General features: G+C 45.1%; 3 protein-coding genes and 1 pseudogene across 4 annotated transcripts; 2 read left to right on the plus strand and 2 right to left on the minus strand.

The window, feature by feature from the left end:
• Positions 1 to 32,407: 32,407 nt before the first annotated feature.
• Positions 32,408 to 97,327, minus strand: CDS2 (CDP-diacylglycerol synthase 2). Its single transcript, XM_036093149.2, has 13 exons — positions 97,069 to 97,327; positions 53,963 to 54,099; positions 52,620 to 52,716; positions 51,763 to 51,860; positions 49,707 to 49,846; positions 48,141 to 48,199; positions 47,008 to 47,090; positions 44,984 to 45,071; positions 44,396 to 44,464; positions 43,312 to 43,464; positions 41,668 to 41,787; positions 40,394 to 40,497; positions 32,408 to 40,138 (listed from the first exon to the last, which is right to left on the minus strand). The coding sequence occupies exons 1-13, from the start codon at positions 97,123 to 97,125 to the stop codon at positions 40,006 to 40,008; spliced, it is 1,338 nt and encodes a 445-aa protein (XP_035949042.1). The 5' UTR covers positions 97,126 to 97,327; the 3' UTR covers positions 32,408 to 40,005.
• LOC144379380 (ATP synthase F(0) complex subunit C2, mitochondrial pseudogene) lies at positions 81,794 to 82,196 on the minus strand (annotated as a pseudogene).
• Positions 97,328 to 106,919: 9,592 nt separating the features above from the next.
• On the plus strand, positions 106,920 to 113,786 carry PCNA (proliferating cell nuclear antigen). Its single transcript, XM_036093150.2, has 6 exons — positions 106,920 to 107,343; positions 108,211 to 108,308; positions 108,469 to 108,536; positions 109,278 to 109,472; positions 112,300 to 112,423; positions 112,509 to 113,786. Exons 1-6 carry the CDS (start codon positions 107,123 to 107,125, stop codon positions 112,586 to 112,588), a joined length of 786 nt encoding a protein of 261 aa, XP_035949043.1. The 5' UTR covers positions 106,920 to 107,122; the 3' UTR covers positions 112,589 to 113,786.
• A 2,618-nt stretch (positions 113,787 to 116,404) lies between these two features.
• Positions 116,405 to 122,777, plus strand: TMEM230 (transmembrane protein 230). Of its 2 annotated transcripts, XM_036093156.2 has the most exons (4): positions 116,405 to 116,547; positions 116,915 to 116,993; positions 117,868 to 117,990; positions 121,702 to 122,777. In XM_036093156.2, exons 1-4 carry the CDS (start codon positions 116,528 to 116,530, stop codon positions 121,840 to 121,842), a joined length of 363 nt encoding a protein of 120 aa, XP_035949049.1. In that variant the 5' UTR covers positions 116,405 to 116,527; the 3' UTR covers positions 121,843 to 122,777. The 2 variants fall into 2 exon arrangements, with proteins under 2 accessions (XP_035949049.1, XP_077913098.1); XM_078056972.1 differs by lacking the exon at positions 116,915 to 116,993 and having other exon boundaries at positions 116,427 to 116,547.
• The last annotated feature ends 21,402 nt before the right edge of the window (positions 122,778 to 144,179 follow it).

Consider the following 144,179-nt stretch of genomic DNA (forward strand, 5'->3'; position numbering starts at 1 on the left):
TTAATGCTCCTTAACTCCTCCCTGAAAAACAATAAAAATGCTTCCTGAAAGACATAAACCACAAAAATAAAGACAGCAGGAGAGGAAATGACAGGCACATTTTGGAACCTGGGCAGCAGTAGGATGTGTGGTAACTGAGTTAGGAGACCTGAGAATGGAAAGTCAACAGTGGGAAAATCCAAGAAGCTACCCGCTTTGCTCAGCAGAACCCCCAGAAGTTTCAGGTGTTATGGGGAGCAGGGTTAAGGGCAATGTTGAAAACAGGATGAGGTTGAGAGTCTGGCAGCAAAACAAATAGACACCCAGATTCTCCTCCTCGGTGCCATCCAAAGACTAGATGACTCCCCCCACCCCCTGCCCCGGAGAGAACAAAATGGAAATACCAGGCACAGCGGAGGGCAGCAAGTACCATATTGAAAATGGGAACACTGACAAAAATACGTTTACACGCTGACTTTACACCCCAACCCTCTTCCTCCATTTATTCCCTGAATTCTGGCAACCAGGGTCACATCCCTGGAAGTGGACAGAGAAGAAGGGAGCCAGCGAAGAGAAGGGGGCCCTCAAAGGATGTGCTGATGAGCAGATGACTGCTGTGGACAACTGAGGATCAACCCAAGGGACATCTGGGAGCTTGCGTAGAGCTCCCCTTGGAGTGGTTGCCCATCGTCAATGCGAAAGAGGAAGGTGGGCCAGTCAGTGGTGTAAGTCTGCCCCCAGGCCAGGTCCTTGGTTCTTCCAGCCCGTGATATCCAACAAGAGTAGCCAGAGAACATTCCCAGGGGACAAGGTGCAGCAGGAAGCCATAGGGTAGGCCGGCACTGGAACAATGAAGGCAAGGTGGGCAGGGGGGGCCATCAACGGCGTCTGCGACAGAGGCTCAACATGACTGAGCTCATTGTCCAAAACCAAAGGAAGTTTCAATTTTGCACTCCCGAGTTCTGTGGTCTTGAAATCTAGTTTCAGGTTCACACTAAAATCAGCAGAAAGTACAGAGTGTCCATATACCTCTTGCCCCCCGACATGAATAACCTCCCCTATTATCAATCCCTCACCAGAGTGGGACATTTGCGACAGCTCATGAACCCATCTTGACACATCATTGCCACCCAAAGGGCATAGTGTATATTAGGGTTCACTCTTGATGTATATCCTGTGGGTTTAGACAAATCTGTAATGACATGGTTCCGCCAATGTGGTCTTTTCAGATTGGTTCCTTTCACTTAGTAATATGCATTTAGTGTTCCCCCCATGTCTTTTCCTGGCCTGATAGCTCATTTCAATAAGATCCCATTGTCTGGGTGGACCACAGTTAATCCTCTCACCTACTAAAGGTCACCTTGGTTGCTTCCGAGTTCTGGCAATAAATAAATGAGTAGAGCTGCTGCGAACATCCATGTGGGGACTTTTGTGTGGATGTAAGTTTTCAGCTCCTTCGGGTAAATGCCAAGGAGCATGATGGCTGGATTGTACGGTAAGAGTCTGTTTGGGTTTTTTTTGTTGTTTTTTTTTTAATTTTTTTATTGTTATGTTAATCCCCATACATTACATCATTAGTTTTAGATATAGTGTTCCATGATTCATTGTTTGTGCATAACACCCATGTCTGTTTGGTTTTATAGGAAAATGCCATACAGTCTTCCAAAGTGGCTGTACCATTTTACATTTCTGCCAGCAAAGAAACAAAGAGTTCCTGGGGCTCCACATCTTTGCCAACATTTCCTGCTACCAGTGTTCTGGATTGGGGCCATTCTAATCATCGTGCCATTGCATTTTAGTTAATTTTATAATAATTTTAAATTTAATTGTTACTGTAATTTAAAAACGTTTAAATGTCTCCTGACATTAAACGTCACCTCCGTAAGTGAGGGACAAAGCTGGCCTCTGTCCTCCACATAAGAATTAAATATAAGAAGGGCACCGTAAGCCTGAGGGGTTCTGGGCGAGGGCAGGAGGCGTCCCCTCCCTGCAGAGCAGCTGGTTCCACCTTTGGGCCTTACCCCCCCTTCCTCTCTTCTGTCCTTCCCTCCTCCTCCGACTGCCACTCAGAAGCTGACATTTATAGAACAGTTGCCGTACACCAGACTCAATAGATGTTAAGTATCACGATTATATTATTATCCCCGAACATTCCAAAACATTTGAAAACATCTTTAAAGAGAAACTCAATGTATTTTAGGTGGCTCCATAAGGAGGCAGTGAGAACAGATGCTATCGGGAGAAAGTGCTGGGGAGACAATTTAGCAACATGATTCCATTCCAGAGTCCTCTGCTGTTTGTGGGTGACATTGAGTCATTGAAACTGCCGATCGACCAGGAAGTGGGTAGTGTTAACACAGACATTCATGTGCTGCCAAGGACGTCTCCCTGCTTTGTGATCCGAAAAGCCTGGGGAGTTCACTGGCGGGTCAGTGGGACTAAATCACCGGCTCCCCAATGGGAGCTGGATGTGTATATGCACAGCATAGGAATGGGAGTGAGTTTGGATACATTTGCAACTTGGTAACCCTCTCAATTTTAAAAATCATAAGTGTGGGAGAGGAAACTCAAGAACATATACAAAGGGGTGCATACACAAGCAGACACATATACGTACATACAGGGTTCCTTGGCAATTACTTTATTAAAACGGGATCACCTTATACATGCTTTTCTACACCTAGTTTTTCTCATTCAGCAGTACCTTGGTAAGACCCGTCCAAGTCATCTGTGTAACTCTGATAGATTCCTCTTAATGACGGCACAATAGTCCCTAGCACCACTACACCATATTCAAGCACGTCTCCATTTGTGCCCATTTTCTTTATTCCCAGTTTCTTCTGGCACAACAGACAATGTTGTGATAAACATCTCTGTTTTGTACGGACTGGTGGTTTTAGTTCATGGGGCTAGACTTTTAGGAGAGTGTTCCTGGGCAAAAGTAGATGTATTTCAGTAAAGTGCACAATTCTTGAGTGCATGACTCAGTGAATTTTTAAAGGATAAATATTTTTAATTGTAATAGATGTTGCCAGATTGCTGTTTATAATTCACATGACCACAGCAATAAGGGAAAGTGCCTTTGGCCTTCACTTCCCTCCCAGTGTTTTTTCCAGACTGATGGGTACAAAGCGATACTTGTTACCTTAATTTGTATTTCCCTGGCTGCTGGTGAGTTTCAGCATCTTGTCAAGTGTAAGTTGACCATTTGAATTTGCTGTTCTGTGAACATCTCTTTCAGTCATTGCCCCCCCCCCCCGGCTTTTTTTTCTGTTGGGTGCTTGATCTTATTCTTGTGAATTTTTTTTTTTTTAAGATTTTATTTATTTATTTATTTATTTGACAGAGAGAGACACAGCGAGAGAGGGAACACAAGCAGAGGGAGTGGGAGAGGGAGAAGCAGGCTTCCCGCCGAGCAGGGAGCCCCATGCGGGGCTGGATCCCAGGACCCTGGGATCATGACCTGAGCCAAAGGCAGACGCCCAAAGACTGAGCCACCCATGTGTCCCTCTTGTGAATTTGTAAAGCCTCTTTGAATATTACTGATTTTAACTGTGTCATCTGCATTACTGATATTTTCCCAATCTATCATTTATCTACTAACATTGTCTATGGTTCTTTTTTTCCACAGAAGCCTGTTAACAACAGTTAAGGGGTGGGGGGTTGTAGATAAAGACATGAGAAGGAAGAGGGAAGGGACAAGTAAAAAGGAAAAAAAAAAAAAAGACTGCATTTGAAATAAACCCTGTGCATTTATATAAAATTATGTGTAAGTTTAAAGAAATGAAATGCAAAGGTAAAAATATTTTTAAAAGACATAGTGAGGGGTGCCTGGGTGGCTCAGTCGTTAAGCGTCTGCCTTCGGCTCAGGTCATGATCCCGGGGTCCTGAGATCGAGCCCCGCATCAGGCTCCCTGCTCAGCGGGAAGCCTCCTTCTCCCTCTCCCACTCCCCCTGCTTGTGTTCCCTCTCTCGCTGTCTCCCTCTCTGTCAAATAAATAAATAAAATCTTAAAAAAAAAAAAAAGACATAGTGAGACTGCTTCAGCTTTATATCTGAGATCACTGTAGATTCACATGCAGATGCAAGAAATTACACAGAGATTCAATATACCATTTATCCTGTTTACCCCACTAATAACATTTTGCAAAACTACAGTAAAATATCACAAGCAGGATATTGCCACTGATACGGTCAAGACCCAGAACATTCCCATCACCGCAGGATGTTAACCTTCTAGAGTCACACCCACTTCCCTCCCATCCTTACCCCTTCCTCGGCCCCTGGCAACCACTAACCTCCTCTCCATTTCTATAATTTCATCCTTTCAAGAATATTGTTTAAGTGGAATTATAAAGTATGTAACGTGTTAGGATTGGCTTTTTTCACTCGGCACAATTCTCTGGAGATTCATCCGGCTTGTATGCACTGCTTGTCACCATCCCTTTTTAGTGCTGAGGAGCATTCCATGGCTCGGATGCGCCGTGGTTTGTTCAACCACTGAAGGACATCTGGATCATTCCATTTTCAGAATATTACAGAAACGGCTGCCAGGAACATTTGTGTGCAGGTTCCTGGGTGAACATGTTTTCATTTCTCTGAGATAAATGTCCAGGACTGCAATTGCTGGGTGATACAGTAATTGCATATTTACATTTTTTTTCCTCTCCTTTTTTTTTTTTTAAGATTTTATTTATTTATTTGAGAGAGAGAGAGAGAATGAGCAGGGGTGGAGGGGTAGAGGGAGAGAGAGAGAGAGAAGCAGACTCCCCCCCTAAGCAGGGAATCCGACACGGGACTCGATCCCAGGACCCCAGGATCATGACCTGAGCTAAAGGCAGACGCTTAATGACTGAGCTACCCAGGCGCCCCTTCCTTTTCTTTTTTGAATAAGCTCCACTCCCAGTGTGGAGCCCAATGCGGGACTTGACCTCAAGACCCTGAGATCAAGACCTGAGCTGAGATCAAGAGTCGGACTCTTAACTGACTGAGCCACCCATGTGCCCCGCATCTTTACATTTTAAGAAACTGCCAAACTGTTTTCCAGAATGGACGTACCATTTTACATTCCCAGCAACAGTGTCTGAATGATCTAAGCTTTCTGAATTCTCATTAGTATTTTGTGCTATCACAACTGAAGTATTGTAATAGGTGTATAGTGATATCTCACTGTGGTTTAGGCATCATGTGGGACTAGGAATCCCAGGCTGTCGTGGGTTCACAAGTCTCCATCACGCAGCCAGCCTCCCTGCGCAGCCCAGCGTTCACACAGAGTCCCCCACTCAAGCCAGAGACACGCTGTGCTCTATAATCCGGTGGCCAGGATTTACAGATGCCTGTCCTGTCTCTCCTGGGGACTCTGGGCGAGATGGGGAGCATTGTCGTTCTTCAACACCTTCTTTCTCCTGCATACTTGGAGATGAGGTGGGTCACACTTATTACACTTCCAGCTCATAAGAGCTCTTTCAAGATGAAATGAAATGGAAATCTCAAAGATATAGTACACATTTCCCTGCTTCTCAACATCTTATTGAGGACTTGGGATCACTCATGTGCTCACCCATGCCACAAATATTTTTTGTGGTCTTTTATACAAAACTAACGCACGGGTATGGAGTGTAGTCTAATGTAAGGATTAAGATTACACTGGAAGGCCAGAGGAAGCCAGACTGCTTAGGTTTAAAGCCTCAATTCCCACCTACTAGCATATTGGACAAAGTACCTAACTTCTCCATTTCCCCGTGGCTCATGGGATTGCTGCAAGGAGTAAACTGGGATGATTCTTATGAAGAGTTTAGCTCAGTGCATGGCACGGAGTAGGACTCAATAAATGTTAACTATTATGATGACGACCATTTTAGGTTGCTTACTTTATGCAAAGCATGGCTCTTGACGATTTACTTAAATTACTTCTTGATTCTCACAGTGACCCCATGGAGTAAATGCCAAATTTTCATAAAAGATAGAACCGAATCTGGGGGAGATTCTTCTGTGTGCTGGGCATTGTGTTAGGTGATGCAAAGACGGGGAATAAGACATTCTCGGTGTTGACAAGTTTGTGGAAGAGACAGTAAGAGAACAAAGCAGTGGGACTCCTGGGTGGTGCAGTCAGTTAGGCATCCAACTCTTCATTTTGGCTCAGGTTGTGACCTCAGGGTCATGAGATCGAGCCACGAGCCAAGCTCCACACTTAGCACAGAGTCAGCTTGGGATTCTCTTTCCCTCTCCCTCTGCCCCTCCTGCGCTCTCTCTCTCTGTGTGTCTCTGTGTCTCTCTCCCTCCCTCCCTCTCTCTCAAACAAATAAATAAATCTTTAAAAAGAAGAAAGAAAGAACAAAGCAGTGATCATCCAGAGTGATGGGTGAGTGTGTTACCAGACAGAGAACCCGTTCCTAACTAAGCTTCACCTGCTCGCAGCTTGAAGATCAATAGTTGAGAGACAAGTGATGGTGGGAAAGGAAAGGTGGCTTTATTCATGAAGACAGCAACCTGGGAAGGTGGTGGACTAATGCCTCAAAGACCATCATCCTCATCCAGCGGGAGCCAGAGGGTTTTACAGGGGAAAGCACAGGGAAAGGGAGGGGAACTACATGCAGGAGAAGCAGGTGCCTGGGCAGTTAGTTCTATGTTAACATGACCCTGAGCAGACTTGCTGGCCTTGGGGCAGCCGTTTTCAAATGTAGTCAGGCCTTATCTTCTGGGAAAGTCTGGTCCTTCACTCCTCAAGGCCAGTGGTTTGCAAATCTCAAAGTTAAGTTAGTTCTGCTACAGATCAAGGGACTTAGGTCAGCAAGCAAGCAAGGAGAGCATACCCTTGAAGTAAGTTAACCCTTAAGATGGGTTGGAGTGCTGTTATAAGAGGAAGTGAAAGCATAGAGCCCCAAGACTTTGATGGGGTCATGGAGCCATGTATCAACCATTCCATCCCTTCCTCCTCTTGCAATGGCCCCCAGTGACACATCTTCGGTTTCCACGGAACTGTGTTTCTGTGTCTGGCTCTTCTATTAGGCTTTACCACTCCAGTTGTCTCTCCTGTGACAATATCACACTGCCTTAATGACTCTGAACTTTCAATAAGTCTTGATATGTAGCAGAGCAGGACCTTGCACTACCTTGTTCTTCTCTGTCAAGAGTGTCTTGATTATTCTTGGCTTTTTACTCCTCCCTATAAATTTTCAAATCCTTTTTTTTTTTTGGAATTACATTGTATTTATAGCTCAGTTCTGGGGAAATTGACACACGTATGACACTGCATCTCCCCAGTCATAAACATGACATCTCTTTTTATTTTTTTTTAAAGATTTTATTTATTTATTTATTTATTTATTTATTTATTTATTTATTTGAGAGAGAGAGAGAAACAGCATGAGAGGGGATAGGGTCAGAGGGAGAAGCAGGCTCCCTGCTGAGCCGGCAGCCCGATGTGGGACTCGATCCCAGGACTCCAGGATCATGACCTGAGCCGAAGGCAGTCGCTTAACCAACTGAGCCACCCAGGTGCCCATAAACATGACATTTCTATGCAATTACATCTCCCCAGTCATAAACATGACATTTCTATGCAATTACATCTCCCCAGTCATAAACATGACACTTCTATGCAATTATTTAAATATTCCTTAACATCTTCCAATAAAATCTTACCATCTTTCCCATAATAAATCTTGCTTTGACAAATGAAAAACCTGAGCTTATACGGAGAGTCTCCTTGTCTTAATTTCCAAAATGCTCGTATAGTTAACACTGATTTTCATTAGTAAATTGGTTGCTGCTAAAGAACTTCGAGAAGAGCTCTTCAGTCTAATTTCTCATCAGTGAGAAGCGGAGGCTAGGGGGGAACATCATCCCCAGGAGGTGTTTAGTTAGTTAATTTTCTCATCCACTTGTTCAAGGGGGAAAGAAAGTGCTCACTGCTTGGGCAGTGCTCCAGGATTTAAATACGTTTTCAAAAGTTATCTCCTTTCACTTTTCCAACAGACACTTATACTCCGCGGGCTTGGCACCATGTTGGAAGCAGCCAGGATGCAGGTGGGAAATTTATTGTAGTTGGCCCCTGTCCTCCCAGAATTTACAATGTCCCTATGGAGACAACTCACTTCTGACTTGCTCTAAACTCCACAGCCCAGACCTTCAAGCATCCCAAACACTGATTTCAGTTTGTTCTTCCCATTTGGCCGAAGACAAAGTGATGATGATGCCTGAAAATATGGTTCTTCTTTATCCCCACAATACACATTTAAAAAAATGGAACCATTGGTTCCCCTTTTCTTTTTTCTTCTTAAATTTTAATTTATTATGTTATGTTAGTCACCATATAATACATCATTAGCTTTTGATGTAGTGATCCACGATCCATTGTTTTCGTATAACACCCAGTGCTCCATGCAGTACGTGCCCTCCTTAATACCCATCACCGGGCTAACCCATCCCCCACCCCCCTCCCCTCTAAAACCCTCAGTTTGTTTCTCAGAGTCCATAGTCTCTCATGGTTCGTCTCTCCCTCTGATTCCCCCCCTTCATTTTTCCCTTCCTTCTCCTAATGACCTCCATGCTATTCCTTATGTTCCACAAATAAGTGAAACCATATGATAATTGACTTTCTCTGCCTGACTTATTTCACTTAGCATAATCTCCTTCAGTCCCACCCATGTTGATGTAAAAGTTGGGTATTCATCCTTTCTGATGGCTGAGTAATATTCCATTGTAGATATGGACCACATCTTCTTTATCCATTCATCTGTTGAAGGGCATCTCAGCTCTTTCCATAGTTTGGCTATTGCGGACATTGCTGCTATGAACATTGGGGTGCATATGGCCCTTATTTTCACTACATCTGTGTCTTTGGGGTAAATACCCAGTAGTGCAATTGCTGGGTCATAAGGTAGCTCTATTTTTAATTTTTTGAGGCACCTCCACACTGTTTTCCAAAGTGGCTGTACCACCTTGCATTCCCAACAGTGTAAGAGGGTTCCCCTTTCTCCACAACCTCTCCAATATTTGTTGTTTCTTGCCTTGTCAATTTTTACCATTCTAACTGGTGTAAGGTAGTATCTCAATGGTGGTTTTGATTTGAATTTCCGTGATGGCTAATGATGATGAACATTTTTTCATGTGTCTGTTAGCCATTTGTATGTCTTCTTTGGAGAAGTGTCTGTTCATGTCTCCTGCCCATTTTTTGACTTGATTATTTGTTTTTGGGGTGTTGAGTTTGAGAAGTTCTTTATAGATCTTGGATACCAGCCCTTTATCTGTAGCGTCATTTGCAAATATCTTCTCCCATTCTGTGGGTTGCCTCTTTGTTTTGTTGACTGTTCCCTTTGCTGTGCAGAAGCTTTTTATCTTGATGAAGTCCCAAAAGTTCATTTTTGCTTTTGTTTCACTAGCCTTTGGAGAGGTATCTTGAAAGAAGTTGCTGTGGCCGATGTCTAAGAGGTTACTGCCTATGTTCTCTTCTAGGATTTTGATGGATTCCTGTCTCACATTGAGGTCTTTCATCCATTTTGAGTTTATCTTTGTGTATGGTGTTAGAGAATGGTCGAGTTTCATTCTTCTGTATATAGCTGTCCAATTTTCCCAGCACCATTTATTGAAGAGACTGTCTTTTTTCCATTGCATGTTTTTTCCTGCTTTGTCGAAGATTATTTGCCCATAGAGTTGAGGGTCCATATCTGGGCTCTCTATTCTGTTCCATTGGTCTGTATGTCTGTTTTTGTGCCAGTACCATGCCATCTTGATGATCACTGCTTTGTAATATAACTTGAAGTTCCCCTTTTCAATCTACCTCTCCTTCATAGAGAAGGAGCCGACAGCCTCCTCAATTTACTGATTGAATTTTTTTCTTAGCATGTATCTTTCTTCTATGATGTAGTAGTTTATCATAAACCTTTATCTCTAACTGGGGAACAAAAGATTTTGCTCGCTGTTAAAGGAATTTTTTTTTAGATTTTATTTATTTATTTGAGAAAGAAACAGAGAGAAAAAAAAAACACAATCAGGGGAGAGGCAGAGCAACAGAATCCCTGCTGAGCAGGGAGCCCCACGTGGGGCTGAATCTCAGGACCCCAAGATCATGACCTGAGCTGAAGTCAGACGCTTAACCGACTGAGCCACCCAGGTGCCCCTGTTAAAGGAATTTTATGTCAGCATTTAAGGAGATATTTTTTGGAGGAGGGGGCTTAACAAAGGGAAAGAGAGAACTTGAAATCTAGAGGCCATATACAACCCTGAAGAGAAAAAGACTGAAGTTACCCTGCTTGCAGCAATGAAATTATAAGCCTAGAGTACGAGATTAATAAAAGGGGGGGTGTGCATATCCCCCTCCCTCAACTTCACAAAGGAAAAATAATTTGAAACTATGAAATATGATTAAACTGACAAAAAGTATATTGCATACACTTTTGTTTGTAGGCGGTAAGTTGTGACACCTAAGTTATGTTTCTGTTCTATAACAGCACAGAAATTAGAAATCTTTCCGCAAGGTAAAAAAGAAAATGTAAGGGCATCTTGGCATAACTCAGCCACCTACATCATTCAGATTATCCCATCTCTACACCCCCGCACCAGCTTACTTCTTCAGGCTGACCCTTGTGCAGCTCTCCATTGACAGGCTCACACATTTCTTATTTCCCTTCGGTCCCTAAACATTTTAGGCGTGTTTGGCTGCAGGTTCTTTCTAGCACTGCAATGCCCAATACAGTAACCATTAGCCACATGTCACCATTTAAATTTTAATTAATTTAAAGTAAACAAAATTGAAAATTCAATTCCTCGGTCACAATAGCGACATTTTAAGTGCTCAGTAGCCGTTGTGACCAGTGGCTATTGTATCAGACAGCACAGATCTAGAACATTCTCTTCATCACAGAAAGCTCTTCGGTATAGTTGTTCTTGGTAATTGGAAGAAATTGAAAATCAAATTAAAAGTCTTTCTCTTTCCTCCCAGACTCCTCTCCTCCTTCCTCCCTCCCTCCTTTTCTACCGCAGCCTCATCTTACATCGGGTTCAGAATTCCTGGAAGAGATTGGACAGGATTCTCCAGGGTTTGTGAGTGTGAATAAACTTTCCAGCAATGACCCCAAAGTTGTTATACATCAGTAAAAATACTGGAGCTATAACCAAAAGAAATTTTATTTTATTTATTTATTTTTTTTAAAGATTTTTTATTTATTTATTTGAAAGAGAGAGAATGAGAGAGAGCAAGCACAGGAGAGGGGGGAGGGTCAGAGGGAGAAGCAGACTCCCTGCGGAGCAGGGAGCCCGATGCGGGACTCGATCCAGGGACTCCAGGATCATGACCTGAGCCGAAGGCAGTTGCTTAACCAACTGAGCCACCCAGGCGCCCCACCAAAAGAAATTTTAAAAGAATGAACTAAACAGGAAATAAATACTTAATAAATATTTTTAGAAATGTATTAATAGGTCAATAGTCCTCATTAAAATATATTTATTATTAGTATTTTGAATTAAACATAACTCAATTCACCTTAATTTTTTTAATATTGACTTAACATTTTGTGTACTATAATTTGAAGGGAGGTCTGTTTCTTTCAACACTTGCTTTTGATATCTGTTCTAACCGAAAGTTCCCTCACAAGAAGTGAATGTAGTAAGGACATCATCGGATGTGCTCTCCTAAATTGCAATGCTCATTTTTCTCTCTTCCACCATCAATTATGCAAAGACTCTTGTTGACACATGGCAAGTAAATTACCTTGTTCCCTGAGGTCTTGCAGACCAATGAGAGGGTGCCATGTTCTTATATATTAACAAAATGTTTCAGTTCAAAACCTACTGAAGGGACGCCTGAGTGGCTCATTCAGTTGTCTGCCTTTGGCTCAGGTCATGGTCCCAGGGTTCCCAGGATCAAGTCCCACATCAGGCTCCCTGCTCAGCGGAGAGCCTGCTTTTCCCTCTCCTTCTGCCCCTCCTCCCCCTGCTTCTGCACTCTCTCTCTCTCTCTCTCTCTCTGACAAATAAATAAATAAATAAAATCTTTAAAAAAAAAAAAACTACTGAAATACATCATTTGGAAGTTTTAAATAGCTCAATCATTTTGTTCCCAAGCTTTTTCCCCCACTTTTTACTGTGTAAAAAACACATAAAATTTACCATTTTAACCATTTCTAAGTGTACAGTTCAGTAGTATTAAGTCTATTCACATTGCTGCAAATGGATCTCCAAAATTTTTTTATCTTGTAAATATGAAATTCTATAGCCATTAACTCCTTTTTTCCCCTCTCCAATGCTCCTGGGTACCACCTTTCTACTCTGTGTCTCCAAATTGGACTACTTTAAATGCCCCATGTAAATGAAATCATGAGTATTTGTCTTCCTGTGACATGTTTGTTTCACCTAGCATAAAGTACTCAAGGTTTATTCATGTTGTAGCTTGTGATAGGATTTCTTTCCTTTTTAAGGCTGAATAGTGTGTGTGTGTGTGTGTGTGTGTGTGTGTATCACATTTTGTTTATCCATTCAACTGTTAGTGGGTGCTTGGGTTGCTTCTGTCTCTTGGCTATTGTGAACAGTACTGCTGTGAACCTGAGTGTACAAATACGTCTCAAGATTCTGATTTCAATTATTTTGGATATGCACTCAGAAATGGGATCGCTGCATCATATGATAGTTCTGCTTTTAATTTTTTGAGGAACCCCCATATTGTTTTCCATAGCAATTGCACCAGTTTACAATCCCACCAACTGCGCACTAGGGTTTTAATTTCTCCACATCCTCACCAACACTTACTGTTTTCTATCATTGTTTTTTATAGTAGCCATTCCAATGAATGTGAGGTGATATTTCATTATGGTTTTTTTTAAGATTTATTTATTTGAGAGAGAGAGGGCATGTGCGTGCAAGTGGGAGGAGGCAGAGGTAGAGAATCTTTAAGCGGACTCTCCACTGAGCATGGAGCCCAACATGGGGCTCCACCTCACAACCCATGAGATCATGACCTGAGCTGAAACCAAGAGTCATATGCTCAACGGAATAAGCCACCCAGGTGCCCCTTCCTCGTGGTTTTAATTCACATTTCTCTGATGATTCATGATGTTGAGCATCTTTTAATATGCCTGTTGGCCATCTCTATATCATTTTTAGAGAAATATCTATTCAAGTCCTTTGCCCACTTTTAAATTGGGTTATTTGAGTTTCTGTTGTTGAGCTGGAAGAGGTCTTTATATATTCTGGATATTAACCCCTTATTGGGTATATGATTTGCAGATATTTTCTCCCATTCCATAGCTCATCTTTTCACTCTGTTGATTGTGGCCTTTGGTGCACAAAACTTTTTTTTTTTAAAGATTTTATTTATTTATTTGACAGAGAGAGACACAGCGAGAGAGGGAACACAAGCAGGGGGAGTGGGAGAGGGAGAAGCAGACTTCCTGCTGAGCGGGGAGCCCGATGCGGGGCTCGATCCCAGGGCCCTGGGATCATGACCTGAGCCGAAGGCAGACACTTAATGACTGAGCCACCCAGGCATCCAGTGCGCAAAACTTTTTAAGTTTGACGTAGTCCAATTTGTCTATGTTTTGTTGTCTGTGCTTTTGGTGTCATATCCAAGAAATCATTGCCAATGTCATGAGCTTTTCCCCAAAGATCTCTTCTAGGAGTTTTACAGTTTTAAGTCTTAAGTTTAGATCTTTAATCAATTTTGAGTTAATTTTCGTATATGGTGTAAGATAAAGGTCCAGCTTCATTCTTTTCCATGTGGATATCCAGTTTTCCCAGCACCATTTGTTCAGAGGACTGTCCTTTCCCCATTGAGTGGTCTTGGCATCTTTATCAAACGTCATTTGATCATATACACAAAGGTTTATTTCTGGGCTTTCTAGTCTATCCCATTGTTCTATCTGTGTTTATGCCAATGCCATACTGCTTTGATTATTGTGGCTTTGTAATATGTTTTGACATCAAGAAGTGTGAGCCCTCCAAATTTGTTCCTTTTCAAAATTGTTTTGGCTAGTCAGGGTTCCTGGAGGTTCTATATGAGTTTAGAATGTAATTTTCTATTCCTATGAAAAATGTCTTTGGGATTTTGATAGGGAGTGCACTGAATTTATAGATTGCTTTGGGTAGAACTGATATCTTTTTTAAGATTTATTTATTTATTTTTAGAGTGAGAGAGAGCATGAGTGGGAAGGGCAGAGGGAGGGGGAGAGGGAATCTCAAGCAGACTCTGTGCTGCTCACGGAGCCCAACACAGGGCTCGATCTCACAACTGTGAGATAACGACCTGAGCTGAAACCAAGAGTCATAAGCTTAACCAACTGCGCCACCCTAGAATTGGTATCTTAACAATATTAAGTCTTCCTATCCATGATACAAGATCTCTTTCCATTTATTTGTCTTCTTTAATTTCTTTCAATAATGTGTTTTAGTTTTCAGGATAGGAATCTTTCACCTCCTTGATTAAGTTTATGCCTAAGTATTTTCTTCTTTTCATTGCTATTATAAATGAAGTTATTTTCTTAATTTCCTTTTTGGGTTGTTTATTGTTTTTCCCAAAATTTTTAAAAGTAAAGCAGGAGGTCGATGACCCACTTGCTTTTCTTTTATCAATAAAATATAAACTTTCAAAATGTCCTCTCCATATATTTTATTCCAAAAAATATTTGCTTTCTTTCTCAATGCTAAACCATCATTTTCACCTTGATGGTGCAGATTGGATTTTATTAATTTTATTTATTATTAAAATGTTTATTATAAACATTTTCAAACTTATGGAAAAATAGAAAAAATAGTGTAATGATCTTCCATATATGCATTACCTGAACTTAACCATAACCAAATACTTTTTGCCATTTATAATAAATTACAGACTGTGACATTTTTACCTCATGATACTCATATATGCATCTCTAAAAATAAGGACTTTCCTACATAAACCTATACTACTATACCTAACAAAATGAACAAATAATTCTTTTATGTCACCTAGTACCCAATCCACATTCAGATTTCTCCAATTGTCGCCACGTCTTTTGCAGTTGGTCCATCTCAGCCAAGATCCACACAAGGACCACACATTGCATTCGGCTGGTAGGTCTCTCAAGTCCCTCTTAATCCAAATACAGCTGGACAGCACTAAGTTCAGGAATGTGTCTGGACAAGGCTGTTAGCCTGGGGATGCAAAGGGGACACAGAAAGCTGTGTTCCTGGCTGAGGGTACTGGGACCTATAATAATATTTCATATCATAAACTCCAACAGTGATGAGGTACTTCTGGCCCCACTGCAAAATTTACTGTGTAAATCTGGAGCCAAAGAGACAGGTTTCCAGAAGGTCTGTCGGAATCCTTACTTGATCAGATACTGTCATCTGACATCATGTAGCTCCGTGAGATTTAGTTTGCACAAGTTTACACCTCCGTGTGGCTCAGTTACTGCTCCTGATCTCTTTGCGGTGAATTCTGACTATACCGACTCCCTTCCCCGTCCGTGAGCTGAGTGAGCCTTGCTGATTTACCCATCCATGAGTGTTTCTTGGCTTTCTGCCAGGCTGAGCCCTCCTAAGTCGTTTGTCAATTCTGTTGATAGTTACTTGTCTTCCCAGAATTGGCTCCCAAATTTGAAACACTTGTCTTGTTTTCAAGGAAAACTGTGTAATTTATCTTTAAATGAGAAGCTCTTTAACAAACTTTGCCACCAGATCACTCATGAATTCTCATGTAGTCAAATGCTTTCCATGCTCATCCTCTTAAACATGTCCTTATTCAGCAAGCGATGTCCACGGAGCACTTCTGATCTCCACCTCTCTGCTGCAACACCTAGCCTCTAAGACAATGCTGGATGCGTTTTTTATGGGATGTCTAAGACCCTCACACCAAAATCCCTTCTGTTCTCCTCTCCAATCAAAGCAGATGATCCTGGGGGGCTACAGGTTTGGGGAGTTTTCCTTTTCATCAAACACTGGTTTTATTTGAAAAGTCATTACCGCTGAGACTATCTGTCTAGTTCATCTTTCCTTTCATGCCTCATTTAAAAAACACCTTTTGCATTTTATTACTGACCAAAACTAACAAGCACAACCCTGGGACACATAAGCAACAGCTCTCTGTACTTCTAGCAAACACATTGCAAGCTTCCCACCTGTGTCATTTAACATTTTCCAAATCTCCAGGAGTCCTCTACATATTTTCTGACCAAGGACTGAATTTTAATTTTGCTACCACACTGTTCTCATATATTCTTCCAACCGTTTTTATTCCAGGAGGATGAGACATTTTACACAAGGGCCAGGGATCTTTCCATCTTTAAACTCTTAAATAGGAAATATTACAAGTGGCTAACTATTTGCCATGAAGTTTCATAAAATTTTGTCAAGTTCTGAATCCCATTTCCCATGATTTCAAAAACAAAACAATGAGAAAGTAGAGCGTTTGGGATTAGGGCCCCCACTACTCCAGTGTTACTTCATCCTAATTACATCTGCAACGACCCTCTTTCCAAGTGAGGCCAACTTCTGAGGTTCCAGGGGTTATGACTCCAACATACCTTTGGGGGGACACCATCCAACCCATCACAGAGCTCTAAGTAGTTGTTAGAGGAATGACGACTGACCCTCCCCGCGCTAACAGCCTGTGTATCTAGAAATGAGATGAACAATGGGAAGTGTCCGAGTAAGAAGCTACACAGGGGAGAGCACCATGACTATGCTTTGTGATGGCTGGTGCAGACAACGTCAACCAGAGATATCATTCTGGTCTGTGGCTCTGCCGTCAGATTTGGCTTTATTTGGATCTAGCCGGACTGGGTTCTGGCTGTTATTAAATCAAAATGTGTCACCGCACCCTCCAGCCAGAGGAGTGCTCTGTGCAGGGCTCTTTCTTCCCACCCTTAGAAATAACTGATGTTCATAATAAGAGCCCAGGGACACTGCCAGGTCAGGGAGTCTCTTCTGAATCATCTGAGAACAACTACATTATCTTCTGAAGAGTGTTCCTGTTAAATGCTTTTGAGTGCTCTCTTTGAAATTCAGTCTCAAGGTAAGTCCCTTAAAAGCAGAGGCTGAGACAGGATTCAGGTGCACGATTTATCGAGAGGGACTCTGTGGAGAAGGGGGGCGAGAGAAGTAGGAGGGGGCAGGGGGAGGAGCTGAGCGGGGATGCAGTCTCAGCTGGAGCCTAGCATCAGCCTGGTCCACGGGGAGCTCGAGAGTGTGAACTGCACCACAGTCAGTCCCACCTTAAGGCAAGTGGGCTGGCCCTTTGTACCCCCATATCAGTCATCAGTAGCTGTGGGCTGCCAGAGAGGAGGCATAGTTTCTCCCAAGGAAGTTCCTGGACCAGGAAAATTCTGCACAGAAAGGGGAAACTGCGAGGCATTAGCTGCCAATAATCACAGCAAGGGAGAGATGGGTACATCGGCTGGTCAAGGGCGCCTGGCATTTCTGTGCCAGGATTTCGTGCTTAGCTGAAGTCACTGCTGTGGGCCGAACTGTGTTCCCACCGTCACCACCACCAAATTTGTATGTTGAGGTCCTAGGCTCTAGCACCTCAAAATGTAACTGTATTTGGAGATAGGGTCTTTCAAAAGGTAATTAAGGGGCGCCTGGGTGGCACAGTTGGTTACGTGTCTGCCTTCCAGCTCAGATCATGATCCCAGGGTCCCTCTCCCTCTGCCTGTTCTCTCTCTCCCTCCCTCTCTCTCTCCTCTTCTCTCTCTGTCAAATAAATAAATAAAAATCTTTTTAAAAAAATAAAAATGAAAAGGTAATTAAGGGGCACTTGAGTGGCACAGTCAGTTTCGGCTCAGGTCATGATCTCAAGGTCGTGAGATCGAGCCCCATGTCGAGAAGATTCTCTCTCCCTCTCCCTGCCCCTCTCTCTCTCTCTCAAATAAATAAATAGATCTTCTTTAAAAAAATAAAAATAAATAAATAAAAAGGTAATTACGGTTAAATGAGGTTACTGGGTGGGCCTTAATTCAATATGACTGGCATCCTTATAAGAGGACATTAGGACACAGACACACGCAGAGGAAAAGCCATGTGAAGACAAGGGGAGAACACCACCGTCTGCAAGCCAGGGACAGAGGCCTCGGAAGAAACTCCGCCGACACTTTGATCTTGGACTTCTAGCCTCCAGAACTGTGAAAAAAGCAAATTTCTGGTGGTTAAGCCACCCAGTCTGTGGTACTTTGTTACAGCAAAAAGTCACTGATATATTCATTAACTCTCCAAAAGGCCAGGATGTTTGGTTCACTTGGAAATCTCATCTCCCAATCCTGCTAGATAACCCCGACTATAGTGTTTCATTATCCCCAGGGCCCAGAGGCCACCAATAAAAACAAAGTCGTCTAATGCTCTACCTCTGTGGAAACATACTTCCATTCAGGCATCTCCTCGGTGTATTTTCCCACACCCTTACTGGTGGTTGATACCGCCGGGAAACAGGCTTTGTTTTGCTGAGAATTATAAATATGAGAGCTTCTGCGTTAGGGTGGTTCAAATAACAGTGGGAGAGAAAAGCTATTAGCCCAGACATGCTTGCTGTCTTCTGTTTATAGAACATCTTCACTCTGTAATGGTGTCAGGGGATATTAAAACTTCATCAGTGGACAAAGGCTTTGTAACAACACCATCTTACCCAGAGGCTTGTGGACGGTTGGATTATGATGGAGAAGTACTCAAATAGCTATTGATCTCTGCTGCGTTGTATGGGGAAAAACATTTAATGCTCTGACTTTACCATCTTCTCCTAAACAATCACCAATCAGTTGTTTTTTGGTAAGGATTGCTGTCCGTTTGGGTATATGTCACTATTTGGAAATAAAGCTACTTTTTTTTTTTTAAGATTTATTTGTTTTAGAGAGAGTGAGAAACAGAGAGAGCATGGGGTGGGGGAGGGGCAGAGGGAGAGAGAGAATCTCAAGCAGACTCCCCACTGCGTGTGGAGCCCGACGTGGGGCTCAATCCTACAACTTGGAGATCATGACCTGAGCCGAAACCAAGAGTCACACGCTTGACTGACTGAACCACACAGAGGCTCCTAAAGCTACTTATTAATTACCTTTTCCATAATGAGGACGAAGGCCAAGGAAACTGAAATTCCCACAAAAGCAATCTGGGTTCCTTTCCTTTCCCTTCCTCACACCCTTAAACCAAACAACAATGTTGGCTCCCTAGAGTTTCTCCGGTCTTTATTTCCTCTGTCCTCTGACCAGTGGAGATACCAATGGAGAGGTGAGGTGGCAGACTCAAGGAGGCAGGAGAGAGAGATGCGTATCACAAACTAGGTCATTCAATTCTCATTTGACTCTAGACATGAACTTCGGCGCTGTTAGGGCCAGTGGCTCAAGGATTCTGGCATTCAGCCCAAAAGCCAGAGCCAGCCCTCCTGACCGCTCTGTGCTATTCACGGATCCTTGGATGAAGCCCTCGATCACCCAGATATAACCCCAACAGCTGCTCAGAATCTTCTCCCTGAACTCTGTGGGGATGGGGGGGGATGGCACAGGACAGTCCCCCCCCAACACACACACACACCCCAAAGATTTATCTGAACCAAAATGTCAACAGTGCTAAGTTTGAGAAGCACTGCTCTAACTACTCTTCATTGGAAGCCCCCTGCTCCAGGCTTGTATCCTGCCTTGACCTGCATCATCCATCTATGCAGCTATCACTCAGTCTACAAGCCCTCAGCACGTGCCTTGTCTAAGCCTGGAATTGTACCGTTTGCTTTCAAACACACATGGAACAAGAAGGCTAACGTTTTCAACTGTAGCTTGGTAACTAATAAGGGCAATAATTCAGAGAGTGATTTCACTTATAGATATGGAAGGATGTTGTGTGTGATAGATGGGCTGGGCCAGTGGGATGGCTGCTCACCAAGGTGTTGGCGGGGCTCCCTCCTGCACTGCAGTCAGCTCTCGGTCGATGACCTCATCCGCACGTCTGCCGGGTGTCTGACTGTTGGCAGGAGCGGCAAAGGTCTGTTTATCAGAGTATGTGTTGCTCATCCGGCAGTGGGCTCATTCACATAGCAGTGGTAGTAGGGTTCCCAAGAGCACCACGAAAGGGCAAGCTCCATTGTGCAAGGGCTCTTGAAGCCTCCGTTTGCAATGCAGAGCAAGTCACGTAGCCCAGCCCGATAACCAGGAGTAAGAGAGATACTCTGCCTCTTGATGGGAGGACGTGCGAAGTCCCCTTGCCAAGGGGTGTAGATACAAGGAGAGAAAGAAGTGGAGCTATTCTGCAATCAGTTTTGCAATGAGAGTGACTCATCAATCTTTCTCTCTGGTTCCTCTCCACTACCGAATACTGAGTTCTTCCCATTGGTTTTGGTTAAGAACCATTTCTCATTTTCACCTTACTTAATCCTCACCCCAATCCCGTGTGGGCTGGCCAGGCAAGTTTGGTTTTTGTTGTTTCTGTTTTTACTTTATAAATGCAAAACTTGAGGCTCAGAAAGAATTCTAGCCTAAGGTCAAAAGCTAGAAAATGACAGAAGTAGACCATAATAATGACCATCACGTGTTGACTGGCCACCAGCTGTCAGGCACTGGGCTATGGACTTTCTTAATCCTCACAACAACCCTCTCATGAATCCTATTTTAGAGATGGGTAAAGTGAAGCTCAGAGAAGTTAAGTAACTTGCCCCAAGTCACACAGCGTATAGGGTTGAGACTCTAACCTAGGAGTTCAATCCAGATTTTTCTGGTGCCAAGGCAAGTTATATCTCAGTGTAACAGGATCATTATAACAACAGGCTGAGCCCTTGTTGAAGCAGTAAATGGCTCCATGTCCACAGTAAGCAGGGCAGTGCTGTAGTTAGCTGGGTCATCTCTGCACTAAAAGCAATTTCCGCACTGTCTAAGCTGATACGCAGGACAATGAAGAACATATAACCACAGCCAGTGATGTGTTCTGACAAGACTTAGAGGGCACACTGATGTTTTTTTATGGGGCTAGAGGCCCATGGGTGAGGAGCCTGCTCTCAGGTCTGCTGACCTTGACCAGCACCCCAGCCTAGGTAAACTATGTTAGTATGAATAACAGAGCCATAGCTGGGGTTGAAAGAGAGGCAACTGGGAGAAGGAGAAGTTTTGCCCGAACTATCTGCATCAACAGGAGCAAAGACAATATTCTTTTTCTTGACATATTTTTCTATTTACAAAAGAAATACGGTCAATTTAAAACCCCATGAAAACACACCAATAGTATCTTCCCCCAAATTCCAAATCACCCCTTCTTTCAACGTACCCATTATGAATAGGGTCATATCCACTCTCCCTGTGTTTTTGTATATGTAATTTACATGTGTAATTTACACGTATAATACAGCATGTGTCATGTGTATGGGAGTAATTTACAAATGTCTCTATGATTTTTATTTGCCTATATAATTTATCAAAATGAAGACTTCCTGTAGAGTCTGCCTTGCAGCTTGCAATCTATTGTGAGCATTTACCCCTGTATGTCGATATTCTTTAAAACGTGACTGTAAGGGTTATGATATATGGTCACACCTTGATCATCTAGCTGGATCTCAGGGTTGGCTGTTTAGATGGACAGATTTTTCAATGAGTTGAGTTTGGGATTTTGTTTTGTTTTGTTTTGCCTCTTATCATTGAGAGAGAGAGATAGATAATAAATAAGATATGTATTATGTTAGATTGTGATGAGCACTATGGTGGCCAAATGGAGATGAGGATGAGAAGGAAGGCAAAAACCCCTCTGGTCTGTGCTCTCTCCCCATGCCTCCTTCTCCCGCAATCCTCACAGGCGCCCATGGTCCTTGAGTTAATTAGAAATGCTTGGGGGAGCACAGAGTGATGGTAGCACATTACATCTCTAAGGCTCCACGGAGCATGATGTTGGGTGGGATTGTGGAATGCATTATTTGTTTTCAAATCCACCTCGCCTCCAGGCAGGCAATTCAGTATTTCCAGTGTAGTTAAGGACATGGAGGCTAACGTTTGTATGCTAGACATTCAAGAAAAATTATAGGTTCAAGTGTATGTGTGAGGCTGATTGGCAATTTGAGGCTATATGCCAATTTTTCAAATAATAATATGCAGAGTCCTCATCATTCCTCTTTTAGAGAGATTCCAGGAAGAAGGAACATTATCTTCTTGTATAATTTGTAGCTCTGCTTGTCATTCATGTGACCAACAGAGAGTACGTCTTACCCTGAGCACTCTGCGAACAAACAGAACTTTCCAGCTATGGCTTTAAGGTTCCTTAGTGTACCTTGAGTTCACTTTTTCTCATGGTGCCAGATGGAATGAGGAAAATATAGTTTTTAAAACTGTTTGCAGTGTGAGCAACAGCTAACACTCAGAGAAGTAAGCAAAATGTGCAGGGTGAGACTTACTGTTTGCTTAGCCAAGCATCTTGATAGGTAGGGTTGGTAGAGAAGTAAAGATCCCTGTGGGCATTGCTTAGGTGAGAAAGAGAAGGATAAAGAACAGTTAAGTCACTCTGCATAATAATTTGGGATTTGCTTACTGGGGCCTGGAAAAAAAGGGTGGCGACTGCGGAAGGGGATGTGGGACCCAAGGGGTCCTAGCAATATGGTGGAAGGAAGGGACGACAGATGGGAGGATGAGGCCAGTACTGCCCTCGATCCCAGAAAAAGGAGGACCCGTGGAGGCAGCATGGGCTCAGTCATTGAGGGACTGAGCAGAAGTCAGGGGGCAGTGTCTTAGGGGGTCCCCCAGAAGCTGACCTGAAGTAGGATTTGAGTGCAAGTAGATGATTAGGGAGGTGATCCCCCGAAATGCTGGTAAGGGGAGTAGGGTGAGAGATACAGAGATGGCAGGAAGTGGCAACAAGGAGACCCCTCTGGGCAACTGGAGCTCAGTCTTTGGGCAGCTCTGGGGACAACACAGGACACGCCTCAGAGTTAGCCCACCAGCAGGGCAAAGGGGCTGGATCGTTTATCTGCCAACTCTTACACATCATCAGCTAAAGGCCACTCCAGGGGATGCTTACTCCCCCAAAACTTCCAGCCTCCTCCCTGTGGAGAGAAAAGCCTTAAGCAGAAAGGTGCAGGGGCTCCCGATGGAATGCAGTCCGCGTGTCCTGGGATGGTGAGTGCCAAGAGCTGGGCCGGTCACTGGTGGGGTCTACGGTAGGCAGCCGAGACCGAGACGCACCAGAAGGAATCATGAATTACCCTGAGAGTACAGTTTTGTTGAAGGTTGGCCCCATGAAGGTAGTAATGGAAAAAAAAAAAAGTCTAAGATTTAGGAGACTAAATTTAGGATGGAGGAGCTGCAGGGTCGTCCAGTTCAAACCCATTATTTTACAGGAAACCATAGCCCAGAGGATCTCAGGGCATCTCTTGTCCATACAGCCAGGTAGAAACAGGGGATTAGGAAGGAGAGGCCGAAACATCTAACCTTTCACACACCTGTGGGAATCCAGGAGGGAAGTGATCCCAGGGGCCAGTTGGGATGGTTGCTGATAAATTCATAGAATGAGCTCCACTCGGTTCCCACTGTTCACATCAAATCTGTATTGCAGGGCATTGACTATGGCTCGACACTATTCCAGGAGATTAGGACACAACAGTGAACAAAGTGGGCAAAATCTTTGCCCTCGGGAATCTCACCCTCGAAAGAGAGAGAGATAATAAACAAATAAGTAAGATATGTAGTGTGTTAGATCGTGAAGAGCACTATGGAAAAAAAAATCAGGCAAGAGGACAGGGGTGATCTGGGGTGTAGGTGTGTGTGCTGCTAGACGGGTCGCCTGACAAAGCCCACTAAGGAGGACACATTTATTTGCATAAAGATCTGAAGTAGCCATGTGGACATATGGGCAATCCAGACCGAGGGAATGGCAAGTGCAAAAGTCCTGAGGCAGGACGTGCTATTCTGGGGGGCCAGTGTGATTGGTACAGAGTGAATATAGGAGACACAAGGAGGAAATGAAGCCAGACCACACAGGCATTGCAAGGACTCCGGCTTTTACTGAGTGAGAAGAAAGCTCCTGTTGGGTTCTGGGCAGAGGAGGGACAGGATCTGAGTGGACTGGGTCACTCTGGCAGCTGCGTTGCTACTAGAGTGACGAAAGGGACAGAGAAAGAGAGATCAGTTAGGAGAGTGGCTCATTCCAAAGTGATAGCAAGGGGCAAGAAGAGATTGGATGTAAAGTACATCATTTTCAAGAGAAAGTAGAAGTAAAATACGCATTTGTGCCAGAAGTGATGTCTTAGATACCCATGCCGTAAAAACCTACATGGCAAGAAGAGAGCCAGACGTGGATGCTGCCTGTGTAAGGTGTGGGCTCAGAGACGTGAGGGGTGGTGTCCAATCATTTGGCTAGTGCCTCCCTGCTTCCTCTTCGTTCCTTTCTTCATGGCAAAGACCCTCTCTGAACTTTCACTAGCTTCCCCATGGAAGGTCCATTCCATACGTTGCCCAAGATGGGAGTTCAGACCGCAGCTTTCCTGTTACATTATGTAAGGCAACTAACTCATTCTTGTCCCTGGATCTTCAATTGCAGAGGACTCTGGAGTCAGCATGGACTTGGGACTTCCACGCCCCTCCTGAAGCTGGTTAAGGCTGTGGACCCTCTGAGGCCCATACTGGTAGGCTCCTGTGTTTCTCTCTGCCCTTTTTTGTAAAGTGGGGGTGCGTGGTTATTTGGTATTTGTTATTACTATTGTTTTGAAGTAAAAGGTGTTGGTAAAGACAGCTGATGTGACTTTCCACTTACTCCTTCTCAAGTTAATGGTTAAATGTCCTCAGAAAGGTCAGTGTCATTTGGACTGATGTGGGAAGAAATATGGCAGCTCCCAGAACTAATTAGGACTCATCTTCATGTCCACACTGAACACCAGCCTGTATGGTGCCTTCATGATGCCCAACAGTTGACTTAATGACATACTGCGGATATAAATCATTCTTTTCTAAACTCACTTTTCCTATATAGTGCCTCCATTAACTCATATGGTAACGTGGTACAAATTAGAAAAAGATACACCCTGCAGACAGGTTGTAGATTCCTTGTGTCCAGATGTATCCAGACTGGATGCAACTAACTCCTTGCTGGATGTTGCAGACTAGGTGAGTGGAGCTGTTCTGCTTTTTGACCCCCATCACCCAGCATCCTGTGCGGCATGTGGTCTGCTCTCTAGTATCCAGCAGACCAAGCCCACAGGAGTCAGGTATCAATAAATTAAAGCCAGCTACGTATCTCGATAATGCCTGCATGAACTCCTAGAAAAGTTCTGACACACCCAGCGCATACTTTCTGCAAGAGTTGCAGGGGCTACACACAAGCTGGCTATTTTTTTTTTTAAGATTATTTATTTATTTATTTATTTGACAGAGAGAGAGAGAGCAAGAGCAGGAACACAAGCAGGAGGAGTGGGAGAGGGAGAAGTAGGCTTCCCGCGGAGCAGGGAGCCCGATGCGGGGCTCGATCCCAGGACCCCGGGATCCTGACCTGAGCCGAAGGCAGACGCTTAACGACTGAGCCACCCAGGCGCCCCAAGCTGGATATTTTAAAGAAAAAATAGTTGAATGAAATATCAAAAATGAGTGGGATATTTTGCGATGGAACTGTCACGGAAATTATTTTGCTATTTTTTATAATTGGTTGTGAGGATCTCAAACCACGAAACCGCTACAGGCCACAATGGCATCCTTTGTGTCATGCTTGGAAAGACTGCCTGCCTGCCCTCCCAGTCCCGGCCTGAGGTCCAGCAGCCCAGGTCTTCCCCGAAAGCTGTTGTAGCCGAGGACACCAGGGCCCCACCCATATCCCCTGGGCCCTCACCGTTCCCAGCATGCAATGGCTTCCTATGCAAGAGCTTGCGCCCCCTGCCGGCGAGCTACCTTTGGCTGCAGAAATGTTCTTAGCCCACTGCACAGTGGGCACAGTGTGCTGGAGGATTTGATGCCCCCAGAAGCTCTCCTCAACCGGTGACAAAGCAGGTTGGAGGAACTTCCTCACCTCGTGGTGGTGCCAACTCTGAAGAACGTGCTCTTCACAGTCTCACGGGTTCCTGCAGGGGGATCGAGCCCCAGCTGCCCCTCTTGGCAGGACCTGTCTGCTTCCCACACCACTGCAGGTTTGTCCTGAACGCACTTCCCAATAACCTCCCCGTCTCGGGGTCTGCTCCTGGAGAAGCCCAACCTAAAAGCAGCAGCTTAAAGGACCAGCACATTGGTTCTCCCTTCAGCCCTTCTGGTTCTTCAGGCTCCAGTGTAGACGGGGAGTCATTTTCACAGAGGAATTGAACACACGCAAATGACACAGTCAAATCAATCGCACTCAGTGGGCAGAATAAGAAGCACTGTTATTTCTGCAAACCTAATTATGCTGACACCCACCAAATGCCAGAAAGAGAGCGGCTGTCAAAACAAAGATAACAGAAACAAATGCTCCAAAGCAGTCAGCCCTGGCTGGTGCTCTCAGCTCCCAGAGGAGCGTGACATCACTACGAGAAGTTCTGATTTGCAACGTGGGGAGAGGGAAAGCGTTTCAGGTGTTTCTCCTCTGAAACATCTTTCACACCCTTTACCCAGTTATGTGCCCACTCCCTCGGATCTCTCCCCCTCCCCATAACCACCTCTGTCCTATGCTAAGCAGCGAGCCTCTTACCAGGAAACAGGGGCACCCGGTCCACAATTATGGGAAAGACCATCCTTTCCTCACTGCATTAACCTTGGTCGTACACCAGGTGATCATAGGTACGCGGTCTGGTTTCCCTGCTCTTAATTCTTTCACTTTATTTACCAATTTCAAAATTACTACCTAGGTTGCTAGTTGGTTCGTCTTCATGCAGCAGGTATTTTATTCCATTGGTACAATCTATTTAGACAAAGCAAGATCAATGCTTGATTCTGCCCCTTTGTTTACAAGTTCTAGAAATAGATTTCCTTGACTAGCATCCGTCAGTGGTGATCCATTGAGTGTAAGTATCATCCTGAATTCATGTATTTAAACATAATTGATAGGTTTCAATCAACTGTAGTTATTAGTCTTACTGATGTTCAGAATGTCTCATCTTTGGCAGCCTCTTCTTATTGATATGGCCCTATTGTTTTTTATAGCTCCCTTGCTCTCTGGTATGTTTGCAGCAATAGATAATGGGTGGGTAGGGAGTCCTTGGTCAGCTTAAAATCCTACAAGGTTGACTGGCAGCTATGGGGAATTCAGTGTGAGCAGGATATGTTCAAGCTAGGAAGGGCCAATCCCCCCCCCCCCCCGCACTAACTCCTTCACCCTCATGGGGCCATCTCCAGGGTGATTTGAAAAGGCCAAGCACACAGATCAGGAAGAGAAGGGGGGAGGGAAACGCTGAAATGATAATAGCTAATATTTATGAAAATGTGCCATGTGCCAGAAGCTAGTCTAAGGTCTCATGTCACCCTCACAACAATGCCATGGGGCGGGGGCTCTCATCACCCCCATTTCACAGATGAAGAAACAAGCACAGAAAGGTTAAAGAACTTGCCTGAAGCCCCCAGGTCACATCAGGTCACACCAGAAAATGACAGAGTGAGGAGACAAGGTCAGTCACTCTCCCAGCCACAATGGAAAAGAAGACCAGCCATGCCTCCTTTGTGGATTTGTGAAGGCCTCCGCAGAGGGGGGGTTGCAGCACCACGTGGGAATCTGCGCAATGCCCTGACATGCTCAGTCAGCGTCCCAGGGAGAATTTCAGATCTAACTGACCTTGGGATGCCCAGGGTCAGTAATTCAGCTGCTGTGATAACTTCAGTTCTCCCTGCCTTCCTTCCCGAGAGCCTCCTGCCTGGTCTGTGCACCAGCCCGGGTGTCCGGCCCTGCTCCTGCCTTCGGAGGAGCATGGGTACCAGCTCCTTCCCCTGCATCCCCCAGAAATTCACTTCTCAGACCAGGGTGGGTAGTATCACAAGTAAGTTTCTGATGGGTGCGTAGTAGGTGCTAGGTACTGGACAAGTGCTTTGCAGATTTGTTCAACTATCTCCATTTTGTAGAGGAGGAAGCGGAGTGGTGGAGTGTTTTCTTCAAGTCACAAAGCTGGTGGCCCCGGACCAGGATTCCACCCAGCGGTGTCTCACACCAAAGCCCTGTGCCTCGCTTGTGACCCACGGCTGCCCTCTGCTGGGCTCATGACAGCACTGCTCCGCTGTGCTGGGCGCCCGGGTCACCTACACCTCCTGAGTGACTCGACCTGACCAGGAAGTGGTGGCAGCAGTGGGGGGACATGGGGCGGGGGCAGGGATGGTATTTCTCATTCTTAAAGCCACTGAGAGCCACTGACAATGATAAATTAGATCAGTCCAAACTGTATGTATTATTTTGCTATGAAGAACATTATTGCAATAATTGGTGAAATTTGAATAAGGTTACATAACAGTAAAGGGGCATGATGTCTATAATTTCAAACAATTTGAAAAAGTGTGTGTGTGTGTGTGTGTGTGTGTGTGTGTAGAGCGAGAGAGAGGGAATAATTAAATTGGTAACGTTAACATTTGAGGAATTCGGGTGAAGTATGTAGGGCGTTCTTTACACTATTCTTTTTTGTACGTCTGAAATTATTTCGAATAAAAAGTTAAATAATTGTCCCTTCAGGAAGCCATCAACCATAGCTCTCCTGCGACAGTGGCTGGCAACTGATGGAGTCTGTAGGAGACCACAAATGTATGATCCCCAGGGCTCCCTCCCGGGCTCCTCTTCATGACGATAATCACAACCACTATGGCAGGTACGCAGTGCGGGGACCTTTGAGATGAGAGGAGGAAGAAGCTACCTCTTGGGTGGCAGCGACTAGGGGTCTCAGTTCCCACAGGACCCCCTGTGCAGCCCCACCAATGTGCACACATATTCACAACTACAGGCAACGAGAGGGGACCCTCAAAAAGGATAAGCCTGTGTGTGTCCAGACACTGGTTAGCAGAGGGAAGGGGCAGAAGGCATTTCTCATAAGGAAGAAGGAAGGGCAGAAGATGGGGAGCTGGGGAAGAGAAGGCTGGGTGGCAAGGACAGAGCTACCTGGGGGCACATAGCAAATACTACAGGTATTTGTGAAGCAAAATAGAAGCAGACTCAGTCTCTGAGATGCAAGAAGACAGAATGAGCTCTGTTCTGGGTGGAGGTGCTAGGAGGCACATCATTCTACACTGTGGCCGTGGTGTGCAACACCATTCCAGTGATTCATCCAGAAGGCTCACCTCAGGGCACCCTGGGGCTCTCCACTGGAGATGCTCCCCCAAGAGGGTGCTGACCACCTGCAGGGGGAGAGGGGGCGTCTGAGAGGGGACAGACTCACCAGAGGGAGTTTCAACCACTGGTTCTCAACTTTGGCTGCACATCGGAATCACCCAGGGAATTTCTTTAAAACACCCGGATTCTGGGGTCATTGGTCTGAGGTGCTGCCTGGGCACTGAGATTCTTTTTCAAGTTCCTCAGGTGATTCTAATGTGTAGCCAAGCTTGAGAATCACTGGCTTAGAAAGCACTACCTCCAAGGCTCTTTGAATCTCAGAGAAATCAGGACCACATGAACAAGATCAGAGGGCCCATCTTTGCTGTAGGAGTAACAGCTTCAATCACCTCAAATAGAACTCAGAATTAACCCTGAACCTAGTCTCGGATGGACGTGCATTTGACCCCGAAAATGTGCTGAGCTTTCTTGTTAAAATTGAGAAGAGGCATTAAAGGAATGGTGACATGGTTTTATTCCATTTGACAGCAACCTGGGCTTTGACTGATTTTGGAACTAGCAATGTCTTTTATGGGGAGGTAATGGCTTGTGATGATGTCACCGTCAGGCCATCAGTCCATTCTCTGGGGCTTTCTACCCCAACGGCTTGTCCTCTGAATATCCAAATACAGAAGTCACTCTTGCTTTGTTTACCTCTGCCACCTTCTCCCAAGAGACCAAAAAGGTCATGGCACCCCTCCCTCATGAGGAAAGGGCACCCAAGCCTCTAAAACTCTGGCTCTCTTCCCCAGGAGGAAGTTAGCGGCCACTTCTGCTGTCAGGTGGGAGTGGGGCCATCTGAAGACAAACTCCAGCCAGGCCTTTGTCCTGGCCCAAGAGCTGGACTATCTGAGACTCCCTGAGAAATGAGACCATCTCATTGAAGGGATGGAGGCAAGGGCCATAGCTGAAAAGAAGCGGATCCCTAAGTGCAGAACAACGAACAGAGGGCTTGGCTTGGACCTGAACTCTTCCCCATCAATGGTCTCATCTAGCCTCTTGGTGCAGAATAATATCCACATCGTGGCCACTCCCCCGGATTGGACATCCCCACGTGGATATTTCACAGGCACATCAGACCTACTGTGTCCAAAACCAAACTCCTGATCTCCCCTCTCTGCCCCACCTCCCGCTCCAAACCTGTTCTCCCTTGGCCTTCCTCAGCCCAAAACAATGGTGACACCATTCTTCCAGTTGCCCAGGCCAACAGTGCCGTAGCCATCCTTCACTCCTCTCCCATGCCATGTAGAATCCTCCAGCAAATTCTGATGATGTTGCCCTTTCCCACTGTACCACCCACACTGAGCCACTGTCTTCTGCTGCCTCGGCTGCTGCTGTGTCCCCGCTCTGCTCCTCCTCCTTCCACCCCTCTGAATCTGTTCTTAGCACAGCAACCAAGTGACTTTGAAAACAAACATCAGATCAAATCACTCCTTGGCTCCAAACTCTCCAACAGCTCTCATCTCGCACAAAGTAAAAGCCAATGGCCCTGCCCTGCATAATAACCCCCTATCTCTGGGACCTCGTTTCCTACCATAGCCTCTCCCCATTCACCCTGCTCCATCCATCACTGCAGCTCCTTGAGGACATTTTGCATTTTGCTGTGCACCTGCCCGAACACCCTCCCGACACCCTTCAGTGTGCCCGAACATCACCTTGGTAGCAAGGTCTTCCCCAATCACCCTATTTAAAACAATCGCTCCCCACAGGCGTTCCCCTCTCCTGGCTACGTTTCCTCCAGCTAACTAACATACTATCTTTTTCATGCGTCTGCCATGCTCTCCTAAAATGAACTCCATGAGGACAGACACTTGGTTGCTGCATCCCCAGAGTCCAGACGGGCCAAGCACAGAGCGGGCACTCCAGGAGCACCTGCTGAATGCGTGGAGGTCACCCAGACCCGAGCACAGGGGCTCTGAGGTAGAAGGACATCAGAAGCGGGGATTGTGGGGGTGCCCACAGGAGGTAGGCCCTGATGCCACTGACCGGGGCCTCCTCAGAGCGGGCAGATGGACCTCACAGGCCGGGACGACAAGAGCCTTCAGCACAGGGACAGGAGAACCAGGCCCCCACCATTTCTCCAGCACCACACGAGCCCATGGCTCCCAGTATAACAGGGGGGCAGGCAGCCAGAGAAAACCACCAATGTTGGCTTTCTCATTAACCTTGGAAACCCAAGGCTTGGAGTGAGATTTTGTTGGATTAAGAGAAGTGCAGTTTTTTTTGCACCTTGACTACTGGGAAGCAATTCATTCCAGAGTTCCCCCCACTTAGGGTCCCTGTGGGTGAGAAAGGCAGAGGTCCCTTACAAAAGGCAAACACTTGGGGTCCCACTGGTCCAAGGTGCTAGCCCGGGTGGGACTGGCCCACTGGATCCCAGGACTGCAGACTCGGGGTGTCCTCCAACCCCCCCACCAGGCCCACAGTATTGCCGGGAAAGCAGAGTCTTGGGGTGGGACAGTAAGGTGAGTAGGAGTTAGGCAGGTGGGGGAAGCAGGGCGAGAGGGGAAGAGAAATCTGGCAGGAAGCAAGGAGGTGAGAGTGGCTGGGACAGAGCAGGGACATGCACGGAGCATGGTTATGAGAGAACAGGGCCCGGGTGTGGCGTCAGAGGGTACAGACTGGGGAACTCACGAACAAGCCTCCACTTGGCCCTCAGGCCGCAGGAAGGCACCCAGCAGAGAAAGCTTGCCCCAGCTGGAGTGGAAGGGCTGGGCTGGCGGTGGTAGCCAGGCTGCGGAGAGCCGACAGGCAGGCAGGATGAAGGTAGAATGGGCAGGCCGTGCTTACTGATGAGATGGCTCCTAGGTACCGGCCGTGGAACAGAACTCTGTGGAACACAACACTGGGGCACATGTGGGTAAAGGGCCAGGGTCTGGGTTTGGTTGTGCAAAGTCCACATGAAGAGGCCTCACAGCCCATGCGGGTTAAGGATGTGGACTTGGGAATCATGGAGGTCGGAGCCCTGGAGTGGGTCAGAACACAGGACAGAGTTCAGTGGTCGGGAGAAGACTGCCTCGGGCAGAGTGCCATGGTCTGACGGACGGGTGGAAGAAGATAGAAAAGTGGCTGAGGAGGAAGAGTTAGGGAAGCAAGAGGAAAGCCGAGAGAGTAGGTCGCGAAGGCCAAGGGCAGAGTGTCTCTAGAAGCAGGCAGCGGTCGGCAGCATTCTGGGAAAGGATGCTGGTTCCACACAAACCCCCCTTCTCGAGCCAAGTCCACATGCACCCATGGCCTTCAAAAGGCACTCCTCCCCCAGCAGAGACCATAAGCAATACAGAATTTAATAGACGTTTATTTGTGTAACAGGAACATTCAGGTATATAAATAAGGTAAATATTTCCCAGTGTACAATACAGGATGTTCTGGAACTGCGCTGAAAAAGAATCTACATGTATTGTTCAACACAGACCAGACAGCGCACACAGAAAGGTCAGCTGTGGCTAATACACGTGGACTCCGTGAACCCCCACGTCAGCTAAAGGGCACAGCAACGCACATGGACACACAGCTATCTGGCGAGGCCCGAGGGACTGTCCAGTGGGCTCAACACACACCCAAGAGCTGCTCCAAGGTCACCCGTGTCTGAGGGCCAGAAACCGAATGTCAGTACCCGGCTTATCCGTGTGAGACTACCGAATCGCACCACACAAGGGGAGGGGCAGAGAAACTGACCTTGAGGGGGCAGGGTCCATCCAGGCTAACCTCTGAGTGACAGACACAGGCGGTGATCGGCCCCAGGCGACTGCCTCACACTCCCCAAACTCCCCAGTGGGGCAGGGAGGCCATTTCTGTGTGGGGGAAGCTTTCCCATTACACAGATCCTCAGAGCACACAGACTTGAGCAGGTCCACAGCTGCGCCCACCTCACCCAACAAGCACAGAGCTCCCAGGGCTCCAACAGAGGGGCCTCTTACCTCGCCCACTTTGGTTTTCCCCTCCTCTTTTGGAAAGTATTAAACATCAATAAAAATAAAAATTTGGTATCAGCATCAGCTCCAGAAGATAGTCCATAATCCGTGAGCTTTGAATCTTCCTGGATGGGCTTCTGAGCTCTGTTTCTGGTCCCCGCACCCACAAAACACAGGGCTGGCCTCTGTCTGTCTGTCCTCAGCTGCAGGACTCCTGGCTTCTCCTTTGCCCTCGAGGCTCCTCGGCGGTCTTCTGGCTGGACAACAACACATCTCTGCGTCCTGTCCTGACTTGTTCTCTTGGCTCCAAGTCCTTCGGTTTTATTGGCCCTGATGTCTGCTCAGCTCTTTCCCTTTCTAGCCAGTTCCCAGACACCCAGCTGTAGCAACATGACGCTCTGTGTATGAAAACGAAGCAGCACGCGAAGGACACTCTTAGAAAAACATGTATATACATTCTGCCCACTAGAAAATATTCTTAACTCCTTTCCTATTCTGGTGTTTCTAAGCACCAAGGCAGCAAGCCCAGTCCGTGAACCAAATGGAGGTGAGAAGCAGACGTGTTCCAGGAGCCAAGGACAAAAACAGCAATGGGGACAATAAGAGAGACACAAGTTCACTTGGAACAGGATCACCAGGCGGCTGAGCCCATCTAAACCCTTGAGCGCTACATAAAGGTTAAGGCTGCAAGGAGCCAGGCCCTGCCCAATGCCTGGGAGACTGACACAGGGGCATCGTCAGCCCGATGACCAGATGGCCCTTGTCCCCAGTTGAGAGCTCACTTCTCTACAGGCAGAAAACAGCCTGGGTCCGTCAGATGCAACAGTAAAGGGAACAAGTGCCAGGCCTGGCAAACGCGGGTCCAGAAGGGCATGAGGGCAGGCCAGGATCAGCCTGCTACAGCAGCTGCTTACCGAACTCTTCCACGACCTTCTCCTCCTGATTCCTGTCATAGTCAGTACTTCACTATTTAACTGGAGGAGAGAGACCATTCTTGAAATACAATGGGCCTTTGAGTCTGGTTTTCATTCCCCAGCAACACCCAGGAAACAGTCCATGGTCAATCAGTAGTCGTTATCATTAGCCCACTGGTTTGAGAATTTCAGGGATTCTCTGTCAACAAGATTCCTCCAAAGCAAAGAATCCTCCACCACACACCCATGCCCTCCCAAAGTCCCCATCTCCGTTTGGAAAACTAAGTGAAAAACTTTTCACACAATCCAGTGCCTGTTCTCCCTTCATTCATCACACACCCATTTGATCCTTTAACCTTGATTCTAGCTAGCCCAGACTCCAACAGAAACACCCCACACCATCTATCCTCAAGAGGTCACCTGCTTCTAGCCCATTAATGCTTGTAAGAAAGCACGAAACACAAGGCCCCTGACTGGCTATGTTGTGAGGGTGTGGGCAGGGCTTTTAGGCTTTCTGTCAGTACTATGATCTGCCACACAGAAGGTTTCTTTTTTCCCCCACTGCGAGGTCCCCCCATATAGGGAACGGCTGCAGACCGCTGAGCTGTGTGCAAAGAGCATAGTCCTTGGACAGAGGAAAATGGGGTCCAGAGCGAGTCACAGGCCCTCCCCTCTCATGGAGTGGAGGCACCCAGCAGGCAAGAGGTAAGGGCCTCCTTCTCCAAGGAAAGCCCAGACCAGGAGCAACAGGAAGTGGGCAAGACCTCAAGGAAACCATTCCAACTAAGAGTGGAGAATTTCTGACCGTCCATTTAGAAGGCCAGCCTGACAAAAGGAAGGAAAAGTATGACGCACCCAGATGCTGTAGGTGGGTGTTAAGGTTGGATGGCTTCTCTCAAAATCTTCTGGACTGTGAACACCCAGGCTGTGTGCAGGACAGGTGACAGTGCAGCGACTAAGAACCCAGGCTCTGGCATTACACCAACTTGGGTTCAAATTACTCACTGAGTTCGACAAAAGTAACTACCATTTATTGAGCGCTTACTATCTGCCAGACACTGTGCTAAATGCTTACACGCGTCATCTCATAAAATCCTCACAACAATCCCGACAGGGAGGTGCTACTCTCAGACCCACCAGGTTGGAGTTACACCTAGTAACCTGCCCAAACCTACAGTCATCTGAGCCCTAAGTCTATCTCCTTAACCACCGAGATCAGCCTGTCATGGTGCCTCAGTTTCCTTATCTATAAAATGGGGGTAATAATACCTAATCAAAGGTGGTTTTCTGGATTAAAGGGGATAATGTATGTAAACCCTTAACACTATGCCTGGCACATATTAAGCACTATGACTATTATTGCAATTATTATTAATAAACACACTGCTGGCACCTTATTGGCTCAAGAATAATAAGGAGCCTCGGCAGATAGGCATTTGGTGGAGAGAGGGAGATGGGACAGGGTCTTCAAATGGCCAATAGATTTGAAACCCACTGGCCATAAAATCCTAGATGCCACATATTCTGCCCCCTGGTCTCATAAATCACTCACATGTTCTACAAACCCCAACACTTCAGCATCTGAAGTATACCTCCCAAACTGCCCTCACAGCTCTGATCTCTTTACCCTTGAAAACACAGTCCACATACAAACAGGTGAAAGTCTCAATCAGGAGACAACCCCAGGTAAGAATAGCCTCTACCCAGCTGAGAGCCCAGGTAAGTAAGGTCACTGCTGTGTGACATGAAAGGGGGAGTGGCAGGGCAGAGCCAGGAGGAACAGAAAGACAGGGTCACTGTCCGGTGGAACAAGCAGTCAGCAGCTGGAACTGTTCCTCACTGAGAAGAGGGCCACCCTCTGCAAGGATGTGGGTGAGCAGAGTCCAGGACCAAGAGGAGGTGGGCCTAGAAGAGACCTTCCCTCATCATCACCTGGTCCAAAGAGCAGCACCTTCTACACATCAGGCCATCAGGTCTTAACCCAACAAGGGAAACCAAGTCAAGCAGTGGGAGTGGCAAATGTCTTCAAAAACTGGAAACTTGGGCAACTGTGTGGAGAGCGATCAAGGGAAGAAGTTCGTTTTGACCAAGAAAGGACAAGATAATGAGACTCTGCCCAAGAGTTAGCCCCTCTCTGCAGGAAGCTGCTGGTTTGTTCCAGCTGCTCCTTCAGAGCCCATGCTGCAGACAAGCACCGTGAGTCTGCCCACGGTTTACCATCTGGTGATGTCTAGACATCCACCTGGACATCCTCCTCTTAGCCCTTCCTCCCCTCCCTGACTTTGGAAGAACAGGAACCCTGGGTCCAAGTGAAACCACCCGCCTCCTCACTCAATGCTACTCAGCACATCCTCACAACGGGAAAGAAAGGTGGGCACAGAGTTAGTCTGAAAGACCGAGATGGTGCCGAAGATATTAAGGACACAGGAAGAGGTTCCAGAAATGATGGATCATATCTGGTAGAGTAATGAAAAGCTACTTGCTTAGAAATTGACCTAGGGCAGACTCCTTACAGAGCAAGGCCATTGCTGAGTTCTCTGAGCAGTGACGCACTTTGCCCTGAGTCCTTCACATCCTCCGCTGCCCAGCCCCATCAACATCAGGGGTGCCTCTGAGCCTGCTGGGGACTCACGGACACTTTGAAGATCTGAACTCCAGGATCCATTCAGATCAGCCTCTAGCCAACTCAGCAACTAGCTTAGACTCAAATCAGGGTCTGTTTAATCTCCTTTAAAATAGAGTATGCAGGAAGATTCCAAAAATATAAGTCAAGTTACAGGAGAAGAAGCCCAGTGGGAAAAAAATAAATACCATGAAAATGGCTCCAAAGTCCACTTGTGTAAGATGAAATGTTACATTTCACCCCTTCTAAAAGTGAAAGAGACACTAACTTCAGACATACATTATAGAACTAGAAATAAAGAATATAATAAACACTAAGAGTAAGTACATTTTAAATATAATTATACTGTAGCTACTAATAAGCTCAGAATATGAAACAGGCAAAAAATAATAAACACAAACAAGACCCAGGCTGCCTTAGGGCGTTTCACTCTCAGAAGCAAAACATACATGTGTACTTTGTCAACGCTGAGGGTGGTTAAGGGGGTGGCAAGCGCTTGTAAGGGGAAAAGACTCAGGTGTTCTGTGAGCAGTCATGAGGCCTCCCCAGGGAGGATGCTCAGGCCCAGCCCTCTACAGATGTTCCCTGGTTTCCATGACACCCTTGCTCATCGGCTCCCCTTGTAAACTCCAACCTGGTGCACAGGTGGGCCCTCCTCGGCCTGAGGACTGGATGCTACAGAATTCCTGGCACACTTAACACCACTTTCACAAAAGCAAGTGGGGCTAGGGATGATCCCTGTCTTGGCGAGCAGAGTGCAAGGTGGAGTGAGGCTTGCCTCTCCCACGTGACCCTGGGGAAGCGCTTTCGCTGCTCTGGCCCTCAGCGTCCTCATGTCCTCACGTCCTCACCGGTAAGGTGCTCAGGACTCCTGCCTGAGGCACCTCAGAAGGCCACTGTGAGAAAGGAGAAGAATCGGAGCAGAAAACAAAAGTCTCTAAACCAGGACTGCATGATATTTATGATGCAAAAACAAGTGGCAAACATCAAACCATGTGTAGAAGGGAGAAACTGAAGTCACAACAAGGGAGAGCACACAGTTTGTCACATTTTATTTCTCACACACACAAAAATGGATCTGAAGCAAGTTATGCCATTCATGAAGATCTGCACAGGGGTATGTTAAAACAGTCTCTTGCATCTTGTCTGTGTGGTGAAATATCTCAATAAATGGGAGAAAGAAAAACACTGTGTGTAGATAGAGACATGAGGTGGCTTTACTTGCCTGGCTACTAGGCTAGGAAATTCCTCTTCCTTGACCAGAAAGCAAGTGGGGAATATAGAAGATAAAACCCAAGCTGACCCTCTGGGCTTCTTGCTTAGAGCTCTAGTGAGCATCCAGCTTCAGTCTCCCAGGACCCCGGAGCTCCCCTCGGCGACCACTTCCACAGAGGATTGTGCCAGGCACGCCGATCCCAAAGACAGCCTTCTTCAAGGGCTGCTGGGCCCCCCCATCAAGGCCTCCGCTGTGTGCCCAGAATAAGGCCACAGAGACAACCCCTTCTGTCTCTGGTTCCAGCAACCAAGTCCATTCTTCAATGTGAAAACTAGATGTGTTACTAATGACCTCCATTGTTTAAGATTTGTTGGTGAGATACTGAGTCATCTCAAGGACAAGCATTTAGAAACGGCCTGAAAGCTCTTGCCGTTTGGGTGCCCAGGACATGACTCGATACTGGAATTAGGGGAGCACTCAGAAAACAAGGACCCAGAGAGGGCTGTGTCCTACGCCCAGGGTCACACAGCCAGAATGGAAACCCCACGCAAAAACACATTTTGTTTTTAAGGGGACCTCAGCCCTGAACCAGAAAAGCCACACGCTGAAACGGAAGTACAAGCTCAGGGGGGAGAAGATGCGTCAGTGCTGCACAGGTGGGGCGAGCCACGCAGTGACCGTGAGCGGCCACGTCGAGGGGCCTGCCACCCTGCGCCAGACATGGCAGTGAGCTGAGCTGACTGTGAGCTTTCAGGGAAGCAGGACGGCTGACTTAAACAGAAACAGAATGAACCAGGATCAGACCAAGGTGCTGAAGCAAGTCACCGCACCCTCATTTGGCAAGGAGAACCACCATGGCACGGGATAACTGAACGCCTCTGGGCACCAAATTCTCTCTCCTATCCTCCCTTGCTTGTTGTCCTGACAAAGAACTTGTCTCCCCAAAGTCAACCTCACTCCTATTATCAGGCAGGGGGGGCGGGGATCACAGTGTAAAAAGAAAAAAGGTCCCTTCAATAAAATACAATCTACATTTAAACCGGTCACATCATATATATATATATATATAAATGTGCATGTAATCTTCAGAATAGTCACACCTCTAATAGGGTTAGGTTTCCGGAGTTGTAAGCAGGATTTTGTGGTTTCAGTGAAGAAGTCATGGTACAACTGAAATCACTGCAAGAAGTAAGTGATTTTTAAAACACACACACACATACACACCTGCCTTAAGAGTAGTATATACCCAACACAGCAGCTACGAGGGTGGTCGGTCAGGCAAAGGGTGCATGAACAAGAAGCCCCCTGCTCCCTGCCTAACAGGAGGGCCCCCCGGAAGGATTCAGCAGCAACAAGTCTACAGCACAAACATGAACGGCATCGTCCCTGAAAAGACAGTTAGCTGGACTGCCCAAGAGGAGCCACTTGAGCCGACAACCTGCGGGAAAGGGCTCGTGACAGTACATTCCATTGCATACACTTGAAATAGTACAGTGTATTTCTTCAGACTATTATAAATAATTTCTCGTGCTTCCTGAAAAAAAATACTGAAGCCTTCTTTCAGTCTGTGACGAAGTAAGGTGAACCCATATCATAAAGCAGAGCTCACGCTCCACAGGACTTTGTGGGTAGGATGTTTACCTAATTAATCAGCCTTTGTCCCTCCAGCCTACAGAAGGCAACTGTCCCATCGCTCCAGGGCAGGGATTCTCGAGAAGCCCAGGTGAAAGCTCTCCAGTAGCAAAGACATCCAAGCCGTGCACTTCTTCCCAGCTGGGGGGGGGGGGGGGGGTGGTCAGCTACAAAGACAGGCCAGGGGGTGCCCCTGAACTGGTCAGCCACAGATGGACATCCACTCTCTGAGCGAGCCCAGCAACAGAAACTCTAGCTTGAGAGTAAGAAGAACCAAGCAGATGTACCCCAGTTGGGCAACACTGTCTTCCAGGTTAAAACTTTTGTTTAAAAAACCCAAATGGTCTGACCCCCTGACTTCTTTCCAACTCAAAGCTGTAGTTTACCCACAACCCAGATCATAAGCACATAGACTGTATATACAGATTGTTTTGAAAACCCACAAATAAAAAACACTCTACCAAAAAAAAAAAGACAGTGAGTTGAAGCCTTGTCATTGACTGAGTCACACCAGTGGGGCTTTGCCTTGGAGCCCAGCCCCTCGCTCCGTTTGCTCCTGCTGTCTCGGCCCTGGGGCCCCTACTCATCCTCTGTGGCGGCTGTCAGCATCCCCTTGTCGGCCAGGTGAGATCTGAGCGTGTTGAAGATGTGCAGCTGTTGATCTGGACGCAAGGTCAGGAACTGCTGAATCAGCTTGCTTGGGTTGGGGCCCCTGGAAGAGAATGTGAGGAAACAGCGCTGAGCGGGGACCCAGCAGCTTCTAGGGCCTGATCATCCAAACGGCTACTGTTCCCTCTTCCCTACTCGTGGAGGGCTGGGGGACCCTCAGAGAATCCAGACAGAGTAGCAACTGAAAACCATATTCATGTTTGGGATGCTTTTCACTCCCACTGATATGTAGCTAAAATCTAGAATTTCACCACATTTAAAATTCCACCAACTTGGTTCAGATGGAAAGGCACTGTACCTGATAAAACTGGCAATGTACACGTTGACAAAGGTGGCCATCAGGTACTGGCAGTCAAAGCGATCCATGATGCCTCCGTGGCCAGGAATGGTGTTGGCAAAGTCCTGTTAGAGGCAGGGGCAGGGCTGGTGAGCCCGGGCCAGGCCAACCCCAAACCCTGGACTATGGTCCCACCTCAGGGCCCAGCTACTGTCCTGAGTAGCTAAGCGCTACAGAAAGTAAGTATTAGTTCAAATGCCGAGGGTATAATAGGACACCATCTTATGATAAAATCTTTCTTTTGAAGAAAGATACAAGATGTATGAACAATAAACTGAAAATCCAACTACAGTTGACCCTTGAACAACAGGGGTTTGAACTGTATGGGTCCACATATACATGAATTTTTTTCAGTAAATACAGCACAGTGATGTAAATGTATTTTATTTCTAATTTTCTTAATCACATTTTTTCCCTCTAGCTTACTTTATTGTAAGAATACAGTCTATCATATGTATAATATACAAAATATGTGTTAATCAACTGTTTGTTACCAGTAATTCTTCCGGTCAACAGTTATACGTGAATTTTCTACTGCATGGGAGGACGGGGGCAGGGCGAAGGGATCAGTGCATTGTTCAAGGGTCAACTATACTGAATTTTCTTGGAAACAATGTTGTTATTGTTGTTTTTTAGAGAGAGAGAGAGAGAGAGAGAGAGAGAGAGCGCGCACATGTGATGGGGTGGGGGGGAGCGGAGGAGGAGAGAGAGAGAGAGAATCTTAAGCAGGCTCCATGCCCAGTGCTGAGACTGATGTGGGGCTTGATCTCAGGACTCTGAGATCATGACCTGAGCTGAAATCAAGAGTTGGACGTTTGGGGCGCCTGGGTGGCTCAGTCGTTAAGCGTCTGCCTTCGGCTCAGGTCATTATCCCAGGGTCCTGGGATCAAGCCCCGCATCAGGCTCCCTGCTCCGCGGGAAGAATGCTTCTCTCTCTCCCACTCCCCCTGCTTGTGTTCCCTCTCTCGCTGTGTCTCTCTCTGTCAAATAAATAAATAAAATCTTAAAAAAAAAAAAAAGAGTTGGACGCTTAACAGACTGAGCCACCCAGGTGCCCCAGAAACAATGTACTTTAAATTAACCAGCCTAAATATCCCCCATGGGTGAAGAAGAGCACACATTAATAGTCAGGGTTTATAGCTTGGTATTTTGAAGGAGGTGGTAGTTGAAGGCGTGGGACAGGAGGAGACCAGGCTGGGAGACAATGAGAGGAACAGAAAAGAGGGTTTTCCTACTTTGATTTTAAAGGCTCGTTTGAATCCACTTGCAAAGAACCCTCCAAAGGGGCCGATGAGCGAGGCGAACGTGGAGAGGGCGATGCTGTGAATCTGGAAGGGGTACATCCAGACTGTTGTCTGAGGAGAATAAATGAAATCAGTCAAGATGTCTTGTTAACATAAATAACTCTTTATGAAATGAACTCTATTTTCCCTCCAAAAACAAAATCAGTAAGAAAACTGGATTTTGAAAGAAAAAGAAAAAAAGAAAACAGGATTTTCTTTGTAAATCTCTAATGCGTTTAATAGAGGACATTCAGTATTACGCAGTCTGTTGCAATATGATGTTTTAGTTGACGTATGTGGAGAAAATCCAGCCTTACATAAATTAAGTGGCTGAAAAAAGGAAGAGTATTTTAGCAACCTCTTTTCAGATAATTATGAGTATTCTTCTCTGACACTACACCAGAACTTGACAAGTGGTAGTTTCTTAAAAATTTGGTGCAGTGTGGAATTTGAGATCCTATGAATGAACTTTTTGTGCTCTTAACATTAAAATCCGTTGGTGTATCTTGCACTTTGAATGGCTCTTTGACCCACACCTGACAGGTGTTAACATCATGCACTGGCCATTTAGAAAATGATGGTTCACCAAGTTATACAAGTCTTCCAAGTGTAGACACAGTTTGCTATTACAATGTCAAAACATCCTATGTTAAAATCATCATATGTTAAAATCACTATAAAAATCACACACAAAAAATCACTGCAGCTCTCATCCACAAAGCTTTGAAGTATTAGGAAGCTGTCAAGCTCCAGTGGCAGGTATACGCTTTCCAAAATACTAATTTTCACTTGGAAGCCAAATTCTATGATCGGTAACAATCACTGTCAGGTGTTTTCCTTGAAGTGACAGGCTCACTTCGTTCCTTTTCAAGAAAATTGTTTGCCAAATAGAGAAGGCTGAAAAACTATAGTTTGTCAGTTCTTTTCAAGTAAACAGTACGTCCCTATAAAAAAGGAGCAAGCTCAGCTCATAACTCAAACAGGTGCGCACGCGCTTTCCCTTCGGTGAGCACTGGACTTCTGTATTTGGCAGAAATGTTCTGGCACACTTTCCATTTGGGTACACAAGAGTATAAACAGATATGTATTCAAGGGTCAGGATTTAATAAAATGAATCACGTTACAGTTTCATCAAAGACACTCTCGAGAGGAGCTGGCTTATTCTTACTGCGAGTGTGTGGCATGAAGAATCCCATGACTTAGTCCAGTTTGCTGCCACAGCCCTCCCTCACACTAGAGCATCAGCGAGCTTACCCACCACTGCTTTTGCACCATTCACGGCAAATGTCAACAAGGTAAAAAAAGGCAAATAATGTCATTATATTATGATGAAAATAACTGTGACCTCACAGTCCCCCTGCAAGGATCTCAGGGTTCCCCAGGGAACCACCGGTCTAAAGGAACCTCAGTGAGATGAAAGGTCTCCCTCTGCCCTCACCCTTACCTGACTCGAACAAGTCTCCTCTATCCTGGGGCCCGCGAATTGTGGAGGGAGGAAGCTAGGTTTTTTTGAGGGAGTGGCAGCGGTGGAGAGAGGGTTCTCTCTGTAGTCACTACCTAACCAGGGGTAGCTTGCCCAGCGTGAGCGGCACATACCAAGCCAATGACCGACTGGATCACCTCAGGGATGTTGTACTCCTGCAAACGAAAGAGGTCCGAGGGCTCACAGTCCACAGTGAAGCTGTTGGTGTCATTGTTGTATTCCACGGGGCAGACAAAGCATCTGTACCCGGACATCACATAGGACAGCTGAGGACGAAGAGCGGAGTCAGGCAGAAGAGACAAGTCCCAGCCAGCCTGCCCAAGCGGCACCCATGGGGTTCGGCTGGGTCCCTCACAGTGCCTAGCACCCCGCTAACTGCGAGCTGGGCACTAAATGAGAGGTTCATGTTTCCCCACATGAGTATTTTGCCTGAATTTGGAAAAGGGTTTAAAAAGAGGTTCATGGCCTGCTGAGGCTTTACACATAGTTGCCCAAACACCCAGGTCGAAATCCAGGAAAGACCTGAAGGAATTTGGGCAAAGAACTACAAGAAGATTCTCCCCATTTAGGGGAGCTGTGGTCCCTTTTTCTCAGGACCTCTTAATTTCCTTTGACCTGGAGGCAGGCTGTCAGGAAGTGGTACAGTGAGAGACAGCCGGCCCGGAGGAAGGTGGAAGAGCAGTGAAGTACGGGTATCAGTACTGGAGGACGGCTGGACACCCCTGAAAAAGGAGAGGCTGGCCGGATGGTCAGAAGCAGGGAGTGCTCCAGAAAGGGCGGGAAGATCATCCTCTTCCCACAGGGCACACATGGGAGAGAACCTCGGCCGGAGTGGCAGAGCTCACCTCATCTCCTACTCTCAGCTGCCAATCACTCAACCTTGAAATATCAAATGCGTGGACGAGAACGCTACCTGCTGAGTGTCACCATGCCTTGGCATGAGGGGAGTGCAGGTGCACATGGCCCTGCTCCTCAGCTGCCAAGACCCTGTTGAAAACTGGCAGATCAAGGACAGCTGGCTCTGCCCGGGCCAATTACAGAGCATGCCATGCTCATGCCCCTCAGGGGGGCAACGTTACCAATCAGCGGGACAGAGTCCTGGGCCTCAGGAAACAAGCTCTCTAGCCCTGGACAAGCTTTGAAGGGGGGTGTGAGGTCTCTGTCCACTCCCCCACCCAGCAGGGAACCACCACCTACCAGAAGGCCAAACACCACAGTAGCAAAGAAGCCCCCAATGAAGCCTTCCCAGGTCTTCTTCGGGGACAGCTATGGACAGAAAGCAAATTCTTAACAAAGGGCATTTTGACAACTGGCTTTGGGAACAATGATTACTTGTTTAAAACCTTCCTACTATTAAAAAAAAAAAAAAAAAGACCCACCTCATTCTGTTAACCCCTTCTTCTAAAACAACCCCGTGCTTGGTCTTCTTGTTCCTGGCCTGATACCCTTCAGTTTCCATTCTGTCCCAATTAGTCATTCAAATAGTTTAATTATATTATAAAATAGAATACTAATTAAATGACAATACTCAAATTCAGATTGAGCCCCCAAAATGTGCCTATGTAGTCTATAAAGATATTTTCTCTGTTAGCTTTTTTTTTGTTTATGAATAGTTGTCTTCCTTTGGCTTTTCTCTTAAAACTAAGTTATTGCCAGACTTTCTCCGGGATGACATAAAGACATTCACACAAGCTAGATACTTCTTCTGTCCCAAGCTGATCTACTTGTACGGAAAGCACCACCCTTCCCTCACAGTGATATTTCATGTTAGGGTGACCCATTTACCTTAATGAGTGGGGTCCGACCAAAGAAGAAGCCAAACATATAGGCCATAATGTCATTACAGATCACACAAGAGATGGGGACAATGAACCTAGGGAATAAACCAAAGTAAAAATCAACTCTCCCCAGATGACAATCCCTCAGATGTCAACAAAACAATGCCATTCATCAATTCCAGTACCAAAATAACCCCTAAGTACTTGTTATCCATGAAGGAATAGGCTAGAAAGAAAGAAAATACCAGACAAGCCATACCTAGTGCCTGGCACATAGCAGACATTCAAATCTTTACCAAATGGCTCCTGAATAAATGGAGGTGGGGTTCTACAAAAGGCCATTTTTTCTTTTTTTTGTTATAAAGTAATATATATGCACGTGGTAATACAAATTCGAACTGTAAAGAAGAGAAAGTTTTCCTTGTTTCCCTGTCCCTATCTCCATTCCCCCAAAATAACTACCTTTACTCATTCCTATTTTGTAATTTACCTACTTTTTTGGTGAATGGTTTATGACTAGCTCTCATGAGCACTCCCTCTCCCTAGGGCTATGCTGAGCGCAGAACCACAACCCACACAGCTAGCTATCTTGGTGACCCCCCAGCCGCCCCCCCCCCCCGCCTGCTGATCCCCACCATGAAAAAGGAGGCCATTTCCACACTTGTATCCTTCTGCTCTCCTCACTCTCCATCTCTGACCATCACTTTTTTAAAATGTCCTCTATTTAAAGTTCTGTATTTAACATAATACACATAAATCTCTGACTTCCTGACCCATCAACTGGAGGCAATATTTTCTGTCTGTTATGGGAGCATCTGCATCCTCCCAACCCCGCACATTATTTACTTGATCGAGACTTCTAGCACATATTCTCTGCTCTTCATATTTTCTACACCCACAATTAACCTAATCCTATAGGTTGAGCATGAAAACCAACAACCAGAGATTTTAGTAAGATTCACTGTAGAGCCACGTGTCATGTTTGACCCTAAAGATAAGGACTTATCATGAGCCATTCCTTAGAATTACCTAACAAAAACTGAAAGAAAGGGAAAGATTGCGTAACTCCCCAGGCCATTATTATCATTGTTTTAAACGTAATAATGCCCAAGGCCAACATTTATATGAGCTAGTCTCTGTCCTAAGCACTTTACATATATTTACTAATTTATTCCTCAGGAGGTGGGTATTACTATAGCCTCAGTCTGAGATCTGGGAACAGAGGCACAGTCTGGGGTCTTAAGCATAACACTTCAGTACCTCTTATATAAACTAGGATATGCCTTCACCTTTCACCTTTCAGCTTCCTCAGTCAGCCTGCTGATTTCCATAAATGCTGACAGATTTCCTGCTGAAACCATTGCATTTCTGGAATAAAATTTACTAAGTAATGGGTATATGGTTCTTTTGACACTTTGTCGGATTTTATTTGCTAATAGTTTATTTACAATGGTTTATCTGTAATCATTACAGAAAATCAGTTTAACATTCTTCTTTCTACCTCCCTAAGCTTATTAGCTTTAGTATGAAGGGGTAGATAAAACTCTGCTATTATCATTGGTTGTTTTTTCCCAGGTGTGGATTCTTTAGGCGATTTTTAAAGTTCTTCCACAGTTAGTGATCTTTTCAAGTTTTCTTCTTCATGACTTTTGGTAGTTTACATTTTACCAGATCATGGCATTTTCCTTTAGTTTTGCAAACCTGTTGCTATACAGTTGCATTGTCTTTCATTCTTTAATTATCCATGTACTCGTTAGTCTAGAACATCGATTCTCAAAGTATAGGTCCTGACCAGCAGCAGCATCACCTGGGAATGTACCAGAAATTCAAATTCTCATTACTGAGTCTACTGAAGGAGAAACTCATGAGTGAGGCCCAGTGATCTGTGTTGTAACCAGCCCTGCAGACGATTTTGATGTAGGCTCAAGGTGAGAACCCCCGGCTTAGAAGGCAAGCAGGGGTTCTCAGTCTACCTGGACATGAGAAAACCCACAAAATAAAAGGGAAATCTCCCTCACTGACATCACTCACCAGATCATTCCTTCAAACAGGTTGTGGATAACGAGATGTGACTGAGTTACAACAATCAGTAATGTTACATGGGTCCAACCAAACTGCAAAAGAAGATCAAGAATACATTTGACCTGGGGCACCTGGGTGGCTCAGTTGGTTAAGTGTCTGCCTTCGGCAGGTCATGGTCCCAGGGTCCTGGGATCGAGCCCCGCATCAGGCTCCCTGCTCAGCGGGAAGCCTGCTTCTCCCTCTCCCACTCCCCCTGCTTGTGTTCCCTCTCTTGCTGTGTCTCTCTCTGTCGAATAAATAAATAAAATCTTTAAAAAAAAAAATACATTTGACCTATCTGTTATACTGAAAGGAACTTCAAATAACAGCAATAACAAATAGAAAATTGCTAAAAACAAAACAAAACAAAAAAACACACCAAAAACAGAAAATATATCTGCTTCTGTACCTGTCTTATTGGAAGTAAAAAGGTACAGAACAGGCATCTGGGATTAACTTTGCCCCCAGCTACAATTACCACCAAAAGTAGGGACCACAGGGCCCACTAGTGAGCAAGTCCCTCTACGCTCTGAAAGCCTCGCTACGTCTCATTTTCTCCATAAATGTTAATTGCGTGCTGGGGCACCTGGGTGGCTCAGTCGGTTAAGTGCCTGCCTTTGGCTCAGGTCATGATCTCAGGGTCCTGGGATCGAGCCCCACGTCGGGCTCCCTGCTCAGTGGGGAGTCTGCTTGTCCTTCTCCCTCTGTTCTTTCTCTCTCTCTCTCAAGTAAATAAAATCTTTAAAAAAAAAAATGTTACTTGAGTGATTGGGACACTCAGTGAGGGGTTGTTTTCAAGTTGAGGGAGAGATGTAGCAGGTAGGATATCTGTGGGCATTGCCTGAAGCTTCACCTTGAGCCTTACTTGGACGCCACCTTCATGTCCTAGTGGAGAGGTTGCTTGGGGTGTAAATTAAGTAAGAGTGATGCAGAGCCGCTGAACTTAAAATGGGGACACCCCTTCATGCTCTAGGTTCTATGCACACAAAACAGACTGCATTCCAGAGTTTTGATTTGTCACAGAAAGCATAGAGGTCTGCTGAGTTTCTGCAGAGCTTCCCTAAAGCCAAGAATTCTGACACACACACATACATCTCACTTACCATGTAGAACTGCAGTCGATAATGCTTCTTGACCAGACTCAATACAAACATGCAGAATCCTAGTATGAGGAGGAAAAAGGGCAAAATGAATCACACTCTGCATTATCTTTGTCCTAATCATTTCCTTTAGATGTTAAATGGTCTTTTGGCCAATTTCCAAGCAGTGCACAATTCCAAAGCCCAGGGGAATAAACCTCTTATTCCAGTAAGAGTCAGAAGCAAAAATGGACTCCTTCAAGACAATCAAAGGAAGGCAATATTTTTAAATCTTGCAGACTACACTCAATTTAGAACACTGTTCACCAGATAGGAACATTCTGATCCTAGAGCAGGGTCAACCAACAAAGTTCAGGCTAGCCACCTGTTTTTATAAATAAAACTTTACTGAAACACAGCCCGTTTGTTTACATATTGTCTGGGGTTCTCCTTTCATGTTCAAAGGCAGAACAGAAGAGTTGCAACAAAGAGCCTATGGCCCTCAAAGCCTAAATTTTATCTAGAACCTTAAGAAAAAGTTTGCTGACCCCTGTCCTAAATTATAGGTTTGGCTAAGGGTGGGATCTACCTAGTGTGGAGTCAGGGCCTCACATCTCTCACACTGACCCACATGGTGGCAAAATAAAAATAAAAATAAAACCTGCAGGCCCCCACACTCCTCCAGGAAGGAAAGACTTCTACCTGCAGGAGTGGCTGGGCCCCTCAAACACAGCCCTGCCCAGAAAAGAGCATGTGGCTGGCTATTCCAGACCCCTGGCCTCCCTCTGTGAGTTTGGGGGGGGGGGGAGGGGCAGTCTCAGGGTCTGAGGCACACTGACTATGCTCAACAGCAACAGACCCCTTGGCGGTGGATTTTCTATTTTAATGGCCAGGTGTCATTCACAGAGCCAAGTACTGCTATCAAGCTGATCAAAAATAGGTCAGACTGAAATTTAGGTCAGAACAAATTTCTCCCGTGCCTCAAACTGGCTTTGAGGGCAACTATGACAAACACTAGCATTAACACTCAGCACTCAGGTAGGACTGAGTTTACATTGACAGCCCCTCACTGTTTGTCAACTTTTAATGTATCTGATTAAATTCTCCCAGTACCTCTGCTGTTTTAGCTCCAGATTACAAAAGAGACCCAAAGATTAAGCACCCAGCTCCTCTGAAGTCACAGAGCCCTTTTCAACACGGATGGGTAACATTTCCACCACACTGCAATGTCCCTCATGCGGCTCCTCAGGTGACTCCCCTAAAGATAGCTGCTGGGTTTTGATCACGCCGCAGAATCTCTGCCAACAGGAGAGTCAGGACTGGACCGTGCTATGCTGTCCTCCCACGGAGGCTGGGACACAAGGACGGGTGGCACAGACTGCAGTCCCCACAGCCACTCAAGGCCCTGGGTCCCATTTCTTAGTCAAGAGCTGCTATGACTCACGTTTAAGGCAGAGCCCTCAGCTCTGCTGCCCTGCACAGTCGGACTTCACATCATCAAAACCGTGCATTCACCAAGAAGTTCCCCACCTTCTACTCAGCAGACATACAAAAACAAGACAAACACAAGAAGAACCGCTGAGTGCCTACCTATTAGGTAGAGAGTAAAGGAAATGAACCGGTGGTATTTACTGAGAATCCGCAAAGGCTCCTCTCTCTGGACCAGAGTGAAGAAGTAATCGGTCACCGTCTCACCATAGAAGAAGTAATTTACACACAGGAGAAAGTACCTGTAAATGGAGACAGGTCACTGCCACGGGGAGCACATGCGGCCTCTCCTTTATAGTGGGGCGGTCAGGAAGCCCCGAGGATCAGACCAGCAGCCCACCCGCCCCCTGCGCCCCCCGAGGCAGCTTGCTAGGGACAAGCCGACCACGGTTCCCTGTTCACTGGGGACCCTGGGGCTGAGATGTTCATCTGGAAATCTGTGGCAGCTTTCACTCACTCTCCATTTATCACAAACTTGGGACTCAGTTTTTGCTTCTTTTGTAAAGTTACCACACCTGATCTGAGAACACTCCAACCGTAAGATGACCTTCCAGAGAGTGGCTCATCCCGCCTCCCCATCCTATTTCCACTCTTCCAGGAACCCCGCACACCTATCACAGTGGTTTACTCTGGCTTTGCCACCATCTGCTTCGCTCCTGTCTCCCCCGGCCTGGGACATCCTCTTCGCTTACCCATTTTGTCACCCGTTGCTCAAATACCATTGTCTTCATAAAACCTTGCACAACCTAACATGGTACCTGCCTCCCCCCATGTTTATTTCTATAATATGCAGTATTTGGTCATCTCACTAAGCAATTAATTATGCTCTGTCTCAGAGTATCTCCCTCCCCGAAGCCTGTCTCTGACAAATAAACCTCTCACCAGCATTAATTCTTCATTTGTTTATAACCTGCCTCCTCCCCCGAGCTCTGGGAAGGGAGAAGCCATGGCTCATATACCTTTGCAGCCTCAGTGGTGCTTCGGAGTGTGGGAGCAAGCAGGCCTACTCCACATACTCAACTGGATCCTGAGGTAGGAAAGAGAATGGAGAGCTTCTCTCTTCCATTTTCTTTCTTTCTCTCTTTTTTTTTTTTTTCAATTGTGGAGGTTCAAGAACTCTCATATTGGATTTGTTTTCTGTTACATGAAAAACACTCCCTTTGGTCAGTGACCACAATCGAAGGTCAGACATCCTGAGTGTATTAACAAAATTTAAAATACCGCTTGCCAGCTACAGAACAGCCACAAGAGATACCTATACTTTAACCCAGGTGGCAAGCACAGGCCCATGTGGAGACCACGGGGCAGCGTGAATGGCTGGCTGGTGGGGAAGCAACTCTGGGAAGGATGTGTCCAGCCCAAGTCTGAGCACGTCAGCTCCCTTGGCCATGATCAAGTTGCTGGGGCCTGAAACACTCCTCTCAGGCTGCTAAGGCATGGAACCAATCCCTGCATCCCAGCACAGAAGGTGAGAAGGGTCCATATTTACCCCAAGTCCTCTTGGCACCACGCAGAGCTCTGCTCGCGTGTCCCCTGAGGACATTGCAGCCAATAAAGCAGAGTGTCAGATCAGAAAGGGATCTCAGACATTACCTGGGTTACAGGTTTTGATTTTGTTTCTGCTTGAAGGCAGCTGAGCCCTTTTCTAGGAGAGAGGGAACAGAGCTTCTCTGAGGAGCCCAGATCCTCTGCGTTCAGGCTCACTCCTGTCCACTCTGGCCCCTAAGGCACCTCCATCCGAGGAATGAGGGCTCCAAAGCCAACTGACTCGGTCTCAACCATCTGTCTCATGGACGAGGAAACCAAGTTCTAGAGATAGCAACACCAGCACTGACAACCTACAGATGACTCTCACGGGACGCTGGGATAGAGCATAAAAAATATGCTGGTCTAGAAATTGGGGCCACTGTGCAAAGTCTGATGAATCCAAATACCAAGGCAAACGTGCTCACAGATGCACTCAGTGTGGGAGATTCGAGACCCCAGGCAACTCCTAAACACCCCTCACAGGCCAGCCACATAAAATACTTGGGTCTTAAAGGTGCTATGTGAGTCAGTGGCCATCACTCCCCACCTACCCACCATGACTGTAAATATCTACCACAAAACGCTTGTCATCCAAATCTGCTAAGGGCCCCTGTGGGGCTAGAGGGCTTACCAGCTGAGGGTTCTGAACCAGGGCAGGTCATAGGAGTGGTAGACGTTGTAGCCAATAGTGATAATCTCATGGAAACACTTAATCTGAACACACATCACCTGCAAGACACAAAAGAATCAGAATACTTGCTAATTCCCCAGTTCTTCCCATCTTTGGAAACAGAAACCCGCACACGGGTCATGGGCCTTGAAGAAAAACTATCACATTTAAGAATGTCAGTCCTACACTGACTCTGCTCTCCTCCTCCTTTCTCACTCACTCTGCACCCCTTTGGCAGTGCAGTCCTTTATGTCACAATGAGTAGATCTGAGAAATATGCACCCCTGAAGCTTTAATTAACTTTTTATTGTTGTACCTCCCTGGACTCAATCAATCTCTTCCCCTTTTGACTTTGAATAGAAATACCTGAAAAGCCCCAACTGCTTTGCTCAGCAGTCAGCCGCTAGTCATCTGACCCTGTCCATGACAGCAGGAAGCCTAAGAGAGCAGTGCTGCGGACTGGGATTTTTTAAATCAAAGTCCTAAGCCCCACAGTGAGGCCCCAGGGAAACAAGAAACAAAACAGAGAGTCACACAGAGTCATAGCCGGGGTCACAGGCTAATCAAACAGCTGAAATAATAATATCCACTTTTAAAACGAAGAGATACCTTTAACCACACACAACTGGCTGGTGCCAGCACCCCTCCGGTTGGCTCCTAGAAGGGGAGAAGTCACAGATACTCTTAAGGCAGATGTGGTCTGAGGAGCCGGGACTCCCACTGATTCCCAGAACCAACCCAACACCTTACACTTAAGACAACGGATCCTGTGGGGAAAACTGAAGGCAAAACCAAAACAGCATGCAAATGGCACTTACAATGATCATTAAAACCATTGGTCCCAGGTAAATGATGATGAAGAAAAATGCAATCATGGCCAAAGTCAGGATGCCTCTCACCCACCAGTTCTTCCATCTAAGAGAAGAGGGGAAGGAGAAAATACGTTAGGAGCCTGGAAAGAAGCAAAGCACAAACCCAAGGGGGATGGCTCTTTCTGGGAGGAGAGGTCAATCCCTTCCAGGAGCACCTCCTTCACCTTGGCGGAGGTACTAGCCAGATGCAGGCAGAAGTAGGGCAAACAGAGCCATCACCTCACCCACACCAAACTCAGCAGGTGCTCCAAGGCCTACAGAAAAATACACCCAGCTTGTATCTTAACAAAGGGATCAAGCAAAAGTCCCGAGGGAAATGTGGTACCCTACTTCTGTATCTACTTGGATGGCTTCTATGGCTCTCTATCCAAAGAAAAAACAAAGCACATTTATCCGGCAGCAGAATCCTACATCACTCTGCCCCTGCATCTTTATGGTGAGAACAACATTAACCAACGATAATAACAATCACAAAGATGCATCGGGCACTTTTATAAGGACTCGGCATATATTAATGCATTTAAGCCTCAACACTACTAACGTTTACAGATGAGGAAATGGATGCACAAATCATACAGGTGTGACGTGGTCAAACTGAGATTTGAAGCCTGGGAGTCTGGCTCCAGACCCCATGCCCTTGACCACCGCACAATACCACCTTTCAAAGAGACACATGTGTGCGAGACACACATAGAAACACCTTCAGGTAATGTTTTCGGGTCTTAACGTTTGCATTTTTAATCTGCTCACATAGCCAGTGTTGGAGGACCAAAGTCTCAAGGGACTAATATTTTAACCCTGGATTCACCCGAGTTGAGATTTCTCAATTCTTCTGGGAGAATTTAAGGAATGTCCACAATGGACGTGTGTGGGAGAGGGAAAACTTTGACCTAGAAACTTGGGCTCCTCTGTGAAAAGCAGCCCGTCTATTAGTCACAAACCCCTTCACATGTGGTGTCAGCAACCTTGCCCACCACCACCCCTTTGTCTACACTTTCCTCCTCCTCGGACTACTATACCTCTCAGCCCCGCCGACAGCACCCTCCAAGGGCCAGATCCTTCTAGGCTCTGCTCATAGTTGCCAGTAAGTACTAGATTACATTCAGTGGAGCCCTGAGCAGAAGCAGGGAGACTGTGGCCACTGCCGCTGGGCAGGCCCACCCTGCACACTGTGATAGCAGTGGGCTCACGTCACAAGACCGCAGGCTGTCTGAGGGCTCTGGGTCTTCCACGGCCCTCGGACCTGGAGCAAGCCCCTCGCAAGCATCTGCATCATGGAGCCAGGTTACCTTGAAGACAAGTTGGAAAGGGCCCTGTTGAGGACCTCTGGGGTATCATCTGCAGAGGTTGATAAAGGAGCAGCTTCCGCTCGGCTCTCACTGTCCGATGCAGTCTCTCCATCTACCTTTGCTTCTGACTCCGATTCCTACACGGCAAAAAAAACAGATGAGGAAAAGGTCAAAAATGCCTAGTAGGATACTGAGAAGTACATGCCTGTCATAGGAAATCTGTGGGAAAAGACCCCCCAACAAGGCTTGAGGACCCGGCACAGTCAGGTGACAGAACAGATGGGACTCACAGCGATCCCGACACTGTTCTGACATGTGCCGAGGTGGCCAACTCTCTGCTGGAAGCGAGGCATGCATCTGTACCATGGGGGAATGAGGAGCAGCCACAATCTGCTCAACCCCCTTGCCTTACCGGGGGCAGGGGAGGGGACAGTCCAGAGGAGGGAGAAAGGGGCTCTTTTGTATCCAAAGCAAAAGGGGAGGCAGGCCTGAAATTCATCAGGACCTCATTCCTGACCCTGCCCTTGCTGCCAGGCTTAGTGCCTAGAAGGGTTTGGCTGCTGGCACCAGAAAGATGCATCCACCTCTAAAAACCCCTCTCCACCAACACCTAAATCATGCAGCAAAGTCCCTGCTCTGCCACAACACGTTTGGACTCTCAGTGCCCCCAGAGTGGCCTGTGACTTTGGCCAGGTTCTCAGAGAAAAGCTGGGTGTGCAGGCTGTTGTCCCCCACAGGAGTCCCCAAAGTCCACAGTGTTACTTCCAGACTCCACAAGAGCACCCCATGAGGAGGCCAGCCCCAGGCAGTGTGGAAGCCACACAGTACTGCTTACTAGAGTCAAGGCTTCACCAGAACTGGGGTGCTGCTGTCCTTTCCCTGCCACACAGCCCGGGGCACCATCGGACCCTGCGATGTCACCCACAGAGTGGCCATCCAGCCTCCGGCCATGTTAGAAACTCACCCTGCTTGCCAGCCCCTGCGAGGGGACCAGAGTCATGCCAGCAATAGGCTCTCTATCCAAAGTACCAAGGGCAGGCTGCTCTAAATCCTGGGACCTTACTACTCAGAGCATTTATCTCTTACAGGAATTTAGAACCACTGCTGTTGGGGAGAGATGGAAGAGAAATCAAATCCCTTCGAATTAGAGTCGAACAATACTGCTTTGTATTTGCAGAGCTCTCAACAGCTGTAAGAGTGTTTCCCATACCTGTTGTGAACCTCAGAGAAGCTCTGGAAGGAAGGGAAAGGAGACAGGAAGATCCTTATTTACAAATGAAGAGACAGAGGCTCTGTGAAGTTCAATGGTGGGCCCCAAATCTCCTATTAACCCAGGTCTTCTGACTTCTCTGTGTTCATCCCACTAGATTTCCTTTTACTTAAGCATCTTGGAATCCACTGTTTTTCTGACACCCGACACTTTACTAGTGAGGAGCCTTGGTTTGGAGAAGGGGTGCGGCTGGGATGGACAAGAAGCTCCCATCTCAGGGGATTTTCCTGGACCTCAGGCGTTCCTCCACGCAGATTTCGAGGAAACATTGTCATGGATGAAATCCCCAGAGGGCAGCGCTGTGACTGCCAGGCAGCAGACAGGAGGGGCACCCTAGCACAGCTGGGCCCCTGGGGCACCCTAGCACAGCAGGGCTTCGAAGTCAGGCTGGATGTCGATGGCTGGAACGCGGGGCCGGGACTGCGCACAGGCACGCCATCTGGGCCCACCATGATGTTCCAGGTGACGTCGTTGCAGCAAACTGGAGACCAGGTGATGAATTTGGGGTCGGTCATGAGCGCAGTGGCACAGTCACTGGGGGCAGGCAGAACAGGAAGGTGAAGAGGAGTTGCACCTGCGCGCCGTTCACCTGGCACTTCTCAAAAAGGACGGAGGTGGGCTCGAACCCAACGCCGGGTTAGATGCGCTTGAGGGAATTCAGGATGTCTTCGTTCCTGGCATTCTCTCGATGCCTAAACTGGTGGCACAAGAAGCTGCTGCAGCGCGTTCATCTGGGTGTAGTCCAGACCCCTGTGCCTCAGTGAGCGGCACCTTAGCCCACAGGGAGCCGCAGGGAACTGCAGGGCACCCAGGCTCCCGGGTCCCCCTGCTGCCCAGTGCATGCAGAGAGGGCGGACCCGGAGTGTGGGAGTGCGGGGCCGCAGCCGCGAACACAGGAGTGAGGAGCTCAGGCTGGGGACCCCATCTTACTTTTCGGTAAGAAATTCAGAATGAAGTAAACTAGAAATGGCAAAGGGATGTTTCAGCACATCTTCAAAGATTTCGTTATATATGTGTGCGAACACAAAAAACGGTCACTTTTTTTTTAAGTCGAGAAATTTGAATTTCTCTAAGAAGTACATGAAATCCAGCACGATTTCATGTTTATTGGTTGTTTGGATATCTTCTTTTGTAAAGTGTCTATCAAAGTCATTGACCATTTTTCTACTGAGTTTTCTGCCTTCCTTTGGATTTGTAGGACCATCTCATACATTCCAGCCTTAAGTACACTGTGTCGCTAATATGTTCTCCCAGCCTCCTCTAACCCCACCCCTCTCCTAGTCATTTCTTCTCCTAACCTTCTCCCTCTGGGCACTGGCCACAATGCAGACTGACGGGGAGATTTTTGTAATTGTCTCTTGTTCCCGAAAGACAAGGACCACCTTTTTCTCATGACCTCCCCATGCCTGGTAGAGAACAAAATACTTACTAATGGATGGAAAAATGATGGAGAGAGGAAGCCAGAAATTAATTCTAGGTGTGGTAAAGAGCTACCCAGCCCCTGACCTCAGGGAAATAATAGCTCTTTCTAAACTAACTTACAACTGTGAGAACACCACAAAACAGAGGCTTTAACTAGTGTACGATTGCTAATAAGGGGCTTTGGTGAAGGACCTATCCAGATGACCTCATCAGTAGGATGAGAGGCAAGAGCCTTAGCTTCTGATGACAGGGTCACTGTTCCTCCGGCTGCCACAGCTCAGCCAGGGGGCTCCGGACAAGCCAGGCAAGTGCCTCTGTAGTGCAGTGCCCTCATCATACCAAACCGGCCCAGGAAGAGTCCTCCTTCCCTCAAGACATACAGCCAAACTCCCATCCAGGGCTCTGACCTATTCCAGCACCCGAGAGGTTCTGAAACACAGCAATGCCTCTGGGATTATCCCTCTCCAGTTAGAGTGAATGAAGACTGAGGCATTCAGAAAAGCTTTCCACTCTTGATGGTGACATTAACACCCATACCCCAGCGGCAACCATCAGCACTATTTAGTAACAATGCTGCAGGATTATCTAGATCTGACGCCTAAGCCGAGGAGCTTCAGCATGTGAGCACCTGGGTCCCACCAAGGCCTCGCACAGATGCTCACCAGGAGCATCAGGAAGCCACAGGGACTGAGCTGGAGCCCAGCAGGGGAGAGGGCATGTATCCAGCCACAAGCACATGCACATGCACACACACATGCCCCAGCACAAGGTTATTTTTAACTTATCCATCCTGTTGTCAAGGAGACTCACAAAGGCTGCTGGTTTCCCCAGGCGAGGAAGGGCAGGAAGGAGCCCAGGCGGAGCGCCTGCAGGGGAGGAGCAGGGAGCTCCAGCTCAGTGCTGAGCCTCTCTGGCCCTTCCACATCCTTTTATGAGCGTTAGCCCAGCACTGTGTCCTGCAGTATCACCCTATCTGACTCCTGTCCTTCCTTGCTAGAAGAGGTGAAGGGGGGCACCTGGGTGGCTCAGTTGGTTAAGCGACTGCCTTCAGCTCAGGTCATGATCCTGGAGTCCCGGGATCGAGTCCCACATCGGGCTCCCTGCTCGGCAGGGAGTCTGCTTCTCCCTCTGACCCTCCCCCCTCTCATGCTCTCTCTCTCTCATTCTCTCTCTCAAATAAATAAATAAAATCTTTAAAAAAAAAAAAAAAAAAAAAGAAGGGGTGAAGGGAAGAGAGGTATCCTGACGCAGAAAGTAGTACAAGAGACAGAGAACTATCTATAGTTCTAGATACTATAAGGGCTGCTTGGGTGGTGCAGTCAGATAAGTGGCCGACTCTTGATTTAGGCTCAGGTCATGATCTCGAGGTCCTGGGATCGAGCCCTGCATCGGGCTCCACACTCAATGGGGAGTCAGCTTCTCTCCCTCTGCCTCTTTCTCTCTCTGTCTCAAATCTTAAAAAAAAACAAAACAAAACAAAAAAACCCTCTAACTATTACCAGGATATCAAGGAGCTTGAGATGAACAACTAAGAAATGAAGTAAATACCCTAAAGGAAAAAGCCTGACAGAGATTAACTTTCTAGGTTTTAACTGCCTCTTAAGCAAGTAACCCCAGGGTCCTGGGCCTGATGCAGGTCACTGAATGAGCATCCCCCAAGCCCTTACCTGGACGCACCCCCCCGAGCAGGAGACCAGCACCTACCCGGACAACCACTCCCACACAAGCTGCAATGGGACCCAACACGGAGGAAGGGCAAATCCTTGTGCAAGGGGCAAGGGCACAGCCCAGAAAACGTGGACAGGGAACAGGCAAAACAGCCGGCTCTCTGGGCTCCTGACCCCCAGTCCCCCACTCCCCAACCCCTGGGTGTAGATGTCACAAGAGAACAGGCCAAGGGAACAGAAAGTGAAGAGAACTTGGAGGCTTATGGTGTTCGGACTCCTTCCCACCCCATAGGAAAAGGCCTTTCACTTGGACTGCTAGGACTTCCTCTTCGGCTGCCTATGCCTGAGTAAAAGCAGCCAAGTGCAAGTGGCAGCTTCCATCATGGGCAGGCATGCTGAGGGGCCAGGGGCCTGGAGCCCAAGTTCTTGCCCAGAAGAAAAGTGGCACATGCCGGACCAAGAGTCGGAGGTGCTGAGAGGTACACTGGTTTGCTCCTCCAGGGGATGGCAAGTTTGCCAGAGGCAGAGGATGAGCTCCTGCAGGAGGAGGCAGCGGCCAGTCAGGGAGAGCAGAGCCCAGGGCCCAGCTCTGATGCTCACTACACTCCCCGGAGGCCTCCGATCTCTGGTGTTCCCAGTGGAGAAAGGATCCCTTATCTTGGACGGCTGTTAGAATGATCAAATGCCACACCGATGAAAGTCTGTGAAAACTATAAAGGGGCTGAAGAGCAACACTGCCACCCCCGCCCCTCAGTATCCTGACCACGGCACACAGGACAGCAGCACAGGAACCTTAACCCCCCCTCTTCAGGCAACCGGGGCACCCTTCCCAAGGAGGGCGGAGTGGGAAGAACGGCGGCCATCAGGACCTGCTGGGGCCCGTGTGCTCACCAATTAAGTGAGCTCGGCATCGGCCTGCCTGCTTCCTCTTTCATGCCTTCCATTCATCCAATAGGCAGCCCCCCAACTCAAAAACGATCCACTCCCCAAAGCGACTGTGGAACGGGGAGGTGTGACACACAAAGGCAGCAGCGCGGACTAGTGCTCTCTGAAGTGGGATGTGTGCGACACAATCCGCGGAAGTGCGGGAAGAAATATTACAACTAACTTCTATTTATGTCCTTTGTATTTTCTTTCCTGCGCATGCTTCATACTGGGCCTACCAGTACACGTGTATACTCAGTACGTCCGTGCCAGCTGGGGCACACGGCGCAGCACACACACACGGACTCGGCGGTGTCTCAGTGGTCACAGGCTCCTTGTCCCCACCGGGCTAAGCAGGGCCTGGAACACAGCAGGCACCCAAAGCCTTGCTGACCTCATGAGTTCATGAGAAGTCTACCTGACCTACCGCAGACCAAAGCAGCCAGACTGCACCGAGTGATAGAACCCACCGTGATTTCCAGCTCACACGCCGGGACCCACGCCCCTGCCTCCCCAGTGGCCCTCACAGCAGGACCAGACTAGTCCAGTCCCATTCCAGCCCCCTCCCTCCCTGCTGGGAGGGCAGCAGGGAGAAGCTGCTTTGCTGCTTTAAACAGTCTCAGCCCAGCTCCCAGGCAGCCCCTCCCCTTTCAACCCAAAGGCCCAGATCAGAGGTTAAGTGGAGCATAGCCTATCTCTGAGATTCTATCTCAGTCAACAGCCATCCTCTACAGTCCCTTAGCCATTCCCCAAGGGGCTTGATGCTGGAATAAACAGGAAACAAAAGAAATTTCAAAAGGGAAGAAAAAAGCTCCCTCCTAGGCCCTCCTGGTTCACTTAGACCCCGAAGGGAAAGCAGAAAGTCTGACTGATGACGGACAGAGGGAATGTCCTGGGTACCAAGGGCTCAACGAAGACCTGTTGACATTTTTGGAGAAACTCTTGCTCGGAAAGGCTTCCCCTACCAGCCTTCCAGGGCCCCTCTATGCCCACAACTGCCCAGAAGCCAACCCTAGCCCTGACATGAGGCTTAAAACAGCACAGCACAGAAGCTTTCCTTCAATGGAAGCAAGAGAAGGCAGTGAGGGAGGGCCAGGGGGAGCAGCGGGGTGGAAAGGGAAGCTCCCTGTGGTTGAGGCCTGGCTTTTCCTGGCCTGGGGAGGGACTTGCACTCACAGAGCTCATTTTCACTGTTATTCTCTGGGTAGAAAATCCTACCTCTTCCCACTCCTTCCTAATTCCCAGTGTTTCCCGAAGGACTGCCTTTGGCTTACAAAAGCTTACGAGGCTCCCTTTTGGTCATAAGTTGGTGTCGGGATACACCCTCTGACCTTGTTTCTCAAGACTCTACAGTGACACCCACAAGTGGCTGATGGTCAGAGCCTGACCAAAAAAAGTGTGGCTGTGGCCAGGCTACCCAGGAGCCCTTGACATTGTATCCACCAGACTCCAGGCAGAGGGTACTCACCCTACTCCACACCCCATTTCTTTACCAGATGCCAACTCAGTTTTGTACCTTGCTAAGGAAAACATATTAATATTCTGTTCATGTTTGCCCATGAGGGGCAAAAAACTAGGGAAAGAAAGAAAGAAAGTGGTAGCATCCACTAGGCTCTTCTCTTTTTCATTGTCAGGGAAATTTCATTAAAAGGTAGTGCTCAGGGCACTGGCTGGTTCTGCTTCCAACAACTCTGACCTTTCCACTGGCAATGCATTGAAATTCATAAGTTTCATTTACTCGGTGAATTACGGAATTCACACAAACTATGTTTTGTGCTGCTTTAGATGCAAATCGCAAACCTTATCCTGGAAGAAAGTCATCAGGCTGAGCCTAACCCTTCTGCTAAATATTGGGCTTGCCATCTTCTTAAACCCTGTGGCCACTGCCAGGACAATCCACTGCCCCACTTACAGACACATCCCCAGGAGAGAAATTGCCAGAAACAGGTTTAACCTCAATAAGAGTATCAGAGATCTATGCGTCCCTCTTACTAGGAAAGTCACGTAAGGGGTGGGGTGGGGTGGGGTGGGGTGGGGTGGGGTGGTGTGTGTGTGTGTGTGTGTGTGTGTGTGTGTAGTGTTAGCAATAGCAAATATTTCTAGCTTTTTCTAACGTTAATCCCATTTGACAAGTTCACTTGTTTAAACAAAAGATCAAATAAGAAAGAGAAGTCCTACTCTGAAAGTTCACAATCATCCCCCAATACAGCCATACCCTGTCCTCCAAAGCCTCATATAAGCCTCAGTATGACCTATAGAAAATGCATTCAGCTACTCCAGATGGATTGCTTCACCAAAAGTACTTCCACAGGTGAATGCACTCCACACCAAAGGGTTCCAGAGAAAGGACATGAAAAGATGCAAGCGAGGGGGACTCAGCTTTTAAAAACCCGACTCTGGCTATGAACCATTTCACCTCCAGACAACACTATTACAGGGGCCTTTGCAAAGAACATACCACTGATGGCCACAGGCCCAGACAGGGCTCCCTCGGAAGGACAATCGTTCCCGGGACAGCTGCACTGGGATACACATGCCCAAGTGCACACCATGCCCTTTGCTATCACCTCCTCTAAGACCTCACATCACTGATCTTTCTCCCTCCCTCCTGGCTCCTCCCCTCCCCCTCATCACAGGCCCTTACTTACAACCAGGTAAGCAGGCTCAACAATAAAAAGCTTTTGACAGCTCATCCACCCAATGCACTTTCTTCCCTACTTCACAGGTGAATCTTTGGCAAGAGCTGTGGACAACCCACCCCCTGTCTGACTGCATCATTCCCCAGCCACAGTAAGCCACCTGCCTGCCCAGCCACTCTGCGGCAGCACTCTCCCCTCACCACGGACCTAATCACTAAACCCACAGCACTCTTGTCCCCCGCCCCGCCTTCACTCAGGCAATGCAGAAGACACGCCCTTCCTTTGCTTCCACGCAGCACATCCTTCCCAGGGGCCTCGCTACCCGGGCCTTCTTTAGCCAGCCTTCTCCTTGGCAGCTTCCTCTTCCTGCCTCTTAATTTGGGGGTTCCGAAGGGTTTCTTCTGAGGCTCTTGCTCTTTACTACCCACTCTCCCCAAGTAATCTCATTCCCTCTGCCATTCATCCAAATGTACTAGATGTCTCCCCTTGTCTCCCACAGACAACTAAATTCCTCCATGTGTCCAAAACCAAATTATATCCTTTCCCCTGAATTCTAAGGTGAGAACTGTGACCATCATCCTTGGTGGCTCCTCCCTCGGCCCCTAGAACTATCTATCACCCAGTCTGTTAATAGCTCCAAAAAACCTTTCCACTCCATCTACTCCTTCCTGTCACCTTTGGAACTCCCTTAATTCAAGCCAACACCATCTCTGCACTGGGAACCTACAGCAGCCCAACTGGCCGCCTCACCTCCAGTCTCGAGTCCACTCCTACTTCCCCTCTACTGTTTATACTGCACCAAGAAGGACCTTTCCAGAAAGAAAATCTGATCATGTCACTCTCTGTCCTGGACTCCTTCTGGAGCACCGTGGTCTAAATGGAGGCAATTTTCCACTGGTAATCTAAAGGACAGACAACTACAGGATAGGTCTACACTTTTTTAAATGGTGTACCAGCCACTTTGAGATCAAGGTCTTACTTACCCTTCCAGCTTCATTCCTCACAGCCATTCTGAAGTACAGCCAGTTCCTAGAACAGGTTGTACTTTCTCACCTCTAGGACTTTTGTTCATTCTGTTCCTACCTAGAACAGTCTTTGCAAATCACTTCTATGGACACCCATCTCTTCTTTCTGGTCAAATTTAATTTACCCTTCGAATCTCGGCTAAGAGATCCCTTTCTCTCCAAGCCTTCCCCAACTCCTGTGTGCCCCAGTGGCCCCCCTATAATTTCTCAAGAGCACACCCCACACTGCACGGTCTCCTGCTGTTGATTTCCTCACCACAGTATACCCAACATCTGGCACGGGGCTCACAACAGAGAAGACAGGTAAGTAGGTCTTACCACATCTGCTCAAGGGGCCACAGCCAATCATTCAGAGAGGATCCAGGGTTTACTGAATTGGGAGACAGCTGGGTGACTCAGCAACTCATTTTCTGTGCTCTTAACAAGTACTACATGGCGGGGGGGGGGGGGAGAGGGGGGTTGCTGGGTGGCTCAGTCGGTTGAGCGTCTGACTCTCGATTTTGGCTGGGATTGTGATCTCAGGGTTGTGGGATCTAAGCCCCGTGTAGGGTTCCGTGCTCAATGGGGAGTCTGCTTGAAGATTCTCTTCCACTGTCCCTCCCCCCAGTCGTGTGCATGTGCCCATGTGCACATGCGCTCTGTCTCAAATAAGTAAATCTTTTTTTTTTTAAGATTTTATTTATTTATTTAAGAGGGAGAGTGCGAGAGAGAAAAAGCACCAGTGAGGGGAGGGGGCAGAGGGAGAGGGAGAAGCAGACTCCGCTGCTGAGCAGACAGCCCGAAGCAAGGCTCAATTCCAGGACCCCGGGATCATGACCTGAGCCAAAGGCAGATGCTTAACTGACTGAGACACCCAGGTGCCCCTAAATAAATCTTTAAAAACAAAACAAAACAAGTACTATGTGAGGCATCACAGGGTTGTAGCCCATGGTCCCATTGTCCATCTTCTCTTCTTCCTTAGACATTGTCACAGAAGCCCTGATTTTTAGCTGGGCTTAGAACCAAGACTATGTTTTCCAATTCTGGCCAATGAATCATTAGCAGAGATGTTGTGTGCAATCCTACTGTTCTTCCTTCATACTAACTAGAATACAGACTGGCTAGTTGGAGCTCCAACAACCAATTACGAGGTGAAATCCACCTCTTATGAATGACTAAGCAACAAGATGGAAAGAGCTGACAATGAGGAAAAACCAGCAATGGAGGATGACTGTGAAGCAGGACAAACAAAGTAAAAGGGCCTGCACTGCTTATTACATGAGAAGAAAAGCACTTCTATCTTGGTAAGCCACTGTTATTCTGGATTTTCAGTCATTTGTGGCCAAACGTATCCTAAGTGCTATGGAGGAATTCAAAAAGCCCAGGATTTGTAATAGAGGTATTTCTGAGAACAGTTCAGTAACAGAACAGGAAGCCTGCCTGAATGCAAGGCTTTCAAATTCACACACCACAGGACTGGGTCTCAACCTCCTCAAAAATGCCAATTTCATATGTTAAACCAAGAGTTTGGATGACAGAGAACGAACAAGAATTCTCCTTTCTCCCAACACTCTCTCCCACCTTCCCCACTAAACCTCCCTCTGGAGTAAATGCATCTGTTTACTAAAAGAACAAGCATACAACTCTAATCTAGTACCCATCATCACAAGACGTTTTTTCATTCAGGTCAGAGACAACCAAAGGTGGAAAAATGGCCTCCGTCTCCCAGAAGGCTCTGCCCAAGGTTCTGTCCCGATGAGATCACTTGTTTTTCCATTGTCTTACAGATTCAGAGCACAAAATACTAGAAGCCCTGCTGGAGTCCAATAGGTCCTCTTACTTTCTGTTCCCTAGTCACGGATCTTTATTTAACATTTAAGGAAAAATGAGTCTTCAGCCTTACTGAGGGAGAAAGCAATTAAAAAAAAAAAAAGTTTCCTCTTTATTAGAAAAAGACTCTTTCAAAGAGAATATATCAAATATTACCCAAAAATCTAGTAAGATGAGAAAGAAAGATATATTTACAATCCCAAAAGTGGGCTCAAGTATGGTCCTTAGACCTCTGCCAGAAAGGGGAACCAGGACCAGCTGGTGAGTTCCATATCTGAGGAGGCCCTAAATCATAAATTGCCATCTGGTACCCACTTCAGTGTCTCCCATCTCCAACAGTGCTTACTACAAAGGTGACAAGGTAAGTGGACATGAGAGCTGATGTCCCCAAGTGTCTTGTGCCCCAACCTCTCCTGCCCCCGTAAGTGGGCAAGCACCCTGAACTGTTTATAGTATTGGAATATTGTCACTTTTTTGGTATTCCTGATTCATAATAGTCATGGAAATACGTGCTAATCAAATAGATTCCAATATTTCTCCACTGGGAAACAAAAATTTAACAGTGTTCTCAATCCCAAAATTGTTGTATTGACTATAGACGAAATTATGAAAGCAACAATGTGAAATGGCTTTTTTGATAAATCATTAAGGATGCCTGGGAAAAGATGAAATAGGAAAACGAGAAAGCCACTTAAGAAATAAAAGGCTCGGGGCGCCTGGGTGGCTCAGTCGGTTAAGCATCTGCTTTCGGCTCAGGTCATGATCCCAAGGTCCTGGGATCGAGCCCCGCATTGGGCTCCCTGCTCCGCGGCAAGCCTGCTTCTCTCTCTCCCACTCCCCCTGCTTGTGTTCCCTCTCTCGCTGTGTCTCTCTCTGTCAAATAAATAAATAAAAGCTTAAAAATAAATAAATAAATAAAAGACTCCTGATCACCGAAGATGGGATAATTTGAGTGTTGAAAGACTAAATGTGATTTAAACACAAGTATATGAAAATCCGGGGGCGCCTGGGTGGCTCAGTCGTTAAGCGTCTGCCTTCGGCTCAGGTCATGATCCCAGGGTCCTGGGATCGAGCCCCGCATTGGGCTCCCTGCTCCGCGGCAAGCCTGCTTCTCTCTCTCCCACTCCCCCTGCTTGTGTTCCCTCTCTCGCTGTGTCTCTCTCTGTCAAATAAATAAATAAAATCTTAAAAATAAATAAATAAATAAAAGACTCCTGATCACCGAAGATGGGATAATTTGAGTGTTGAAAGACTAAATGTGATTTAAACACAAGTATATGAAAATCCGGGGACGCCTGGGTGGCTCAGTCGTTAAGCGTCTGCCTTCGGCTCAGGTCATGATCCCAGGGTCCTGGGATCGAGCCCCGCATTGGGCTCCCTGCTCCGCGGCAAGCCTGCTTCTCTCTCTCCCACTCCCCCTGCTTGTGTTCCCTCTCTCGCTGTGTCTCTCTCTGTCAAATAAATAAATAAAAGCTTAAAAATAAATAAATAAATAAAAGACTCCTGATCACCGAAGATGGGATAATTTGAGTGTTAAAAGACTAAATGTGATTTAAACACAAGTATATGAAAATCCGGGGGCGCCTGGGTGGCTCAGTCGTTAAGCGTCTGCCTTCGGCTCAGGTCATGATTCCAGGGTCCTGGGATCGAGCCCCCCATCGGGCTCCCTGCTCCGCGGGAAGCCTGCTTCTCCTTCTCCCACTCCCCCTGCTTGTGTTCCCTCTCTTGCTCTCTCTGTCAAATAAATAAATAAAATCTTTAAAAAAAAAAAAAAAAAGTATATGAAAATCCGTGAGTTCATAACGAGAACTGTAAAAGCCACACTGGCCACCTTTGAAGGTTGCTGGGACACCAGATCATCATTTGAAAATCAGTAATTAAAAGGAAAGAGTATTTATCACGCCCTTACCACACAGTGGGTACGAGGAAATTGATTAAACTATTCTCTTTTGTGTTTGAAAAGTTCCTTTAATAACAAGGTTAGGAGGGAAAAAAAGTGTGGGGGGTGGGTAGCTGCCTGGTCTGCTGAACTGCAAGTGACTTTGAGATATCCAGTATCTCAGCAGAGAAAAAGCAACATGGCCTCAGTGTGATGCCCCAGGCTCTGGGAACTAAAACAATCGTGAAATTTCTAACATGTGAAGTAAATAAAACAGCCTCGATGCTGTCAAACTGGATGGAATTTCCAGTCTTCATCTCGTACCTCTTGGCAATATTAGATCTGGTTGACCATTTCCTCCTTGAAACATTCCTGTCTTAGCTCCCACGATACATACTTTCCAGGTTCTCATGCTACCTGACTGACTGCTCTCAGTCTCTGTGCTATTTTCCCTCTCCATGACCTCTAAATGTTGGACCAGTTCTGGTCAGATTCTAGACCCCCTACACTCTCTCCCTAAGTATTATCATCCAACCCCTTGGCTTTCATTTCCAATTCCACCAACCTCAATCCCTCCTCCAGTGCCAGACACAACTACTGTTCCCAAATACTTACTGACATCTCCACCAGAAAGTCCTCATAGGCATCTCAAACATAACTAGCTGAACAGAACCACAGATGGTGCCCACAGGACTGGTGATCCTGAGGCCTCACCTTGCTGACAATCTGTATCCTGTATAAGCCAGAAACTTGGGAGTGATGCTTAATTCCTCTCTCCTCATCTTCCCCTAGATACGGGACATGCAGGTGGCTCCCTCCAAAAATCCATTCCACTCTTCCTAGATGGCACACAGTAGCCTGTGCAAACTAATTATTTTAATTTCATCCCCTTTTTCACAGCAACAGGTTCCTGAAGAGGCATTTTTATCCCCAGCCGAAGCCATGACTGTTTTAGAGTAGGCACTTGGCCTAAGATGGTACAATCGAAATATAGTTCTAGAATCTGGTAAGAAGGCCACGGGGAGAGACACTTGGGCTCTCTCGCCCTCACGAGCCTGAGGAAAAAGGAAATCAGGTGCTACCAGCACTGGCTTGCACCTCCAGGAGAGCCTGAGGATGACCAACTCCTGAAAGGCACAGAGGAGCGAGGACAGAGAATGGTTTAAGCCAATGAATTCCATGATTATTTGCAACTAAATTTGCAAATTATTTGCAAATCCAAGTCCTGTTGATTCCACAGCCAAAATATATCTCAAGTCTATCCTTTTTATCTCAATAGTGACTAGGCTCATCCCAGCCCCAACATCTCTCATCTACAGTGGATTCCTAATTGCTCCTTCAATCCACCCTTCTCCTCACAGCGAATGATCTTTCTAAAACATGCATCAGTTTGTGAAAATTAACGAAAGGACACCTTGTTCACAATGAAGTCAGGAGGCAGCAGGGGAAGCTCTCATGCCCTACCGTAACTCCTAGCCAAGTGCAGACCCAACAGGAAGAGACTACCTTTCAAGTCAGTAGGTCAAGTCACTACTACTTTACTATTTCAGCGGGAGGAAGAAAGGGTCTTTTTCTTCCCAGGCCACAGCCAAGCCAATGAGAGACAGTCCCAACTCAACCAATGAAAAGCCACTATACTTCGAACTCCCAGTTTACTCCCATGGACTTTTTGTTTGTAACAGCCTTGCTACCTTCCCCCATTCTCCTCTATAAAAGACCATTCTTCTTTGTTCTGGGAACTTGCCTATCATTTGCCAGTTATTCCCGAGCAAACACATTTTTGCTGGCAAAATGACTTTTATTTTTAATGTTAACATTACTTGTGATAAGAAGTGGGATCCAGGGCGCCTGGGTGACTCAGTTGGTTAAGCGACTACCTTCGGCTCAGGTCATGATCCTGGAGTCACAGGATCGAGTCCGCATCAGGCTCCCTGCTCGGCAGGGAGTCTGCTACTCCCTCTGACCCTCCCCCCTCTCATGCTCTCTCTCTCTCTCTCAAAATAAATAAATAAAACCTTAAAAAAAAGTGGGATCCAGGAACGGTCCCCCAAAACTCCAAGGCTGGTGGGTAAACCCAAGGTGCCTGTACCCACAGAGCCAAATGGGCTCATTGCTTTCTCGCTGACCCTGGAGTGTGAAGTGAAGCTGTTTTTTCCTGGATTTCGAGCTCCACTTTGTGTCCAAGCTCTCCAGGCTTTATTTGAAATCTATCTTAAGGCCTTGTTTCTTACAAGAGTACTCTTTTGGCCTTCAGTCTGACTTCTTTTCAGAGTCAGATATCCTGTTGGAACTGTCCTGGCCTTCAGCCTGATTCCTTCTGGAACCAGGTTCTTCCTGTTGAAACTATGCTTTTAGGAATTTTTCTCCTTGCCCTAGAGAAAAACCTCTAAAATATGAGATCCCAGTCATCAGAATGCTTTGAGGGTGCCCCCTTTCTGGGACCCTAGCTGGTTTTATCTTTAAAAACTATGGTCCCTCCACATGCACATTTATAACCAAATGGACTGACATAATGAAAAGTAATTTAGAGCACCAATGGCCATTATGGGGAACTTTCAATCTCCCCAAACTTCTTGTTCTCAAATTAAATTAGAAAGCTATGGCTCCTTAAATGAGAGAGAGAGAGAGAGAACTGAATGGGATGCCTATTTTAATTGGTACCTTGAGGCCTCCAAGCATTTTCAGGATTCTAAGTTTACATCTGTGCAAAATACCATTTCTAAATTAACTGAGGCAAGCAAATCATGGAAAGAATTCTAAATGGCTTCTGAGTCTTCTTTTTCTAACTAAATGGACCAACTTAAACAAAAGTAATTTAGAACTTCAGTGGCCATTATAGAGAACTTTCAATCTCCCCAAACTTACTTTCTCAAAACTGAATTGGGCAGCTACGGCTCTAAAATTGTCAAAACTGAATAGGATTTGGGGATTTGGGGATTTTGAAGCTTCCAAATATTACCAGGAATCTAAAAACGCCTATTCTAGACTAATGGAAGCAAGCAAAGGAGAAAAGGGGGGCTTCCGAGGCCTCTTTTTTCCTTTCCTGTCTTCTGTCTCCAATGCATCTGGTGTTCAGTCCCCCCACCTTCTCTACATCACCCCCCTCGTAGTAACCCTTTCACTGAACTTCCCTTTTCCTCTGAACCTCTCCCCACTCCCTCCTTTCCTGAAGGTAATAAAACCTGCCCCTTTAAAGTTAAGTCTTTGGATCCAAATAAACCCCAGATTTCTTATGTTCCCTGGACCAAGGACAGACTGCAAGCCAGAGTTAAAGAGTTTCCTAAAGTGACTCAGGATCCACGTTTGCTGAAGAATTTAACAGGGCTATTCCAACTTACCACCCCGGTTTCTAAGATTTGTATCAGTCTGGCCATGTGCTTGTTGGTGAGGACCAGGCCAAATGCTGGATGAAACTAGCCCCATGAGAACATCCTAAAAGATTTAGAGAAACAAACCCCTAAAACTTTGGCAAGATTCTAGAACGCTCACTGGAAATCTCCACCAGGCAGTTACAGTAGCTTTTCCTAAGCCTGCTGATTGGAACAAAATTCAGGCTTGCACACAAAATCCTGATGAACTTGGTCATAACTCCTATAACCAACTCCAAACTGTCTTTAAAGATTCTGGGCTTCCGTAAGAGGCTGAATCCACCTGGGTAGCCTTTAACTCTACATTTACTGACAGGCGGAACCAGGATCTTTTAGTTGAAGGACCAGCATGGAATGGGAAACCCAGTCCACTCCAGAGTTAGCTAGCTTGGCAAACCAGCTCACTCACACCCAGCAGGGTCACCTGAAAGAAAGAACTAAAATTCTCAATTTTCAACTCTGGCAAATGAAGGCCCCTAAACAGACCCAAACCCCCCGGTTTCTGCTATTGGTGCAAAGGGCCTGGGCACTGGAAAAAAGACTGTTACAAACTTAAGCATTCCAGAAGCCTTCAGCCCTCTAGCCAGCCTTTCCAGGGTCCTCCTAATTCCCAGTGCCGGGGCTCCAACGACTGACAGGGACTCTTCCCAGTCCCCCCTCTTAAATGGCTCGGAGAAACCACTGTCCAGACTGAGAATGAATCTCTTTGTCTTACTGACCCCAGAGCTACATTCCCGGCGCTCAGCACCACCCCTGGAAAGCAGGCTCAGCAGGCATGAGAGCACGAAACCAGCTCCAAGAGTGGGGGGCCTCTCATGAACCTCAACAGGTTCCTGTCTCTGCCCCTACTCCCTTTTGTTTAGGCCCTTTGAGAGATTCCCACCCTTTTCTCCTTAGTTTCTCCACCCCATTCATTGGCTGGGCCAAGATTTCTTAGAAAAGTATCATGCCAGAATTTCTCCCAAAAGAAGGAACTCATTCTAGAATCAAAATCGCCAACCAGGTGAATTAAATGACCCTTCAACATCTTCTATTTGCTCCATCTCTGGTGGCACGATGGGGGAGTATGGGGACACTGCTCATTTGTCCCCATCGGGTCAGCTACCACCCTCTTTATGGGCAGATTCCTCAACTGATATTGGCAGAATTCACAGCGCGCCTCCCATCAAGATTCAAACCGATCCCTCACCACCTCTCCCCCAGAACGAATACGCTATAAATAAAGAAGCCCTTTAAGGCATCAAGCCCATAACAGGAGACCACGGGACTCAGGGCCTTATCATGCCCTGCACTAGTTCCTGGGAGCTCCTATTTTACCTGTGAGAAGACCCAGTGGCCAAGGATGGAGGTTAGTCCAGGACCTCAGAGCTATAAATAACATTATCCCTGGGCGCCCTGTTGTTCCTAACCCCCATACACTGACATCTGTTCCCACTGAAACAAATCCTTCTTCACGATAATTGTTCTATATAGTGCACTTTTAGTATTCCAGTTCATAAGGATAGTCCGTATCTTCTTGCTTTCACTTGGGAAGAACAGTAATAAACCTGGACAGTAATGCCCCAGGTTACACAGCCAGTCCTTCTTAACTCTTTACAAACCTTAAAAGCTGATTTGGAGGATATAAAGTTTTCTGCAGGCTCTTGTTGGTTACAGTATGTATATGTTCTGTTTCTCTTCTCCCTTTCTCAAATCTCTTCACAGGAGACAGCATTCATCTGTTAAAACTTTTGGCCTTAGAGGCACCTGGCTAGCTCAGTGGGTAGAGCATATGACTCTTGATTTCAGGGTTGAGTTCGAGCCCTACACTGGGTACAGAGATTACTTAAAAATCTTTAAAAAGGGGTGCCTGGGTGGCTCAGTCTGTTAAGCATCTGCCTTCGGCTCAGGTCATGATCCCAGGGTCCTGGTATCAAGCCCCGCATCGGGCTCCCTGCTCTGCACGAAGCCTGCTTCTCCCTCTCCCACCCCCCCCAACCCCCGCTTGTGTTCCCTCTCTCACTGTGTCTCTCTCTGTCAAACAGATAAATCAAATCTTCCAAAAGAAAAAAAAAAACAAAACAAAACACTTTTGGCCTTAAAGAAACATAAAGTCCCCCTCTTCCCCTCCCTATCTCTCTCCCTCTCTCTCTCTCTCTAAATCTATATATATAGATAGATTGTATATACATAATATATATAATTATGTATATTTTCCCCCCTAGTTTGATCAAACTCAGGTTCTATCCTTAGGGCATCTGATCTGGAAACAAGGACTACTTTTGTATCCAGACAAAACTCCTCAAGATTGCTTAATGTTAAGAGATTACCTTTTGGCTCCCAGCAAAATTTACAGGAAACTCCTATAACCAATGCAAATTTTTCATGGTTTGCTGACTATTCTTCTTTATAGAATGAAAATGGTAAATATCGTGCTAGATATGCTAGTGTGACTCCTTTTGAAGTCACTGAGGCAGCACCTTTACCTTTAGCTACTTCAACCCAAAAGACAGAGTTAGAAACCCTTACTTGAGCTTAGCTCAGGGTAAAACGGTAAATATTTATACTGATAGTTGCTATGCCTTTGGGGTAACTCATGATTTGGAATGTTATGGAAACAACTAGGTGTCCCTACCACCAATGGGGACAAAATTAAATATGGCTGCTATGTCCAAAATTTATTAGATGCCATACTTTTGTTGGTTGCTCTGGCTACTACTAAGGTTTCTGGGCATCCCAGACCCAACTCCCTGGAGGCCAAATCGAACACCTTGCTGAAATTTCTGCCAAAAACACCATTCTCAAGGAAACCAACAGCCTAACTTGTGTCATGTTCCAAAAGGATGTTCTCCCAAATGATAATTTGGAAAAACTGACCAGAGATACCCAACAATTGGCCCCAGAGAGAGAAAAACAATAGGAAATCTAATCATTGTTGCTTAATACAAAGAGAACACTGGTTTGGACAACATTACAATCCAGCCCTACCAGAAATTCTAAAATCTCTACTACTTAAAACTGTACATGCCTTAAACCATTTGTCTACTGACAAAATGATAGCATTCAAGAACCAATATGTTTTGGTAATATTGATAAATATGTTTGGGTCACCGTTTGTATGTTTTCACTGGACACACAAACTAATCACAGCGATTCCCTGTACTTCTTCTGGAGCCCCCAGGAAGAAGGCATGACCTTGTCCATGGGATTTTCACCTGCTGGAAAATCTTACAACCATGTGAAGCCTGAAAACAAAAGCAATGTGAAAGAGTGTGACCAAGGCTTGGTGACATTTGAGCCCCTAGATTTTTTTTTTTTTTTTGAGCCCCTAGATTAAATTAGGTCTGAAGCTGGAATTCCCATGGTCTTTAAGTTACATGAGCCAATGAATTCCTTTTTCATCAAATTTGAGCAGCTTCCTGTGTTTACAACTAAAATAGTCTTAGTTTTCTTCCTTTCCAATCACATCTTTTCTGTTCTTCTTCCCCACACTTCTTAAATGCAGGTTGTGTTTGTACCTCGTATCCTTAGTGAGTGATCCACTGCCATCAGCCTCTCTTCTTTGGACTCATCCTCCATAACACTAGCTATGTCCTCTCTCCCAAGCTACAGCACTATATATCAACCTGCCAATAAGACACTTCGATGTCCAACCAGCACCTCAAACTTGATAGGTCCAAATTCATCACCTCCTTTCTAACCCACACAAGCTCTTCCTTCTGTTTTCCTTCAAGACCCTAATTTACCTGAGATGCACTCCATGGGGAACACTGATCTTCACCACTGTCTCCAACCCCCTGTTGAAAACCACAGGCCCCAAATGGCATCACTTACACCAACTTCCCAAATTAGAGCTTAACATCGAATCTAATTGCAGTTTCAACTTCCCCCAGAAATGTAGTTTTAACTGGTTGGTCAGGAATTTTTAATCAGTGCTGGTAGGTCTGCCACATGGACCCTCTCTATCCCCCAAAGGAAGATAAGGTAATCTGCATGAGAAGACCCCCAGCTTCTCTCCCCTTGCCTGGAACAATCCTTTTGCTAGTAACTTTCTTCCAACCCCAGCCCCCATAAAAACCTTCCATTCCATACAACTCCTCAGAGCTCCCCTCTGCTTGCTAGATGGAATGCTGCCCGATTCATGAATCATGTAATAAAAGCCAATTAGATCTTTTTAAAAATTTACTTAGTTTAGGGCGCCTGGGTGGCTCAGTTGGTTAAGCGACTGCCTTCGGCTCAGGTCATGATCTGGAGTCCTGGATCGAGTCCCGCATTGGGCTCCCTGCTTGGCAGGGAGTCTGCTTCTCCCTCTGACCCTCCCCCCTCTCATGTGCTCTCTCTCTCATTCTCTCTCTCTCAAATAAATAAAAAATCTTAAAAAAAAAAATTTACTTAGTTGAACTGTTAACACCCCCCCACTACACACACACACACACACACACACACACACACACACCCCTCATCAGTTCTCAAACTAAAGACCCTCTTACTACAGGGTCTTCCCTTATTCCCATTCCCACTGCTAGTAACCTTGCTGACGTCTGCATGTCAACCTTTCTCTACTACACTGGCCTCCCAATTGGTTCTCCACCAACTCCTCCCTTCTCTAATTTATTCTGTACACAGTCCCAGATTAATCTTCATAAGGCACAGCTCTGATTACACCCCTCCTCCACTCATTTTTGCCTAGTGAATTAAAGATAAACTACCTCCATTCCAGGCCCTTCACACCCTGCACACACCACATGCTCCATCCAAGCACAACTAACTACCCGTTGGCCTTGATTACATCCCACCCTTCCTTCTTCTCCCCCTTTGCTCCTTGCCTTTTCTCCTTCTTGCTCATGCTTCAAGTCCCACCTTAGAAACCACCAAGACTCAAGGAAGGTCTTTACTGATTCTCATCTGTAGCAGACAGGAATAAAAAATGGCCCCTCCCTCAAAATAAATTGACCTAAGAATCTGTGAATATTACCTTACATGGCAAAAGAGTAAATATTCGGGGCGCCTGGGTGGCTCAGTTGTTAAGCATCTGCCTTCAGCTCAGGTCATGATCCCAGGGTCCTGGGATCGAGCCCCGCATCGGGTTCCCTGCTCTGCAGGAAGCCTGCTTCTCCTTCTCGCACTCCCCCTGCTTGTGTTCCCTCTCTCGCTGTGTCTCTCTCTGTCAAATAAATAAATAAAATCTTAAAAAAAAAAAAAAGGAGTAAATATTCCCTTATATGTGTGACTGAATTAAGGGTCCTGAAAGGAGGCGTATCCTGGATTATCCAGTTGGCCCCTAAATGCAATCACCTGTATCCTTATAAGAGGGAGGCAGAGAAAAATTGGACACACAGAGGAGAGGCAATCTGAAGAGAGCACTGACAGAGATGTAGCCAAAAGCCAAGGAATGCCAATAGTCACCAGAAGCCGGGAAGAGGTGAGGCATGGATTCTCCCCTAGAGACTCTGAAAGGAATGCAGGCCTGCCATCACTTTCATTTCAGCCTTCCAGCCTCCAGAAGTGATAGAATAAATTACTGTTGTTTCAAACCACCCAGTTCCTGGTAATTTGTTAGAACAGCCCCAGGAAACTAACAGATCATCCTTCCCACTGGCTTTATCTCCTACAAATAAAGTTCCCACAGGATGTTACTTACACTTCTCTCACACCATTTTTTGCCCATTGGTATTTTTTTTTTTTTAAAGATTTTATTTATTTGACAGAGAGAGACAGCGAGAGCAGGAACACAAGCAGGGGGAGTGGGAGAGGGAGAAGCAGGCCTCCCGCCGAGCAGGGAGCCTGATGTGGGACTCGATCCCGGGACCCCAGGATCATGACCTGAGCCGAAGGCAGACGCTTAACGACTGAGCCACCCAGGCGCCCTGCCCATTGGTATTTATGTTAAGAGGGAGCCTGCCATAATCTGATTTGATTTCGAGCTCATCAAAAGTAGGGACTGCATTATTCATCTTTGTTTTATCTTGAATGCCCCTTGCCTTAAATCTAGTAAAAGCTAAATAAGTGTCTTTTTAAAACTCATTGAATTTTAATGTTGGTGTTTTTTTTGTTGTTGTTTTGTTTTGGTTTTTTTTTTTTTTGAGAGAGAGAGACTGAGAGTGCACACACAGGAGTGGTGGGGAAGGGCAGAGGGAGGGAAAGAAAATCTTAAGCAGGCTCTATACCCAGTGCGGAACCCGACCAGGTGGGGCTCAATCTCATGACCCCGAGAGATCATGACCGGAGCTGAAATCAAGAGTTGGACACTTAACTGAACCGCCCAGGTGCCCCAAAATTCATTAAATTTTAATCAAATTCATCAACCTTTATTTACAAAGCCTAGAATAATGGTGTGCCAGCATCTGTATGAGGAAGACCACCCTAGAGCTACAGCTATACAAATCCAACTAATGACTAAAAGGGCTGCATTTTCAGCCTTTTCCCAAAGGTTAAAATGACTGGGGCCAGGGAGCCTGGTGAGGGAGACCCCCGGGGGCACCCATAAAACCCAGAGTTGGGTCATGAGCTGTATTTGCAGACAGTAATTAATGTTGCCAGGAATAATGACTAAGTGGGCAGAGTAAAACCTTTCAGAGCCCTAAATGGTTCAGTCCTGCCCTACAAAAGGTATAAGTCTCTGCACATTTCCCTTGAGTAATGGAAAATGCTCCAGGAAGAGTAAGAACACATCTGTCCTTTGAGCCAATCAGATTCATTAACGGAAGGGCCCTTCTAATACTAACACTTCAAAATGCTACCCTCGGGGCGCCTGGGTGGCTCAGTCGTTAAGCCTCTGCCTTCAGCTCAGGTCATGATCCCAGGGTCCTGGGATCGAGCCCCGCATCGGGCTCCCTGCTCTGCAGGAAGCCTGCTTCTCCCTCTCCCACTCCCCCTGCTTGTGTTCCCTTTCTCACTGTCTCTGTCAAATAAATAAACAAAATCTTTAAAAAACAAAATGCTACCCTCATATTAAAAAATACCTGCTTTGTTCTCCATAACATCACTACCACCTGAAATTATTACACATTTGTCTCCCCCACTGGAACACAAAGTCCACGTGGAAGGGACCTGGGTTATTCACTGCGACATCCCCATGGCCTATATACAAGGTCCCCAATACAGGTTTCTTCACAAAGGGAGGAAGAGAGAGAAGATGACAGGTTAAGGAACAACTAAGGAGCTCTCCACTCCTGAGTCTGTAGGTTAAAATGGCAAGCATAATTTCTCACAGAGCCAGCCACTCTGCACAAAATGGCACCAGCTCACAGCATTCACCCAAATTTGCAAATTCCGTAAGTGGAAGGAATGAGAAATTCTTAAGAACATTCTAAGGATGAGACATCAAAGATCCAGAACCAAGGTGCATAGCAGAATGAGAAAATAAGGTCCAGCAGCTGCTGACTGCTTTTCTGTCCAGCAATTTTGCAAAAGGGAAATACCTGCTTCCTGCAGCTTGGGCTTCCAGAAGCTAAGCCCCTGCCAAACTGGTTGTCACTCCATGCAAAGACAGACTGATGCATCATCCAAAAAAATTACTCACCATCTGTGTAACAAGCACAGCTGTAGTGGCCACTCCAGTCTTCACACTGTGGACAGGCTGGCTGTTGTCCCCACCCAACTCCATTTCAGCTGAGAAGTTGAGGTTTGGTGAATAGAATAAACTCTAACACCTCAGTTATCTGGTATTAAGGAAAAATCCACTAATCCACAGTGAAATTTCTAGATAACCAAAATGTACCTGCTTCATCAATTAAAAAAAAAAAAAAATGGCTTTCTTATAAATGTTCGGGGTTGCAAATCTTCTACCCAAAGATTATTATGCACCTCTGTAATGAGGACACTTATTTAACGACATCATCCTAGGGTTCCTTTGTTAAAAAACAAAATTCAGCTGAGTAAATTTTAAAGATTTTATTGGCTTTATTCAATGAGTCATGAATCGGGCAGAATCCCACCTAACAGACAGAAAGGAGCTCTGAGGAGCTGTACAAAATGAAAAGACTTTTATAGGCAGAAGTGAGTAGGAATACGGAAGTCATGCTAGGCCAAAGCAGACTGGTTACTGTGAGGTCATTTTCCTTTAGGGGATGACAGGGGTCTATCAGGCAGATTACCTAACTGGTGCTGTCAGATGACTTCTGACTAGTTTAAGATTCCATTTCTGGGAGAGCCGAAACTAATTATTAAGTTTCAGTTTGGTGATGTAAGGCTTAGCATAAGTGACTCCATTTGGGGACTGCTATCTTGTTTTCAATGCCTGGAATCTCTATTGTTCTGCCTGGGCAGGACTCAGGCACTAACAAATGAAGATGCTGTCTGCCCCAATAGTACAGACTTTGTGCTTAGTGCTCAAGTTTGAATCCCAGAGAATCCTCCCTCAGTCTCAGGCCACTGGCTATCCGCAGACCTGTCTTCAGAGTGTTTCCAAGCTGCCTCGCTCCCAGATAACTCTATCAAGGATGGAGAACTCAGATGGCCCAGGCTCTAAGAACTAGGCCTGACCTAAGAATGGACACAGCGAGTGAGCAATTCACAGTCCGAGAGGGTCCTCAGACTCGGTGCCCAAACAAGGGCTTCTAGGCATGCACTGTTAAACATCAGTCCCTGCTGTTCCAGAGCCATTTACTCCAAGAGGTCCTGGCTGCGAGCAATAAGCTCTCAACCAGAAAGGCTTGAGATTAACAGGACTGACAGGACACTTAGGCCCTGCAGGTAGGTATTCTGCAGCCTGAGGAGACATCGGGTGAGAAGAAATCTATCCACAGGCTTCTACACACAGAGAAGGAAATGCGAGTCAGCATGCTTTGTGGCTGGTGACAGTGGGGAGCTGTCTACACCTAGTCCAATTCATCTGTCACACCTGCATGCCATCTATGCACCTGTAGAGTTTCATTCTATTAGGGGGATGCAGAGGATGAATGCCATGAAAGCCTCCAAACTACATGACTTCCCAAAACAATATGCAAATGTATACTACTCACAGTCACAAAAACATTCTCAGTACTTAGGAATTGTAATATTGGAACTCACTAAAGCTACATTAATAATGAATATCAATCCCGTAAACACAAGTAAGAGTGAGTGGTAAACCAGACAAACAAAACAAAACAAAACAAAAGGCTGCAACCGACTTTCCAAAGAAGCAAGTCTATCTTAAGGAGAAGAATACCCCAGAAGAATGGGAAAGGGGGAACCGGTACTAGCTGTGTGATCTTAGGAGAGATTGTGTCACCTTCTGGGCCTCAGCTTTTTCATCTATAAGACAGAAACAACTCCTATCTCAGGGGTATTGGTGTTTTTCGAGCTGTGGATTGAAACCTACGGGGTCTTAAAATCAGTTCAGTGGGTCACAACTAGCAAAAAATAAAATAAAGTATGGTGCCAGAAGTCAGGCTACTTCTGAAAGGGGTACACATCATGTTAACATAATGTGGTACTTCAGTACTAGAAATAAATACTGACACGCCAATATTTTCTTTTTTGCTCTCCAATTCTAGTCACTAAGCTCAACAAATTCCTCCTGAAACCAGAGGCCTGATTCTCACTGCCTAGCCAGTTGTTAATCTTCACAGCTGACTTAGCACCACTCCACCTTCTGACAACCATATGTGCTAGGGACAGCCAAGTCTGACAGTAACCAGGAGCTTATGACCAAGTCAGCAGGAGGGCTGTGCCTTCAAGCTTTCTTCTCCCAGGGACAGTCAGTTTTGCCTCCCTGCCAGAAACCATCATGACAGATCAACACATATCCTTTACTGAATCTCGTGGGAGCTACAGAACTCCAAGTCAAGGAGCCCAACTCCAGAGACTCTACTTGCTGATGAGACAGCACTAACCAGAATTTGGACAGTCAATTTCCATGGAAGACTGGAGAGGGAAGGAAGATGAAGAAATGGGGTGCAGGAGCAGAGAGGGTTCCACGGAGAAGCTGGGGCTGAAGTGAGCATCAGTGGGTAAGGGCTCCATGCCACACAGGCCTCACATTGGTGCAGCTTCCAGGGCCTGTGCTGAGATGCCCCTGCTTCCAGCATGCAGGCCCCAAAGAACTCTGGGGCCACTACCCCACCTCCTCTCTCCAAGACAGGTGCAGAGTGAGGCATCAATCCCGAATATCAACGGGATTGATATTCATTATTAATGTAGCTTTAGAGGGAGAGCAGAATCAGGCAAGTGCTCTCCCACCCCCACAGCCTAACCCTGAGATGCTCACAGGTACTCCTGTGTTAGGGGCTCTTTGGCCAAGCCATGGAAGGAAATGACTATGGAGGCCAGGAAGGCAGAATGGCTAAAGCAAAGAGCATGGAACTCAGATTCAGCCTACCTGGGTTCAATTCTGACTTGAAGTTCAGGCCTTTTTGCTCATCCCTGTAAAATAGGAGCCAATACTTCTGATAATCCAGGAAGCCTGCCTCTAGATATATATACACAAGTCACCAGCTGGTCACTGCATGAGCAGGACATGTAATAACATCACAGCCCTGCTGAACAGCGCCCCCTGGCCCTCAAACACCTGCTAGGTGATCACTGCAGCGTGTCTATGAAAAATTAGATTTTCAGCTTCCTTACCTATTAAAAACAAAACAAAACAAAACCAAACCTCTTACAAGTCAATAAAATGTGGCCATGCCAACAGAAAAAAATCAGCGAGAGACAATTTGCCAAATACAAATAACGTGTATGCTTATTTAACCTCACTAATAATCAATGACATAAAAAATGGCCATAGAAGCCATATTCTCACATCAGACTGAAGAGATAAAAAGAACATTCACGGTGGACCAGGCTTGGAGAAAACCAGTACGCTTATACAGTACTCATGCAAATGTAAATTAGTACCACCTTTCTGAAAGGCAATTTGGAAATATGTATTAAGAAACTTTAAATGGTTCACATCTCCTCTGATCTAGTCATTCCTTGATGAGAAATATACCCAAAGTGAGTATCTAGAGAAATACCTCATTTACATGAGGATGTTCATCATGCCCTTATAAGAAGAAACAACTTATATGATCTACTTAACAAAGATAGGGAAAAACACCAAGCAGCCATAGAAAAAAGATTAGCAGGGCACAATAAAAATGTTAGCGGCAGTTATATTCTAGGTAGTAAAATTAAAGGTAGTTTAAATTTTTAAATATTTTCCATCACCTCCACATTTTCCACCAAACAAGTATTGTTTCCATACTTTAAAAAAAGTACCAAATGGATATATCTAAGCCTCTCAACTTCTCTGTGCTGACACCTTTACTGGCTTCCTCCTAAACTTTCTGGCCTGGCCCTCAGGCCTTCCCACTGGGACCCCTCACTTATTCTTGGTCCATCTTTCCAGACACATTCCTGCTCCTTCAGCTCAAATGTCACCACCCCACAAGCTCTCCCTCTGCCCCTGCCCAAGCAGTGCTAAACAAGTCAGAATGATGAGCAAGCCCTAGTCCCACATGGATAACCATAGGAGGCAACATGAGATTCTTCAAAGTAACCAAAACAACCAGCCCGAGGTCAGCTTCCCCAACCACATTATCTATACTGAACTTGTCAAAGCTAAGAGACATTTGTGATGAATGAAGATGGAAATCCTGGGCCAAATTTCCCTGGAAAAAAAAGGGGGCCTTGAAAAATCTCAAACCATCCTGGTTTTCCATCCCCTTTTTGATCCCCTGGACACTAAAAGCCTTTGGTTTTTCAACTTCAAATAATAGCTCATTCTTAGATTTTGGATTTTCTTTTATCTTATTAATACAGTATTTATTTGTCTTCCCTTTATCAAACCCTGAGGCAACCACTTTCCCCAGGCTGCCTGGGGAGGTATAAGAAAAGGAACATACAGGGCAGACGAGACACGGGAGAAAGATGGAGACACAGGTCCTTCACATAGTGAAGAGGATGAGAAAGGCCACCATCAGGCAAAAGAGCCCCATGGCCTCCAAGAGGGCAAAGTCCAGAATGGCGTAGAAGAGCTGTTGCTTCAGAGACAGGTTCCTGACATGACCAATGATGAAATTCCCAAACACAGTCCCAATTCCAGCCCCAGAGCCAGCCATCCCTACCGTGGCAGCCCCAGCCCCAATGAACTTCCCTTGAAATGGCTCTGGTTCAGCTGCGGCTGGGAATAAGTGAGGTCAGGGGACACGGGGCTGCCAAGCTGCTGAGGCTCTCATCTGTCAGTGTCTCCAGCGGTGCTAAAAGCACCGCTGGAGACACTGATCAGCTCAACAGCTGAGAGGTGCTCCTACCCAAGGGGGTGGAGAGGAACTTTGCACAGACATACATTTTCAGGGGATGAGGGGCTGCGGCAGGAGAACTGCTCCCAGGGCACAAAAGACAGAGAGCTCATATTTTGGATATTTTAAGACCAATGAGAAATGTAAGAGTCGTGTGTTAGAACACCAAACCCTGTAATCCGGATAATTCTTCCTGAGACCTAGGAAAGAGGATGTCCAACCACAGCAACTAGGAATCAAGCAGGACCCTCTAGAATGAGGAGATGTTGCTTGTCTGATAAAAAGCCTCTAGAAAAGGTTGATATCTCTGGAAGAAATGGTTCTTTGTCAGCAGTGCTCAAAATAGCTACTCTCCTGTAGCGTGTTTTCAACAGACCACTACGTGAAAATTGAAAATTCTCTGTACAGAGAATTCTGTGGAGCAGATAGGAGATAGAAATGACAACTGTTCAAGAGAAAACTGAGAGTCTGGATGACATCCCTGTGAAAAAACAAAGCCCATGTGGCCCCTGCTCTCCCAAAACTATAGGGGGTGACAGACGTCAGCCTCAACATGGCAGACTAGACTGCGGCGGGAGATTCTATTTAAAGTGGCCAGTGAAGGAGACCTTTGCACTTCTACAAACTACCCTCATACTCAAACAGTAGGATGGGACACTACACACCGACAGTCAAAGGGAACACAGAAGATTTATGATTTATGCCTTCAGAGGGAAGCCCCTGGAAAAACTGGCTAAAGGCAATCAGAATGGAGGCCGGCTGGTCAGTTCCCCTGAGCCTGCTTCCATATGTGACATAATGGTACCATTCCTCAACCGATTATTTTTCCACCAACGACCTCTTATTTAGAATACTATATATTATTATTTTGAAGACTGAATTTATCAGTAACTGATACATTTCTCCAAAGAGAAGTGCCCCATCACACTAAGAAACTAGCCATGGCCTCCTTGTTAGGCCCTTCAGGCAGCAGGAGAGAGCTGCCAGGACCTGCACCCCCGCCAGCAAGTGACTGTTCCAACATCTAGGGAATGTACTTTTCTGTTGCAATGGTGGAAAGAGGCTGCATGTGTGATGATTTTTATCTGAAGTCATCTAGTTAAAGCAGCACCACTGCTGGCTATCTTTAACAGGTCATTTCCATAAAATTTCGTAAGAATTAAGATCATCATTTTAGGGGCATCCGGCTGACTCAGTCAGTGGAGCATGCAACTCTTGATCTCAGGGTTGTGAGTTTGAGCCTCATGTTGGGGATAAAGATGACTTTAAGAAAAGGGAGTTGGTGCCTGGGTGGCTCAGTCGGTTAAGCGTCTGACTCTTGGTTTTGGCTCAGGTCATGATCTCAGGGTCTTGGGAGCTACTGAGATACAGAGAGTTTTCTAGATATTATTCCTTTGCTTGCCAGACATTTATGGACCACCCACCAACAGATCCTCAAGGCCTGCGCCTGGAGGGTTCTCCCTCTAAGCCACAGGCAGCTACCCGTGCTTGATCCCTGCCCTACTTTCCCATCCTCGGACCTGTGAAACAGTCCCTCTTTTCTCCTTGTCTGGCTGTCAGTGAGCCGGCTGCCTACTACCACCAGAGGAGACCCTCGGCCACCACAGTTGGACATTTCTACTCTCCACCCTTGTCTTCCCACAGCTTTGCTTCTTCACTGCTTTGTAGAATGCCTGCCAATTTTTCATGGGTATCTTCAGGCCTTTGGAAGTGCTCAAAGTTCTCTGTCCCAACATCTATTCTCCTTTTCTTCCATTATAATAGGAACCCCAGGGCTTAGTCAAGCACATGGCCACCTAGAAAGGGCATTTTCCAGCTTCCCTTGCAGCCAGGCAAGGACATGTGACAGAGTTCTGACCAACAGGGTAGATGCAAAAACAGTGCATTTTCTAGGAAGAGTCCTTACAGGAAAGGAACAGGCCTTTTCTCTCTTTTTCCCTTCTTCCTGTCTGCTGGAATATGGGTGTGATGGCTAGAATTCTGCAGCCATCCTGTACTAGGGGTGGAAGTCACACACTCAGGATGATGGAACAGCCAGAGAGAAGGAACCTGAATCCTTGACATGTGGTTTTCAGTCACTTGCAGCTTAACAGGACAGCAACTAGTTTTCGGTACAGAAGCCTTAGACTTTGCAGTAATGTTTAAAGAAACAGGTTATAAACACACATAGTACTAGTTATTTCATAAGGTAACAGAGGCTTAAAAATATCATAAGACGGGAACTCCTGGGTGGCTCAGTCAGTTAAGCATCTGCCTTCAGCTCAGGTCATGATCCCAGGGTCCTGGGATCAAGTTCCACATCAGGCTCCCTGCTCAGCAGGGAGTCTGCTTCTCCCTCTGCCTGCCGCTACCCCTGCTTGCACTCGCTTGCTCTCTCCCTCGCTCTGTCAAATAAATTTTATTTATTTATTATTTTATTTATTAAAAGATTTTATTTATCTTTTAAAAATATATCATAAGAACTTAGCAAAATCCATAAAATGGGAAATGTATGAAGGTTTACTGTTCAGAAAAACTTAGGTCCTATCACCTTCTGAGATACCATCTTCCATGAAAAGATTTTTGGACCATTGTGGGAAATAACGTTGGCAAGGAAATAACATTGTCTGCTCCTCATTCTACTTGACCTCTCCATGGTACTTGACACAGCTGTTCTTTCTTCTCAAAAACTTGTTCTTTCAGGATCTGGTAGCACACCACCCTCTCCTGACTCTTCCCTGATCTCCTACCCAGTGTCCTCTCCTCCATCAGCCAACTCCAATCGAACACAGGTACTTCCCACGATCAGCTGTCAACTCTTGCCCTTCTTAATGTCAAGAGCGGAAGCCCAGAATTCAATCAAGAGGAACCATGTTTATCCTTCACCCCAAACACGGAACAACAAAAGTGTTGCAACAGGCTGCTTCTAATGTAAGATCAGCTCAGTCTCTCAAAACTGAAAATTTCCTGTTGATGAAAGCAGACAGAGCACATGCCTTTTGACCTCAATATCCCACTGAACTGAATGTCAATAAGCACAGTAAGGAATAAAACCATGGCCTTTTAGGCAGAAATAGTAAGGGACAGGGACCAACCACATACATGAGATTTCAAGAAATTTATAGATAACAAAGTAGATGGAAGAACTAAGATGGAGGAAAATAAAACAGAAAGTGTAGCCAAGAGCATATACTTCAGAAAGGCTCCAGAGAAAATAGAAGCCCTCTGCCCTCTGCTACCGTGGAGGAGTTCTGGACTGAGATCTGACATACAGGATGGTAGATGAGATTTAGGAGGTTCGGCTCCCCATCTGCTCAACCTGAAATGAAGCCTATCAAGCAGCAGGCCCCATCTAAGCACACAGAGGTCTCAGACAAATTCCCAGTCAGGAGAAAGGTAAGCCAAGACATTGCTGCTCATTCTTTCCTTGTCCAAATGGGAAAGCTTATTGGGGTTATCCTGCCCCCTTCAGCCTGACCCTCTTCCACAACTGTCCTTGAAGGGGAGAGGGATGGAAGATAACCTTTAGTGCATGGTAACCAGACCCAGTGAGACTACTGGACATCAAACTGCGATACAGAACTCTGGACTGCATTCAAGGACTAGCAACTGGATGGGCTTGGTGCCGCCTGCCTTGGGAGTAAGTGGTATGTTCTGCAAACTGGAAGAAAAGACTGGATCAAGCAAGCACACCCTGCAAACCCTCCCCAGTTAGCATTTTCCTGGGAAGACACACAAAGATTGTTAATATGCAAACTACATACAATGCACATGATCCTCAACATGATGTTTTCAGTCAATGTTTATATAGGAAACAAACATTTGTGTCTCAAAAATCCATTTGACTTTTTTTTTACAGACTTATTTATTTTTAGGGAGAGAGAGTGAATGAGAGCACGGGGGGGGGGGCGGGGGGCAGAGGGAGAGGGAGAATCTCAGACTCCCTGCTGAGCACGGAGCCCAACGCAGGGCTTGATCCCACAACCCTGAGATTACGACCTGAGCCAAAATCAAGAGTCAGACACATAAATGGCTGAGCCACCTAGGCACCCCCATTTGACATTTTTAACAAAACAATACATGGGGAAATTTTTGAGTTATATTCCAAATAACAGTGGGAGGACGTCAGAATCATTAAACAGATATCAAATCATTAGTCATAATTCAAAAGGAATGTATGGTCTTCAAAATTACTGGTATTTTGAGAGTGGTCACATTGGCAACATATGCTTTGTGAATATATGATAAGAGGCTTTCTTTTAGGAAAAAAAATGGCCTGATGTCTTATAGCACCATACAAAGAAATTTTTAACGTAACAACCAGGGGTATAATAAAGCTCTATTCTGTAGTTTTTCATCCTAAAGTATGGTCTACAAGAAGATGAAAGCTTGCCAGTTCAGGAAGCTCTACTACACCACCACCCAAACGTGACTGGGTTACCCAGTCTGACGATCCACTTGATAATGGATCCCATTATTAGGCTGACCATATAAGATATCCTCCAAACTGGGACACTGCAGAGCAAAGGAGAGTATCACCCACCTCATCCACATCCATTAGCAATGACTGCTTCAACCCTTCTCTTCCTTGGTGAGTAATACAGTTCATTAAGGCTGCAGTTCTTGCCTTTTTTTTTTTTTTTTTTAATCTCAAGGCCTCTTTACACTTTTTTAAAAAGATTTTATTTATTTATTTGACAGAGAGAGCGCGCGCACATGCACAAGCAGGTGGGGCAGCAGGCAGAGGGAGAGGACGAAGCAGACTCCCCACTGAGTTGGGAGCCTAACGCGGGGCTTGATCCCAGGACCCTGGGATCATGACCTGAGCCGAAGGCAGATGCTTAACTGACTGAGCCACCCAGGCGCCCCCCTCTTTACGCTATTACTGAAGATCTCAATAGTTGTCTATGTAAGTTACATTAATCAATACTTGCCATTATTAGATATTAAAACAAATTCCCAAAATATAAGAATACACAAGTGTGGCAGTTCCTCAAGAAATTAAACATAGAATTACCATATGATCCAGCAATTCCACTTTGGGGTCTATGCCCAAAATAACTGAAAGCAGAGATCCCAACAGATATTTATACACCCATGTTCATGGCAGCATTATTCACAATTTGGGTTGTTTGCAGGTTGGGGTTACTGCAGAGAACATTGCTTTCAATATTCTAGAACTTGTCTTTTAGTGAACATTATGAACATTATGCACAGATTTCTATCAGGTAATCACCTATGAATGTTCATAGGATTTGTATATACGTAGGTTTTATTTAAGATTTTATTTATTTATTTGAGAGAGAGCACGCACATGAGTGGGGTGGGGTGGAGCAGACAGAGAGGGAAAGAATCTCAAGCAGACTCTAAGCTGAGCGAAGAACCCAGCCCAACACGGGGCTCAATCTCACGACCCTGAGATCACGACCTGAACTGAAACCAAGAGTTGGACACCGAACCGACTGAGACATCCAGATGCCCCTATATATAGCCTTCAGTAAATATTTGCTAGTTTCCATAGTGGTTGTACCAGTTTATACTCCCACAAACAGTATATGAACTCCACATACTTGCCATCCCTTAGTATTTTCAGTCTTCTTAATCTTAGACATGCTGATGGGTGTACAGTGGAATCTCATTGTGGGTTTTAATTTGCACTTCCCTAATGACTAATGATGTTGGGCACATTTTCATATATTTACTGATCATATGAAGAGCCCATTTAATTGTCTTTTTTATATATTCATTTTGTAGGAATTCTTTACACAGATTCTGGATGAGTCTTGTGTCAAATATATTTTTTATATCTTCTCATCTGTAGACTTCCTTCTCATCTGTAGATTTCCTTTTCATTTAGTTCTTAATTTTAATGTAGCTCTATTTACCAACTCTTTCTTTTACAGTTAGTGTTTTCTTTATTAGGGGCTTTTAAAATATCACTATGCCATTATCACACCTATAAAAATTAACAATTCCTTTATATTAAATTTCCAATATTTGAATTTACCCAAAATTTTCAATTTTTTTCATAGCAGTTTGATTGAATCAGGACCCAAATAAGGTCCTGAAATCATTAATATACCTTAAGTCTTTTAATGTGTAGGTTTTATCATATCTCTTGCTCCCGCTTTTCTTAAAATGGGGCAAGATGTCTCCTTGCCACATATTTTCTAAAGTAACCAGGTCATTTGTCCAGTGGTGTTTTTCAATGTGTTCTCCTGTCCCTTGAATTTCCTGTAAACTAGCACTTAGAACTAAAGTATTGATCAGGCTCAAGTATGATTTTTGGACAAGATTCCTCCTCTAATTTGTACCTCCATCAAGAGATACACAATATCTGTTTGTCTGATGGTAGCAGCATTGATGGTTATGGTCTCGTTCTATCAATTCAATGGGGAGTATATTATTTTTTCATTTATTCTATAAAGAGACACTTCTAATCAAATATTTGGTTACTCTAAGGTACAGTTCCTATGGGAAAAGCATGATAATGTCTCAGAACAACCTCTTTCTAAGCCCCATTATTTAGAGGAGAAAATTGAGGCAAATTATTGGGGGAGCCAGGTTACAAACCAAGCAGTCCAACTAGAAGTCTGTGCTTGTAACCACTAGGCTATAATAATGCCTCTTCTAAAATCAGGAAACAAGTGAATACTCAGTATGTCTTTGTGGGGAAGGAGAGACCACAAAGATAGACACTCTCATGCAGTTAGGGTGGCTACAAATTTACAGCAGGAAGGAAATATATTAATTGTATCAAAAGCTTAGACAATGTACATCCCTTTTTAAATCAGCAGTTCTAAACATAGAACTTATCTAAGGATATGCATGTCCAGAAAGCGTTTTTTGTGTTTTGTTTTATTTCAACAAGGGTATTTCCTGCAGCTTGCTTATAAGAGCAAAACACTTAAACAACTTAAAAGCCTGACTGGTTCAATAAGTTGAGGTACAGAAACACAATGAAATGACACATAGACATTAAAAATGATGCTGGTTATGTATTTACAGACTTGAACAATGTTTAGGGCATATCCTTAAGTAAAAAAAATGAGTTATAAAACAGTAGTATACATAGTACATGAATGTGCAGTGCATATAAAAAGAAAGGCTATGCACCAAAACATCAACGACAGTGGTTCTCTCTCAATGGCAGGCTTGAGGTGATTTCTTTTCTTTTTGGTGTTTCTACAATGAGTATCTCTTTTTTTTCATCTGTTTCTTTCATAATAAGAAAAAGTTTGAAAAACTGCTTATAAAGAACTTAAAGAACCTTAACGATGTGGGAAAATGCTTCTGAGAGCATAAAAAGGCAAGCTGTCAGATCATACATGGTAACTACTATTACAGCTGTGCTCAACCACATGCATTTGAACAATGGTTGTTTCTCTGCATGATGGGATTGTTGGTGGGTTTCATTCTCATATGTATACATTTCTGCGATTTCTACAATAAATATATGCCTGATGAAGTAACGAGATGGAGAAGAGCTAAAACAGATTTTGAGAAAGTAAGATTTAAACAGGTAGAGGTAGGGAGAGGGGTGACAGAGAAAAAGCACAATTCAGGAGGTGGAAACAGCAAGAGCCAAGATTGATATCACAGGGGTACCAAGCAAGAGGAGGGACTGGGTAAGAGAGAAGACTTTATAGTCTTCTACAGCCAGAATTCTTTTTTCTTTTTTCCCCTCTAATTAGTAGGGTGATTCCAGAGCTGTCAGAGGATAGAAAGGACAGATGAACTAGAAGTGACTGAGTACAAATCCTGAAGGGATGGAGCTCACTTAGAGGGTTCTCAGTAGTGCTGAACTATGTGAAATATGCAAGAGCAACAGGTAAGGAATCCAGGTAACACCTGGTTAGAACCTGTGACCTGGACGGGGTGAGGGAGCAGAAGACACAGGGACCAATGGACTTAACCTAGAGCCACTTAGAGATCTGATTCTACTTGCAGAGGAGACAGAAAGAGGGCCAATGTCTAGAAGAAGAGAAGTCAGATTTGAGATAGTCACTGGTTGAGGGATATGCACCAAGGAATGTCCTGAACATCACTGAAACCACCAGGACTAGCAGGACATAGATTGTGGGGAGGAGGCTCTGAGAATCGCCCACTGAGGAATCTGGGGTCAATGACAGAAATCCTCTCACCATCAGGCACCCAGGAGCAGAGAGTATTGCCAGTAAATCCCACGTCTCAACGGCTCTTTCTTTTTTTTTTTTTTTTTTTAAAGATTTTATTTATTTATTTGACAGAGAGAGACACAGCGAGAGAGGGAACACAAGCAGGGGGAGTGGGAGAGGGAGATGCAGGCTTCCCTCTGAGCAGGATGTGGGGCTCAATCCCAGGACCCCAGGATCATGACCTGAGCCGAAGGCAGACGCTTAACGACTCAGCCACCCAGGCGCCCTCAACGGCTCTTTCAAAAACACAGCAGAGTCTTCACAGAGAAGCCCCAGGCTGGCCCTCTGGTGACCCTAATACAAAGGACTTGGTGCCAAACGGTAATAAAAGGACATCTGACTTTGGAAGGACATATCAGGTCCTGCACCAAGAGCAGGTACTCACGAGCACCAGAACTTGGCTCAAGAGGCTGCGTCTGCGGAGCACTACGGAGGAGGGGAGGTGCAATTCACAGCATACCCTTTGCACCTTTCAAATTCTGAACCATGCACTGCCAGTCAAAATGACACAACGAAGTTTAACTTTCTTGAAAAGGTCACTCAACCTAGTGGGCCCTATGCCATCCCCACTGTCGGGGCAAATGGCATGGGAACAAAGATTGGAGACTGGCAGGGTGAGCTGCCTAATGGATCCAGCCGACCATCGCTGGCGCCACACCACCATGCCACAAGGCTTGGAAGGCAAGAACTCTGCCCAATGCCAGGAACAAATTCATATTTTTCCAAGTTGACCCTGGCAAAAATACTCATCATGAGTCAGGGTCTTTAGGTCTCTTTCACAAACCAGAGGCAGCATAGCACATGAAAGGCTGTGCTTTCTCACGCCCAGCAGTCTCCAGCATGGGTCAGGAAAGGCAGGGAGACTGTCACAGCACGGGGAACACGAAGCCGTGTGCAGCAGTTACTCCACATGCCTACTGGAAATGCAAACGAGTTCAGTATACTCCACCTGGGTGGATCCTAGAATAGATGGAAGAGCACACAAATCAGAAACACAGTAGTCCCCTTATCTGCAGTTTTGCTTTCCCAGGCCCCAGTTACCGGCAGGCAGCTGGGGTCTGGAAGCAGGTGATCCTCCTAAGGTATCGTCAGAAGGTCAACAGTAGCCAACCTCTAAGTCCCAGCGCCTACATCACTGACCTCACTTCATCTCCTCACATAGGCATTTTATCATCTCACATCTTCACAAGAAGGGCGAGTACAGAACAATATTTTGAGAAAGAACACACTCACATAACTTTTATTATAGTATATGGTTGTACTTATTCTATTTTAATGTTGTTGTTCATCTCTTACTGTGCTAATGTGCAAATTAAGATTTATCACAGGCATGTATGTATAGGAAAAAACACAGTGGATATAGGATTCGGTACTATCTGCAGTTGTAGGCATCCACTGGGGTCTTGGAACATATCCCCTGCAGATGGGGGGGAGGGTTAACTCTATTGATGCTCACATTCTTTCAAACAGTTTAAAGGATGATTACTTGCATCCTTTTGCAACTGTGAAATTAGCTACAAGATTCATTTTTGTGCATTCAGTTATATTTCTTCAAATCAATGGAGAAAGAATGAAATATTTGGAGATTTGGAGCCAAAACTGGTATAAAATCCTGAACATTTTCTTCATGAACACAGACACCAGCCCTCCCTCAGAGCTAATAGAAACTGTATACAGCAGACATGGATTCAGTGAATGTTCTATGGAGAAGGTGTGTTGAATACTGAGTGACTGATCATTGCTGGAACAAACGGTTCTGACACTGAAAATCATCATCCGGAAAGCAGCCTCATGTGCAGCTCAGTGTGAGGAGCCCAACCACACTGGGAGTTCCTTTCAAAGATACCCAAATGGCTGCTCCCAGGAATGGACTTCAGAATATATAAACCACCAGTAACTGGGAAAACTGCACCTAATCAACTTTTTCTGCCAATTTTTTTTCCTCAGAATCTCCACATTTACTGAGAATTTGCAAACACACACACACACACACACACATATATTTTGAAAGATTCATTTGCTATTTTTCTGATTTTTACAGCCACATAAGAAAAATAGTTGCTATTTGGGTATATTTTTAAGGTCTGTAAATTAATTCCGTACCCTTGCAGGCAGCATTATGCAACATAATGAGACAAAAACCAGAAATAAGAAAACCATACTATGACCCATTCTGCCTCTAACAAGCTGTGTGACCTTGAGCAAGTAAACTCTCTGGGATATGGTATCCTATCAAATAATGACTTCTAAGATCTTTCTAGTTCTAATAACCAATGAGAACAATTTAACATTTTTAAAAGATATAAATTCTTCTAATGAAATATCACAAACGTGTACAAACACAAAACATTTCAAACAAAATCAGCTCTTTAAAAAAAAAAAAGATTTTATTTTTAAGTAATCTCTACACCCAACGTGGGGCTCAAACTTAAAATCCTGAGACCAAGAGTTCCATGCTCTACCAACTGAGCCAGCCAGGCACACCAAAATTAGCTTTTTAAAAAAATTAAAAAAAAAAAAACTAATTTTAAGTAGTCACAAAATGGGGAGTTGCGTTTTTAAACTTACACACTTTGATCAACATAAATAATAAAATTAAAATGGTGGGTTACGTGACAAATCTTGTACCTTCTCTCCCTGTTTAAGAACCATAGTCAAGGGCATCTGGATGGCTCAGTCGGTTAAGCATCTGCCTTCAGCTCAGGTCATGATCCCAGGGTCCGGGGATCGAGTCCTCCATCAGGCTCCCTGCTCAGTGGGAGCTCGTGCATGTGCTCTCTCTCTCTCTCTCAAAAATAAATAAATAAAATAAAAATTAAAAAAAAAAGAACCATAGTCAAGGTTTACTGATTTTTCAATACCCAAAGTATTTCTCAATAAGAAAAAAAGTTGAAATAGAGCATTTCTCCTACATCTGTAGTTTTATAGCTCTTAAAATAAGATTTCATTTTTTCAGTAATTCACTCTTAAAAATCAGAAAAACACTTTTAATTACTCACCACTGTCCCCAAATATATTATAGCTAATGCACTGAAGGGAAGATAATTGCATACAGCAATGCTGCTTCTACGGCTAAAGCCTGCCTATGATTCTGAACACCGAAAAATTGAGCAAGGAAATGAACTGAAAAGATAGGCCAGGGCGCCTGGGTGGCTCAGTCGTTAAGCGTCTGCCTTCGGCTCAGGTCATGATCCCAGGGTCCTGGGATCGGGCTCCCTGCTCCGCGGGAAGCCTGCTTCTCCCTCTCCCACTCCCCCTGCTTGTGTTCCCTCTCTCACTGTATCTCTCTCTGTCAAATAAATAAATAAACATCTTTTAAGAAATTTTTTTAAATTAAAAAAAAAAAAAAATCGGTCACAGAAGGCCAAGCCCTGTCTGTAACATTTTCCTTAAAAAGTGATGAATAGGGAAAAACTACTCCAAGCACTCATAACTTGATGATTTAATCATCTTACAAGAGTGGAAGGTGACTATTATTTTTTTCTATAAAACTGTATTTCAGCCAGAAACAACCTTAGCTCATATATTATCACAATGTGACAATTCCTGCCCTACCTATGTAACATGCATATTCATTTAATCCACAGGAATATCCTCTGAAGCACATGCTACTTTATCACCTCCATTTTAGGGATGGACAAACAGAGGCTTTTACAAGTGCCTTGCTCAAAGTTACACAGCTGGTAAGTGGCACAGTCCTTGCTCCTAACGACTGTCTTCAGTTAAACTTTAAACTCTTCTTTCTAAATGGTGTCACTATTTCCTTCCCATGCTGGCTTCATCCATCTACAAAGGAAGCCTTGAAATAAGTAAAGCTCTAATTTAAGTAGCACTCCAGCACCTAAATACAGCAGAGCCTTCACTCTAACCTCCAAAACAAGTCTCCTGAAATGCCAAACCCAACATAAATTTTAAGATGACAATCTTTTGGCCCATGTTTCATCCTTTTCTTTCCTAACCTCCATTGGAAAAACATGGTTGGGCAGAAAGAGGATCACTCTCAAAGCTTAAATTCCAAGTTTCTTAAATTTGGCAACAATACTGTGCTTTGGGACTTTAAAATTATAAGCACGGTTCCCAGTAGAAAACATTTCCTTTATTAGCAATTGGCTTTGAAAATTCCATTCTAGGATGCTAAATATAACAAAATACCTTCTGACTTCTAATAAACACATTCTCCAGATTATTTTGAAACTAATGATTACTTACTTACAAAACAATTTTGCCACAACCATTAAGCAAATGGAACATTTTAAAGAATCTTTCAAATGTGTTCCACTTCTTTTAATGAACTGACCTGGTATTATTTTCTGAATTCTTCTACTATGAAATAAGAAAGTTCTCATTTCGCAATTCATTTCTTTAAAGAGATAGCCTTGTTTTATTCTAATTTTCTTTTTTTTTTTAAGATTTTATTTATTTGACAGAGAGAGAGATAACAAGAGGGAGAGCACAAGCAGGGGGAGTGGCAGGCAGAGGGAGAGGGAGAGGGAGAAACAGGCTCCACACTGAGCAAGGAGCCCGATGTGGGACTCGATCCCAGGACCTTGGGATCATGACCTGAGCTGAAGGCTGATGCTTAACCACTGAGCCACCCAGGAACCCCTATTTTATTCTAATTTTCTTAGGTTTTAACAGAAGAATATCAGCAAAGCCAGAATCATGAAAATAGGTTTTTCAAACTATGAAATAGAGTAAATATTTTTAAAGATTCTATACATTCATCAAAGGCACATAAAGCATTTCACAGTTCTTAAAATGTATCTTTATTATTAAAAATACCATACATGGTAGTTCAGAAATACTGAGTGATGGGGCAGGGGAGGAGTTGAGTGCCCTGTTCTGGGTTAATGGACTACATCAATCAGGTTTTTAACCGAATGCAGTAGCTGCTGTGTTTTAGGGAACAGGCACGTAGTGGAGCTCACAACCCCAGGCATTCTGTCATTGTATAAGTGGTTCAAGTGCAGTTGTAAAAATTTAAGGTACCTTTAGCTGGACAGCTCCTCATGTTCTCCCTACCTAAAACATGGGAATGAGAAAGTAATTAAGACTCAACTGGCACTTTTTCTCTGGGAGATGGATCCAAGGAATTGAGTGGTAAAAACTTTCACCTCACAATCCCATGGAGTGTGTGTTTTTGTTTTCACCAGTAAGTATGTCTAACCATTACAAATAGCTTTTCAAAAAATACAGCCCACTGGTTATCGTGCCTTCTTTTGTCTCCCTCTCTTCACATCTTTTAGGCCACAAAGTCCCTTAACATTAAATCTTAAACAGGGCTACACAACCTCTATACATCTAAATATTCACCAACTAGTATATGCAGGGTAGGGCAGAGTTCTTTCAGGCCCAACCAGGATATTTAATGGGAAGATAAGAGATTTCAAAGTACCATTTCTCCGCAAGTGACTCCTAAGCTTGCACTGGAACCCTGAATTTTCTCCAAAATTTATTCTAAAAATTAATATGAAGAGTTCTCCTTGAATGATCCAGTGTCAACAGCAGTAACAAAAAACTTGTTTAACACCCTATTATCTTTCACCCCCAACATGTGTTCTAGTATAACTGCTCTGTCGACACCCTGTCCCCAGATTTTGTGCTTTCTTCCTTCCTGGTGTTTCCCTGACGTTCCTTTCCTCCAGTTGTCAAAACCTGCAAGCTACATACATAAGTGGGTGCTGTAGGCCTGGTGTAGGACAACAGGAACTGGTGGCAACAGTCCTCAGCTCCAGCCCCATGTTAATCAGGTGGGACTATGATGGCAGATCTTCCAATTATCCACATAGGCCTGAAATTCAGACTGTTAGGAGAAACGTTCTGGTTTTTAAAATAGCATGTGACCAAAGAAAACATGTGCAGGTCACCCGTTGGCAACCCCCAAGTTAACCAGCGTCTTCCATTCTGACACAGTCTCCCTCGGTCCATTCTACACACCACTGCCAGATCCATTCACCAAACACACTGCTCCTGAAGCTCGAAACATTACCGCCAAGCCCCAACCCTTACGCTGTCATTCACCGAACCAACCACTCTCCACCTTCCTCAACTCCCCTACACAAATCTTTCACTTCAATGAAAGGTGTCTACCCCCCTCATCCCTCACCCCCCAACCAGCTGCGTCCCCGCCAAGATGGCCTCTTTTTTTTTACCTTCCTGCTCTACCCCATCAATGCTCACACTTGAAGCAGGAAACCTATACTGGGAGTACACCTTCCAACACCTGCTGACGACGTGACTCAAGAGACCTCTCTGCTTAATTTAAAATCAAGATTTCACTTTCAAGAAAGAACTGAAATCTCCTAAGAGGCAAATCCCATGGCCTTGTCTTGATAGCCGCCTCCTCGCCCAAATAATATTTTAAAGGGGAGCAGAGAGCTTTAGACTGGCTCAGATGAGTCTCCTGCTAAAGAAGGCTTTGCGGGGTCCCGATGTCTCCACACCAGGAAGGCCTCGGGGAGGTGGGAGACTGGAAGGGGACCCCAATCAACCCTGCGAGACAAGTGGCCCCGCGCAACCTCCCGCGCGCTCCTTCCTGCGCACGGGAGATGCCACCCCCAACCAGACCCCAGAGCCGGGGTTCCGACCTACCGCCCCCTCGTGCGCGCTCCGCCGAGGCCCCCACCCAAAGACCCTCGGCGCTGCCCGGGGCCGCTGTCGGCGGCGACAAAGGGTCAGAGAGCGAGACGACACCCCTGCGCGCGGCCCCCGCGAACCTCCGGGGGCGCCGCTGCCCGGCCGCGCCAACCCCGACGCCGCCGCTACCTTGTCCTCGGGCGGCGCGTCCGGCTCCCGGACCGCCCTCTGCCTCAGCTCGGTCATGCTTGCAGACCCCGGCGCGACGTCGCGGCAGGCGAGCAGCGCAGCCGCCGGAGCGGGCAGCTCAGCGCGGGTAGGCGCGGACTCCGCTCGGCCGGCCCCGCCCCGCCTGAGTGGCTCTCAGGACCCACCACAGCCCGGCCGCCGGCCGTGGAACTCGGCCCCGCCCAGCGCCGCCGCCGCCCTTTCACCCGGGCGGAGCACGATCGGCCTGTTCCAGCACCGGCCCCGCTCTCTCCGCTAGGGAGGAGGGCCCCGGAGCAAGCGCGCACGCGCACCGCCGCCATCACGACCGCAGTGATCCACCAATGGTGAAAATCCATCAGGGAGGAGGAGTTGTGGGGGCGGGGCGGAGCGGAACGGAGAAGCGTGCATTGGACTAGCTGCGTGAGGAGGCGGGAAAAGGCGTGTGTTTCCGAAGGAGACTAGCCAATGGGAGCTCCGGCTTGGCACCGGACGGCTGGCGCTGGCGCCCGGAATCCCAGAAGTAAAGTAAGTAGCTGGGGGCGAGAGGCGGTGTCCTCCAAGGTCTAACCTGGAGGAAGCTTGGTACTCTCGGCTTCGTGTCCTCCATAGCCAGGGCTTGCCCCTCACGCATACAAAGCAGACATTTGTTAGGCCCTGAAGTGGAAAACCCTGGGGATCCCACCTGTGTAAGAGGAGAGACTCACGTGATAAGGAAGTGAAACCCAAACTTTAGTCGGCTTTGCTTTGCCAAGTACTTATTAATTATGCTAGCCACTGAACTAAATAATCGCTTTATCTCATTTATTCTGCCGGGAAGTAGATACGATTTTTATTTTACAGATAAGATCTTCCACGGTTTTTCAAATTTCTTTTCTGGACTGTTGAAAGACCTTCTCTTGGACAGGAATGCTGCCTGCTTCGTTCATAGTGGATGTTCACTGTGTACCTGACATATCCTAGTACTTGAATGGATTTAAACATTCTCCTAAAGGAGGGGCACCTGGGTGGCTGAGTCGGCTAAGCGACTGCCTTCGGCTCAGGGCAGGATTCCAGGATCCTAGGATCGAGCCCCCGTTGGGCTCCCTGCTCGGTGGGGAGTCGGCTCTTCCCTCTCCCTCTGCCCCTCCCCCCCGCTCATACTCTCTCTCTTGCTCTCTCTCAAATAAAATCTTAAAAAAAAATTATCCTAAAGGAAAATTATTCAACCAAGGTCTCATAACTACAAAGTGCCCACTAGAATTAGAACACAGATCTGTTACCAAAGCCTACGATAACCATTGTACGTACTACCTGCCTTCCTAAATTCGTTAATACCTGTGTTATTCAAACATTGCCTTCAGCGGTCCCTATTCTCTGCTTTGTGAGTGATGTAAAACAAGTATGAAATGAGGTCCCTTCCCCTAAGCATACTGTAATTTAACAAGGAAACTTGCACATGTAGGAGTTGCAATTTCGTGTTAGCAATTTTGACCTTAGCTGTGGGTTCTAGGTAAAGTAGTGAGAACTCTGAGAAAGGCATTCTATTTTCTTGATTTCTATAAGTATATTCCCAAGCTTCTGCAACAGTGCTTCACAGTGACGGTGAACTAGGTGTGGAGGAATACTGAACACCGGCTGTGCTACCAACACATTGCACAAAGACTTGATGGGTTTTTTGTGGAAGGAGAAACAGACCACTCCTTTCAGGCCATAATTTATTTATAGAAAGATTTGCTTTTGTATTTTGTCATCTGTTTCAATGTTACTTATAAAAGTAAATAGCATAGTAATGGTAATTTTAAAGCTCTTTTAATCTGTTGAGGACTGACCACCATTTTGACCAATGTCAGTGGTTACTTCTTCATCTGAAGATCAGACACCTCGAGTAAATTAAGCAAGGTTTATTATCTCAAAGATGTAGGAAGGATGTCAACACAGAAAAAGCCACAAGGTCATCCTTGATAGAGGTAGATAGAGATGTATCCATATCCTCACCCTTAGGGTACGTTAATTGTGAAAGATAACATCAGTCCCTCCAGCTCAGCTGTTGCCTTTCAAAACCAGCCTAATATAAGGAAGCTGGTAGAGCAGTGCATATAAATCAAAGTTTCAGAATGCACAGTATGATTACTAGGGTAGATAAGCCCCTACAGTTTGGCCTGAACAAACTTCTCAGCCATTCCTCTCAGTCTTCCCAGGATGAGCTTAAACCGAGTACATTTCTGAAGTTAGCACTGGAGAGAACAGGGAGCAGGTATTCAGACCCCTGAAAGTCTTTTCAGCAAGCTTTAGGGTCTCTCTCTATATAAACTGTAGAAAGAAATTAAAAGTAAAAATCTCCCCCTATCTCCAGCCCAAAGAAAAATTTTGATTTTTTTTTTTTTTAAGATTTTACTTATTTGAGAGAGAGAGAGAAAAAAACAGGCACAAGCAAGGGGAGCGGCAGGCTCCTCACTGAGCAGGGAGCCTGACACGGGGCCTGCCGCTCCCGTTTGTGCTCTCTCTCTTGCTCTCTCTATGTGAAATAAATAAATAAAAATCTTTAAAAAAATAAATAGCAACTTCTTTTAAAAATTGTTAATTAACAGGGGCACCTGGGTGACTCAGTCGGTTAAGCGTCGGCCTGCATCTGCCTTCGGCTCTGGTCATGATCCCATTGTCCTGGGATTGAGCCCTTTGTCAGGTCCCTGCTCAGCAGGAAGCCTGCTCCCCCCCTCACTCCCCTCCCCCGTCTTGTACTCTCGCTCACACTCACTCTCTCTCCTCTCTCTCTCCTCAAATAAATAAAATATTTTTTTTAATTGTCAAACATAAACAGACTTTATCTGCTTTTTATCTTGCCCTTCGTATCGCCTTTTTATTTATTTATTTTTAAAGATTTTATTTATTTATTTGACAGAGAGAGAGATAGCGAGAGCAGGAACACAAGCAGTGGGAGTGGGAGAGGGAGAAGCAGGCTTCCTGCTGAGCAGGGAGCCCGATGTGGGACTCCATCCCAGGACCCTGGGATCATGACCTGAGCCAAAGGCAGACGCTTAACGACTGAGCCACCCAGGCGCCCTCCTATCGCCTTTTTAGTTCTTACTTTGACAAGTGTTCTCAGATAGCTAAACTCAGCTTAATGAGGCGACATGCAAAATGGAATTGGGAGTGCACTCTACAGATTTGTCAAACTTCTTAAAGCTTCAAAAATGCAAATCATGCCCTCCCACAAACTTACAGACCTACTCAATCATTAGACAGTCCATCTAAATTATAATGTCAGTCTCCTGTCGGCGAAATTATAGGTCACATTTTTTCAAACCAATAGTCTACGTGGAGGCGCAGGTGGCTTTAAGCAAATATTCATCTATTGATCACATATGATGAAACAGTACTACTCAGTCCTGATTATTTATTAGAATTACCTGGGGAGCTTCTAAAAGATACTAATGGAGGGCCTACCCTAGACCAACTAAATAAGAAACTCTGGAGATGGAGCCTAGAGGAATAGGCTTTTTTGTTGTTGTTAAGCTCCCCAGGTCTTTTTTTTTTTCTTTTTAAAAATTCTATTTATTAGAGGGAGAGAGCATGAGTGGTGCAGGCGGGGGAGGGAGGCAGAGGGAGAGGGAGAAGCAGACTCTCCGCTGAGCAAGTAGCTGGATGCAGGACTGGATCCTAGGACCCTAAGATCATGACCTGAGCCAAAGGCAGAAGCTTAACTGACTCAGCCACCCAGTGTCCCTCCCCAGGTGTTTCTAAGGGGCAGCTAGACTTGAGAATCACTCTAATACATGATATCACCTTATAAAGAAAGTTGCCAGAAATTATATAAAAGAGTAAAGTGGCCAGAAATTATATAAAAGAGTTTACAGCATTTTTCTCTCCCAACATTCATTAATATTTTCTGATCAACAATTATATCTAGAAAGTGTGGAAATGCAGAAAAGTATAATAGAAAACATTAAAATTATTAGTGGTACTATCAGCCCGGGTAATTGCTGTTACTATTTACATTATTGCATTTTCATTCTATTTTCCATGCACTTACACTTAGATATAACAATTTTAGAAAACTGGAATGCTACTATTTACACCATTTCATAACCTGACTTTTCTTTTTATCATTAAATGTTCTTTAAGAATGGTATTTGAAAGGCTGTTTGGTATGCCATCTTACAATTTATCATAATTTAGCTAATGGTATTTTGTTAGAACTCAAGGTTATTTCCAACTTTAGAGGAAATTTTAATAATTCTATAAGTTGTTTTATTTATTTATTTTTTTTTTAACGTGAGTAGGCTCCAGGCTTGGTGTGGAATCCAGTATGGGGCTTGAACTCACAACCCAGAGATCAAGACCTGAGCTGAGATCAAAAGTTGCTTAACCAACTGAGCTACCCAGATGCCCCTCTATAAGAAATACTCTTAAACATGCTTCATCTTGTTAAGTACCTCTGATTACTTTTTTTTTTTTTTAAGATTTTATTTATTTATTTGACAGAGAAAGAGACACAGCGACCGAGGGAACACAAGCAGGGGGAGTGGGAGAGGTAGAAGCAGGCTGCCCGCTGAGCAGGGAGCCCGATGGGGGGCTCGAGCCCAGGACCCTGGGATCATGACCTGAGCCAAAGGCAGATGCTTAACGACTGAGCCACCCAGGCGCCCCTCTGATTACTTCTTTAGGAAAAAATCCTAGAGATTGATTTTGGGTCTCAAAGAATAAATAAAATTTGAAAGCTTTCATACACATTACCAAGTTCCCACCAGAAAAATTATACAATTTATACTCTAATCTTAAATGTATGAAAGTGCCCACTTCCTTGATTTCTTCCTAACAAGGAATGGTGACATAATTTTCACTAATTTGGTAGATTAAAATTCTGTCACCCTTTAATTTACTTTTTTGTCTATTAATGTGGCTAACCATTTTGTTCATATACTTACTAAGACGGAGCCGTGGTCCCTGCAAGCTAGCTACTTCTGGCTTTTGTTTGGAGGCATAAAGTCCCCTTTTCTCTTGATCAGTTTGAATTGGATTCTCTGTCCTGGAAACATAAAGTGTACTAATGAACACGTGCTCTTAGCCATACTAAAGTTTTAAAACTTACGTAGTCATTCCTTAGTTTTATGGGATTTTCCTTTTATGTTTAAAGCCCATAGCAAGATCTCATAAATATTTACCAAAAGACTTTTACACATCTTATTGGGTTTATATTTACTTGAAAAAAATTTTAAAGATTTTATTTTTAAATAATCTCTACACCCAACATGGGGATCAACCCCAAGGTCAAGAGTCCCATGCCCTGAGCCAGTATTGATTTGAATTTTGAATTTATTTATTTGAATTTTAATTATTTAATCTATCTGGAATTTATTTTGGTGAACAGTTATTAGGAAGAGTCTATAGCTTTATTATTTCCTAGACATTTAATCAAGTTTGATAGTTTACTTAACACATTGTTTCTCTCACTGATTGGAATAGCACCTTTACCAGATGTTAAAGTGATCCTCTTAAAACACAAATTAGATCATGTCAAAGATCTTCTGATAATTTTCCCTTGCACTTGTGAAGTCCTATGAGCTCTCACTCCTGCTTCCTATGCAACCTCACCTTGCACCAGTCTCCCCTTTTATCAATGTGTCCCAGACATATCAATTTTTAGTTCTATTATATGTCAATTATATCTCAATAAAACTGGGGGAAATTACCCTAAAAAAATCTTTGAATTGTAAAACAAACTACTACCTGAACATCTTCTATATACGCTGTCCTTTTTCAACATACTATTCTTTCAGGCTAGAATACTCTTTCTTCCGTTCTCCAAACAACTAGCTTTTCTGATAAAATTCTACTTCCTTGGAAGGCCTTCTCTGACCACAGGTCATTGCCATTCATATGCCCTCATTTCAACTGATTGTGTGCAATGTGGGTGCCACCTGGGTGGAGTTTAATTGCCATTTAAAATGTCTTCAAATTGATTACACTTTATCTGGCATTAAACCAAAATGTTATTATGTAAGCAAAAAGTAAAGAAACAGAGTAGCCAAGCATACATTTGTTATTAGTGAAGCAAATGGTCCTCCCTGGAGTGAGCCAATCCCACATTTTGCAAAGGAATGAAAACTCTGAGACAACTAAGAAAGCAAAATACTCACAAATGGATAAAACTACTATGTTTTGATATTAAAATATATGCAAAGGATAGTTGATCATACATAAAGCAAGAAGGTGCCCATATCAAAATTCACCAATGGGAAACCATCAACAGAATGAAAAGGCAACCTACTGAGTGGGAGGAAATAATTGCAAATCATGTTAAGGATAAGGGGCTAATCTTACACAATAACAAAAACCAAACAATCCAATTCAAAAATTGGGCAAAAAGCCTGAATAGACATTTTTCCAAAGAAGACATGCAGATGGCCAACAGGCATATAAAAAGATGCTCAACATCGGGCGCCTGGGTGGCTCAGTTGGTTAGGCGACTGCCTTCGGCTCAGGTCATGATCCTGGAGTCCCGGGATCGAGTCCCGCATCGGGCTCCCTGCTCGGCGGGGAGTCTGCGTCTCCCTCTGACCCTCCCGACCCTCCCCCCTCTCATGTGCTCTCTCTCTCTCAGTCTCTCTCTCTCAAATAAATAAATAAAAATCTTTAAAAAAATAAAATAAAATAAAATAAAAAGATGCTCAACATCAATAACCATCAGGGAGATGCAAATCAAAACCACAATGAAATATCACCTCACATCTATTATCAAAAAAAAAAAAGAAACCAAGAAATAAATGTTGGCAAGGAGATGAATAAAGGGAACCCTTGTGCACTGCTGGTGGGAATGTAAATGGGTACAACCACAATGGAAAATAGTATGGAAGTTCCTCAAAATATTAAAAATAGAACTACCATGTAATCCAGCAATTCTACTTCTGGATATTAATCCAAAGAAAATGAAAACACTAACTTGAAGAGATACATATATCTGCATGTTCACTGCAGCATTATTTACACTAGCCAAGGTATAGACAACCTAAGTATCCATTGATGAATTAATGGATACAGAAATCGTGACACACACACACACACACACACACACACACACCCCAGAATATTATTCACCCACAAAAAAGGATGAACCTTGCCATTTGCAACAATATGGTTGGATCTTGAGGGCATTATGCTAAGTAAATAAATCAGATAGCGAAAGACAAATACCTATGTGGAACCTAAAACAAAAAAACAAAAATAAAAAATTGAGCTTACAGATAGAGAACAGATTGGTGGTTAACAGAGGTAGGGGGTGGGAGTGGGAGAAATAAGTGAACTGCTTTCTTGTGTGTTTTTGTTTAAATTGACTTTAAAGACTTAAAAAAATTTTTTTTAATTTACAAGTGGATGGCACACACTTGGAAAAGATTCCAGAGACAAGAGTGTAGCACTCTTGAGAAAGCTGCATCAACACCTGTGATAAGAGTATGCTAGCATATGGAAACACAGTAGTATCAGCAACTGTGAAAAACTGAATGTGGAGAAATATTAAGAATGCCTTGGGGCGCCTGGGTGGCTCAGTCGTTAAGCGTCTGCCTTCGGCTCAGGTCGTTATCCCAGGGTCCTGGGATCGAGCCCCCCATCGGGCTCCCTGCACCGCGGGGAAGCCTGCTTCTCCCTCTCCTACTCCCCCTGCTTGTGTTCCCTCTCTCGCTATGTCTCTCTCTGTCAAATAAATAAATAAAATCTTAAAAAAAAAAAAAAGAATGCCTTAATTCACTTTGATTACATTTTTATGTATGCTAAAGAGTAATATACAATACAAATATTTTAAATAATCTAAAAGTTCTTTCAGTAATTACAAAATAGAAATTCTAAATGATAAAGCAATGTGTGACGGTTTGACATTTTATTTTTTTTCTTGTGCTACATGAAAACAATGGTGCATCTTAACTTAAAGTTATCTTGCTTTCAATGAAACAGATTCATCCGTTAGAATTGCCAGAGAGAAAGAATAGATTAGGGAAAGGCAATATTTGAAACAATAATAGTTGAGAATATTCTAGACTTGATGTAATATATAAATCTTCTGACTTGGGGACACTAAACTCTCTAGACAGCATAAATAAAACTAAATCCACATCAAGATACATAGTAGAAAAACTAACTCTACAGACCAAGATAAGATAGCAAATACAACTAAAGGGAAATGCTATAACCAAAGCAAAAGAAAAATAACAAAATGGGGGAAGGGAAAAGATATGTAATAGAGAAATGATTAATACATAAAGTGCTCCTTGTAATCAATAGGAAAGAGTTTAATAGAAAAGATAAACATACAATGATCACTCTTAAAAATACATATATGAAAGTTACCCAACCTGTAACAATTTTTTTCAAAGATTTTACTTATTTATTTGAGAGAGAGAGAGAGAGCATGAGCAGGGGGAGGAGCAGAGGGAAAAGAAGAGGAAGAAGCAGACTCCCCGCTGAGCGGAGCCGGCCTGTGCAGCTCCATCCCAGGACCCTGAGCCCAAGGCAGACACTTAACCTGCTGAGCCACCCAGGTGCCCCCTGTAAATATTTTAATATGCAAATTGAAATTTTCACACAAATAAGCATTGATTTTATTTTATTTTTTAAGATTTTATTTATTTATTTGACAGAGAGAGACACGACGAGAGAGGGAACACAAGCAGGGGGAGTGGGAGAGGGAGAAGCAGGCTTCCTGCTGAGCAGGGAGCCCGATGCGGGGCTCGATCCTAGGACCTTGGGATCATGACCTGAGCCGAAGGCAGATGCTTAACGACCGAGCCACCCAGGCGCCCCGAATAAGCATTGATTTTAAAACAAGATTGGTAATATCTATAGTTAGGAAAATATGGGGAAATGAGCACGTCCACAGTCTTAGGTAAATTGCAATCTTTCAGCGGCCAATTTAGTAACATTTATCAAAACTTTAATGCGTATGCTACTTCAAGGAGTCGATCTCACAAAAATCAACTAAGTGCCCAAAAGTGTTCGTAATTACAAGAAACTGGTAAATTTGGTTACATGCATAGGATACTATGCCATTGTTTTAAGAGATGCTGATATAGAGGTGGTATGTGACAGAAAATTAAACGTATCTTATTAAATACATCGCAGAAGTGTTTCTGGTATGAACCCATTTTGTTTTTTAAAAATGTATTTGTATAGGGGCGCCTGCACATGATCCCGGGCTCCTGGAATCGAGTCCGGCTTCGGGCTCCTTGCTCAGCAGGGAGCCTGCTTCTCCCCTGCCTGCTGTTCCCCCTGCTTGTGCTTGCTCTCTGTCTCGCTCTGGCGCTCTCTGTCAAATAAATAAATAAAATCTTAAAAAAAAAATTTTGTATAGAGAAAAGAAAGCTTAGAAAGTTGTATACAGTAAACAACACGAGCTTGGTGTGCGTGTCGGCGGGGAGGGGGCAGATAATTTTGTAATCATAACTGTACACCTCTTTACCTTTTGACTTTTAGGAGCACATCACTTCTATAATAGCAAAAATAAAATGCACATTTAAAACAGCTATACTCAGGCTGCAAGGCGTTTTCCTCCTGGTAGGTTGGATTTGCGTTTCACTGGCTAAAATCTTTCTATCCCTGAAGCGGGAGGTGGAAGAGGCAGCACAAAACTGTAACTCTAAGAACCCCAACCTGGGTCTGGCCTTCACAAGCCTAGACTTGTTTAGCGTCCGGGTTCTCAGAACAGGGAAAAGAAGGCAGTCCTACAGGAGGCGGAGGCCCCGCCCCTGCATCCAACCCTCCAATGGATGTTCAGGGAGGACGGGCTACATGCAGATCAGGGACACTATTGGCCCTAGAGTCTCTCCGCCAGGCAATGGGCGGGGCAGCGTGGTGACGTACCCACACGCGGCGCAGAGGCGGAGAGCGCGCGCTCCCAGACGCGGCGCTATTAAACGGTTGCAGGCTCCGCGGGCTGGGTGTGATTTTCTGCCTTTCAGACTTTCGCTCCTGCGTTCGCCGGCTCGCTCTTATCGTCTGACGCCCAAGCAGGCTACAACTTCCTCCTTATCTCCGCCTGTAGCTGCGTCGTTGTGATTCTGCCACCATGTTCGAGGCGCGCCTGGTCCAGGGCTCCATCCTGAAGAAGGTGCTGGAGGCGCTTAAGGATCTCATCAACGAGGCCTGCTGGGACATAAGCTCGAGTGGCGTAAACCTGCAGAGCATGGACTCCTCCCACGTCTCCCTGGTGCAGCTCACCCTGCGTTCCGAGGGCTTCGACACGTACCGCTGCGACCGCAACTTGGCCATGGGTGTGAACCTCACCAGGTGAGCCCCGGGGTAGCAGAGAGCCGGGCTCTCGTGCACCCCCACCTCCTGCTCTTGGCGGGAGCGCCTGCTAGCTAGGCCTTCATTGGCTGGCATGGGCGACCTGCGCTATCTCATTGGCCTGCGACGCCGAGGGGCGGGATCTAGCGGAGCGCGCGGTTCGGAAAGCCCGCGCTGGCAGCCGCGCGAACCGGCTTTTTCCGCGCCAAAGTCACAAAGCGGGTGGTGGCGGGAAAATGACGGGCTTCTTCGCAATGCCAGGAAAAGCCTTGCACAGCTCTTTGGCCATTAAGTGCCGGCGGCCTTGGATGAGAAACCTTTGGCTTGATTGACTTTAACTGCTTTATGATGTGCCTTAGTTCTGTCAGCCTACCTAGGGACAATCGGTTGGTTCTGGTCTTTTATTATTATAAAGTTGCAGTGAGCACCCTGAGTTCCTGGACTTAAAATTTCTCCAGGGCAGTGGCTTTCAACTTTTTATTACTACTTGTCTGGTACATAAACATGTTTAAATCTTAAGGCTTATGAGAAATACTTACCCCGACTACGTGCAGTGTGTTTTAATGAGTATCCTAGATCACCTTTCATGATCGTCGCGACCGAATAATTTGCTTCATCTATCAAAGGGATTTGCAATTCATAGTCTTCTGTTGATATCCAGAAGTGAAATTGCTCGTGGTAGGGTGTGTGCTTGTTAAAATATAAATACTGCAAAATTGCATTACAAAATGGCCGGATCAGTTTACCTAACTCATCCAATTCCTCAGACAACCCTGGTAAAAATGGCAACTCCTTGTTTTAATTGCGTCAGAAATCGATCTTGAGAACATTGTGTTGATTTTAAATCCTGTGTCTTCTGTGCTCTAGCATGTCCAAAATACTAAAATGTGCTGGCAATGAAGACATCATTACACTAAGGGCCGAAGATAATGCGGACACCCTGGCACTAGTATTTGAAGCTCCAAGTAAGTCATACCCTTCTACTAAGTTATACTGGAGGAAATTTAAATGCAGTGCATTTCTCAAAGTTGTGAGAAATTTAAGAAAATGTTTGTGATGATCGTAGAACTTAACATCATAGTTATAAACTTAAATGCTTTTCTTCAATCTGCTTTCTTTTGGTAGATCAAGAAAAGGTTTCAGACTATGAAATGAAGTTAATGGATTTAGATGTTGAACAACTTGGAATTCCAGTGAGTATCAAAGTTTCTGACTGTACTGTACACAAGTCATGATAGTTACATAAGATAATGTTAATAATACCATTTAAAGCCCAGTTTCAAACAGAATTTCTATATATCTGCTGATAACATGCTCCAAAGTGGGGTTTTAGTATTTATATTGACATTTATAATTTCATTAAACTGCAGTACTCTAAAATGAATCATTGGTTGAATTCATTGCGCTAAATGTGTATTTGCGTTAACCTCCATCCCCCCCCCCCTTTTTTTAAGAGTAGACTTTAAAGCTGTGTTAGCAGAAATTCATTAAGGTTAAGTTTATCAACATAGAAGGAGAGAAGAGATGTTGAGATGTTTAAAATCCTTAGTATCTTATTTTCTTGTTTTGTTTTGGTAAGCAATTGGGCCTCCTTGAACAGCCATCATCGTTTGTATGCCATGAATGTCCTCTTGATTTAGCCCAGGAGGTGATTGGGGGAGGCTCTTTTCCCTGAATAGTGCATTTATCATTGAAGGTTTAAACTCTTAATTTTAGTTTTCTTAGTATGATTATTCTTATGACATACTTGTTTTATATCTACATTTATTTTTTTGAGTGTTAGAGTATGTTAGGAAATTACACAATGAGTGATATTTCAAAGTAATCAGGAAATCTTAAATTCTGAATTCTTGTCTAGATGCGGAGTCTTCAGAAAATGAGAATGCCAAATCTTTAATTTCCAGCAACTGAACTTTATTTTATTTTTTAAATAGGAACAAGAGTATAGCTGTGTAGTAAAGATGCCTTCTGGCGAATTTGCACGTATATGCCGAGATCTCAGTCATATTGGAGATGCTGTTGTAATTTCCTGTGCAAAAGATGGAGTGAAATTTTCTGCAAGTGGAGAACTAGGAAATGGAAATATTAAGTTGTCACAAACAAGTAACGTCGATAAGGAGGAGGAAGCTGTAAGTAGTTTCTTAAGTAAACAGAAAATACTTTGAAGAGCATTGTAACCCTTCTTAACATTAGGTTGTGCCTTAGTCTATTCAGGCTGCTATAGCAAAATACCATGGACAATGACTTATAAACAACTGAAATTTATTTCTCACAGTTCTAGAGGCCAGGAAGCTGGCAGATTCAATGTCTGGTGAGGACCTGCTTCCTGGTTCACAGACAGTGGGCTTCTCACCTGATAGAAGGGTCAAAGGAGCTCTCTGGGGTCTCTTTTAGAAGGGTACTAGCACCAAGCACCTCCTAAAGGCCCTACCTCCAAGTACCATCACATGGGGATTTGGTTTTAACATGAATTTTGCAGGAACACAGACATTCAGTCTATAGCAAGGTAATTGCAACTCAACAGAAGGATCTAGTTGGAGGTAAAAATTTACTTTAGGAGCTCTTATGTAATCTTTATATTAACTTTCTATACAGTAGGCCCAGTAGGGGGCCCAGAGAACCCCTATTTAGGGACAAAATAAAGAACACTCATTACTAAATATCTTTAAATTAAGGTTTTCCTATATAATCAAGTGTTTTTTTTTTTTTTTTTTAAAGATTTTATTTATTTATTTGAGAGAGAGAATGAGATAGAGAGAGAGAGCATGAGGGGGGAGGGTCAGAGGGAGAAGCAGACTCCCTGCTGACAGCAGGGAGCCCGATGCGGGACTCGATCCCGGGACTCCAGGATCATGACCTGAGCCGAAGGCAGTCGCTTAACCAACTGAGCCACCCAGGCGCCCCTAATCAAGTGTTTTTAAATAATATTTAACTAATATTTTGTAATTATATTTAAAAAAAAAAAAAGCCTTGCTAGCCTTTAAATAAACATCAGTTAACTCTGTAAATTAAGGACAGTTGAAGGTTCTAACCTCATAGGATTATTTTTTTTTTTTTTTTTTTAAGATTTTATTTATTTATTTGACAGAGAGAGAGACAGCGAGAGCAGGAACACAAGCAGGGGGAGTGGGAGAGGGAGAAGCAGGCTTCCCGCCGAACAGGGAGCCCGATGTGGGACTCGATCCCAGGACCCTGGGATCATGACCTGAGCCGAAGGCAGACGCTTTAACGACTGAGCCACCCAGGCGCCCTAACCTCATAGGATTATTAGGATTAAATATGGTAACAAAGTGCTTAACATAGTGTCTGACATTTTAAGTTTATAGTAAATATCAGATATTCTAGTCCCTTGCGTGAGTAGTCAATCCTTAGTTTAAATGAAGACTTAAAAATACTAGTAGCAAAAGTCCAGGGGCTAATTCTGAATTATTGGTCTCCTAAATTATATTGTAGCTCCGCTGCCATTCTGGATTTTTGTTTTAATCTCGAGTTAGTTCTCTTTTTTTTTTTTTTTGAAGATTTTATTTATTTATTTGACAGAGAGAGACACAGGAGAGAGGGAACACAAGCAGGGGGAGTGGGAGAGGGAGAAGCAGGCTTCCTGCTGAGCAGGGAGCCCGATGCGGGGCTCGATCCCAGGACCCTGGGATCATGACCTGAGCCGAAGGCAGACGCTTAACGACTGAGCCACCCAGGCGCCCCTCAAATTAGTTCTTCTATAAATATTTTTATATCTGAAGTATGAGCATTTTATGACATTATTTGGTATCAAGAATTTTTCAGTGTTTTCCTATTTCCTTGGTTATTTCGAAGTTGTTTGAATCAAGATTAATAAGCTCTGTACATTGTAGTTCGATGATAGGCCCTCAAATTCTTTTAATCCATTGGTTCTCCATTCAATTTCTTTTTTTACCCCCTCCATTACAATTTGTTGAAGCAAATCCTTTGTCATTGAGTTTTACCGAAGTCTGGATTTTGCCCATTGTATTCCTTATGTCAATAAATATGCTCCTCTAACCTGTATTTCCTATAAACTGGTAGCTACAGCTCTAAGAGGCTTGATGATATTCAGTGTTTTCTTTGTTTTGGGAATGAGAGAGCAAAAATACTTTACAGATGGTGGTATGTGTACCTCTAGTAGGTATGAGGTGTCGTATATTTTCTTAGCAGCCATAATAATCATTTAGAATCATTAGGTCATTAGGGTTGTAATGTATTAATACATTTCATTCCTTCATTTATTACCTGATTTATTAGGAACATTCCCATAAAGAGAAGCTTTCTCTTATAATTTGTACCTGAGCTACAGTTCATATGGGAAAGGCAGACTAAATACTTGATTCTTTTTTTAATTTATTTTTAATTAACGTAGTGTATTATTTGTTTCAGGGGTACAGGTCTGTGATTCATCAGTCTTACACAATTCACAGCACTCACCATAGCACATACCCTCCCCAATGTCCATCACCCAGCCACCCCATCCCTCCCACCCCCCCTCCACTCCAGCAACCCTCAGTTTGTTTCCTGAGATTAAGAGTCTCTTATGGTTTGTCCTCCTCTCTGGTTTCATCTTGTTTCATTTTTCCCTCCCTAAATACTTGATTCTTTTGATTTACCAGTCCTCAAAGTTAGTTTCATATCACTCTCCAAAGTAAGCAATAAAGGGTTTTTTGGTTTTGTTTTTAAACGTATGTTCTAGGGGTGCCTGGGTGGCTCAGTCAGTTAAGCGTCTGACTCTTGGTTTTGGCTAAGGTCATGATCTCATGGAACGAGCCCTGCTTGGGCTCCACACACAACCTGGAGTCTGCTTGAAGATTCTCTCCCTCTACCTGCCCCCCTCCCTGTCTTGCGTGCACCCATGCGCTCTAATAAATAAATCTTTAAATATATTCTAAACTAATGGGTTGCAACTTTCTTGATGTTTTTCAATATGATTAATCTTTTGTTTTGTCTCAGGTTACCATAGAGATGAATGAGCCAGTTCAGCTAACTTTTGCACTGAGATACCTGAACTTCTTTACAAAAGCCACTCCGCTCTCTCCTACAGTAACGCTCAGTATGTCTGCAGATGTACCCCTTGGTAAGATCATTGGTTTGTTGAATCTTGTTTTGTAGATGGTATAGTGGACTTCTCAATAATTAATTATGTTCCTGTCTTCTTTCAGTTGTAGAGTATAAAATTGCTGACATGGGACATTTAAAGTACTACTTGGCTCCCAAGATCGAGGATGAAGAAGGATCTTAGGTATTCTTAAAATCCAAGAAAAGAAAGTTAAGCTCTTTAAGAACTGCTTCTGAGATGCCAGCATGTACTTGAGTCTGTCACCAAATTTGTACCTCTGAATACATATGTAGATATCTTCTGTAAATAACCTATTTTTTCCTTCATTCTTTACAATTTGTTTAAAGAATAAAGTCCAAAGTCAAATCTGGTCTTGTTAACCTAGGAATATTTCTGCCTTACCCAAAAATACTTGTGATTTTCATAACAAAGGGTTTTGACTCTTAAATACAGTTTTAAGAATTTTTTTCAATTTAAATAAAAGTTATTTGAATTTCAAACATCATAAGACAGTGCCTTCATTTGGACCATGACTATTCCAAGTATCCTAGGGAATTCAGTTCAAGCTACCATTTCATATAAATGTGCTTATTTTTCCAGTCTAGAGCAGCCTGATAAAAATACATTAGATATAGCAATAAAAAGTATTTCAAACACAGTAGGTGACAAGATATTTTTGGGGATTCATTTGTCAAACTTATTTTGGTATTCTTCTAACTTGAGTTCAAGAAATGAACAAGAGGGTAGACCAAGTCCTATATATATTGTTATTTTGTCAATTTTGTTAGCAAAAACTAACACTTTTTTCAGAAGCTTTATGTACCCAAAGCTGTGTGGGCTTTAGAAGACTAGCATTGCTATAGGGCAGTGTTTCTTTGGCCTAGGGAGCCTTTTAAAAGAATCTTGCAAGATTTAGTAGATCTGTGATAGGGCCCAAGCAATATGTGCAAAAATAATTTTTCTAATATAAGTAGCCTTTTTTTGGGACTTAATCCTAGCGGTTGTGAAACGGACTGTTTAAATGTTCCTACTAATTGTGCCACAAAGCCACAAGCTGGCATAGTACATATTGAGAATTGTTTCATTAAAGTTCTTTATCCCGGTGTGTTTTGTGCTTGGTGGTTTAAATGACTGGTTTCTTTTTGTAGTATCTGGACTGAGTTCTAGTTACTCCCTGTACCCAGTAGGTTCATTACCTTCTGTGTGCCTGGCGGTGGGGAAGGATATTGGCTGCAAAGGGGCCTGATGGAAGTTTTGGGAATGATGTAACATTAATAGAGACTGGTGATGGTTCCAAGACTGTATGCACTTGTCAAACTCATCCAATTGTACTTTATTGTGTGTAAATTATACTTCAATAAATCTGACATTTACAAAGCTTCACGTGCTGCAAAATGTCCCTTGTGGGCGGGCCTCTTACCTGGGTCAGGCCCGATGGTGAGGAGGGAAACTGAAGCACAAGAATGTGGGGCCACTCGAGAGTAGTGCTGGGGTACTGACCAGCAGAGACCGCGGCGCGCCTGCGGGGAAGGCCTACAGCCCTGGGCAGTGACTGGGAGACCCGGCCGTTCCGGTCATCCACAGCTTCACTGTCTTGGCTTCCGTCTCCCGTGGGTGCCACTGAGCTCCCAGCACTGCCGGAGGGATCAGGGAAAGGAACAAGTAGCCGGTTTACCCGGAGTCTGACTGTGACCCAGGCGGCCGGTCACCCAACGCACCTACACAACCCAGCGGAGGTGACCGGCAGCAAACCCAGGGCGCAGCGATTCCCGCAACCCCACAGGGCGGGACTCCGCCGGCGCCTCCCGAGAGCCCCCGATGCCGCCCGCAGGATGCTCCCACTAGCGCAGGACCGAAACGGGAACTTTCGAAGAGTGGAATGAGAGGACGTCGCTCCCGGTGACGCCACTTCCGGCGCGCCGCCGTTCGGCGTGTCACTTCCGGCGCCGAGCTGGGCGGGTGGGGCGGGGTGGCCGTTAGGTGAGGCGTGCCATGAGGCCTCAGGCGCCTCTGCTGCCAACCGTGAGCGAGCTGTCTGCGCGGGCGGCCTGGCACGGCGTTCCGGTAAGGCGTGTGTGCGGCGGGGCGGGGACAGAAGCGCCCCCCTCAGGAGCCCGGCGGGGCCGAGACTGCGCTCCCTGCCGACATCCACTTCGCGTCTGGGTGTGGAGCGTTCGCCAGCCCGGGTCACCGCTGCCCTCTTCCCAGAAACCGGTCTTGTTTGTTTCCGTCTAAATTCGCGTCGGTTTTTATTTGTCTTCCTGGCTAGGCTTGGAGAGGGGCAGGAAGGTAGTGTGTGTGGAGGCGCATAATGCCAGGCACTGCGCTGAATGCTTTACTGATGCTTTTAAAGTCTTGCAACCCTCGCGTGTTTAGGGAGTTTGGGGGTTGCGGTGGAACCGGTAAAAAAAAAAAAAAAAAAGCCTTTTGGGAACTTGGGCTGGTACTCTGAAAACCTCGGTTTACGTTTTTCCTTCCTCTTGCAGAATTCTTACTCTTTGCCGCCAGTAAGCATTCGTCTCCCCTCTCCCTGACACCCTGCGATTTTTTATGTTTTGATACGGGTGTATGAATAGGTAATGGCAGAGTATGTAAACTTTTTTTAAAAAGACGATACAAATCAGAGGTGATTAAATGCCCTCAAAACCCCCACATAGCGGTAGTTTGGACTTTAAATTTTGTAGAATTAAATTTAGGTTATCATGTAATCGGGATCGCAACACTTAAAAACCTAGTATTTGATGCAGTTTGAGCTAACTTCAAAAAAGCATATAAATTAGCATTCTGGATTCAGTACTTGATTTCTGCACTGGTATATAATATAAAAAGGGACATTTGCATTTAGCACCAATTCCATCATAATGCTAGTTATTTTAGGTTGACTGCGGGCCACTTAAAACGGCTCATTAATAATTGGGATAAAGTATATAGAAAGCACTTGGAGTAGTACCTGGTATCTAACCAACACTGCGTGATTATTAACTGACATTATGATAATGATGATGGTTATTTACAAAGTATCATACCAGAGGAAGGCAAAGTCTTTATGGTTTCTGTTTTTTTTTTTTTAAATGTTGTCCTTATTGTGAAATACTTAATTTTCCCTTTTTACAGATCCACTTCACCTTTAGAATTAGCTTCACAATCAAAATAGATTTACTTGTTTTATTCATATAACTTTGTGATTTTATGGCAGAAAAGTGCACAAATTACAAATATTTCCCCCATTTAAATGTCATTGTTTTTTAATCTTATCTACTATCTCTTCAACTAGTGACAAAATAGCCATGATTTCATTACTGAAGTTGGTTTTGAATATTTTGAACAAAAACCGGATTTTATTTTATTTATTTTTTTTTTTAGGAAGCTATGGAAGTAATCTGGAAAATGAAATCACTACTTTCAGTGCTTGGGGTGGGGCAGAGAGGCAGGGAAATTGGCACTGGTACAGTGCTGATTACCAGTACTGATAGTGCTGATAGCCAAATTTACAGGAAGCTCTACAGATTTTTTGCATTAAAAGAAAGATACCCATTAAGGGGGATCAACAAAATGCTGATGTGAGTGTATTCCATATCCTACCCATTCTCCGTCCCTGGCAAGTAAGAGAATCATTTGAGCATATGCTCTTCTTGCTTTTTCCTGAAACAGGGACAGGGGCCAGGCAGTACTATAGCAGAGTGACTGAAAATGTGGACTTAGGTGTCAGACTCAGATTTAAGTCACCACTCCTCACCTGCTCTGTGTGAGGCTTTGGAAAAATTAGGAGGCACAGGAATATTGGTGCCAAGATAAACATGAGGTCTGTTTCTTGGCAAATGTCTTGACTCTTCGTTCTACCAGGACAAGCCAGAGTAGATACATAATGAGAATGTTTTCACTTTGTCAAAGGAATATCAGATTTTAAGTGCAATGGAGTGTAAATTGCCAGTTGCTTAGTATGACATCTCAGCCCAAAACTCCCAATATATGTAACACACTGTTGTCACTTGCATACAATGACAGTTTTCTTTGTCTTCAGACTATAGCTGTGTCAGTGTGTTATGATGCCGTCCCGTACCAACCTGGCTACTGGAATCCCCAGTAGTAAAGTGAAATACTCCAGGCTCTCCAGCACAGACGATGGCTACATTGACCTTCAGGTAAATGCCGAAGGGAGCTGATGAGACTGGCTGGCTCTGTTTCTGTTGAGTTAGCAGGAAGACCTTCCAGGTGGAGGATTTGCTAACTGTCCATGGGGATCAGAAGGAGCAGCAAGAAGGAAACTCATCTCTGAGACCCTTTCAACCATAGTTTGCAGAAGGAGGGGCCTTGGTAGAGCAGTTTCAAACAAATATAAATATTGTTCATTTCTAAGAATTTTTAGTTGTAACGCCAGAGCCCAGTAGTTATGTATTTTATTTAGTTTTTCTGGAAAATACTCAGATTGTGTTTTGTTAAGTAGAATTTTTTTAAGGACTGTGTCATTGGTTCGTTTACACTTTAGTCAAAGCCAGTTCATCTTTTAAGGGAGAAACTAGCTGCTAAAGCCAGCAGATTGTGGGAATCTTCCTTCTTTCCTGATGTCATGAGATCCAATTTATTAAAGGTATTCTTTGTGGCAAACAGTAAGTAAAACAGAATATTTGTTAAGTTTGTATTCTACCCTGATTCATTATTTATAAAATACTTAATGTGTAGCATCTCCTTTTGACCACTTCCCCTTAGAATAGTTTAGGTGGAACCAGGGCTAAGGAGGAAGAGGCAGGAACCCATCCCTTTAAATATAAACAAATCAATGACTCTTTGCGCTCTTCGGACCCATACTTGAAGGAGAGAAGTTTTTTTTTTTTTTTTTGAAAGGACATCTGGGAAGCTTCCAGCCAGTTAGGTCAGATACAGAAATGAGGCAAACCTTAGAAAGCTTGTCTCTGAATCTTAACTTTGAATTGAACTTATTAACAAGTTAGGTTACTTGATCCATGGGGTGGGCAACTAGTGCTTTAGAAAAAGCTGTTTCTAAAACCTTTGACTATATGCTAACTTAACTTTGAATGCCAGAAATCACTAGTTTTGTTTACTTCTCCAGACCATGATATTCACTCTTGAATCCCTATAGATTAGTACAACCTTCCATGTGCCAGGCATTTAATAAATACATGTTTAATCAATGAATGACCATTAAAGTGTCTTTTGTTTTTGTAAGAAAATATTTTCTTATGGTGAATGGTATGTGGAATGAGATTAGAAGTAGAAAGAGTAACATTCTGCTGGAACTCCTCTGAGTGACTGTTAGAGCAATAACTAGAGCTTCACTTCCTGTTTGTCCCTTGCCTTTCTCTCCCAGAGCTCTAGTGGGTAGTAGGACTTCCTTCAAGACACACAAAGCATCCACCTTGGTTCTTATTATCCTCCTTGCTTTAAAGTGTCTCAGTCCTGGTATTTTCATAATGCTGTGCCTTTTTTGTTTATTTCTCTTCCAGTTTAAGAAGAGCCCTCCTAAGATCCCATATAAGGCCATTGCGCTTGCTACAGTGCTGTTTCTGATTGGCGCCTTTCTCATAATCATAGGCTCCCTTCTGCTGGCTGGCTATATCAGCAAAGGGGTAAGTTGAAGGGTTTGTGGGAATGTGCCATGAAATCTTTAAAGTGGGCTCTGTTGTTTTATATTCATATCTAGTACAGGATTTGCCAGCAGAAAGAAGAAAAGAGTGTTCTTTCAGATTTTGTTCTCTGATAACAAAGCATATGTTTCTTTTTTTTGAGCAAGAACATGCTTGTCCCACAGTTTCTGTGAGGTGTGTGGGGGCAGGTAGGCGCATTTTCCCTCTGAGATGTCGAGCAATCTTCCCACTGTGATAGTTTAGAACAGCAAAGCTGAGCCTTGCATTGAGGATTCCTGATTGATAACGGCTGTACCTGGAGTAGAGTGTGTTATTGCAATTTTGCAGTGCCACAGACATTCCAGGTTTGGGGAGAAACAGTGAGGCTTCTATAGGTCTGGGGCCACTGACCAAACCAGGACTTGTGACTCATGAGTCTGATCCTTCTTACATTGGGTTTGGTTGGAGTTCTTGTTATGCTTCCGAGTGTTATCTTCAAAACCTAAAGTGGTGTTTGGTGGTTCTTTTTCTCGGGCTATGTACATACACTAATAGACAGTGCCCAAGTTGATCTGAACTAATAATGATCACAAGTCATGTCTGTTCTTCAACACACACCAGGCCAGGGGATGATGGTCATATTGTTCTGCAGAGGGAACACAACCAACGTCTGAAAAACTGTGGACACTATAGAAATTGGGAATAGTAGCACTGTTGCAATAAAATGGCTGCATGTGGTTTTTAAGAAGTGAATCTGATTTGCTTTTGTTTCTTATCTATTTAAAATTATTATATGGTCACCACGTGTTTACTTGGTGCAATCTGTGTTTGAACATCTAGCTTCAGGACTGTGCCTTCAGTTAACTTTCATTGCAGTATACAGTATCAATTCCAGAGGACTCTGTTAATGATATTATGAATATTGAGAGTGGAGGTGACATCCACATGCAGCAAATATCATTTTACCTTGTGTGGTTTATAAAAGACTGCTTTATAAATAAAGATGTTAAGAGAATCACTAATAAGTTTTGTTTTTTTGGTTTGGAGTTTTTTCACTTTTTATTACAGATATTCCAAACAAAACAGAAGTAAATGAAATAATGTATTAAAGCCCTCTGTGTCTACCACTCATCATCAACAGTTATAAACATTTTGCTTCATGTATTCCCCCACCTTTTTTTCCTGTGTATGAAACCAAATAGCAGATTTACATTTTGCTGGTATTCTTTCTGTTTTTGTTTTTGTTTTTGTTTTTTTTTGAGAGAGAGAGAGAGAGAGCTCATGAGAGTGGTGGAGGGCAGAGGGAGAGGGAGAGAGAGAGAATCTTAAGCAGGCTCCATACCCAGCATGGAGCCCAGTCTCACAAGCCTGAGCTCATGTCCTGAGTCGAAATCAAGAGTCTGATGCTTGGGCGCCTGGGTGGCTCAGTTGGTTAAGCAATTGCCTTCGGCTCAGGTCATGATCCTGGAGTCCCGGGATCGAGTCCCGCATCGGGCTCCCTGCTCGGCAGGGAGTCTGCTTCTCCCTCTGACCCTCCTCCCTCTCATGCTCTCTGTCTCTCATTCTCTCTCTCTCAAATAAATAAATAAAATCTTTAAAAAAAAAAAAAAAAGAGTCTGATGCTTAACTGACTGAGCCCCCCAGGGACCTCTATTTTGCTGGTATTCTCAAGTAGCATCTTCAGTATGCATCTGTAACAGTTTTTATATAAGTTTACGGGTGCTGTATTAATATCTTTGACCTTGACTTCATATTTTTGTTAGATTTAGAGACTTACTTAGATTCAGGTTTTCTTTTAGAAAGAATATATCATAGGAGGTGCTGTGTATTTGTTATGGCAGGTTGGTTTTGAAACTTCGATGTTAATCAGAATCATCTGGCAGACTTGTTAACACACAGATTCCTTGGTTCCATTCCCAGAGATTCCAGTTCTATAGGTGGGTGGTGAGAATTTGCATTTCTAACAAGTTCCCAGGTAATGCTGGTGGTCCATCAACCACATTTTGAGAATCATTGCTGTAACATTACATTAGTCCCGCATTGGGCTCCCTGCTCAGCAGGGAGCCTGCTTCTCCCTCTGCCTGCCATTCCCCCTGCTTATGCACGCATGCTCGCTCTCTCTCTCTCTCTCTCTCTCTCTCTCTGACAAATAAATAAAATCTTTGAAAAAAAAAGAGAGATTTTTAGATTGGGTTTACCTTAGATGAGGGAAAGCTTAAAATTAATGGGAAAAATCACAAAGGAAAAGGAGGATAAATTTAACTGTATAAACATTTAAAACTGTACCTAAAAACAAGGCAGAGCAATTTTATGAGTGGATTCATTCATTTAATACATTTATATTTTGGGCACAGCTGGGGATCCAGGGATGAACAAAGTCCCTGCCCTCCTGGAACTCCCCAAATAGTTGAAGCCCTATTGATAAAAACACTTAACACCATTTCTTCCTCTTTGACCTGTGAATTGTGCTCATGGGAATATACAGTAGAATCTGAAAGGCCAAGGAAAACAATGAAGTTTATTGTGGTATTCTGTACAGTTACAAAAAGTGAGAGACAACCAAAGTATCCAACAGTCGGTAGGGGGGTGGTTAAGTAAAACTATGGTGCATCCATGACAGTGGAATGATAGACACCATTTGTTGACATATAACATGTTAGTTTCAGGTGTACAACATGATTCAATATATGTCTATATTGCAAAATGATCACAATAAGTCTAGTTAACATCCATCACCACACGTAGTTAGAATTTTTTTCTTGTGATGAGAACTTTTTTTTTTTTTTTTAAAGATTTTATTTATTTATTTGAGAGAGAGAGAATGAGAGACAGAGAGCACGAGAGGGAAGAGGGCAGAGGGAGAAGCAGACCCCCTGCTGAGCAGGGAGCCCGATGTGGGACTCGATCCCGGGACTCCAGGATCATGACCTGAGCCGAAGGCAGTCGCTTAACCAACTGAGCCACCCAGGCGCCCGTGATGAGAACTTTTAAGATCTACTCTCAGCAACTTGCTAATACGCAATACAGTATTATTAGCTCTAGTCACCATGCTGTTCATTGCATCTCCAGAACTTACTTGTTTTGTACTGAAAGTTTGTACCTTCTGACTATCTTCACCCATTTTGCCTATCTCCCACCCCCAGTGCTGAACTTTTCATAATATTTTGGCAATTGCTTGTTACACTAAGAGACTAAAACAAGGCACAGGGTATGGTGTGTTCACAACTAGAAACTAGAATGGAGAAAAGAAGGAAATAAACGAAGTATCTATGGATGAAGATGGACAATTTATTTACTTTATAATTTTTAGTGCTTTGCAGTTTTGCTACATTTTTTTTTAAGATTTTATTTATTTATTTGACAGAGAGAGAGATAGGAATAACAGGAACACAAGCAGGGGAAGTGGGAGAGGGAGAAACAGGCTTCCCACGGAGCAGGGAGCCTGATGTGGGGCTTGATCCCAGGACCCTGGGATCATCACCTGAGCTGAAGGCAGACGCTTAACGACTGAGCCCCCCAAGCGCCCCTAGTTTTTCTACATTTTATAATCAGGAGGAAAAGAGATGTAAACCTGTTCCGTTGGTAGCATACTACCCAAAGGAAATGCTCTGAAGAGTGTAAAATACTGATGTATGGGTTGAACCTATGGCTTTGTTTTATTTTAAAATTGGTAATTTGTATGGTACTAATGTGTTTGCCACCTTCTGCCACCAGGGGGCAGACCGGGCTGTTCCCGTCCTGATCATTGGCATCCTGGTGTTCCTGCCAGGATTTTACCACCTTCGCATCGCCTACTATGCATCCAAAGGCTACCGGGGTTACTCCTACGATGACATTCCAGATTTTGATGACTAGCACCAACCCTCAACCCTGAGGAGAAGAGTCACAGATGGGACTGAGACCAGCTTTAAGATATTGAGCAGAAACTGGCTAAGGGCTAAGGAGTTCTGCAGTTTGCAGATGTTAAACAAAAGAATGGCCATCCTCAAGATGTCAACTGAGCTTACAGTTACAAATTAACTAATTAGGACATGCTCTATTTTTCATCTCCTGGCTCTGGCAAAAGCTGACAAGTTTTTCCCCACGAGTATGTATCTTGGAAGAGTAGCGGTGTTAATATATGTGGGAAAGCAGGAGGTTACCCTGTAGTGGAGAGTGTGACTGCTGCCACCCTTTTTGGAGTTCAGCATTTCTTTTAAATAGTCCTCATTGTCAGTTCTGGTAGCAAATGGAAAAATTTAATATGTCAAATTTCATATTACTAGTAATTTATCTTGAAAACATCTAAGTATCTTACCCCTACACTCATCTCTCACTTTGTGTGCTAGTGGAAGACCTTGGCAAATCAAATGTCAGTGTGGGTGCATCTGTAATATTTTTTACTTGCTTTCTTATTAACAGCAGCCAGGACTTTTTTAAAATCTCAGAGCAAGTTTCCAGAAGGTAAACGCCTTCTCTGTTCACCAATCCTTGGTCGGCTTTGATTTGGTCCACCAGTAAGTTGGCCAACATAATTTGGGTTATTCTGTTCTTTATAGATCAAGATGTTCTGTATATCGTGCCTTTAAGGACTGGACTTTGGCTGTTTCCTAAGGAAAAAACGTAGATAAGTGATTGTTATTTAGAGATTATAAACCTGTTGTTAGCACCTTGCATTATGATGTCATTCTGCTGAAGACTGCAAGACTCAACCTGGATCCCTAGATGGACTAGACTGCCTTAGTTTGATTCTGTTTCCTAGCTTGCACAAAGTGACATACTCAAAAGAAATTAAAATGCCAAAATCTAAACCTAGACTTAAAGTGAGTTAATTTCAAGTATATTTCAGAAAACATTTTAATGATTATATGAGATCTTTGATCCCAGTACCCAGGGCCATCTTCATTTTTAGATAACTGGCCTTGTGGGTCAGACTGCTTTTCAGTTGTCCTCTTACTATGAGCTTGTGGACGTGGGTGACTAGAAGCCTGGAAGGGCCATCAACTGAGATTTGGAGGGCTGTGGGTGGAACAAGTTTATTGGGGAAGGTGAATTCACTTTTGGGTGTGTTAAATTGTAGATGTGTACTCTACATTCACATGGAACTGTTGAGTAGGCAATTGGAAAGCATGGATCTGGAGTTCAGGAGAGAGTCTAGGCCAGGGCTAGAAATTAGGGAGTCATTATGGGGACAATATCTAAAAGCTGAATGATACCACTCACAGAGTGAGTGCATATGAGAAAAACACCTAGGACTCAGGAAATGAGGGATGGGGGGGTGACCTGAAGCAACTTCCAAAGTTAGGTGCATTTGGTAATGGGAGAGGAGGCTGGGGAGCCCAGTACTCTAATTGAAGTTCCTGGGCCTTGACACTGGAGATGTAAAGAGATCTATAAAGCTTTATCATGGGAACTGTGTAAAGCAAAAACTCAGACCAGAAGGTTTTGGCCAAACCAAATTATTTGGTCTTTTTTTTTTTAAGATTTTATTTATTGGAGAGAGAACGAGCAAGGAGAGAGAGGGGAAGCAGACTCCCCACTGAGCGTAGAGCCTGAGCAGGGCTCAATCCCAGGACCCTGAGATCATGACCTGAGCTGAAGTCAGATGCTTAACTGACTGAGCCACCCAGGCACCCCTATTTGGTCCTTGTTATAAGGGTAATGATGCTTCTGGTAAGGGGAGAATGCTCAAAATGGAACTGAAGGCCATAAAATGAGAAGTAAGCATCTTGCGATAGAAGGTAAACATTTGCTCCCCAACCCATTCTCTAAGGTTGTCTAATGAAGTTTCTTATACACCCATCTAGAAGTGTTCTAAGCACATAAACCCATCCTTTTTAAAACTCAGACTTCCATTGTATATTTCTATAATTTTCCTTTTTTTCACTTACTCTGTTTGCTATTTCTTTCCATATCCATGGAGATCAGCCACATTCTTTTTAAAAATCTACACTAGAATATAGTTTTTCAAGCTGTGCATGTAGTCCCAGGGTCCCAAGAGCAGAGACCATAAAAGTCCTAATCCTCCCCTCTGATGTCTCCTAATAAATGGCCCTTGCTGTTCTATGTGAACATTCAGGTGGGATTGTTTATTCAAGTATTATTTGTTTGGGTTTTTAAAGATTTTATATATTTATTTTGAGACAGGGAGCAGGGGGAGGGGAGGAGGCAGAGGGAGAGAGAATCTCAAGCAGACTCCACACTCAGCGCAGAGCCCGACGTGGAGCTCGATCTCAACACCCTGAGATCACCACCTGAGCTGAAGTCAAGAGTCAGAAATTTGACTGACTAAGCCACCCAGGTGCCCCTCAAGTATTGTTTATTAAGACAAAATCAGACTCCCTGTAACTGCATTGACAGTAAGTGTGTATTTTGGTTCTTTATAGAAAACATCTAAACGTTTGTAACAATGGTGAATGTTTCTTGAAACCTTTGCCCAGATGTGCCAAGCACTTTTATTACATACTGTTTGATTTTAATCCTTGGAAAAAACACCAAGTTGGATAATATTCTTAGGTAATAGGTTAGACATTTGGGACTCAAGGCAAAGCCTGAATTGCCCTTACCAAATATGAAAGCCCAAGTGCCTTTAAGGGCCGGGCAAGTAAAGAAGGGGTGGGGGTGGGCAGAGCCATAGACAGTAGTGGGGACCTAAGTCAATTGTTAAATGTATATTTTATGTAAAAGCAGCCTTCTCCCCCCCCCCCCCGCCCCAATGTTGGCTAAGCCATGTGCTTCAGCTTTTTTTTTTTTTTTTTAAAGATTTTTTATTTTTATTAAAGAGAGAGAGTACAAGCAGGTGGAGCGGCAGGTAGAGGGAGAGGGAGAAGCAGGCTCCCCACTCAGCAGGGAGCCTGATGTGGGACTCGATCCCAGGACCCTGGAATCACGACCTGGGCCGAAGGCAGCGGCTTAACCGACTGAGCCACCCAAGCGCCCCCATGTGCTTCAGCTTTATAAGGATTTTCTTACTTGCAACAACTGTTAGACCTCTCGTTCATCATTTCCAAGGCTAAAAATCCTCTGGGGTTGCGTCAAATGTTTTATGTATGCTGGAGATTCAGATCCGTTGCCTCTGGATAAGCTTCCCCTGGTCAGTGCGCTCGCCGCATACTGACTGATTCCTTTTGCCCTGTTGTGTGAGATGCTAAAGGCATAACAGGAAAAATTGGGCATGGTCAGTGAGGAGCAGAGGTTGCAAACTAGTGAACACAGATGTCGGCCTGCATTTTGTTGTTAAAAATGGAAGGGTTCACATTTTGATTTGGGGGTTTTCTTGAAAAATCACTAGATTTTTCTTCTGTACTGAGACGCTACAACCACCTGGAGCAAGGTAGTAAAGCAGCTTCGTCTGAGCAGAATTGTCCAGTTCACCACAGTCCTCACCGTTGCTTGGCTGCTTGTGTGCCCAATCTGCTAACTGTTTTTGTTAAGGGCAAGAGTGTGTCTTAGGGTCGCACAAAGTCCAGCACAGTGTTTGGGGGCACTTCAGTTTATTAAATGAAGAACCAAAGTTCAAAGTGCATTTCCATCCCAGAATGCTATGTAATGTTCCTTCGAGGTGTGGACAGTTGGGCTGGAACCATTCGATTCAGATGGTCCTGAATGACCCTCCCGTCAGCTGCCTGGCAGGCCGGCTCCTCCTCAGACTGGTTGGTGCCACCTGGTGAGTCCCGGCTCCGCCTGGCACCCTTTGCTCAGGCCGTTGAGCCCAGTTCACAACCACCTGCACGTTCCATCCGGCGGGGTCCTGGGGTGTCCCTGCCGGCTGCCACACAAGAGCCTTCTGTTACTGGTTCAATGAGGGAAGCTGGTCGAGGGACAGTCAGTTTTGACCTTCAAAGGGTTATAAACCAAATTAATTCGCCATAGTTGTCTTGTGTCATCTAAACTCCTATCTCGAGGCTTCTCTCCTAGACATGATCCCCCAGGCTCCTGGCCTCACGCGTTCAGTTATGGTTTAGTGCCAGGGTGGGGAGGGTAGAGTCCTATTAGCTGTAAGGCGTTGGGCAAATCGCGTCTGGAGCTTCAGTTTCCTTTTAAGGTGGGGATAAGCCAGTTCCCATCTGCGAGGGTAAATGTGCGGATTAAATAAAACCATGTGGGAGGGCGCTTCACACACAGACTGGCACCCAGTAAGCGCTCAGTTAATGGAAGCTGCTGTTTGAGGAAGTGAAGACGGTCAGTCCCTTGGCTTCAGGGAGTAGTTCCTCAGGTGAAGCTCAGGAGGGGAGAGAACCCATCTGTTATCCCTGGGGCCAACCTGAAGAATCTGCTGTCCCACGGAGTTGGGCACCCGAGCTAGCATGGCAGTCGGGCCCAGCCAAGGCAAGGGAGGGAATGAGAAGGTCTCCAGCCCCTGGCACTCCCCCAGCATGCACCTGGGAGGCTGTGTGCTCCAGTCCCGTGGAACAAGAGGGGAAGGGAGAGGACCAGAGCACCCCACTGTAGCCCTCACGGGGGCCACCAAGGCCCCTGCCGCAGAAGGCCCTGCAGGGAGCCCTCGCAGACCGCCTCTCCTGGAGCTTGTTTTCCCTCACTTCTCCTCCCATGGGCCCTGTTTTCACCTCTTTCTCCACTTTCCCTCCTCAGTCTTGCCCCTTGCTACTCGAAGCGTGGCCTGCGGACCAGGAGTTTGTTAGAAACGCAGAATCTTGGGCCTGCCCCAGCCCTGCTAAATCCAAACCTGTGTTTAAACAAGACCTGTAAGGTCGGTGCCTGAGAAGCACTGGTTTGGGGCTCCCTGTGCCTCCTAATCCATTTCTTCCCTTTGGGCCTGGACCTTCTCTGGCAGCACCAATGGCTGAGGGTGGGGGGCACCCAGAATTTAGAGCTCCTCCTCCTTGATCCACCTGTTACTCTCCAGCCAACCCAGTAACTCCCAGTGTCTCGAGGAAGCTTCACAGAAACGGCATGGACACAACACAGGAAGGCTTTGTGAAGATGCTTCGTGTGAGCAGTGAGAAACCAAAACAAGTCCCACAGATGGCGAAGGTCCATGGCAGGAGTGGGAGCACATTCAAGTGCTCTGAAGGCTAGGGGAAGGGAGCTGTGTAATTTAGGACCCAGTGAGAGGCAGGGTATGTTTTCCTGCGTTTGTGGGAGGCAGGCCTTGCGGCTCAGGAGCTGCCCCTGAACACTGGAGGTGCTGACTTTCCTCCATGGCTCTGTGGGTCTCCAATGCCTCCATTCTTTCGTTCCTTTCCCTAACTGGAGAAGAGCCAACTAGAAAATGCTCCGGTCTTGGCTAAGGTTCTAGTCCTTCGAGAGGGTTTTCTCTAGGATTAATATCCACCGAGTTTGCTCTGAGACCACCACCCTCAGGACCACAACTGAAAAGGTGGCAATAGCCGAATCACCAACACAGCTAGCAGGGTTCGTGGCCTGGCAGAGTGGAGATGACTGGCACGAGGAGCTGGGGCTGAGTCAGATCTCTGGATATAGCTGCGGGCTCCTGTCCCTTCAGCCATGATCTGAACGTTTTAAGACTTCAGAGCATATTGACAGGGTACTTGCTAAGAGCGCCAAGTTTGCCCTTCTTGGGGATGTCAGAAAATGCCAGGTATTTTCTCCATTTAATGGGAGTGAAACCACAGTGGGACCAGAAGAGCATGGACTGAATGGGCCCAAGATTAAGGACTCCTGCTCATTCTGAACATTGACTCAAGATGGTCTTGCGCTGTATTGCTCTCCCAGGGCTGTTGGCAGAATAGAGTACATTTATTTTCCAAGGCCCGGGTCACCAAAACTTGGAACTTGAGAGTACTTTGGGGGCAAAATATCTCTTTATTAAAACAACTCAACTTAAACATTAACCAAAAAAGTAGACCACAGAGCTTTGAAGGCCGCTCTATCTTGATACAATTACGTCCTCTAGATGCCTTAGCCATTATCAGTCACAGCTTTAATCTAACCTTAGTTTTATCTCCAGACTTTGTTTTAAATCTGTCTGTTAATTCACCTTGAATTCTACTTTTAAGTTTATTCATGAAGTGTTTTTTGGGCACCTACTATGGACATTTGCCAGACATCAAAAAGGAATCGTTTACTTCTGCCAGAAGTTTACAACTTACTTAGGGAGGAGAGCTCCATATCTGAACTAGCTAAACCAATGTAAAAAGTAATATTCATCCATGAATAATTTAGAAAATTGTTGCTCTGCTAAGTGGATTGGAGAGGAAAGGAGGCTCGGCAGGCTCCGAAAGGGTCTGGCGGAGACAGGACTCAAGCTAGACCTAGGGCAGGTGGGAGGGAACTTGGGTGAACTTGGGCTGCTCCCCTCCCCGCCCCACTGGTAATGGGTGTTGTGTCCAGGCAGGGCATTGGGAGAGTTGGGGATTAAGATTGCCTAGGTTACATGGGACTAGGTTGTGACCAGCTAAAGAACAAGAAACTATAGTAGTTTTCTTTTTAAACTTCTTATTTTTCTCAAAACGATCAGTGCACATATCATAAAAAGTTAAATAGTTAAACCAGGCTTATTATGACAATCAGTTGTTCTTAGCAACGCCTTCTCCCCCATTCCCCAGGGGACAAACCACCCACCTTAGTTTCTTCCAGCTGAATCTCTATGCATTGACTTTGAGCTCTCCACATGATATATTACCACTTCACAATTTTTCAAGCCTAATCAACTGACTTTATCTGGTAGAAAATGGAGATTTTGCCCCATGCCCTCACTGTCTCCCATCCTACTCACATACGTGCAAGCCCCGTTTTCTCCATGTAATTGTGTGGTTTTGAATGGGTCAATATTAAACATTGTGATGTGACTAAGAATATATAAACCCTATTTGCAGCTTAGGCAGGACGTATATTATGACTTACTTCTCCCTTCTGGCACAACTTTTAGTTTTCCCTGAAGTTGACAATCTTTTTTCATTTGTTTATGTGATTTTCTATGTAGCTGTCACTAAATCAGGCTCTGCCTTTTCTATATGTATCCCCTAGTATTCTGTCCATGTCATCGGGAACTCTCTCTGGAGCCTGCTGCCCTTTCTCTACCTCCTTTTTGTCCCCCAGAGGTGAGGATGTGACTGCAGAGCCTTCAGCCTTCCCATATGACTTATGTGGAGATGTCTGGTACCACTCTGATTCCAGGTTCTTCATTTTGCTACTATTTTTCTTTCTGGATGCTTGTAGGATGGCATTCAGTGTTCTGACATTTCACAGTGACATGTCTTGTTGTTGGCCTATTTTTCTCCAGCACAGGCACTCTGGAAACTCATGTCTTTTAGTGTTAGGGAATTTTCTGAAATTAATTTCTTTGATAATTTCCTTCACTCTAAGGTCTCTGCTTTCTGTTTCTGGAATTGTTTCTTTAGGTGTTGGTCCTTATCTTTTCTCTCCGATTTTTCATATTTTTGTCTTTTTCCATATTTTGTCTTTTTGATCTCCTTTATGGAAGGTTTACTTAACTCTGTCTTCCAATACTTCTGTCATACTTTTTAGTTTTTTGCTATCATGGTTTTAGTGTCCAAAGACTCTCTTTAATGTTCTGGGTGTTCTTTTTATGGCAATAAAATTTTATTTTGTGGCCATAAAATCTTTTCTTATCTCAATATATTATCAATGTAAATATTCACTTAATCAGGGCACCTGTCTGGCTCAGTTGGTAGAGCATGTGACTATTGACCTCGGGTCGTGAGTTCAAGCCCCACATTGGGTGTAGAGCTTATTTAAAAAAAAAAAAAAGAAAGAGGGATATCTGGATGGCTCAGTTGGTTACGTGTCTGCCTTCGGCTCAGATCTCAGGGTCCTGGGATTGAGCCCCAGGTCGGGCTCCCTGCTCAGCAGAGAGTCTGCTTCTCCCTCTCTCTCTGCCTCCTCCCCCTGCTCATGCTTTGTCTCTGTCTCTCTCAAATAAATAAAAGCTTTAAAATAAATAAATAAATTAATTAATTAATTAATTAATTAAAAAAATATTTTTAAAAGACGGGGCGCCTGGGTGGCTCAGTCGTTAAGCGTCTGCCTTCAGCTCAGGTCATGGTCCCAGGGTCCTGGGATCGAGCCCCGCATCGGGCTCCCTGCTCAGCAGGGAGCCTGCTTCTCCCTCTCCCACTCCCCCTGCTTGTGTTCCCGCTCTCACTGTCTCTCTCTCTGTCAAATAAATTAATAAAATCTTCAAAAAAAAAAGAAAAATAAAGAATGGTCCTTTAAAAATACATCATATCATGTCATTCCTCTCAAAACACCACAGCGGTTCTGCATCTGACTCACAGGAAAAGCCCGAGTCCCTGCAGTGACTGATGCAGGCCAGCGTGATCTGGCCTCCCCCTGGCCTCCCTGTCATTGGCTCTTCTACTTCCTGTTCACTCGGCTGCAGCCACACTGGCCTCCTCAGTGTTCCCTGACTTCTCCAGGCCCACTCCCACCTTAGCACCTTGGCCTTGACTGTTCCTTCTGCCCAGAATCCCTCCCTCCTTCAAGATTTGGCTCAGATTGCATCTTCTCAGTAAGGCCTGCCGTGGCCTCCCTGAGTAATACTACAACCTGCCCACACTCCTGTCCCTCCATGCCTAGAGCACCCACACTCCTGGCCTCCTTTCTCCTGCTTAACTCTTCTTTTCCATAGCAACTGTCACTTTCTAACTAATTTTACTTACTTACTCTGTGTGTTCTTCATCATTCCATTCCACGCCCTCACCCCACCCCACTTAGAAGGGCAGACCTCTGTTTTGTTCACTGATGTTCCCAGCACCTTGGAATGATGCTTGGCACATGGGGCACCAGTAGCCTTCGCTGAGTGAAAGGATGAACAAATGGATGAATCTCTTTGAGGATTTTCATGGTTGGTTTGGTGAACTTTAAAACTTCTCCCTGCATGCCGGGCTTTTCTCTAGGTTGCTTTTTCTATTTCTTTGCTTCAGTCTCGACCTTTCAGGTGATCCGTGGCTGTCAGCTCATGCTAAAGAGTGAGGACACAAAACCCAGCGCAGCTCTGTGCCTGTGGAACCGCCTTGTTGACCATGGGATGGATCCTCTGCGTGACAATCTGTCTGGGCCATTCATTGGGGAGAACTCATGGTCAGTGACTTCAGATCTTTCCCTGAAGCTGGTCTTTCCCAGATAGCAGGGCTGCCCACCAGCACTTGGGAACCAAGTTGGCAACAAAGGCTGGGAGTCTCGACTTCTACTTAGCCCCCTGCTCTCAGTTGGCTGCTCGCACCTCAGCTATAAAATGGTATCTCCCAGCTTCTCAGTCAAAAAGCCTGATTTCACAAACTCTCTCCAAAGATCAGACTTCCAGATTCCTGCCAGGGTACTGGGGTGAATTTTACCCTGTGGCTTAGAGTTGGGGAGGAGAGATAGGGTTTAACTCATTTTATTTTTTACGTTTTATGCATGGATTCCCATACCTCAGGGGCTTTGCTGCTCCCATGTTTCCTTCTTTCCCCCCAAACCCTTCAGGGCCTGAATTCTGCCTTCTTCCCACCACCCTCATTCAGATAAGCTGGTGTCATCCACAGCGTCATCCGCTTGCTGCTTGGACCTCCAATCACCCTGACCTCTCTATGATTAGCCCCGGTTGTTCAGCCTTTGTTCCCACTTCTGCTGACCTCGCCAAATCAGAAGACCCAAGCACCGCTTCACTCACTGACTTGTTTACCAAAACTGCTCAAGAAGTACATGTTCTGACACTCTCAAAACAGGAATAGCTTCCTTCTTTTTCAAATCTCTACCCTGGAAAAGACTCGTTTTTCTTTTTTAAGGGAAATCGGATTAGAACGAACTGTGTTTGAAGGGTTTTTTTGGTTTTGTTTTTTAAGACCATCCTGCTGCTCTTTGAGATCCTTAGAAAGCCCGGTAGAACCAGACCTGGCAAAGATTAGGTCCTGAGGTTCAAAACGCGGTGAGTAACTGACGGTCTACAATGAGGGTAGAAGGCAGCAGGTCAAAGGCGCGGTTGTCTGTGGTCCAGGAAGGAGACAGCTGCATGTTGAAATCTGTCTGGACACAGCCAAGACTGGGAGAGTGTCTGGTCATCTGGGGTCAACCTGGGGTTTCCCTGCTACCTGGTCATTTCCCAGGCTTCGAAAAACAATCAGTTATTTAAATATGGAACTGTATTAATTAAAAAAAATTAAACGCCCTCCATTACGAATTTGCCATTGTATTCTTTCAGAAAAAAAAGTGCATATATAAAACCATATACAGATTCTTTTTCAGCTGTCTTCATTGTGAAATAGAATACATATACAGAAAAGCACACAAAACATACATGTATGGCTTAGATAATTAGAAATCGAAAACTCAGGGAAGCACCTGTCAAGTCAGGGAGTACCACACGGGCATCCTGGGCAAATGGGGCGGCACGGGCAGCGAGGCGAGAGGCGACAAAGCAGATGTCGCCTGAGAGCTGCCTGACTTGGTTCTGGCCAGTACGTTGTGACAGGAGGGGCCTGGGAGAGGAGGCAGACAGGTGAGATCTTGGAGAGCCCTCTGTACCAGGGGAAATAGGCCAGCCTCCTGTCCCCCACCCCAGCTGGGGGTCTGGCCCTTCTCTTCACTCTCAGCTCATCCTCTAAATCTGCTAAATAACCCACAGAAGGTATGACTTTCCTTCTCGGAGGCTACAAGATTAGAACAGAATATCCCAGCCTTTGATCAAGCCCATAAAACTCCTGACACTGGATAAGAACAGACTCTTTTGGGTAAAGATGAAAAGAGGCACATGAAAAGATTCAGGAACACAAAAGAAAATGGAGCAGGAAAATGAGAGGAGCGTTGCTTCCAGTAACAGGGGAAATGTGTGCCAAGAAGAGACTCATGTTTGTGGCGAGATTGGAGAGGACACCGGAGGGGCCACCTGGACTCCACGAACACTGCTTTCAGATGAACTCAGGACTTAGGGGTAAACACTCAGAGAAGAGGATGTTAGGGACGACTTTTTTTTTTTTTAAGTTTATTTTTTTAAGTAATCTTTTGATTACTAAAGAACTCACAACCCCAAGCTCAAGAGTCACATGCTCTACTGACTAAGTCAGCCAGGCGCCCCGAGAATGTGACGTACAACTTGCTCTGAGATTTAAACATGAAAATGAAATGTTCTTTTAGAATAAAATGTTACTAAAATTGGGGGCGCCTGCGTGGCTCAGTTGGTTAAGCGTCTGCTCAGGTCATGATCCCACGGTCCTGGGGTAGAGCACCTTGTTGGGCTCCCTGCTCAGCAGGGAGTCCGCTTCTCCCTCTCCCGCTGCCCCCTGCCCCTCCCCCTGCTCATGAGCTCTCTCTCTCTCTCTCTATCAAATGAATACATTTTTTTAAAAAATCTTAAAAAACAAGTTACTAAGATCAACTCAATAAAAAACGGAGAACCCGAATAGACCCACTAACTCTAGAGAATAGGAAGAAGGCCCTCAAAGGTCTTACTCACTCAAATGTGGGACACAGATGGACAATAGTATGGAAATTTTCTAGCTAACCTTCAAGAAAGGCTGCCCATGATTTTTACATTCTATAATCTAGAGCATGAGAAAATGTTATAAACGTAGTATAACCCCCTTATCACAGCTTGTCCAAATGAATGCTTTTAAAAAGTACACACAAAACTCACTTAAAAATGTTGATTTGAAAATTGTAAATAAATTATAAGCTCAAATTCAGCTATGAGTTAAAATAAACAGGCAAAGTCAAAGGTGAATTTTTTTTTTTTAAAGATTTTATTTATTTATTTGAGAGAGAGAGAGAGAACACACATGACCGGGGAGAGGGGCAGAGGCAGAGGGGGAAGCAGACTCCCCACTGAGCAGGGAGCCCAACATGGGGCTCGATCCCAAGACCCTGAGACCATGACCTGAGCCAAATGCAGACACCTAACCGACTGAGCCACCTAGGCGCCCCCAAAGTCAAAGGTATATTAAGAAAATCTGTTGTGTACTACCTTACCTTAACAGGTTAGAAGAGAAAAATCATAGGACCCTCTTGATAGATGCTCAAAAGACATTAGACAAAATTCAACATCTATTCCTGACTTAATAACGAAACTCTGTAGCCATCTTCATAGAAAAACATTAAAGAGGGGGGCCTGGCTGGCTCAGTGGGTGAAGCGTGCAACTCTTGATCTCGGGGTTGTGAGTTCAAGTCCCACGTTAGGTGTAGATTACTTCAGAATAAGATCTTTAAATACATGAGGAATCAATAGCAAATGCCATACAGTAAAATACCAGATGCATTCCCATTAAAATCAGAAGCGAGGGAAAGGTATCCACTAACACCTGTCATTCTGGTTAAACAAAGCAAAAGTAGGCTTGAATCTCAGTTCATTGACTGAAGTTTGCAAGAGGTAAGGTGTTAGATTTTTTTCTGCTTTTTAAATAATTCTATTGAATTCCAACCGCGAGTCACCAGGCCACCAGGCGACTGAAATGTACTCTTGGTCAGGACGGGAGTGTCCCCTCGCTGCCCAGTTTGTCATTTCGGTTGCAGGAGGGGGGTGTCCAGTGGTGCCAAGGCCTCCGGGGAGGGGAAGCAGCTGGCCCTTGTGTTTTTACACTAGTATTTGCCGAGATGTCCTTTGGTCTAGACCTTAGGTGTTGGTCCACACATGCAGCTGCAGTGTCCCTTGTTCTCAGCTGCACATTTTCCTAAGGGCTCTGTCGCTCAGCTCCTTCTGCACCCCCTTTGGGCCCATGAGGACATCAGGTGGCCCCGGTGCCTACCTACTGGGAGTGTCCAAGGTTCTTCGCTGCCTGTGGGCTCCTTCTGGACACCCAGCAAATTATTCTGCTGCTCCCCGCCACATGCTGGAATGCGTGGGAACTGTGTGGACCGCCTCCAATCCAGCCGTCCAGCTCTGCCCAGAGCCCTTTCATTTCTCAAAGAAATGACAGAATCTTGCTGCTTCCCAGGCTCTACTTAGAAAAAGGGATGGGCCCCTTCCGATTGCAGTTTCCCAGTCTGTCAAGGATAGCTGTTGTTCTCCCTTTGGCAGCTTTCCTCTCCCAGCCCCCGCCCTGCATTTATGGCCATGCTTCTGGGGGTGGGGGCCAGGATGCAGCCACACGGGGACGGGGGACATTCCAGACCCGCTTGCTTCCTTCTCTCTTCTTTCCTCTCAATCCAGAGCCTGCTGGTTAATCTAAAGAAGCACTCAACTAAAGCACATCAACCGAAAAAGTGAATCTAAAGATCAGTCTGTGGTGAAGGACTTTGATTTCATTTCCAGTTGTCATGGAGCAGTATTTTTGGTCCACATACCGTTCAGTGAAGCCAGTCGGCTGATCATGCATTTGGATATTGTGGCGACATCAAATTGCTATGAAAGTTTCTAAATGATTCCTCTCCAAATCTGTACTTACTTCATCATGGGCCAGGGCCAAACGGCTCAAGGGCCAGCAGAGGTCAGAGGCTGCGTTGAGGAACCTGGTGTAAAGGCTGTCACCTCCTCCTCCGGTCTTCTAAATCTGGTAAAAACATTCAAAAAGGAAAAATTCCAAGAACGTGGGGCACCTGGGTGGCTCAGTCAGTTAAGTGTCGGACTCTTGGACTGGGCTCAAGTCATGATCTTAGGGTCGTGGGATGGAGTCCTGTGTCGGGCTCTGGACTCAGCGTGGGGTCTGCTTGTCCCTTTCCCTCTGCTCCTCCCCCCACTCACGCGCTCGCTCTCTCTCTCAAATAAATAAAATCTTAAAAAAACTCCCAGAACTTGACTTCCCTTTCCTGTGCATTCTGCTGTGTCACCCCTTCCCTAAGCCAGTGGGTACAGACCACCCTGGCCGCTGCCAGGCTGGAGAGAAGTGGTCATGAGGTCACAGAAAATAATGGAAATGAAAATTGCATCAGTCACACAGCAAGTTTCACTCTTTTTTTTTTTTTTTTAAGATTTTATTTATTTATTTGACAGAGAGAGACACAGCGAGAGAGGGAACACAAGCAGGGGGAGTGGGAGAGGGAGAAGCAGGCTTCCCGCTGAGCAGGGAGCCCGATGCGGGGCTCGATCCCAGGACCCTGGGATCATGACCTGAGTCGAAGGCAGACGCTGAACGACTGAGCCACCCAGGCACCCCGCAAGTTTCACTCTTGCTGCAGAAATGAGAAGTATAAGATTGGGTGGTGGTGGTTGTTTTTTAATGAGGAAAGTGAAAGATTAATCATAATTTGTAAATAAACAGACTACAACTTACAAAACATTTGTAATAAGAAAGTTCAGTAGGATAAAACAGTTACAAAGAAGATCAAGATCAAGAGCGCTTCTCCTGGGCTAGAATGAGAATTAGAAAACAATACAGCAAGGGTGTCATTCACAAAGGCTATGAAACAAAATCCTTGGAGGTCAAATTAGTAGGCAGTTACTGAATATACTTGGAAAACATCATAAGACCTTACTGAGATACTTAGATTTTATTCTTAGTAACTTTATATTGTGAGGAGATGTAAATTTGTCTCCAATGCAATCCCTGTCTAATCAAAATCACACAGGAGGGGCAAGAGGACTTGACAAAGTGATTCTCAAATCAGTCTAGAAATTAAAGGATAACAATAGCCAGAAAAAAAATGTCAGAGGAGAACCCTGAAGAAGGACTTACCCTCTTTGATATTCAATGACGTTACAAAGCTACGGAAATTAAAATAGTAACTCTGCACAGGCCTCAAAAGGGAAATCAGTGGAGCAGAAAAACAACCCAAAGAGAGACCTGAAGATCAATAAAAATTTCGTACACGATAAATGGACAATGAAAATTAAGACAGAAAGGATGGATTATTTAATAAATGGTGTTAGAACAACTGATTAACAAATCTGCCCAATTCTCCTGGTCCACTGTTTGGATTAGATTTCCTCCTCTCTTCAGGCTGGGTGTCGTCATGTGATTGGCATTGGCTTTGAAATGTGAGTTTGAGTGATGGGGGTCACTTCTTTTGGGGGGGGCAGAGGGAGATGGAGAGAATCTTAAGCAGGCTCCAGGCCCATCGAGAGCCCAATGGGACACGGGCTTGATCTCACAAGATGGGTGTCACTTCTGAGAAGAAGGTTTAAGAGCCATTACACAATTTCCCATGTTTTCATTTACCCTCTGCCTCAGTCTGGGAGTGAGGATGACTCAGCGCAGAGCCCCCAGCTGACCCATAAGGAACACATAGTGGGAGAGGGAAATAAACCTTTGCTGTTTTAAGCCACTGGGTCTGGGGGTTTCTGTTACACAGCTACCGTGACTGGTACAACTGTTGTTTCATACTTCACAACCGTCAGAAGAAAAACAGTTCACACCCATGTATTAGAAATGCAAATCATTCATGTTTCCTGGGAGTATCTGTGCTTTCAAAGGGAGTGTTGGAGAAAAGGCATTGCCTATCTGAAAGAATAAAGTGCTGTATGCAGGACCAGCTACATAATCTGTGGGCCTCAGTGCAAAATGAAAATACAGATCCCTTGAGGGTCACCTGGCTGGCTCAGTCGGTAGACCATGTGACTCTCGATCTCAGGGTTGTGGGTTCGAGTCCCACACTGAGTGTGGAGATTACTTAAAAATAAATTATTTTGGGGGGTACCTGGGTGGCTCAGTCGGTTAAGCGTGTGCCTTCGGCTCAGGTCATGATCCCAGGGTCCTGGGATCGAGCCCCGCATCGGGCTCCCTGCTCCGCGGGAAGCCTGCTTCTCCCTCTCCCACTCCCCCTGCTTGTGTTCCCTCTCTCGCTGTCTCTCTCTCTGTCAAATAAATACATAAAATCTTAATAAATAAATAAATAAATAAATTCTTTAAAAAAAAAAAAGAAAGAAAGCAAATATAGGTCCCTTATTTAAAAACTATTAAAAATGGTCAAGATGGTGACAGCAGAGCATTAAAGCGCGCATGGGGTCCTTCTGAGCCTGGGTCCCTGTGTGACTACACACACAGAACGCACACCCGTGAAGCTTGCCCCCGCCGTATGTAACTGATGCGTCTGCATCTTCCCTTTCCTTGCGCTGCAATTTTCTCCCTACTCTGCCTCACATTACACATCCATCAAACACTAAGGTGGACATTTGTGGTTCATTTGTGAAGTCTTCCCTCAAATGTCACCTTCTCAATGATGCTAACCCTCAACCCCCTTGTTCCTTACCCCTTATCCTGACTGATTTTTCTCCTTAATACTTACACCATCCATCGTGGAATACATTTGCTCCTTTATACGATTTATGTGTATCTCCTTTACTAGAATGTAACCCATGAGGGCCCAGATTTTTGTCTGTTTTGGTCACTACTGAATCCTCAACACCTAGGACAGTACGTGTCATACAGTGACTGCTCAGTAAATATTTGTTGACCGAGTAAATGAATTAAAGGGTATCAATAAGAGAATATGGAACAGGGGCGGCTGGGTGGCTCAGTCGGTTAAGCGTGTGCCTTCGGTTCAGGTCATGATCCCAGGGTCCTGGGATCGAGCCCCACATCGGGCTCCCTGCTCTGCGGGAGGCCTGCTTCTCCCTCTCCCATTCCCCCTGCTTGTGTTCCTTCTCTCACTGTGTCATTCTCTGTCAAATAAATAAATAAAATCTTTAAAAAAAGAGAGAGAGAATATGGAACAGGCATCCACACATTGGTGGGTACATCCATTCAACAGTATTTAATGGTTGCCCCTCAAATCACTGCCTCATGTTATCTTCCGGGGGCGTGATAACAACTAAACCACAGCACTGCCTGTCCGGTGATGGAGTTGGGTGCTTGAGCCGTTGCTGGAAATCCTGATAACGATTATGAAAGGTACACTTACAGGATGTCATGAGGCTGGGCCCCTGTAGGGAAATGATTTTTTTTAAAAAATCAATTTTACCATGGGGTGCCTGGGTGGCTCAGTTGGTTGGGCGACCAATTCTTGGTTTCTGCTCAGGTCATGATCTCATGGGTCATGGGATGGAGCCCCGTGTTGGGCTCCCTGCTCAGTGGGGAGTCTGCTTAAAGATTCTCTCCCTCTGCCCCTCCCCCTACTTGTGCGCAAGCACGCCTGCGCACTCTCTCTCTCTAAAATAAATAAATAAATCTTTAAAAATAAAAAAATAAAATAAAAATCCATTTTATCAGGACATAATTTACACGCCATAAGATGCATTCATTTGAACTGTACAGCTTGCAGCATTTAGATAAATATATAAGCTCATATTCTTTTTTTTTAAAGATTTTGTTTATTTATTTGACAGAGAATGACACAGTGAGAGAAGGAACACAAGCAGGCGGAGTGGGAGAGGGAGAAGCAGACTCCCCGCCAAGCAGGGAGCCCGATGTGGGGCTCGATCCCAGGACCCCGGGATCATGACCTGAGCCGAAGGCAGATGCTTAACGACTGAGCCACCCAGGCGCCCCTATAAGCTCATATTCTGCATGATTTTTTTATTGTGGTAAAAAAATTATATAACATTAAATTTACCATCTTAATTATTTTTAAGTGTCCCATTTGGTAGTGTTAAATATATTTACATTTTGCAACCCATCGCTAGGATCTTTTCATCTTGCAAAACTGAAACTCTAGACCATTAAACACCAATTCCCCCAGGAGAAAAGTTTCCTTTTACTTCACCCTTATAAATGGAGCATTCAGAATGTATAAGGAACTTCTTAAAATAATCTCAAAATAGGGCCACTTCCAGAAAAAGCCAATGAATCATTAAGGTGCAAATAAGGACTCTTAAGGATGAAAATAAAAGAAAAACAATCTGACTCAAATTGGCTAAATAATAAAAGGGAATTTGGAGACTCCCGTAACAGAACATTCTTCTATCCAGGGCTCAAATGGTGTGACCTGCCCTAGCTTCTCTTTCTTCGCCTCTCAGCTCTGTCCCTGGGGGTTGTGTCCCTTCCCAGACAGGGGAGAGCACCACCAGCCCACCCTCTCTTTCTGGGCCTTCTGAAAAGGAGCCCCTTCCTTCCTGGCAACCCAAGCAGATGCCTCCTCAGGTCCCCACTGGATCAGCTAGGGTTACTTGCCCACAACGGAACTAATCTCTATAACCAGAGGAATGGAGTCTGTTGATTGTCTTAAATCAATTGGGGTCCATGTGGGAGCTCAGGTAGGGGTTGATCCCCCAAAGCTACATGCCTGAGAATGGGAGAGTGACAATTTAACCAAAGAAAATTGAGTGCAGGTGATAAAGGGGGAATGGATGCTGGGGCAACATCGTGATGTCATCACTGATATGTATTTTATATAACTAGATCAGTCAATCAGTCAGTACTCAGTGAGTCCCAGTAACGAAATGAGCATCTTGATGAGCCTTTTGGGTGTGGATCAGGTTGTCCCAGAATCAAGGATTCAGGTGCAAGTGATTTATGAAGAAAGTGCTCCCAGGAGAAACCTGTAAGGGAATGTGGAAGGGGGAGCAAGACAGGGAAGGGGAGGAGGGCCCAGCAAGGATGCCATTGGGGTGAAGTTTCAGCCCCAGCTTGATCCCTCCAGGCTGAGAATAAAATTACACCCCCAGGGACACCTGGGTGGCTCAGTTGGTTAAGCGTCTGCCTTCGGCTCAGGTCATGATCCTGGGATCCTGGGATCAAGCCCCGCGTGGGGCTCCCTGCTCAGCGGGAAGCCTGCTTCTCCCTCTCCCACTCCCCCTGCTTGTGTCTTCTCTCTCGCTGTGTCTCTCTCTGTCAAATAAAAAAAAAAAAAAAAACTAAAAAAAAAGAGTCAGGCGCTTAATCGACTCTGCCACCTAGGCACCCCCAAGCTCATTTTTATTTTTTTTAAGATTTTATTTATTTATTTATTTATTTGACAGAGACAGAGATGGCGAGAGCAGGAACACAAGCAGCGGGAGTGGGAGAGGGAGAAGCAGGCTTTCCCCCGAGAAGGGAGCCCAATGTGGGACTCGATCCCAGGACCCTGGGATCATGACCTGAGCCGAAGGCAGACGCTTAACCGACTGAGCCCCCCAGGCACACCAAGGGATTTTGCAATTGTAATGAAAGTTCCCAGTCCATAGATGTTAACACACAGGAGGTTCTCTGATCTAATCACAATGAGCCTTTTACAAAGCAGCAGCAGAAGGCAGAAGAAAGTGGCACCTGGGTGGCTCAGCCTTCCGTGTCTGCCTTCGACTTGGGTCATGATCCCGCAGTCCTGGGATCGAGCTCCACATTGGGCTCCCTGCTCAGCTCCAGCACCCACCTCTCTGCCTTCTGGCTCTGTTCATTCGGCTGCTCCCAGTACCTCGTATTAGAAGAATCAGACAAGATTGGTCTTTGGTGGCTGGCTTATTTCACTTAGCATAATGTCCTCAAGGTTTACCCTGTCGTAGCAGGTGTCAGAACTTCTGCCTCTCCCTCTGCCCCCCACTCATGCTTGCTCTCTCTCTCCAGTGCTCTCAATCTCTCTCAAATAAACAAATAAATAAATAAAATCTTCATTAAAAAAGAGGCAGAAGAAAGATTCATAGCATGAGAATGACTTGATGTGCCATTCTTGGCTTGAAGATTTTGAGGACCACATGAGAAGGAATGTGGGCAGCATTAAGGAACTAAGAGAGAGGCCCCCAGTCAATGGCCAGTAAGGAACAGGACCCTCAGTCCTTCAACAGGAAGGAATTGAATTTTGCTAACACCTGCAAGAGTTTGGCAGTGGATTCTGCCCCAGTAGAGTTTCCAGAGAGGACTGTATCCCTACCCATACTCTGATGTCAAAATTGTGAGACCCTGAGCAGAAGACCCAGCCAAGCCTGCCTAGATGCCTGATCTACAGAAGTGTGAGATAATAGGGGCCCCCCGGGTGGCTCAGTCTGTTGGGTGTCTGCCTTCGGTTCAGGTTGTGATCCTGGGGTCCTGGGATCTACCAGGATCGAGTCCCGCGTTGGGCTCCCTGTTCTTAGAGGGCCTATTCTCCCTCTGCCTCTGCCCCTCTCTCTATCTCTATCTCTCATGAATGAATAAATAAAATTTAAAAAAAAGAAGTATGAGATAATAAATAGGTGTAGTTTTTAAATTTTTTTAAAGTAAACATTACCCCCAACGTGAGGCTCAAACTCACCACTCTGAGATCAAGATTTGCATGCTCTAATGACTGAGCCAGCCGGATGCCCCGAAACAGGTTGTAGGTGTTAGCTGCTAAGTTTAGGATAATTTTTACACAGCACCGAACAAAGAATACCATGCCTCTTCTAAACCATCTTAGTCCCCACATATGGTTAGTGGTAACATTTGATGCTTCATCTTTCAAATCCTCCCTCAAAGGATGAAAAGTTGTTTACAGTAAAATGGGTCCATGTAATTACGGACCTATTTGTGTGATTTATTTAAAGGACGTGCCACAGGCTCTGGAAGCAATGTGCATGTGAAGAGCCGTTGGGATGAGGAACACCACGGAGAATCCTGGAACAGCTCAGTCGCACACTGGATAGTCATCAAAGCCTGCTGCTTGGAAAGAAAGAAACAGAGCGAGGAACGTTATTAGCTGTTTGGACCACAGACATAGCTTTAATTTTTTTCCAGGGTAACCAGTTCCCCTCCGCCCTGACGCTGGAAGCCGTCTGTTGCCTCAACACCAACTAGATGGGAGATAAGTGAAGGTGTCTGCCAGTCTGAAGCCTTCCTACATGCTGTTGTAGACTTTTTCCATATCTCCAGTCTTTACAACAAAAAACAAAACAAAACAATGCTTCTTTTTGGACAAATGATGCAAGTTCCTTTTGGAAAAGCAGAATATATTAGATAATGTATTATATTAGATAATATATTATACTATATCTAATATATTAGATAAGCAGGAAGGGAAAACATCCATGAACAATCTCACCACACACAGGTAATAAACTTTCATATATATATATATATATATATATATATATATATATATATATATATAACACCTCTTTGTATTTTTCTGGGTATCTCTGTCTCTAAATGCACATATTGGTGTCTAGATTGATCTTGTTATATATATCACTGTAATTAAAAACATATATCCTCATATGTCTATTTATGTCCCCATCTTTCTCCAGCTCCCCATATCCCCATACCCACACCTGTTTCGGTCAGTGTGTTTGTGTACTCTTTTTTTTTTTTTTTTTTTGAGAGAGAGAGTGGTGGAGAGGGGCAGAGGGAGAGGGAGAGAGAGAGAGAATCTTAAGCAGGCTTCATGCCCAGCATGAAGCCCTATGTGGGACGCAGTCTCACGACCCTGAGATCATGCCTTGAGCCGAAATCAAGAGTCTGATGCTTATCCGACTGCGCCCCCCCAGGCGCCCCCGTTGGTGTATTCCTGACTAGCCGCAGCCCTGCGTTAAGCCACATGGAGCCCAGTGATGCGTATTTCCGGAGCCAAGACATTCACTAATGACGGGAGCCAAACACATTCCCACTTCCGAGTTTTCCTGTCGTTTCTGGGGCATCTAAGGATCCGATCGTCTGACTTTTAAGTACCTCCTGACAACCACCCTGTTGCCATTCACCTGGAGACGGGGCCAATGCCGGCTCCTAGCAAATAAGGAAAACAAACACACAAACAAACAAACAAAAAAAAACCCCAGCATCTTCTGAGAAGCCTGTTTGTTTTCCTCTGTTGCTCCGGAGCAGCCGCCACCGCCAGTCACAGCAAACTAACGAAACCCGTCGGGTTTGCCCGGAGTGGACAAAAATGCTTTCATGCAAATCTTTGTTGACTCTTCTCCCACTCAGTAATTAAATCCTGCTTTCCGCTTACACCTGGATGAGTGGAACCGCTGTGGTGGAAGCGCACCACCTGCCACGGCCCTTGGCTCGCCTGGAACGAGAGGATGGCCGAGCAGGGCGGGGCGGGGCGGGGCGGGGCGGGGGTGGGGTCTGTTCTTCCGCATCAGTGAGAGTTCTGGGTGTCAAGACCACTTCTTCGGGCTTCTCTTCCTTGGAATTCCTTCCTTCCCTGGATCACTTCCCCACTGCTTGCTGGAATCACTTCCAAATTACCTATACCTGATCTACTTCTTTTTTTTTTTTTAAGATTTTATTTATTTATTTGAGAGAGAGAGAGAGCACAAGAGGGGGGAGGGTCAGAGGGAGAAGCAGACTCCCTGCTAAGCAGGGAGCCCGATGTGGGACTCGATCCAGGGACTCCAGGATCATGACCTGAGCCGAAGGCAGTCACTTAACCAACTGAGCCACCCAGGTGCTCCCCAGATCTACTTCTGTTGGAACTCAAACCAAGACTCGCTGAAATATTAGCTTCATCTGAGGTCACCGGGGACACCTAGCAGCTGTAAATGGGGGCTCAGATCTGTATGGGCTGGCAGCTGGGGACCCTGGTCGGGGGGGGGGGGCGGAGATTGGAAACAAAGA

This window comes from Halichoerus grypus, chromosome 10 (assembly GCF_964656455.1).
Source record: "Halichoerus grypus chromosome 10, mHalGry1.hap1.1, whole genome shotgun sequence".
In the NCBI taxonomy this organism is placed as follows: domain Eukaryota; kingdom Metazoa; phylum Chordata; class Mammalia; order Carnivora; family Phocidae; genus Halichoerus; species Halichoerus grypus.

Bases quoted from the DNA above. Each gene is read 5' to 3' on its own strand.
- PCNA (XM_036093150.2), top strand. From the start codon at position 107,123: ATGTTCGAGGCGCGCCTGGTCCAGGGCTCCATCCTGAAGAAGGTGCTG. The intron at 108,309-108,468 runs GTAAGTCATACC...TTCTTTTGGTAG, and splicing joins ACTAGTATTTGAAGCTCCAA to ATCAAGAAAAGGTTTCAGAC. The intron at 112,424-112,508 runs GTAAGATCATTG...GTCTTCTTTCAG, and splicing joins GTCTGCAGATGTACCCCTTG to TTGTAGAGTATAAAATTGCT.
- CDS2 (XM_036093149.2), bottom strand. From the start codon at position 97,125: ATGACCGAGCTGAGGCAGAGGGCGGTCCGGGAGCCGGACGCGCCGCCC. The intron at 44,465-44,983 runs GTAAATGGGTCA...TTCTGTCCATAG, and splicing joins GTCGGACCCCACTCATTAAG to CTGTCCCCGAAGAAGACCTG. The intron at 40,498-41,667 runs GTAGGAAAACCC...TGCCTCTAACAG, and splicing joins AACGAGCCTTTAAAATCAAA to GACTTTGCCAACACCATTCC.
- TMEM230 (XM_036093156.2), top strand. From the start codon at position 116,528: ATGGCTACATTGACCTTCAG. The intron at 116,994-117,867 runs GTATTCTTTGTG...TTTCTCTTCCAG, and splicing joins TGAGATCCAATTTATTAAAG to TTTAAGAAGAGCCCTCCTAA. The intron at 117,991-121,701 runs GTAAGTTGAAGG...TTCTGCCACCAG, and splicing joins CTGGCTATATCAGCAAAGGG to GGGGCAGACCGGGCTGTTCC.